Source organism: Vicia villosa, linkage group LG6, assembly GCF_029867415.1.
Source record: "Vicia villosa cultivar HV-30 ecotype Madison, WI linkage group LG6, Vvil1.0, whole genome shotgun sequence".
In the NCBI taxonomy this organism is placed as follows: domain Eukaryota; kingdom Viridiplantae; phylum Streptophyta; class Magnoliopsida; order Fabales; family Fabaceae; genus Vicia; species Vicia villosa.
In genome coordinates, this window is record NC_081185.1 from 123,570,541 (window position 1) to 123,700,457 (window position 129,917).

General features: G+C 33.4%; 6 protein-coding genes and 1 pseudogene across 9 annotated transcripts; 1 reads left to right on the forward strand and 6 right to left on the reverse strand.

Annotated features, from left to right (window-relative positions):
• Positions 1–1,015: 1,015 nt before the first annotated feature.
• On the reverse strand, positions 1,016–16,251 carry LOC131609830 (nuclear cap-binding protein subunit 1). The gene is made up of 19 exons (XM_058881638.1): positions 15,968–16,251; positions 15,811–15,870; positions 15,253–15,309; positions 12,973–13,044; positions 11,241–11,303; positions 10,660–10,836; positions 10,013–10,144; positions 8,950–9,016; positions 8,263–8,462; positions 6,530–6,600; positions 6,129–6,213; positions 4,753–4,821; positions 4,490–4,608; positions 3,998–4,136; positions 3,283–3,780; positions 2,713–3,012; positions 1,886–2,064; positions 1,655–1,766; positions 1,016–1,455 (listed from the first exon to the last, which is right to left on the reverse strand). The coding sequence occupies exons 1-19, from the start codon at positions 16,049–16,051 to the stop codon at positions 1,345–1,347; spliced, it is 2,595 nt and encodes an 864-aa protein (XP_058737621.1). The 5' UTR covers positions 16,052–16,251; the 3' UTR covers positions 1,016–1,344.
• Positions 16,252–25,607: 9,356 nt separating this feature from the next.
• On the reverse strand, positions 25,608–32,588 carry LOC131609831 (aspartokinase 1, chloroplastic-like). Its single transcript, XM_058881639.1, has 14 exons — positions 32,473–32,588; positions 31,996–32,397; positions 31,134–31,216; positions 30,967–31,007; positions 30,199–30,353; positions 29,931–30,080; positions 29,725–29,820; positions 29,343–29,459; positions 28,058–28,177; positions 27,876–27,968; positions 27,682–27,798; positions 27,067–27,183; positions 26,701–26,763; positions 25,608–26,079 (listed from the first exon to the last, which is right to left on the reverse strand). Exons 2-14 carry the CDS (start codon positions 32,371–32,373, stop codon positions 25,939–25,941), a joined length of 1,671 nt encoding a protein of 556 aa, XP_058737622.1. The 5' UTR covers positions 32,374–32,397; positions 32,473–32,588; the 3' UTR covers positions 25,608–25,938.
• Positions 32,589–36,704: 4,116 nt separating this feature from the next.
• LOC131609832 (disease resistance protein RPV1-like) lies at positions 36,705–41,325 on the reverse strand. 3 transcript variants are annotated; one of them, XM_058881643.1, is made up of 5 exons: positions 40,432–41,325; positions 40,025–40,330; positions 38,407–39,931; positions 38,187–38,326; positions 36,705–38,062 (listed from the first exon to the last, which is right to left on the reverse strand). In XM_058881643.1, the coding sequence occupies exons 1-5, from the start codon at positions 41,323–41,325 to the stop codon at positions 37,208–37,210; spliced, it is 3,720 nt and encodes a 1,239-aa protein (XP_058737626.1). In that variant the 3' UTR covers positions 36,705–37,207. The 3 variants fall into 3 exon arrangements, with proteins under 3 accessions (XP_058737626.1, XP_058737625.1, XP_058737624.1); XM_058881642.1 differs by having other exon boundaries at positions 38,187–38,335; XM_058881641.1 differs by having other exon boundaries at positions 38,187–38,338.
• A 5-nt stretch (positions 41,326–41,330) lies between these two features.
• Positions 41,331–44,781, reverse strand: LOC131609833 (disease resistance protein RPV1-like). The gene is made up of 2 exons (XM_058881644.1): positions 44,271–44,781; positions 41,331–41,469 (listed from the first exon to the last, which is right to left on the reverse strand). Exons 1-2 carry the CDS (start codon positions 44,747–44,749, stop codon positions 41,451–41,453), a joined length of 498 nt encoding a protein of 165 aa, XP_058737627.1. The 5' UTR covers positions 44,750–44,781; the 3' UTR covers positions 41,331–41,450.
• A 28,175-nt stretch (positions 44,782–72,956) lies between these two features.
• On the reverse strand, positions 72,957–75,686 carry LOC131609834 (transcription factor SCREAM2). 2 transcript variants are annotated; one of them, XM_058881646.1, is made up of 4 exons: positions 74,432–75,686; positions 73,920–74,150; positions 73,550–73,720; positions 72,957–73,352 (listed from the first exon to the last, which is right to left on the reverse strand). In XM_058881646.1, the coding sequence occupies exons 1-4, from the start codon at positions 75,425–75,427 to the stop codon at positions 73,269–73,271; spliced, it is 1,482 nt and encodes a 493-aa protein (XP_058737629.1). In that variant the 5' UTR covers positions 75,428–75,686; the 3' UTR covers positions 72,957–73,268. The 2 variants fall into 2 exon arrangements, with proteins under 2 accessions (XP_058737629.1, XP_058737628.1); XM_058881645.1 differs by having other exon boundaries at positions 72,957–73,355.
• Positions 75,687–82,708: 7,022 nt separating this feature from the next.
• LOC131614584 (uncharacterized) lies at positions 82,709–86,687 on the forward strand (annotated as a pseudogene).
• Positions 86,688–103,966: 17,279 nt separating this feature from the next.
• On the reverse strand, positions 103,967–107,303 carry LOC131612268 (zerumbone synthase-like). Its single transcript, XM_058884074.1, has 4 exons — positions 107,167–107,303; positions 106,955–107,041; positions 104,509–104,861; positions 103,967–104,411 (listed from the first exon to the last, which is right to left on the reverse strand). The coding sequence occupies exons 1-4, from the start codon at positions 107,184–107,186 to the stop codon at positions 103,969–103,971; spliced, it is 903 nt and encodes a 300-aa protein (XP_058740057.1). The 5' UTR covers positions 107,187–107,303; the 3' UTR covers positions 103,967–103,968.
• Positions 107,304–129,917: the final 22,614 nt, after the last annotated feature.

Sequence of the window (129,917 nt, forward strand, 5' to 3'; positions counted from 1 at the left end):
CAAGCAAGGGAAAGCGAAAGTGTTGTCTTACACATGTAAAATGGTGAGTATCGATGTATCCCTGTATCTATTGAGTAGGGTACTTGAATTTGTGTGGTGATGCACAATTACAGAGAAATTATAACGGTGAGTATTTTTGAAGTAATTTTGTAAACGCACAAAAGAGGTGCTGAATCACACAAAATATCATGTATTATTTGATGCTGACTTGTGTACTAATGTATTTTCTATCAAAGATTATCCGACGTAAGTGATTTTAAGGTTATGTTTAAGTGTCTCTTCTATACAGCTAAAACTTGTTTAAATTTTAGGATAGTGTAAGGAAAATTATAAGTATATTTTATGAAAACAGGTATAAGTTATTTGTTGAGAGCTTGATTTCTCAGCTGACTTGATCACAACAAATATCTTGTCATTAAACAATAAGAAAAAGTGCAACCATGAAGTGGAGCTTTAAGGAAAACAAGCAATATAGCAACAAAATTGATAATTTAGAGTGAAGGTATGATTGCTAATGCACCAGAAAGAAAGTAAAATCTCACAAGAAATGAATATTCTTATATTGATTTGGCGTAGCACAATTTTTTGTATCCTGTAATGTGTTTGAGGGAGGGACATATTTTACCTTTGGCTTTTAATTTGATCTGATAAATTTTGACTTATTAAAAAGAAACAATCAAATTGGGATAAATATATTGGAAAAAGGATATGCAAAATGGGACAAGTGAAGATCATGTAAACACAATAATACTACAATCCTTAGTTTGGTAAAACTAGGTATGTACTCCTGTACAATTTAGCAACCGGAACTTTCAAATTGTATAGCAGCGAAACAGTGAAATAAAACTGCATTGACAATTTGAGGCATTTCGATATCATATAACCAAACAAAATATGCATTTTTCTTTTGCTACATGATATGCATATATATTCAACATATAAAGTGATCCTTCTACTTCTGAGAAAAAGAGATGAAAGGGTTGGATCATAGACACGAGTTGAGCAATAATCACAGTTGAAAAAACAAAAATTACACAGGTGGTGCAAACTTCATTTGATAATTTAGGTCCAATTAGTAGCTATGATGAAATCGCCAATATACAAAAGTGGCACTCCTCAATTCCCATCAGAACCTTAAGTTAACTTCTAATAATACAAAGGAGGCACTACTCGATTTCCCTTAGAATCATAAGTTAACTTCTAATAATACAAACCTTGTGATCTACATCATAAGAGCATACAACATTCTTCTTTCAATCAACCAAGGAACCACTTAGCCATTAGAACAAAGAATGATTTAGATTAGTTTTGACAAAAAAGGACAGATGATAAATAACAAATTGATCAAGCCTCGATAATTGGTCTTCGAAGACCAAAACAAACAGCTGATCGAAAAAGAGGAGGTGCATCTTCTGTCAATACCTCTGCGTCCAACTTTTCAATATGGGCCCATATCTGCATAAACAATATGAATGTTGCATAATGTCAGATAATTTACTAAGACGTACTAAATCATTTTTGGGGATGCTACTAGAACAACAATTGAGGAGACAAAAATAAAAGTGTGCATAAAAATTAGATTGGTTCCAATTTTTGCAAAAACTTGCTACAATTATATTCAAAATTGAAATGCAAGCACTTAAATTATCATTACCTCAGTAGCGTACTGCCTAGAAAAGGCCTTCACATAACTCAAAGTAGTGATACACCACTGCTCCTTTTCACCTACATTATAAGCAACACTTTTCTTCCCACCATTTGACTGACTGTAGAATAGATCAAGAAGCCATGGTTAATACAAATACAAATTAATAGTATGTTCCATAAGATAAATTTGGTAATTGTTAACTACGCATCTTGGTAAGATAAGGACAGGCACAGGAACCTGTTTTGAGGTATCTGATTCTCAGTGTCTACTTCCATTGTTGACTGTTCTTCGAGGTCAACTGCCATCTCTTCAACTTGGGCAGACTTCCATTCATGAAGTGTTCTAGCTCCAGCCCCCTTAGGAAGGCGATCAGTCAATACATTTGAGAAGCTTTTAAACAACAAGAGAAACAATGCCTGTGTGAACCAATAGGCACCAATGAAAGGAAAATACTGTGAGAAACAGAACTTCAAGTGCATGCATGCAATTCAAATTAGATGGGTCAGCGACCTCTAAGAACCAAAACCTAAATTATAAATTAAATGAATATAAGAGGCTAGAGGGAGCTACAAATGAAGAAAATCCATTGTAAAGTATTATTTTAAGTGCCTTGTAACAAGACAGCAATCAAAATATAGAAGTGGTTAGATGCTTCTCCGGTATCCATTTTACCTTCTTTACTGCTTAGAAGGATATGTTTTTATCTATCATTTCATATGTCCCACCCTTTTAATAACATTAGATCTGGGGCTGTGCACAAAATAACCTGATTCTATAGTTCTCTATTTAAATATCATCCTTCCGCATTAACCGAGAACTTTTCACACCTAGAAAAGGCTATCTATATGGCCATGGTGCAGTCTAAGTCACCGGAGAGAGTGAATATTTCTAAACTATAATCATAATATTGGCACATGGTTTTTTCAAACATTTTAAAATGGTTCCTGTACACGCATAAAATAGTGTCCAAAGAGAACAAAGTGGCCTTTCAAGTGTCACTTTAGAATTAGATAAGGAGAAAATGTCTCCCGACTATTAACCATTGCAAATTTTACATCATTTACCTCATTTTCATCAGTTGCTCGGGCAAGAAGAGCCTCTTTAGCTTCTATAGAATCTTGTATAGATACCAGCTCTTCCTTTGCTTTTTCAGCACGTGATTTCAATCTATTCATTCTTACAGGATTGTCACCGACAACTGGCTCACCGTCCACGAGTGCTAGTTTGGACTCTGCGACATCTAGCTCTGTTTTCGCCTCATTGGCAGCTACTTCAGCTGATGAAATATTCCTTTTAAGAGATGATATTTCTTTCCTTAGATCAGAAATACGGTTGTATGTTTTGCTTACTGCATTTCTAAGAACCTGTTGGATGGAAAACAAGGTGGCAACTATAAAACAAAATAAAGTATGCATGGCAAGGACCAAATAGTTTAAATATGTTATGATTTGTAAACCATCATGATAAAAACATGTAGTTTCCAGCACTTATTAATGTTAAAAACAATTAGTCGCGCAAAGATGATCAAGCAAAAAGACAATCAAAAAGTAAAAGAGGGATATTCCCAATCACTGTAAATTTAACTAAGAAAGAAGAATTACAAATGAATTATCCATAAAAGCCAGATTAAGTACCTCCCATGGACGATCTGACAAATGAAATTGCTCAACATTATCTTCAGAGAAGACCCATCTCACAATAGCCAAATTTGATATAAGCCGATAGCCCATCATTCGGTCAATTGCTATTGCTGTCATTTGTGTGTTACTCTTCCAGAAAGAACCGACTTCAGCTATCAGCATAATTTGCTTATCTTCATCTGGACATATTTTAGCAATGACTTGCCCATATCTTTCTAATACAGTTATCAAATGAGTGAAACTCTTGGATCCAATATTGAGAAGAGTTTGTATGACAACTCTGAGTGTAACTTCTAGACTATTATTTGAAGACACGCTTTCATCAATCCATGAGATAATTTCACGGACAGGTGCCTTCCCTTTAACCATGTCGTTGAGATTTCCAGACAGCAATTGTTCATTGTTTTCTTTACCATCTTCTGCAACAAGATTGAAATTTGGTCCACCCTTTGGGGGAAGCAATTCTTCTAAGCCAGGTGCATTTTCAATGCTCTGCATAAAATATAATGAAAGGAACCATTGGAAACATCAACATGGCAATTTCATGAAACCAAACTAAGGTCTATTCATTGAAATGCTTATGGAAGGAAAATCATCAACAAAAATAAATAGCAAGACTTCTTCATACTTAATACTCTTTTTTGATTTTCCAATATTGACCATAACTACAAAATAAACCACAAGTGGCAACGCAGTAATGCATAATTACCTGTTTGACTTTGTCCCAGTATGACAAGCGAACTTCCCTCTCCAAAACTTCTTGAACAAAAACACGTTGAGGAGCCCACCTAGGGAGATCTAACACATAAGCCCACTCTTCCCAAGGCCAAATGAACTGGAAGTTTGATCTGTATAGAAAAAACTATCAACCACTTTGAACATGAATAAACTACAGAGTAAAGGTAATAATTTATTTAAATAAGATTAAGATTTTAATACATATTGGCATGAAATGTGACTTAAAAAAACAGTTTCATTTCACCAATTTCCCTAGTACCAAGCATAACCAGTGCAAACAACTTTAATGTGAGAATCATGAAAGTTATCTATTGTTATCTTTTAGCAAATAAACTCAATGGAAGCTTAGACATGACAATTTTTAGAGAGGAGACGGTATTAGAGAAGGGAAAGGGGGAAACACAGAATATGAACAGATAGGTACATAGTATCTCAAAAGCAATTGCAAAAGGTTGGAACATACAAATGGTGTGAGAACCAAAGGATTAGTCGAGTTCGGCACTCCATATCCAAATCAGCAATCTTTTCAAAGAGAGCACGAACTGCTCCCGCAACAACTGCGGGAAAAGCTCCTGGAAGAGCCTATTATGAAGCCACAAAATTAGAAAGCAATAAGTACCAAACATTAAGTGGAAACTGCAACCTGTATAAAATTGTAAAGGAGAAATGGTGATTCCTCAGTGATGGAGAAAAGAAGTAGACAATGTTAAGTCCACTTGTAATTACCTTACAGAGGTCAATAATTACCAGTGTGTAATACACTGGTTTGAAAGGTGGTTGTGGAAGCATCAGCAGCTGCGAGAGAAAGAGTGAGATAGACTATTACTATTACTATTGTTAAATAATTAAATGTGCCAATATTTTGTGGCATGTTCAGCTACTCAGATGAAAAATACATGGAAACAAAATTCCACTAAATCAAAAATATGAAATTAAACATGTATACATATAATTTGCATAACAAATTAATTATATAATAAAACCAGCCAAAGCTGTTTCCCGCTAGGTGGGTTAGCTACATGAACATACAGCAGTCAGGTTTGGTTGGATTTTGACCGAAAAATCCCAACCCACTGCTAACTGAGGAGTAAATATGAATCTGCTTTCAATTTCATCCATTTAAGCAATCAGGCTTGGCAGGTGACAGGTACGAAGAACGAATTGGTTTTTTTCAAGCAATACAAATGGCATGAGAAGCATTCATTATTAAAGTGGGGGACTTTGAGAGCCACCCAAATGAAATTGGTGCATGTATCGTAATATATTGATTTCAAGACTCAAAAGAGGATGGGTTAGTAATTCTAACCAAAAAGCATCATCTTTGATACCAAACTGAGGCACTCTTATTGGAGACATCCAATTAGTGCTAGCATCATGCATAGCAATGTTGGAACGAATATTATTACTTGCCTCCTTCGCATTAATTAATGCCTATTGCCTACTTCCGTGTGCCTATTTTATTCTACCCAGAGAGTCTCATTTTATAAGTCACGGTCTTCCAACTCTCCCACACTCTGACTCATTTCATAGGCCCTCTCACTAGAGTATTTGGGATTGTCATCCTGCACCGCTACCACAGATTGATAATGCCATGCACCAAACTATCATGGTACAAAATATCTCTGCAAAATTGCCTCTAGCTTCTTATTCCTAGAATCAATCGCCAAGTCCAATACCCAAAATATTGTGGCATGTGAAAGGTGCAAGGACAAACTAACACCTCACACATGTACAATGAAAAAGCTTCAACCTCGTCTATAGGTATAGTCATTTGAAAGTGTGAAATGAGAAATGAAGTCACCTCATTGCATTTCACTTTGGAAAATTTCTTGTAGTGGAAAACACTATTCTCTAGCTAGTTATGACATCCTATACTAAAAAGAGGAGAGGCTTCTTTCTTTTCTATTCTGTTTTTACATTCCTTAGTTATTAAGGATTACTAAAACATCAATGTAGAGCAATTTCTTTGTTTTTTTAGCTTCTGAAGTAGGCCTGCCAAAGCCCGTCTGGAGAGCCAATGCAAGCTTCTACAAATAACCTTAGAATATCAAAGCAGAGATTACACACAAGTGGGACAAAAGAGCAAATTTACACTATAATACCTGAGAGAATATTGTCTCAGCCATGAGGTACTCATATCTGAAGGTAACCGGCAGACCAACCATGAAAGAAGCACATTCCTTTCGACTAGCTTTGCAAGAATCCAAAAATGAGAATAGTTAAAAATACATTTGAGAACATTTTAACATGGAAAGTTAAAAAAAAATAAAATAAATGAAGTATAGCAAAGGACAAGAAGGGTTCCAGTAAACTCTTATAAAATAAATGGACAAATCCTAAGTTTTTGTTAATATTACCATACACGACACTTGATGTAATTAAAATTAAAAGTTAACTAGACAAAATTAGTACAGTATGATGTGTAGTATATTCCTTATTTGCACTTTCGCCACATCATTATAAATAATATTCTAGCATAAAGAAATTTAGCATGTAGACTAACCTGCCATTGAAATACAGAAGCACGTCTAAGAGATACTCTTCCACCACAAATCGATCTATAGGCTGCATATCCTGTCATCCAAAAGATTTATTTTATTGAATCCATTATTTGATTGAGGTTGGCAAAAGTGGCATTTGAATTGATATAAACCTAACCTAAGTATTAATATTATAAATGAACCCTGAAAAGGTTCATGTGTTCAAGAAATAATCAGCAGGCTCATCATGCATAAAGCAGTAGGATGTTCACTAAAATTAAGAAAGCTATTTAATGGGAGAGAAGTGCAAAAGGTAACAACAAATCATGTCAAGACAATGCACATCAAAATAGATTTTAAACCTCAAATCCTATATTCAAGGGGAAAATATTAGCAGGTGCCAGAGACTTAATTGAGAAGATGATGTGGCATCACTGCATGATTTAACCATCAAGTAAAAATTAAAAACATCTTTTTGTTCAAACTACTATGTTGATAGTTGTAGATTAATATTCAATGAAAGTAAAACAAACATATTTATGTTCCAAAAATAAATCTGGAACATAGCAAAAAAGTGGCATGAGTTGGGAACACAATAGTTTTATGAAGGCTGATGTGCCATAGATGCTGAAATCTACAGCGAAAGAACATTAAAAACATTGTTAGGTGAAAATGCCATGGAACTGGAAGTTTCTGTTCTGAGAATTGCACCAGAGGTTTTTGAACTCTTTCATAAAATTATTTTAAAAACGTTACTGTATGAGAGTCAAAACTACACGGAACGATGAAGCTTTCTACAAAAACAGCTTTTAAGAAAGTTAGAGATAGTTATTCTTTTATGGGTACACCAGGGTGTACCCTGCAATCAACTATTGAGACTAATCCCTAGAGGTAACTGAGATGTATGTAAGGGGTGGACAGACATCTCCAACCTCCCAACATACGTTTTTCCTTGGGCACCAATCAAGGATCAAATTTATGCCCAAATGCTTAAGGGACCCCAAGTATCTAAAACGTGTGTCATACCATGTTGGTTAGAGATAGATACTTTTATATGATAAAATTTGGAAATAATTATCACGAGAATAACGTTCTTGAGGAATTTTATAGTCTTGACAGCCACGGCAGCTTTCAAAAGCATAATACTTCTAAAACAAATATCCTCAAAACAGTTTATCAGAAATATTTCTGTACAAAAGAATGCAAAATTCTTACAAATTTTTTCAAATGAAGGTATAAACAATTGCTTACGTAAATAGTTCAAAGGATTTTATTCATGAGAAGTTATTTCCATTAAAAGCTGAAATATATAGCAAGGTATAAATAATTGCTTACGTAAATAGTTCAAAGGATTTTATTCATGGTTCTTTCTATTAAAAGCTAATATATAGCCTAAAAAGAAAAGGAAAAGGAAATATTGACATCATTGCAATAAGATTTGGAAGTTTTCTAGACTATGCCAAAAAAATGCAAACCAGATAATTAAATGCTTCAAGAAATGTGTCCAATTATTTCATCAATTTAAAAACAATAGAAACACCACCAAACAGTGAGTAAACATTGTTGCAAAACAATAGAAACACCACCAAACAGTGAGTAAACATTGTTGCAAATCAATTGAACCCAAATAAAATGGAGGGAGACCGAATGGGAATAGTAGTCAAATGGTAAAAGAGATAAGTTTACATAAGAAAGATTAAAAGAAAGAAAATTAGTGCAAACATGCAGGACAAGTATCATATAGAAGGAAAATCACCTCCATTTTACTGGAAGGAAATATATTTAACCGTCGTATTCTTTGAGGATACTTTAATTCTGCCTCATGCTTCTCTTTACCAAAAGATACACCAGAAGGAACTGAAGGCGGGTTTGGTAAGTTGGAGCAGCTTATTGTCCCAAATTCATGAGACTTCCCAGCAACCAGCTGAGCTTCAAAGGAAAGATGGGGTCTTGGAACTAACAATGAAAAAGTAAACATAATCAGGCAGGGAAATAAATGTAAACAAAGTCGATGGGTATAACACAAAATATAACAAGAGAAGAAAGCAAAATGATGAGCCAAATAAACAAGTTGTACTAAACAATATCACTTGGTATACAACTCAAGTCTGAGGGGTGGCATGTGAGAACACGCCATAGACCTGTGTGGAGTAGCACACTCTAATATCCCGTAGTCAGTTTATGTTATTGACACAGTTCAAACAATCCAGTACAAGAAATCCACAAGAGGGAAATATATCCATGACCTCCAAGTAAACCTAATGATATTTTAAAGAGATTGCAAAATGGGATTGCTCAACCATATCAGTTCATTCTGAAGTGGTATAACCCATATATAACTAATGCATTGGATGAAGTTTGTTCCTTTAGATAGTCATTGACTATGTACTTGATTAACTGCATTAACATACACTGCTAAAATTTGCATAAAGATAAAACTTACCACTTTCAACTTTCCATCCATTGCTTGATAAAACTTGTATTCTATCCCATAAGTCCTCCAAAAAATCCTTAAAAAAAGCATAACAAAAATAATCTGTAACCCATTCTGAGCAACTTAAAAAAGGGGATAATAAATAAATAAACAAAAAAAATAACAGAGCATTTCTTTCATTTATTCTACAAATATTTGAAAACAAAATTCTGCTTGAGTTATAGCAGAAGTGGACTTTATATTGCCAATGTTATTCTAAGAATCTATCCTTCCTCTGTTTTTAGGTTTGGTCGTGATAATAATACCCTAACAGTATCAACGTAAGTTTTATTTTTAAAAAGTTGGTCTTCTAAGAAAAACATGACTCGGTACGTTTTCTAAAATTTGAAAACCCAAGTCATTGTGCAAAAATCCAACCCTACTTCCCTCTTCCCTAACTGCACAGAACATGAAATAAACTCGCAATCCCTCAAGTTGGCGGCGAAAAATCACAATACCACTAGGATCTTTCACATGTCCGATCCTAAGTGCTATGCAGCACAATGAAAGGAGTTTAGATTGCAGGATCGTGTGATCCCATGAGTTAACTCGTGATCCAACAACTTTGTGTGGGTCCCATAAAAATCATGTCGGACCAACATGAGTTCGTGGAACCCATATCCAAAATAGTGGGGGCCGTTCGAATTTTAACTAATGAAAGAGAATGTGTTGGAAAGAGTGTGTTGCAAGCATGTAGTCCTCAACTTTTAGGATGAGCCTCAAATGTATAATTGCTAGTAAATGTAAACAATCTAAAATTTGGAGGTCCATTTAATTGTCTTAAAGAGCCTAGGCAGGTGCATTCATAAACCTGAAAGTGACATTTCAAAATCCTAATTTTTACTTTTCAACCAAAAACAACCATTTGATAGTATGGCAACTTACGAAGTTCTGTTATGCCTTCAATAAATGTAACACAACGAGCACGACCCAATTCATATGTAAGCTACATTCGCGAGAATAATAATATTGATATGTTGCTCAAAGAACAGACAAATAACTTGAAACTAAGTATTAGCAAACAGAAGCCAACCTTGTTATTAATATCTCTCTCGATTTCATCATCATTCTCAAAAAAGGATAAACCAGTGTCAGAAGTATGCTTTCGGATGCTCAAATAAGCTTCTATACCAACCATTACTCTCTCAATATCTTCAGGAATTTGCTGTGAACAGATGTGACATGTCATTCAATAGAAAGGAATATTCAGTGAGTAATGAAATGAATACTAAAATTTCAACAAATAGCCAACAACAGCAAGCCAAGACGCTGAATCATTTTCTGCAAAATTTGTACTAGTAACTTCTAAATATAAGAAAATTCCAAGATGCTTAAAAAATGCCAACAACTATAAGCCTAGAATATCCTATGATATAATTAATATTATTAGAGTATCATAATTTGCTTTTTAGGATCACTTAATAATTTTAGAGTACCTTAGATAATCTCATAGGATTTGGTTTTATATTACAAATCATTTGCTTATTAAAAAATACTTACTATTAACACGATTTGTTTCCCGATTTCCCAAATTATTTAGGAATCGGTCTTTTTGCATCAAATTAATATCAAGATACTATAACTCTACTTATTTCTCTCCACCTTTTTACTACAAATCAACTTCAACAGCCTCACTAAAGTTTAAAAAGATAACCAAATGTTTAAGCATCATGTAATTACCTCAACAAGTTCAGCCCCACCCCACGGTAGGCATGATAAAATGCAAGTTATATAAAAGTCAGCACATGGCTGCCATAACGGATTCCCTTTTTCCTCGTCTACTGTGGTGGCAGCTGATGACAAAAATGTTTCAAAGACACCAACTAGAGAGTTTGGTTGAAGAGCTTTACTGCACATCTAAAGAATTTGAAAGAAAGCAACCAAAAAAATGAAAATACATTTAGCAGTATATACTGTAAACACAATCCAAACATATGAAAACTGCAATACTAAGACAACAAGAAAGAATAGAAAATAAAATGTGAATATATTTGGAACTGCAAGGGAGTATGAGAGTAAATAAGTTGTACAAGTACATATACATGTCAAAAATATTAATGATGGGGAAAGAATTATAAGCCAACTGTATGACAGTCTAATAGGGGACAGCCATTTATTAATAAAAACGAACCCATAGTGAAAATTTGAGGGACTTCCTAACTACATCATACTGTCTAGAATATACCCGCGAACAATTATGAAGTTGGTTAATGTACACTATTTTTCTACCCATAAAAAAAAACAACAATACCAATACTTACCATAACAGTCATCAGCCTCGTTAAAATACGAATTCCATTGCAGTTTCCAGTATCTAAGGCTTCCTAAATTAAAAATACGACAACAACTGAGCAACATAGAAGAGTATAGTTATAAAACATAAACCAGTGAGGAGACATTTACAGATCAAAGTAAAACTATAGTTTATTATATTTATTTATTAAAACAAAATTAAAGCAATATACAAACACCTTTGAAAAAACAATCACCATAAGCAACACTCCCACTAGTTTGATATCATTAATGACTAAATCAGAGTTGCCAATAATTCACCCAAATAAAAGAGTTGCCAATCAAGCATTGTGGCCAATGGAGGCAGGCATACATGTACCAAAGTTTTATTTTAGGATGAAAGGGAGCCATGCTGAACAAATATGTCAATTTTGTATTATACAAATTAAGATGTAAATAAACATAATAATAGTAATTGATTGTAACACGAACATGTCAGTTTACTGCAAGAAAACAGTAAGAGTATTTTCAAGCAAAAACTAACTCAATATAAGAGCTTTAATTTTTTTTAATTAGATCCTCGTCTTTGTACTATTTTTTGCTATTATCCGTAAAATTTGTCAGTTTCAGCTATGTGCTCTGATTTCTTAGTTGAATGGTCCATAGTCTCATATTTAAGAAAATAGATTTGAAGAACATTAAATAGCTTAAAGTTGTGCACTTGACTACATGAGGATTCCTAACACCAGCCTCCCATTACTCACCACCTTTCAGGAGTTCAAGTGCAAATGCAATGGCCATAGGTTAAAATATGAAATTACTAATCACATGAAACTAATGAATTTTATTCTGTTAATAATTTGGATGGTAAGATGACTAAATATAACTTTGATGAGCTTTGTGGCTACTCAAGTACCGCTTGAGGGAGTATGGAACATACTTCACTCTATCATGGCAACCCTTGTGTGGGAAATAAGCAATGAGTGCTTTTGGGGGAAGCAAAAGGTTTTTTGTATCACAGACATGGTAAATAGACAAACACGAAAAATCACAGGCCTTAGAAAGAAGGGCAAATCACAAGCCTGAATATTTTAATGGCATATAGTATAAAACCTGCCATGGAATATCACTACGACTAACTTTGGCAGTTTTGGATTAAATGGTGACAATCTCTGCTCCTAACTCGAATAATAGTTTTTTGATTAAGCATCCATAAATATGAAACTATAAATTTGTATTTCTATAAAAGTAGCTTTCAAATTCAATAACCCATATGGCAGGCAGACTACATTGCTGTGAAAACAAACAACATACAGTTAAGAATTACTCCCTCCGTCTCATATTAGGTGTCCTCTTTGAAATCTTCACACATTTTAAGATAATGTTTAATTGTGTTGATTTCAATGATAAAATGAGTGTCATTTACTCAAATAATCTTATTAATAATAATAGGTATTAGAATAGTTAGAAGAATTAAAATACAATAAATAAGGGTAAGTGAGTGGAAGTAAATAATAAATACCACATTGGTATTCTAAAAGGACAAATAATTTGAGACAAATAAAAAGAGGAAAGAGGACACTTATTGTGAGACGGAGGGAGTACTAACTCATGTTCAACAAATTATAAACAAATTATTAATACAGAAATGTTCTTATACATGAATGTCCATGTTAAAAATTAATAGTAGCTACATGTATGAAAAAAGTTGAAACAACTGCGAGTAACTAATTGAGTAGCTTCAGTGGCTTAATCACTTACCTGAAATTTAGAATGAGTTTTCTCCACCAGTCTTTTCACAAAATCCTCACTTTCCAAGTTAATCAACCCAATCTGAATAAAATGTATAAGAAGAATACCCAGGAAGCTCAAAAACTAAATTTGGAGTTTAGAAACACTTAACATGTACAACTAAAAATCATAATGCATAATTTAGATGGTAAGTAGTACAAGAAAAATCATAATGCATAATTTAGAGGGTAATTAGTTGTGGAAAAAACTGTAGATACAGAACTGAAAACTGCATGATTACAGCGAACTGATACAAATATTTGGCATTTGTTGCAAAGTGCGTCAAATAATAGTGCAATATAAGTCAAAGGCAACAAATGTGATGATCTAAGTTAACTCCATTGCTTCTTTTACTATGTCAATGCCATTATAAAAATTTAAAAGTGTATTGTTATTCAAAAACATGCTGGTTATTTGCACTAGGGGTGTTCGTGGTTCATGAACTGAACTGAACCGAACCATATAAATGGTTCAGTTCAGTTTTTAATAACCACATTAATAACAATTCAGTTAACTATTAAAACAGTTTTGATTCAGTTATAAACTGGTTTAAACCAGTTTGTATATATAAATTGGTTTAAAACCAGTTTGTAGTTGTAAACTAGTTTTATATGAAAAATTGTTTTTTTTTTTACAAAAATTAAAAATTTAAATTCTCCAGACCTTTTCTTTCTTGCAGGCATAGAAAGTCAAAGAAAATTTAATTTCCCATTTATATATGCATAAAAGAGCAAATAAAAAACAATAAAAAAAATTGATAGATGAATTTTGATTTACAATTTCTATTGTTATTTTATGAAAGAGCATGAGCAGAGGATAATAGCATAACACAAAGAAAATAGAATATAAAGGGATTCAAAAATGTGCTAACATAAGTGATATTTTCATCTTGCTGTAATATAGAGGGAGAGATAATTATCATAATTGAATATATAAAAAGATCGATAATTTTTATTGATGGTAAGGAGTTGATAGAAGCCGAAGTGAACAATAGGCATTGCTAAATTGATTTTTTATTCAAGGATTTAACGTGCTTTAGTTGTTAGATTTGGTTTAACAGGAAAGAAAAAAATCACGTGGCAAATTTAATGAAATAATTTAATCTAAACTCCTTATTTTAATTGTTCTCAGACACTATTCTCAGGCACTACATTTACATTTGATAAATTTACTTTATTGATGACTTATATGAGATTATTAAATCATTAACAAATTGTTAAGCTTTCTAGAATTGATTAATCAAGATAAAATCTAACACCATATAATAAAAAGAGTATAAAATTTGTTATATTCAACCTTCGTAATATCTAGTTGGTTCTGTAATTTTTAAAAATTTGTAAAAAAAATAAAAAAATAAAATAGTTAAACAGTTCAAAGAAATTTAAACCGGTTTATAAACTTAAATTTGGTTAATTGGATTGTTTATAATAAGTGGTTCAGTTCATTAACCATTTAAATGGTTTAGGTTTTTTTTGGTTCAATGCAATTCAGTTTAGACATATGGTTCAATTAACTGTATTTTTGGACACCCCTAATTTGCACTACAACTTTGAAAGGCACGTCCACTATACACTATATGTGTCTTTTATGAAAGCTTACCACTCTGATGCTGAGAACGGAAAAATGTTCCCAAAAATTTGACTAAAATATGGTCTTAAGTAATAAAAAATAGGAAAAAGCTATATCAATATTTTCTATATGTGCCTAAATTATAATGGACAATAAAAATTTGCAGAGCTTACAAGTGACAAACTTGTGCAACATAAAATAGATTAGATTTACAATTGAAGATTAAACAATATTGGGGAAACGTGGGAAAGTCAGGACATTTGGTTGATCAGAAAAATTACCAATATACATAACTACGATTTCTGATGTAAATCATTCCCAGAATAATTAGATAGACTTGCACTGTCATAACTTAATGTTGACCAAATTTCTTATACCGATTAATTAAAATAGTTCGAGATGTTCACACATATTAATCAAACTCTGAAAATGAAACACATGCTCAAACTAACACGCGTACCCAAAGATAATATTAATAATGATAAGAGCATCTCATCACTATATGAGAAATAAATACACGCTTACATGCCCTAATTAAGAGGAAAATATTACAACATACAGTGAAATAAATAATGCAAGCCATTTGCAGTTCAAGAAAGATAAAGAGAGAAGGAAAGCTCGAAATAAATAATGCAAGCCATTTGCAGTTCAAGAAAGATAAAGAGAGAAGGAAAGCTCTACCAGGGTTCCATAGAACGGAATCTTGTGAGGCAATTGCTCAGCGCATGTAAGAAGGAACTGCATGAAGACAAAAAAGTAAATATCTCATGATCCTAAATATGGAAGTGTCGTATAGGCAACAGATAACAATTTAGCAAGCATCCAAGACACCGGTGTGTGTAAGCACATGTCTAAATATGAAGTGCACCACACACTGAACATATAACAGCATCATAAATTTACACATTAGAATAGTTTAATTCGAAAAAATCATGTGGAGGAAAAAACACAGAACAGCTAGAAAATCCTTATACCGGTTACCACATATTATAGTTCTACATTCTAAACAAGCTTCAATGTCAACTCATATTACTGAAACAAATAATTTTCCTATTGATAGAAAGCTCATTCTAACTAGCATCGAATTTTCCCCCAACAGAGCACATAGATAACACATTCTGGCCTCTTATATATAACATGCCTATAAGCAACCAAAAAAAAGAGCAAATTCAAATCATGCAAATTGCTTCAGTGATAATTAGGTTTAACCTAGCCATCAAAACTCAGAAATTCGCTCACCTCCAAAATCTCAGTTTCGGAGTGTTCGAGCTCACGACGAAGCGCACCAAAACACGTTTCCTAAAAAATCAAAAAAGCGAAAAAATAATCATTACAAAATCGAGACGAAGAATAAGCTGAAATCAGAGAGCAAAAGAGAGAGAGTGAAAAAACGAACAATGTGGTCTTTGAAGTCGGAAGAAGGTCCATATTCGGGGCTCTTATCGCCGATCCGTAGAAGAAGGCTTCTCCAACTACTCATCGTGGATAGAGAGAGTATAAGAGCTGAGAAGAAAACAAGGAGCGAGAATGAAGAAGATGGGGTAACGGTAAGTAATTGTGTTTGCAGGGTTTAAGTTTAGGTCTGAACTCTGAAGTGAAGTGAAGACCGAGACCCCGATTTTCAACTGTGAACCCTAACAACAGGCCTAAACTAAACCCCAAACCTGTAGTGGTACTGTTGTTTTATTTTACTTAATTTTTTTGTTCTACTAGATCATTGTTCAATTTACTCTTATATTTTGTAATGATTGAATTGAGATTTTGCTCATATTTTCATATTTTAAGTCAATCTTATAAAATTTTACAATTTGATAAATAAATACTTCTATGAAGATAAATTAGGTTTTTTTACTATAATAATAATAATTAATAATAATAATAATATTAATAATAAACTAGGCAAACACTAGCCATATTATCAAATTAATGCTAATTAGAATTAACTAATCAAAATTCAACCTTGATTTATTTATGATAATTTGTGACTCAATTTTCTATTAGTTTTTTAATTTCTTAAACAATAATTTTCATTGTTTATTACTTGTCAAATAACAGAAATTTATCTCTATAAGTTTACTTTTCCTGTGTGTAATTGGATTTTTAGCCAAAATAGCGATAAATGTGTTATTAATTTTAATTTTCACATTGTTGGATCTTTTATTGATAAATTCTTTAAGTAAACTCATAAATTATACAACCTAAGAGGCACTAAAGAATATTGCTAGGTACTTTGCTTCAAAAGATGAGAGTGTTAATATCGCTTCTTTTGGTGAGCATCAATATTGTACTGATCAAAAAATACAAGTGTGCGTGTGTTTCTCCTGCAAGGGCAGGGAGACTCAGACAGCGAGAAGCCATGTGCGGTGGTGTATTATAGTGGTTTTAGGAGTCCTGTTCACGAGAGGTAAGAGACTTTGTAGATGACTGATGTGCTTATGTAAGCTTCTGAGGGGTGGTTGATGTGAGTTAAGCATTGTGTTTTTTTTTTGGGTGTAATGATTTGTAGGACTTAAGATCTGTCCTTTTCCTCCTGCATGAGAGATGTATTTATAGAGACTTGTAGGGCCTATGATTCTCTTGGAAAGGGTCACGACAATGGGTCGGCCAAACGCCCCGCCAAGTGTAAGTAAAATCAAAATAATCCAACATATAAAGTCAGCACACGTGAGATTTAAGGTACACTTTTTATTATACGCATCTTGGACTCTGAACAAACTTGGATGTTAGAGTGCTAACCTTGCAGAACCACCCGCACCACCACTTCGGAGATCAACACCAACAATTCAGGATCATCTATCATCGATCAATACCAAATTTGGTTCCATGACATAACAATGACGTTGTTTATGGGAATTGACTTCTAATGACCATAAAATTCCAATGATAGATCATCCTTGACCCAAAGTCATATATATGCTGAAACCATCAAGAGATGGAGACACTCACCTCTTATGTTGCTTCGAAGAGCTCTGTTAGATCTTTTGATCTTGCTCCACCTTAAGTATCAATCATTGGTGAGATATATCATAAGAGAACCTTTTCTGAGAAATGATTGATACCAAACTACGAAACGAGGATCGAGTGACACTAGGATTATGGTGGAAAATGGGCATGCCCGTCATGTTTAGCCTTGTCCCATGAAAGCCTGCAAGAAAACGAGGCAAGAAGGGGCGAGCATAGTTGAGGCTGCATGCCTAAAACCTTAGCCCTCCCTACAAAAAAGGTGAGTTGCGGGTCAGGCTAAGCCCGCGGGCACTACACTTTTTAAGCCTAAAAATACAAAAAAAAAATGTTAATGTCCATGCCCGCATAAAAATGGGGAGGGCGGGACGGTCGCATTAGAGGGTGAGGGCTTAAAACATTGGCCCTCCCCGCACGATAGTATGGGAAAAATGGGCATGCTCAATGGGACGGCCCAATTTTGCCACCCCTAACTAGTATGTCTAGGTCGGGAGAAGATAAAAGGAACCTTGAGCGCACAGTTGCCTTTAGGTATAACAATCATTGTCGCTAATGGAACACTCACAAGATCTCATGTAAATGACATAATTCATGTAATGAATTCTGCCCCGATGCGATCAAGTAATTAAATCTTCGTCAATCAGATCTGAATACATACAATGGTGGATTTCCGTTGGCCTTCAACGATTCATTAACTCGCCCTAACGAATTGAAATATCTTACACCATGAGTGAAAAAGGAACGGGCGAGAGAAATGTGACCTCAAATTTTTGATAATTTCATGTATGAGGGTTGTCAAAGACATCCTCCATATATCCTTTTTGGGTACTCTAAATGCAATAGCTTCCCCAATCCACTTGGAGATATAATAGCAGGAAATAAAAACCAAACTCAACCCACGCTGATTGGGATGGGCCATAACGCACTAAAGAAACCGTCTTTAAGAAACTTAATCACCTATTTAGCGGTGATTCCCAAGTAACTTAGATCAAGGTTAGTCCAGTTGAATCTACAAAGATAGATTTCGAACTTGGTTTTGAGCACCCCATCGACTGAACTTTGAAGGATTTTTATGGACCAACGTCAGCCCAAGGTAAATAAGCAAAAGGAATAAAAAAACTCAATTGATCATTCATAAGAGTCAGCTGATAACACTTACTCAAATGTGATCCATCGTCTACAACCATATGCAGGTAAGCTAGCCACAAAGACTTTGGTCTTCTAGCAACACCCCTCTGAGTGAAAGTACACATAAGAGACATTTTAAAGACGAACATAGTTGTCAGGCATCCAGGATATGTATCCTTGAAAAGAGAAACCAAATGATACATACTTCCACATCAACAATCCTAAATTATGCATTTAGTCGAGGAAAGAATCAAAGAAGAGTAGAATATGTTTCCTTTGCAGTTCCCACTGCAAGATAAGTATTATGAAAGGTTGCATGAAATTCAAATAAATAATTGTCTAACTAAGAGAAACATTGAAAATGTAAAGGTTATTATAACCCTCCACGAGATAGTGTCCTAAACTATGCATTTAGTCGAGGAAAGAATCAAAGAAGAGTAGAATATGTTTCCTTTGCAGTTCCCACTGCAAGATAAGTATTATGAAAGGTTACATGAAATTCAAATAAATAATTTTCTAACTAAGAGAAACATTGAAAATGTAAAGGTTATTATAGCTCCGGTTGATGAGAAATCCACCTCCGATCATCCAAGTGCATGTCCCAATGTTGTTTTCTAAGTCAATCCTACTCTAAGAATGAAATTGATGGAGTTGGGACCAAAAATTTTCCCAAAACCATAACCTAAAATGTGTCAAATGAAAGAATATAAAAGCAATTATGCGCACGTCCACTAAGCGGGCTAGGCTCGCTAAGCGGACTGCACTTATTACACAAAATATCTACAATAGTAAAGGTGATCTCGCTTAGCGAGATGGCTCCGCTAAGCGGACTCAAAAAGTTGATTCGCCTCTGTTTTGCTCCGTTTCAAGCTGGGTTATTGAATTTGATAGCATAAGCGCGCCGGTGCTCCGCTTAGCAGACTTTCTGCATTATTTTGCCTTATTTAGCTCCAAAACTACGCAATCGAAGCCGTGCCTTCGACACTTTATTCCTCGAGGCTCCGATATGCATAAATACCTATAAAACAAAGGAAAAACTATTAAACGGTACACAAAACGAATCAAAACTCAATTATGCTAATATTTACATAAAAGTCGGGATTTTATTACAAAAACTATACGAATAGAATTGATAAGTGCCACAATTATATCTCAAAATATCGACATTTTGGCACTTATCACAAACTCAACACTCAATCGACAATCATGTGAAGAACAAGCTCAAAGGTTCAAAGATGATAATAAAATTCGAGAATGGCAGGGGAAGAAGCCATCAATTAGTTGTGACAAGTCAGAAGACCACAAAGAAGTTAAATAAAACACATCATGCAAAAGTCATATAAATAAAGGGAGCAAATAAAAGGAAAAAAAGAAACTTAAACTTGCTTGCTTTGAGACGCTGCGTCACTATTATCCACCAAAGCCCTGTCCCGAACAATCTTAAACAGATCTAATTACGTGTAGGGAATTGAGATGCCTGGGAGAAGCCTTTTTACTTGCTCACCGTAAGCCTGATGTTATTTAGCACGAGACGCCATTTCCTATTGAATGAGTGGTCATTTCCTTATGATATTTCTTCTTAACCTTTAGAGAAGACTCAAACATGGTTGTAGTGGCTTCCTTGGGAGTATGGGGAATATGGGCAGGTAGGATAGTAGGAAACTTGAGAAGAGAGGGCGTGACCCTAAAACACCACCTCTCGAACAATTACGTCCATTTAGGTGAATCTTCCTCCACGAGTGGACTTTGATCTTGATCTTGACCCCTTTTTGTTTGGACGATAAGGGCATGAGGCCTACCATCGACAATAACAATAATGTCGAGTGACAAAGGCTAAATAAAACCGTCGCAATGTATCACAATATTTTTCATTTAAAGAAATAAGAATATCCTTTTGAAATATCTCTTTCATTTGGGAGTGTGAAAAATAACTATGAGTATGAGGTACGATCGAGGAAATCGAATCCCTTCCACAAAAATTTAGGGATGCTATCATAAACACCACAAGCATCTAACTAAAGTTAATCAAAACCTCACAATTCAAAGCAAACACATAATGAAACTAGCAAAACCACAAACTTGGAAATAACCAACCCACCAGCATCTTGGTAGCTAGGCACTTTAGAGCTTGTAGTCGATCTACCACATGTCAACCTCTGGTAAGGTCTTCATCTATAAGAGGTGGAAGGAGGGAGGAGGTACTAACCCTTGGCCTGACACAACCCTAGTGACATCCAACAATCTTCGAGCGAAAACCTTGTAAAGTAGAAGCTTAACTTGAAGAAATGTACTCGGGATATAACATGCACACCTTAAAGGTAACAAATATATCAAATAAAATTCATATAACAATTGCATAAGCTTAACTTAGGATTTTGTAACTCTTGTATATTATAGAAATATCTAAGTCTTAGAATCTTTTTGTGTTGTATTCTTTTTACACATATGATTCTATATCAAGTGTAGTTTATCACAATCTCTTAACTGTTTGTTATAGAGTTAGAAGTCTCTCGCTTGTGTGCTTGAGCATCTAGAAGTCTCTTGATTGTGTGTTTGAGCATTTAAGTTTTTTACTTGCGTGTTTAAGCAACTGGAAGTCCCTTGCTTGTGTGCTTGAGCAATTTATATTCAGATTTGGTTAATGGGGAAATCCCTTGGAAGTGTAAGGTGATTGGACTACTCCTGATTTGTGGGAGGAACTAAGATAATTGCTTGTGTCTCTTTTCTCTCTCTTCTCTGACTCGTATTTGATTTTATCTATTGTTATTCATCAGACTCAGTCTCATATTTTGATCTTGTATTCATAATCTGATAAGAGTATTTCTATAGAAAATGGAGAAAAATTTAACACAATTCAACCCTCATTCTTGTGTTTTTCTCACCTTCAGTGTGTATCAGAGTACGCTCTGCGCATCAACACTTAACAGTTGTACAAAAAATATATTGAGAGAAAAACAACATGGTCGAATCAGAAGTCACTAATCCTAGAAACAATCCTTATCAGAGTACAATTGTAAATAACAATTATATTTTAAACCTCCAACATCTAGTGGAAATTCTATTGAATTTGAGTGGTGGAAAAGCAAGATATACACTCACATCATAAGTCTTGATGATGAGTTATGAAATATTCTTGAAGATAGAATTGACTTTGAAGTAGATGGAGTAGGTATGACAGCTAATAGAAAACTACTCACAGAGTAAGAGGAATCTTGGTAGATTTTCTACCTCTTTTTGAGTATCTTAAGATCCTCAACAAATCTATTGCCAAAACCATTTTTGAATCTTTATGTTACCTATGAATGTAATCAACAAGTTATAGAGGCAAAGGCAAACCTTTTGGCCTAACAGTATGAGCTATTAAAAATGAAGGAAGATGAAGACATTGAAATCATGTTCTTAAGATTTCAAGTTCTTGTATATGGACTTCAAGTGTTGAACAAGAGTTATTTAACTACTGATCATGTCGAGAAGATTATTGGGAGTATTCATGCCAAGTATATGCCAAAGGTGTCTGCAATACAAGAAGCTAGAGACTTAAACAAGATAAGTCTAGAAAGCTTAATCAAAAATATCTATAGTCATGAGATGAAGCTGATTAGAGATGAACATATTAAGAAGTCAAAGTCTCTTGCTCTTAAGTCTATTGATCATTTTGTCAGATCTTCTCAAGTGTGGAAATATGAAGAACCTACTCATGAAGAAGGTTCTGAAGAAGAATCAGAAGATGAGAAATGACATTCATAATAAAGAGATTTCAGTATCTGACCAATAAGAAGAACAAGAGAAACTTAGGCATAGGTAATGACTTCAGAAGGACAACCTCTAGAGTCAACAAAGATGATCAAAAGGGATGCTATAATTGTAAGAAACCTGATTACTTTATAGCTGAATGCCTATAGTTGCAAAACGATCATCCAAAGAAAGGAAGCTTTCAAAAGAACAACTTCAGAAACAAGGTAAAAAAGAGTTTCAAGGCAACATGGGATGAACTTGACAAAGAAGGAGAATCTGACAAAAATGAAGAAGTCATTTGGCTTCAACATCTTCAGACACAAAATCAGACTCATGTTCTGGCTCATATTCTGAAGAAGAAGAAGATGGGGTATTTTCTAAACTATCTCGTTCAGATTTAATTTCTTTCATTCAAGACCTTATGAGTCGTTGTCAAGATAAAGCCATACATATGAAAAGTTTAAAAAGAGATTATGATCTCATGAAATTTGAATTAGAATCTTTCAAAAAATAAGATTGACAAATTAGAAAGAGATCGTATTGCCCTAATGAATGATATGTCTGACAAACCTATTAGTAAGTATGAAATCACTCTTAAGGAGTTTGTCATTTTTGGCTTTAACAAGGCTAACATTGCTTCAATGATTTATGGTATAAGTAAAAACAAAGGAGAAAATCTTGGATATTTTGAACAATCTGTTGATCCAAAATATGAAATCTGAATAAAACCAACATAAACCTTTTCTTCTAGTTTTTCTTAGAAAAGACTTCTTTTTTCCTTTGTATCTACTGATGACAGAGTAAAGTTTCTGAACCAATCAGAACTAAAGATTGTTGAATCAGAAGTTTTGGAGAAATTAGAACCAGAGACCTTAAAGTCAATGGTTCTAGAGAAACCAGAACCCATGATTATAGAGTCTAAGGTTCTGAAGGGTTCAGAATCAAATGCTAAGATCAATTAAGTCTTGAAAGATTCCAAGCCTTACTACATGAAGGCTAAGGTACAGAGTCAGAAGGAACCTTTCAGAACTAACCCTAAAGGATCTATGAAATTATGAACACCTAAATCTGAAATTGTTTTTGCTACAAATATGCTTAAAGGGAGGAGCAAAACAACAATCTTGGTACCTGGACAATGGCCACTCACGACATATGACATGAGAAAAGCATATGCTCAAAATCTTAACTCTAAAAGAGGGAGGAAATGTGGGGTTTGGAGGAAAACAGAAAAGCAAGATAATTGGTATGGATACTATTGGTAACTCTTCTATCTTAGAGAGTTGTGAACTAGAAGTAGACCTAACATCTCAAGTTATACAGGACAAAAGACGATAGGTGCTGCAAGTTTTAATCAAGTGGATGGATGAGCAAGTTAGCTGAGGACGCTGACAGGAGAAGATGTTATCATGATAAAGAGTCAGTTTCCTCACTTTAGCGTTGACGACAAGGCAATAGTCTTAGGAAGGAGTATTGATAGGACCTAGATTATTAATCAAGGTCCAAAGGAGACACTCACTCATCATAACTCTAATAGACCTAGAACTTGGTTAGTTTACTCTAGAAGGGGTAAGATGATAGCTTCCAAGGTCAATAAGAAATGATCTCCTCTCGTGTTGAGTGAGGTTAAGATGGATAACAACATTGTATTATTAAGCAAAAAGGTGTACATCAAAATGTTTGGTTATGTAATGGTGATTCTCTATAGTTTGTTAGGAACATGCACTCTTGTGGCAATTTATGATGTTTTCCATCCGTAAATTGGTTCCCAATACTCATGAGACGACATTGGAGACGTTTAAATAGAAAGACACGGTTCCATTAAGTCAACTTAGTTTGTAACTTGCAAAGACATCATATGTAGGAGCACGAGTTCAAATTTGCGACATTTAACTTATTCACCTTTGAAGTGTGAAATTCTAACTACTAAACTACTTGACAAAAATAAATAGACAAACACCAACTTCTTAGCGTCACGATGGCCTTTTACTTATCATTAACCATTCCCTTGAAGCCTCTTATGCCGAGTCGAATTGTACACGTAAAAACCATCTATGTAGTGTCTTTGGAGTCAAAAATTTGTCGCGCTGGTGTTGGAACAAACCCCCTATGGATCTTTCATCCTGAACTCAATTAATTGGAGTGCTTCAAATTTGCCTTAGGGTGTGTTTGGTTCGAGGTAGAGCGAGGGGAGGGGAGTGAATATTTAAAATGAAATGTGTTTGGTTCAATTTTTAGGAGGGGAGGGGAGCAAAATCCCTCCAAATGACACTTTTTGCGTTCCCCCGAATCGGGGGGATTTGGAGGGGAGGGGAGGGGATCTGAGTTTTAATATTAATTAAATTAATATATTTACTAAAATATCCTCAGTTTTATTTTATTATTTTAAAAATATTATTTTCTTTCATGTTCCTACTTTTCTTTTTGTGATTTTTTCTCTATTGTTTCCATCAATTTATTATAATTATTCTTCACCTTCAAATTATTATTTTTATTTAATAAAAATTATAATTACTATAATTTTTTGTTTTTATTATAATTTTTTGTTGTTATCAACGCATAGTTTATTTTGTATCGAGAGTTATAATACAAATCAAGTGTACTCAATTTTTTTAATATTATGCGATAAGTTATGACTTTTTAATCACTCAGTTATACAAATATTATTTCCAAGAAAATATTTATGAAATTTTTACAATTGAATATCATATCACTTATATAAAATTACAAGAATAAAATTGTAAATTATTATTAAAATCCCTCCCCTCCCCTTGTGAACCAAACATATTTTTAAACGAAATCCCTTCCCTTCCCTCCCCTCCCCTCGTTTGAACCAAACATATATATAATTACAAAAAATCCCTCCCCTCCCCTTCCCTCCATTAAAATCTCTCCCCTCCCCTCCCCTCCCTCTCCCCTCATTTGAACCAAACAGACCCTTAGAATTCCCAAACACAACCGCTTTTTGTCGTATTCTATCTCATTCTGTTTTTTTTCCATAACAGGCCCCTGATTTGAAAGCTTGATCAACTAATGAAAATCAGATCCTTTCCGCCCCTTAAATCAAACCATCTACTATGCAGTTGCTATATTTTGAATTCTAAACACGAATATCCGTTTAATTGCACTTAAGCCGGAAAAATAACTGGGAAGTGACTACTTCTCCTTTGAGAACTGTTGTTTAGGGATCATCATTTGAAAAGATGAGATATAAATACTTGTAAAGAAAAATAACATATTAAGTGAAAAATTTGAGAATAACAACATATGCATCCCAACATTTCCAAATACACCTACTTCAGATCCATCCCATAGGACATAAATGGACTTCCAGTTTCTCATAGCACATGGAGTTGGTAGATCCAAAATCCAAAAATATAATAAAGCAAACTTTTACAAAGGACACTTAAAATATTTTAAAATAAAAATATTATTTCTCTCAACCAAAATTGTCTTTAAACCATAATGTTAATAAAAATTATCTGCCGCATCTCGATAAATAGTGGAGGAGTGTTTCCAGTAGAACTTGATCTGAAAGTGTCCTCCTTAAGATAATGTACGAACAGAACCATTTTTGGAAATGCATTCATTCTCTAATTCAGAGAGCTCGCATTCAAAGAAAGCTTTATGGAGGGCCCTGACACACTGTTCTGCTTCGTTGTCGTTAACTACTAATGAGATATTCACCTGCGGTGAAACAAACAAGAACAAAAAACAAAAATATGAAAATGAAAATGTTTTACTGTAATGATTCTAGACAAATGCCATTGTGTATTTTCAAATCCTGAATACCACCAAGTCTAAAAACAATAAACAGAGAAAATTCTCAGCTTTGCAGCAACATTGAACTTACATTCATGTTTGGTTCTTTACTGCCCAACATTACAATTTCATATTATATATTGGAGGTCTTATGTTTGAGTGGTAAACTTTTTTTGGCAATTTTCCATAAAGGCAACATGCCTAGTGTAAAACACAACCGTATACAAGTCACTGCTTGTGACTTACGTAGCATTGACAGTTTGGATTGAAAGTGTGAGGTGTGTCAGTGTCAGACACTCCATTCCAGTATCTGACAGAAGTACAACACAGGTTGGCCAAAACTCAAACACCTATTTGGCATTTTCATTCAGCTAAACATAAAAAGGGACACAACTGGTACAAAATTTTTTCATTTTCCCCCTAATGATGATATGGTTAATTAGAGGATGAAAGCCCTAAAATTGATTAATTATTTTTTAGCTTGTTGGCAGTAGAAGGACAAATTGAAGGTGAAACACATAGTTCAAAAGCTGATAGAGTGAATACCTTAGATGCACCTTGAGAAATCATTTGAACAGTGACACCTAGGGAGCGAAGAACTTGAAAGGCCTGCAATAGAATGCCAGCCAATAAAAAGAGCAAAACATCAATTAAATGCAGAAGATTTATAATCATGCAAGTTGATGCCAATCAAGTTATCAACGAACCCATGCTTGAAAAGTGCCATTTAACAATGCATGAAATTTAATCATATGCTGATTTTGACAATGCCTTATGACCTCAAGCCAGAAATCAAAAGTATATAGGACAGAAGGCCTATATAGTGATGTTATAGCATCTCTAGGCATTAAAACAACTTTTTAATCATAAATTGTAGACAAATATTCAAATAGAGATCCTGCAATACAAAACCTTCTCCAGAATTAATGATGACATTTGAACATTTCCAATGAGAGAGATAATGGATCTATTCTTTAGGAGATTCACCACAGAAATCTTTTCAAGTTCTTCCACAACATAGTCAAGTTCCTGGAAAGAGATAAAGCATGACAGCCAATTAGAATTACACAAGGGTCATTTTAGTGTAAACAAATGTGGCATCAAGCTGATGGTGGTTATCATATAGAACCATCCGGGAAATTAATAATAATAACCACACAGACTCATTACTCATTAGATGGGAGAGACTAAATCGAACAAGTGACCCCTTACACCAATGTTAAATTCTCAGCTTGGACAGGACAGTTGGACCGGGTAACCCAATAACTTATCATATGACCAATCTCAGTGCTTAATGAAAAAGCTGTGTATGCAAATAACTGACAACTTGGCCAGTTCATCATGAACTGGTCAGGTCATACTTTTTAATTACCAGCCAGGTCATGCTTCTTTTATTAAAAAAATTCACCGATAACAGCACTCAACAAATAAATAAAGATCTAGACTTCACAAATAATATTATAAATCATCAACAAAATAATTGAAGGAAGGAACTCAACAAAATATTGAATGGGAGTAATAGCTTACCTGTTGAATTAGTTCTCTGCTCCACAGCTTTGACGGATCCAACGTCAAGGAAATACTAACCTCACTGGTAGCTACGACATCAACTGATATGCCTAAATCTTCAAAGATTGAAAACACCTGCATAAATATGGAAACTTGAAGACAAAGAATTCATCCACTAGGAGGACAAGTTTGACTGTCATTAACTTTCTCACCTTAGCAAGGAACCCAAACTGACCGAGCATGCGAGTGCTTACAATATCCAACATGGTAACACTACGTTTCAAAACAATGCTAGTTAATAATGCCTGCAATGGAAATAAGAAAAGTTAACATTGACTGAAATCATACTTCAGATAATCATATTTTCTATGTGCCAAGATACATTTCTACAAACCTTGCTCATGTCTCTTGTTTTGGTGATAAGGGTACCCGGAGCTTTAGGGTTGTAAGAATTTTTAACCCTAACAGGAATATCACCTTCTCTAGCAGGTCTCATAGACTGTGGATGCAAGACCTGCAAATTAGAGATATAATTCACGCACAAGATTAATCTAATATCCCAAGGTTCATATCATATCAATTGTGAACCCATGCTGTTCATGACAGGGCTACAGACTTTACTAGAAACTGGGTAAATAACCCATAAACAATATGATGAACAGCCTTTATTAATACAAGTTTGAGATAATATGGCGAGCCTAGTCAATTGCCCAAGAAAATTTTGTTTTTTCTTGAACGTTTTATACAAATTAAGGGTATCGGTTACTGGCATTTGACAGCATCCAGAATGGAATGATGATCTTAATCATAATGTTTAGCTAGTCAAAGCTAGGTTTCAACTCATCAGAGTTAGCAACAGCTAGTTAGTTAGATTGTTAGTTAGGAGAAGTGTAAGAAGTATCAACAGTTGGAACGGACATCAGATTAGACACTTTGGTAGTGGAGAGCTGAGTACCTGTTAGGCTTCCAATTAAGAAGGTCTACATGAGGCGTAAGCCTAATAGACAAGGTCCAATATAGTTTACTTTCATGTATTAAACAGAATAATGATGGACATATACAAGCCATTTCGGTTGTTTGCTTAAGTTTGGTTGGTTGGGAGATACCAGGCTCTCTACTTCTTGGAGGTTTGTTGGTTCTCTGCAGTTATTTTCTTGTGACAACAATTTGTATTTTATGTGATTAATGTGACAACCTATGTTGGCAGCGAATATCCACAAAGAGTATCAATAATACAACAGTACATTTCATTATTATCATCCATTACTCTCCCATATTACAAAGAACTGTCAGTATCATTCTTTCATTCAATTCAATAAATAGTTTTTTCTTTCCTTTTCTTTTCTAGTCCAGTTCAATTACACCAAATCTGATTAGTTCAGAATAACAGATTGCATAAATGCAGGGCCAGATAACTGTTTCTACTTTCTTCAAAACGTGCATTATATGCAATTCTAGCTCTAGACAGTAGCCCACTTATTTTCACACCGTGATCATCTACATAATAAATGCTCGATTAAATTGTATGGCATCATTGGTGAACATTTGGCGCCTACTTTTTGCATGGTTCAGTTTCTTCAAATACAACTCAAAGAATTTGATAAGAATAAATATTCAAAGAAATGGTATAGTGTATTTGGCAAGAGAACGAGATAAGGGAATATAATGAATAATGATACCTGAGCACCGAAGTAAGCAAGCTCAGCAGCTTCGTCAAATGTTAAAAATGGAACAGGTTCTGCTTGTGGGCATAAATTTGGATCACATGTTAGAACACCATCAACATCTTTCCATACCTGTTTAAGGGACCGAGATTAACCAATTCTTTTTATCTTTTGCTTAGTCTACAAGCTAAGGAAATTATGCATAAACTATTTCAGTAGTTCATACTACTGTTTATTTAAAATATGGAATATGAATATGAAGTCAAAGAGATACGTGTTTCCTATAACCAGAAATAATACCAACACCTAAAGTTAACAACTCATGCAATATGTTAAATAAGTACACCGACATTCTGGCAAGATTTTGACGTGCCCAACTAAGAGTTTATGTACAAACCTGAATCTCTGGCAGTCCTAGCGCTTTTCCTATTGTCGTAGCAGTCAAATCACTGCCCCCTCTACCCAATGTTGTCACTGCACATGATTTCCGGGCCTGAAAGAAGTAAAAAATATTACACTTGTATTTGCGAGTTTCTTACATTAGCAATGTAGACAGCAGGACAAGGTGAGGAAGAATCATTAAAAATGTAGGGTATCACAGACCTTTCCAAGGAAGCCTGTAATAACAGGAATTGCAGGATCAGAAACCCAGTCACTATGTAACCTCTTCGCAACAGCTGGATATGTTGCTTCCAAAATGTCGGCATTAGTGAAGTCATCAGTTGTTATAAAACCAATCTCAAATGCATCATACTGCATTAGAAACAAATTATATGACCGGGAGCCAGAGTTAGGCTATCCTCATCCACAGTTACAAAACCAAATGATTTAGTTGCAATATGTACTCCATAGGCAAACATGAGAAACATACCTGACGAGCCGTAACACCTATTTTATTAAGATATGCAGCAAAGATTCTAGTGGACATGCACTCTCCAAATGAAACTAAGTAATCTTGTGTCCGTGGAGTCAGTTCTTTCATCATAGCAATCCCCTTAAGAAGTTGCTCCAATTCTTCTAAATGCTCTGTTCATGTGGCAACACCCAACACCAAGACAGGCAAAAATATGAGTACATACAAAATAAAATTTATTGAATATGCATATTGAGAATAAAGAAGGCAATGACATAACGAGCTCAAATTGTGGTATGTCATTTTTGCCAATTACAATATTTACCACCATAATGATATACAGCCTCTCCTCACTCATGAAAGGACCAGTTTCATCATGTAAGCCATTGAGTATAAAATGTAAATGCAGCCCTTTGTTACATAAAATATTGCCAATCTCAAGACTGGTCCTGTTACTAGCCTACCGCCATACAACTTTCATGGCACATTTAATAACAAGCAACCATATTAAAGTAAGCTCTTTAGTTTAGCAAGCTTCTAAAGAATATAATCAGTAAAACATGAATTTTGATATCATAATTCTTAAATTGAAACTAGAAATAAAAGTAAAACAAGTTTGTGACTAGCATGAACGTATATTATGAATAAACTGATATATTCAAACAAATGTCCAACACTCATAAGCATAATGGAGCAACACACAAATGCTTAAATATAACTTTCCAGTTCCAGAACACAATCCAGTGTAACAAAAAAAATGATGTAATGCGGAAAAATATAGCTCACTTGCAATAACATCTCTGTCCACTCCAAGTTCCTCCACTGTCCTGAATAAGATAACAGAGTGACAAAGAGAGAGCACATAAGTCAATTAAAAAGGTGATTTTCCTTTATTCGTTGAAAGCGTTTTCACTGCACTTGGAAAGACTAAAAGGACAATCCATTGTCCAGACCTGAGATGCAAGTCTTTTATATCACTGAGCTCATCAATACTATCAGCATTAGTAACTCCACAGCTTACAGCTTTTTCTCCGGCCTGACAATACAAAACCACGGTTCTTGCTCAGGGTTTTGAACTGCAGAGCCACAGCATATCAGTTGCGGTGGCTGCAGTAATCTCACCATGCCGTAATTGCATGTTGCAAAAGAATGTAAAAAGAAAATTAAACATAGATTTAAATAACTTTTTGGTTCATGTAACATACAACTTTTCCGACTAAGCACCTACAAATTTTAGCCAGTTTTCAGTCTCCAAATCATAGGATACATGCTTTTGGTCCTTATTGATTAGGTTTTAGTTTCAGTCATATCATATTTGTCCATGTTGGACATAACCCTTACTTCAGGAAATAAATCAATAAGATCCACATTCAAGAGACTATTCTAATATCCACAAACATTACAATGATTAAAAGTAAATCAACCTGAACAAAAACAGATAATCTTGAGTTTCAAGGTATAATATAATTAGAAACAGAAACTTCTCCTATAATTGAGGATTCAATCTGATAAGAATTTTTTACACACATCATACAAGTGCAGCTGAGATGGTAAAAGGTTGTGTCGTGGAGTATTAAAGGAGTAGTCTAGTCATTCTAGCTCAAGCTCAAGCTCATGAGAGCTTGCTATAGACCTTACCTCATATTAAATATAACTAACTGTCAAAGACAGTTATAAATGCTGTAACTACTCTAACTAACTGATTGACACATGTCACTACATGTCAATAGAAGATCTACAAATAGACCAATCACAGTTGTAATGATCACACAATTATCACATAAAAGGAACAAGCAAGAAATAGAAAAGCAATACCAGTAAAAGCCTGTTAGTAGTCTTTCCCATAGCAGACAAAACAATGATAGGCCTTTCTTCAGGAAAACCCAATATAAGGTTAGCAACCTCTCTCATCCGCACAGCATTGGCAACAGAAGACCCACCGAATTTCATAACACAAGTGTAACTGTTTTCAATCCCCTCCACCTTCTCCGCCGCCACACCACTTTCCCTCCCATTGTTGCTGCAACAACGGACTCTAATTGCATTACTCGACACTTTCCTCACCAGAGGAACGTGAGCAACACGCGCTGTGTACCCAATTCGACACGGCGATAACGGTGATTCGCAGTGAAAGGTTTTCCTTGTAGTTGCTACATGGAAAACGCTTTTAACGCAACCAACTTGCGTTGCCATGTTGATTTCAATTGATAAAGGAACCTAGAAAATGTAAGGTGAGATTTGGAAGAGTTGAAGGATTGGGAGAGATTTAGGGAGAAATGGAAAAGTAAGTACCTTGTGATCGTGGGAAAGAGGTTGGGAGGTACTGTAATGGAAGCTGTGCTACTTCCTTCCCCCCCGGCGGCTGTACCTTTTTTTTTTCTTTTTTCAACTCGTTCTGAGTAAACGACAATTTGTACTGTTAAATCAAAAGCAAATTATTTGATATAATAACGAGGGAGTGTTCAAAATCAAATCAATACAATGGAAAACCGCAAACTAAATCAAATCAAGTTGAAAATATAAAAAATCGTATTTAGTTCAGATGTGTTAGAGTCATTTTTTAACAAAATCGTATAGTTCGGTTCGGTTTGCGATTTATATTTTGAAAATTGAATCAAATTCATTATGTTACAATCTAAATTTTACTTGACTCTCATTTAAACCAATCCTAAACCTATTAGTATTATACCTTACTCTTATGATTGCGGAGAATTTTCTCATTCTTACACTTATGATTTCAGTTTCAGTCTTTTCAAATCTCTCCTAACATTTCCGCGACTTCTTCGCTTCGCCACATATATTTTGTCTCTTCTTCTCTAGTATCTACCCTCTTATATTCTTTCTTTTTCACATTCTTATTTTTATGCAAATATTCTCTCTCTTCGATTTTGTTTTTATCGCACATCTTCTTCTTTAATCTCTCATCTCTTATGTTTTTCTTTTTCATTTTTACTAATTTCTCATCTCTTCTATTTTTTTCATTATAATATTTTTGATATCGTTTTATGCTATTATTTTATGTTTATTATTCCAATTTTGTCTAATTTGACTTTTACATATTAAATGAGAAGTTGTTGTCAAAATATGATGAGTTTTGTTGTTATTTGGCAGTATATGATTGACTAAATACAAACTTATGTTGTCATATATATGTGTATGTATGACTCAATAAAATATTTGTAAAAAATTGAATCAACCGAACCGGACTAAACCACATTGATTTGATTTGGTTCGGTTTTTTTCTAAAAGTCAACCGAACCAAACCAAACCGCACGTTTTTTTTTCTTGCAGTTCTAATAATTTTAAAAAAACAGCTTAATCCGCACTGCAAACACCCCTAATAATAATTATGTAAGGATAGAACAAAATTTAGCCGACTTTCATTTGCTAAAAATAATTAAGGGACACGAGGACTTTTGTTATTATTTATTTGGAGTTATTCTTACATGATCCCAGCATTAACACAAACTATTAATTTTACCTTTTATTCTCATAAGTGTTTTAAAAATAATAAAAAATTAATTTAAAATTTTACTTTTTAGTGAAAGTGCCTAAAACGTACGCCCAAATTGGCACAAATCTATTGTCATTGCTCGAAATCGCGAAAACTTGTAAAAATTAATTTTGGGCGCTATTCATCCATAACAAAAGCGAAGAGTTTTAGGAATTTTGATTCGAAAGTTTATATAAGTTCCAATTTTTAATGGAGATCGAGTTGTCGTTATGGAGACGTTGTTGTTTTTCACATGATAGTAACAGTTAGTATCTATGACAAGCAATTATGGAGATGTACACATTTTAAGACAAGATTTCATAATTGTTCATCTTTATCGAAAAACTCTTGGGAAATTATAATTGGCTTAACATTTTTGTTGGGGTTCTTAATGTATATAGGACTCTACCCAAATTGGGTATGGGTTTTTTAATTGGTTTTATAAAGAAGTGGAAGATGAGAAAGACTAATTTATGATGAATAAAAATGAAAATTTCTTTAGCCACTTCCCTATGGGGGTCACCCCCAACGAAAATCCCAAAATATCTCTGCTTCGGAAATAAACTTCCGAAGCGCTTTTTTTTTAAAAAAATTTCCACAATTCGGAAGTGCATCTCCGAAAACACCCCATGGGGGTGTCTTCGGAGATGAACTTCCGAAAACACCTCATGGGGGTGTCTTCGGAAATGAACTTCCGAATTATGTAGAAACTGTGTTTTTTTTTAATGTTTTTTCTTAAACAGTCTCGCATTTTAATTAAACGCAAACGCCAAATAAAATAAGCAACAAATAAACTGAAAATACTAATATGATAAATCCAATCCAAAAACACTGTGCGAAAGATACAATCCGAAATCAAAACAAAACAAAACACGTCAAACAAAACAAAAACACGTTATTCTGCCCGACGAGCGTTACGAAATACACATCAAACAAAACAAAAACACGTTATTCTGCCCGACGAGCGAACTCCTCCGAATGAAGATACTGATACCAATCCTCATCCCACTCAGTCTCAGAACCATCGGCATCAACCACGACTCTCACGCCAGATAGTTGAGCTTGAGCATCCGGCCCCCGGCCCCCTGGGACCGAGAAGTAGAGCCGGTCGAAACCTTCTTCTTCTCCTTCACCTCCTTCACTCCGCGAGAGCACGAGGTTGAAGAACCATGTCTTCCCTTAGCGCCACCCATTCCTGCGTAAAAATGAAGAAAGACGTTGAAAACCAGCGACACGCCGTCAAAGAAGTCAGAACGCATGCACACAAACTTCAAAGAAACAGGCACAATAAACAAAGGCGTTAAAAATAAAGTACTTGCTAATTAAAACGGACACTCCCTACCCTGGGGGGCCGACGCAGTCTGGGTCTCCCTACCCTGTCTGATGCGTCCTGGTTGGTTGTCTGACATGTTCCTGTAAACAATTGAAATCGATTAATATGCGAGACAAAATAAAAAACTAAAAAATTTGAACTTCTGATACAATTCGGAAGTTCATTTCCGAAAACTGGGATGAAGGTGTTTTCGGAAATGAACTTCCGAAACACCCCTGCGATGGAGTTTTTTGAAACTTCCATGGCAGACCCCAAAATCAAACATAAAACCAATTCAAAAAGCTTCTAAACAACCTAAATACTACTAACAACCAGTCCATATATCATTTATGCAATTGAAACCCTAAATAACATGCATTTGAATAATGAATCTAACAAATTCAAAACTTACAAATTGAGTGATTTGAGGGCTTTTGAATGTTGTATAACAATGTGATTGGAGCCTTGATGCAGCCTTGGAAGTGTGTTTGCACAAATTTTCGCCTTTGCTTGTTTTTTATTTGAGTTAGGGTAAATGAATGGGGGAGGGGGAGTGTTTTGATAAATCCGCAGAACGCGCAGTATTTCGGAAGTGAACTTCCGAAATGCTGTTTTCGGAAATGAACTTCTGAAATAAGACAATTTTTCCAAAAAAAAAGGCATTTTCTGAGATGCATCTCCGAAAACACCTTTTCTTGCATTTCGGAAATGCATTTCCGAAATCAGGGGTAGTTTGGGATTTTCACCAGAGGTGGACTAGAAGGTAGGGAGGTGGCCAAAGAATTTTCCATAAAAATAGAGGTTGGAAAAGTTAACAAAAGAAAATCAGGAGCACCTTTAAAAAATTAAGGGTCAGAATTGAGGAGCAAAAACAAGATTTATTGGAACTTTAGTTGATATGAAGAACATTATGAAATGAAATTTTTTTTGGATGATATTGTTTTTTCTTGTTTTCATTGTTTTAATATCCATGATGTTTTAAATAGAATTATGTATCAGTATAATGAATGATCTAACTTGTGTTCCGTTCGAGAACTAAAAATGGATGATCTAACTCCCTAAAGGAACTAAAAATAAAGAGAGTACGATAATAGTTGATTTTGAACGGTGGCTAAGATTTCCTTTAAGGTGAAGCGGGGTGGACCTACAAGGTTAACACTCCAACACCCAAGTCAGATCATGATTCAATATGAGTATAGTGAAATTGGAGATCAGATATTGTACTTTGTTTTGGACAAGTGATTTCAAGAATAGAGGGGGTGAATTATGGTATTCAATATGAGTATAGTGAAATTGGAGATCAGATATTGCACTGCCATAGATGAAACCGAGGATCACCATCAGGAGGTTGCGGAATCGAACCATCAACAAATCTGATCTCGCTCTTTGCACGAAGAGCTATAAGCATGGCCCGACGCCACGGTGGGTAATTATCTTCCGTCAAGAGGCGTGAAACCAAAACCAGACCAGGATAATCGGAATGATGAGTGAAAAAAGGATTATGCTGTTGATCTTCCATGATGAAGTGAATGAAAAACAATGGAGATTGCGAAGCAAGAATGAAATGTGGAAATGGAAATCAAATCTTGTGGATTCAAGATTTTGAAGAAAAATGCTACTGATACCATATTGGATCTTGCACAATCACCATGAAATATGAACAATAACCTGAAAGTATGCAAAGAAAAATGAAGAAGAAGATGAAAATAGTTTTCATTCTCCAAATTCTGTTACACTCTATGATTTTTACCTACAAAAGTCTTTGTTAGCTACTATATATACAATGTCTAAAGCCCATTTTCCTTATTTACATTCTATAGTATTCATGATTTACATTGTACACCTCTAATACATTCATTATGAATTTTTTTATTTATTATGATAATTTGCTCTCTTTTTTTTTTCTTTCCTATGTATCCATTACTAAAATGAATATCTGGTTTGGGAGAACCATACCACGATACACTATAGTTACAAAAGTTTGCTCTTGGATAATAACCACACTATCTGTCGAATGTTTGTCTTCAACAACACATTTGTTGAAATCATTTGCTTTCTAATTGTGCAGTATTGCTTCTTTAAGACTTTCCTGGTCTGTTTCATACATTCAAACCATGACTTTCAACCATCAATTCATTGGTTAAACAAGCATGGAGTAAATCCAATTCTTTGGGTGATTAAGGCAACTGCTTACATAAAATTTCCAGCTTTAAGCATGTTATCTACTCTTCTCGGCTACTTCCATAGTTGTCTGCAAAATCTGTTCTAAAACCTTCCCAATTGTCATTCAACTTCTGCTGCTGTGACAGGGCAGCAGCATACAAAGGTTCAGAATTCTTTATCCTCGACATCAGCTCTTTGGCCTCAGTTATCATATTCTTAGCCTCATCATCCAATTCCTTCTTTTCGCCTTCACATCTTTTCATTCTCTCCTTCAACTTGGTTTTTTCCAGCTCAATACTTTTCTTTTGCTCAACAAGAATCTGAATTTTTTCATCAACCCGTCTGCCATCTTCTTCAAGACGCTTGACTTCATCCTCGAACTGAATCTTTTCTTTCTCCTTTGATTTCTTCTGTTTCATACCATCTATCACTTGCCGCGTCTTGTTTTCTTTTTGTTGCAAAGCATTAATGTGATCCTCAACCACTTTTTCAATCATGACAAAGTCTTTGAAAAGGTTCTTAATAGAGGGTATCATTTTCTGGACAAGCTTCACAACATTAGGAGAAACTTTTTCACGGGATGCATGTTTGATGCATTCCAAAGAGACGTGTAATTGTTGTTGTAGCTCTGCGTCGTAGAGAATGGACTTGAGTGAATTTTTCAACAGCCACTCGAGGTTATTCAAGGCAGTACTTACAGCAGTGTCGCTTGTAGAACAAGTTTCTTTCGGTGAGGAGTTTGGACTTCCCATTAAAATGTTCAAAAGTTCATTAAAAGGGTCCTCATCTGATTCATTTTCAGGAACAATAACTTGTCCTTTTTGCTTGGTCTCTTCAAAATTGTTTTCTCCGGCAACTGACTCTACAAGTTGTACATGCAATCCAGCACTTGCTTCATTTCCTCTACTTTTTAGCTGCAACATGTAATAATCATATTCACAATGTGACATTAATTATGTATCGTTTTATTATGAGTTTATGACACAATCTTTTTTACTCAGAGAAAGAAGGCAAGTTACAATTGAAGTGATTGTGTACCTGCGGAAACAACTTAGGCACCAAAATGAGGGGAGCTCCGTTGCAGATGATCATGCTCTTGGTTTCCTCACTAGTAGACTCCATGCTCTTTTCCCCGTTAAAAATGTGGTTTTCACTCTCACTGTCTTCTTCAACTAAATCTAGTTTAACTACTGCAAACTTATGTTATGTTATGTTAATAAAAAGAGAGACTGATGAAAGAAAACACTTAGTTGCATACCGTGTTTGCCATCGCTGGAACTCTTTTGACTTGTGTATAGTTGCTGATTAGGTATCTGATCCGTCTTATAGTCAGAGGCTTCAATTTCCTTCTTTACTCCCCTCTTCAATTCCATTTTCTTATCCAAATCCAAGTCCAATTCCGGCAAAACACTCTCCAATTCTTCAACACTCACTAGTCGTACCCCGCACTCTTTGATAATAATGCCAATTGAACCATCAACTTCCCCTGTGTCGTTTGTAACGCAGAACTCATAACAAATCTTTGGTTCATAAAATTTGAGAATGCTGTCACAATGGAATGGATCATACCACACATAAATGTGATCCGATTTCAGGTCCGTGACATCCGTATTTAGCCATGTAGTCTTTATACCGGTTTGTCCCAAGTTGCATTGGCATTGTATTCTAGCTCCATCCTTGTTCATTCTGTTCCCACCTACTGGAGAAAGAATCACCGAGTAAATGAATCCCAGCAATATGGATCGATCAGGAAGTTGTTGAATTGTAATGGAGGAGTCAGTAGCTGTTCGACATTTGAACTGCTTCGGGATACTTGTTCCACGTAGACAAGCATCAACACTGGTATAGTTGTAGCTGTGGACGTTCTCATGTCTTCTTACGGACACATTTTGAAACACAGCACTCATCATTGTTAAGTTGAGACTTTCCGTTATAAGTTCAAGTGAATGTCCATCCAAACTCAAGCTGTTTTTGAATGAAATGTGTTTGGCATTTCCCATCATCTTTGATGCTAATGTTTTGAGGTTTGACACCGAAACCAGTGACGTGCAGTTAACAGCATATAACTGTTTGATGAGAGGCGGAAGCTTTGGTAGGCACCGAAGCTTCCTACAATTCACCAAAGACAGAGTTTCCAGCTCTTGAAGCTGATTTATGCTTTCAGGTAACCTCTTCACGTTGCTTCCATCAAGGTTTAATTCCTTTAATTTTGACAAGACGCTGAGGTTGTTCGGGAGTTCAGACAGGTTTCTAAAATCCTTCATATGTAATATTTTTATGGATTGTAAGCCATCAAACAGTTCATGTAGCTGTTGTTTCTCAACCATTAGTCTGCTGCCAGAAATCTTCAACTCCTTAATAGATCTCACACTAGATAACTCTTTTGGAAGATGCTTGAGTCTTAAACTCTGGAGATTAAGTCGTTTCAGTTTTTGAAGACGCCCGATTGATAGGTCCAGTGTTTGGATCCCTGTACTGCTTAAATCCAAATTTTCAATTAAATCCGAGGACACTGCAAATTCTTCCAGACTTGTGCACCCATCCACACTGATCTTCTCCAAGAAAATAAAATGTTTTTCACCTCTAACGCTTCTAACCTTTGTGCACCCATCCAGTATCAAGGTAACAAGCGATTCTGCGCATAAAACAGATGGATGAAGATCAACCAGACTCTCACAACCAGAGAGATTTACCCATTTAAGACTCGAGGCCTTAGACAAATCCGGAAGCCGTTCAAAATGCTTGCATTCACTCAGGTCAATTCCTTCTAACATACCAAGTTCCTGCGAAGTGACATTTCAATCAAAAGACTATATGATCAAAGTGCAAATTCTAAAAAAGAAGCATAAATATAATGTGATTATATGTATGTTTACCTCCGTTCCCTGCCACAGTTGTTTTAGATTGCTGTGCGGCATGTGGATCTCAACAAGAAACTTAGCGCAAAAAGGTTGTGGAAGAGACTCAAAAGGGTATCCATTCCACTCAAAATACCTCAGTTGATTTGAAAACGGCTCAAGGAATGTGGGAAGGTTGAGATATGTATTGGTACATCTCTGGTTAGAGGGTGCATAGAATTTGAGAATTCTTAAGGCTTTCATCTTGGTGAATGTGTCCGCACTTAAAAGCATATCATTAATTTGAGACAAATCCAATGTTATGCCTTCAATTGAGCTATTCCCCTGACAAGACAAGAATGTAAAATGTATATATATCAGGTTAGTTAATTGTCTACATTAATTGATTCCTATAAGAAATTTAACTGTACTGTTCTTCCCCTTACCTTGTTTTCTTCAATTACTGCACGAGCTTCTGCTCCACTGAGTCGAGTTCGAGTATGTATTGCAGGGTTTATGCCAGAGTCATTACATACTATGTCCGAACCCATTTTTTGTAGCAAGTCATGCATTTGTATTGTAAGGTTATTTGAGATGCTAATCAAGGCCTTGTCTTTGAGGACTACAATTCCACTACTTGCTTCGAAACCACAAGCATCTAGTATCCTGGCGACACGATCTTTGTTTTCTCCTTTGAAAAAGAATGCAATGTCTAGAAATATCTTCTTCTCCAGTGCATCTAATCCATCATAGCTCAACTTTAAAACTTTGTGAATATCCTCTTTAGGATGCTTATCGAGCTTCCTGAAAGTACTTTCCCAAAACTCAATATCTCTTGAACGAAGATGCAAAGCCAAAAGCTTCAGTGCCAGTGGAATCCCCCCTGCATAAGTGACCGCGCTTTGTGAGAGATCCTCGTAGTTTCTTGGCGGAAGGTTTTGCTGGAAGGCTTCTAGGCAAAAAAGCTTTAGCGATTCCGGATCTTCCCATTGCTTGACCTTATATATCCAATCAACTCTTTCACTCAGCAACTGTCTGTCTCTTGTTGTTATGATAAGTCTGCTATCGTTACTCAGGTCATTGTAACCCCTACATAAATATTCAAACTGATCTAAGTTGTCAACATTGTCAAGAACAATGAAAACCTTTCTACTTCTGAGCCTCCTCATATGAAATGTGGAACCTACAATGTTAGATGGGGAGATTTCTTCCTTCAGGAGCTCAGAGAGAAGCTTACTAGGTGAAGATTCTTTTCCTTTAGCAAAGCAGACATGGTCATATTGGGCAAATAGTTTGGCAAACAAGACTTTAGCAATTGTTGTCTTTCCTATTCCCCCCATACCCCAAATTCCAAGTATTCTAACACTTTTCAGTAATGATTCTACAGATATATAGTTTTCTTCGTTTCTCACAACGCCTTCCAGTTCATTAGGGTACCTCAGTTGTAGCTTTTGCAATACGTCATTCACAAGTTAGATTCATCCCTAACATAAAAACCAAATATTTATTAAATTTATCATCAATATGAAAAAAAACATTGTATGCATACTATTATATAAAGATATATGATTATCAAATTGGAGCTTGAAAAAGAAACCATCTCCCATTGTATTTCTTCGGTTTCCATGCAGATAAACTGGAACATAAAAAACGAATAAAAATATATTTTCAAAAAAACATATTTTTTTTTACCAGTTGATCTTTATATAAAAAATTTAAAATGACTTCCAAAATATATTTTTGAATAAAAAACATGAATAATCTTTTAAATTTTATCAGTTGTTCTTCATATTTTATGAAAATTTTAAATTGATCTATAAATTTTTCAAAAAATAAAAAATTAACTCCTAAAATTTTTTAAAATTTGTAAATTAGTTTATTTAAATTTTGCAAATTATTTAAATTTGCAAATTAGTTTATTTATTCAATTAGTTTAATATAGTATATTTGATTTGACTTTTAGAAAGCGGAAATAATTTTAAAAATATATTATTTATTCTTGAGTGATTTTGTAATGGAATCTTTTAAAATAGAATTGATTCTATCTTTAAAATTGATTTTATTTGAAGTTAAAATTTATAATTTTGAGTTTAGATGTAATTTTTACATTGAAATTTGTTGTTAAACTCACTTTTCATAAATATATTCAAACATAAATAAACTCAATTATATTAAAATCAATTCTATCAAATTTAATTTTATTAAAATAAATTAATAATGTTTACCGTGAATTCAAATATATACTTAATATTAATGTTGACTAGATCAATTGAAAAAATATTAATAAATAAAAAATGGTGTCAGAAAGATAAAATACATATAAAAATAATATATAACGGGTGTTTTTTTATACACTAAGGATAATATATTTATTAAATATTAATTATTGAAGAGAAATATTTTTGAGTAAAATATATTAATAAAAGTAGAGAATTTCTTTATTGAACCCCTATGAGAGTGACCCCAGCGAAAATCCAAATTTACCTCTGTTTCGGAGATGTTTTGAAGTTTTTTTTTAGATTTTTCCAGATTTCAGAAATTTATCTCCGAAAAAATTGAGATTTTGATTAATTCGGAGATGCATCTCCGAAAACACAAAAAAATTTAAAATTTTGACTAATTTAAATATGCATATCCGAATTAATCAAAATCCCAAAATATTAAAAATTTTGGGATGTTAATCAATAGAGGAGGGATCAAGCTTAATAAAATATTTCTTTTTTAATATGACTAATAATTTCTTTTATATCTATCTAATTAATTCTATATATTAACAAAACATTATTTTTCTCTCACATGAATAATCAATTCCAGATAAAGTCAAATAAATAAATAAATAAATAAATAAATAAATAACACATAAGTCTACTTTTAGAAAAATGAATTTAATTATTTTTTTAATTATATATAACACTACTAAAAATTTGATCAACTAACGTACTTTTTATATTAGTACTAAAAATTTACTATCATATTGATGTTAATGAAAAAAAAATTCTTTTATTAATTCTTAAACAAATTTCTCATTATTTTCTTCAATTTTAATTAAATTAAATAATAAAATTAATATTTATATGTATAATATATTTACATACTAGAGATTCACTTAAATTTTAATTTCTATTCATTTAACAAAGTACTATTTATATTTACTACTATAATTTTTATCAAATTGATTTTATATGAAATAAAAAGTTTCTTTTAATTTTTTTAAAATATTCTCATTGTTTTTTTAATTTTATTAAAATTAAATTCTATTCTATTCAATTAAAATAAAGTATCAAATAATTTATTTGTAAATAAAGTAATAGATAGTTTTCAAAATGTGCATAAAAAATTGTTGAAAAAATTTAATTATAAATAATAACTACAAAATATTTTAATTTAAAAAACATGTTAATAATTATTATTATATCTTAATGATAATGATATATATTTAATACGGATGCGGAAGTCCTTTGGTTGATTCATAATACTGACACGAAAGGTTGGAAGGCTATGCTTCTCAAAATGGCCTACACAGAAATACTATACGAAATATGGTCCTTTAGAAATGAAGTCGTATTTCGTTAAAATGTTCATAGAAATATAGTTGATACTATAAAGGAAATTATAGTTTATAGGGGCTGGTATACGAATAAGCTGAAAAAGCATATAGCTACTTTACTGATGTAGTTTACCCTATATTTGTTATTTGTCTGGTTGGATCCAAACGATCACCATGTACTTTATTGTTTTTGAATTAATACAATTCCCTTTTGATTCAAAAAATAAATGATATATATTTAATAATATAAATTAATACAATTAATTATACTATTAATTGTATTGATTCTCTTTTATTTTAATTTTATAATAATTATTGAATTTTTTCGAAAATGCATATCCGAAACATTTCAAGATTAAAAATTAGAATATTTCGGATATGCATCTCCGAAGACACCCCTCTCCAAAAAAAATAATTTCGGAAATGCATCTCTGAAAACACTTTTTGTCTTTTCGGAGATACATCTCGGAAAACACTTTTTTTGTGTTTTCGGAAGTGTACTTCCGAAATCAACTTTTTTTCAGAAAAAAGTGATTTCAGAGATGCATTTCCGAAATATAGGAGCATATAGGAGCATTATGGAAATTTCGCCGCAAATGACCGAGAAGGTTAGAGGATTAATAAAAAAATTCTCTAAAAATATTAGCCATTAGGGATACTTCAACCATTAACATGAAAGGTGAAAAATATATATCCAACTTCTATAAAGAGTTACAAAGAACTTCTATAGAGACTTACTTGTGAGTTTGAGTGTCCCATCCAGAGATATTGGCCGCTTCCGTAAGAGCAGCTTTCCAATTAAGCACTTTATTTTTATTGGAAACACTATTTTTAGTCCCAAGATCTCTTTCATGTTTCGCAAAAGCTTTCTCATAACTGTCCGTTTGTTTTCTTATGTGAGAAGGATCAGTTTTATAGAAGACAGGTATAACAACTTGACCATGAACTTTTCTGCATTCCAGCACTTTCACCAGCTCTTCCAAACACCATTTTGATGTTGCATAATTTTCAGAGAAAACAACTATGGAGGCGTGTGAATCCTCAATTGCTTCCGCAAGTGCTGGCCATACTTCTTCTCCTCTATTCAGCTGGTAATCTATGTATGCTTTTATTGACTTGTGATTCAGTGCATCGTAAAGATGGCTTGTTATACCATAACGAGTGTCCTCGCCTCTAAAGCTAAGAAACACGTCGTGCTTTTTTGTAAAATATGACATTAAGAAGCGATCGATATACAATATGCTACACATCTAGCTCTTCTTTTATAATAGAAACTAAATATTAGCTTCGACTCTTGACATAATTAATTAATTACAAATTAATCTACACCGTGTGTTTTTATTATAGATTATTAGCTGCTGTGATATTTTATAATTTATTTTAAAACGTCAAATCTCTTGTACTATTTTATGAGTTAAAAAAAGTCAAACCTCTTGTACTATAATTATTATCCGTTCATATTAACGTGTGCATGATATACAAATTAGGGAAATTATAAAAAATTGTACTGAAAATAACATATTTTAAATTCTATTAAAATTGAATGCATAATCAACACAAGTTTTTATATCCTTTTTACTATAACCTTTGCTTACAGAAGAGATGGTTTGATTTATTCACCACGACAAAAAAAAATTTTGGTGTATTAAAAATTTGGGTAATTTTTTTTTGGTGTATTGAAAAGCTAGTTACTGTAGTTACTGTAGCATGGAAGAAGTGTTGTTTGAAGAAAATCTGAACGAGGTCTTGGTATAATATCTTTGAAGATTTTTTTTTATAAGTAAAGGTATATTGCAAAAGCATTAGGGGTGCTAAACCCGAATACAAGAAAGAAAAAAAACGGCCAAAAAGACCGCCTCACCTACCAAGCAAGACCATCACCAATCAAGTGAAAAAAGGTCTTGGATCTAAAAACCAATCATCCCTAGATAAATTAAAAGAACCTTTATGAAAGACTTTAAACCAATTCCAAGCTAAAGATTTGAACAAATTAAACCCATCAAAATGAGAAGCAACTAAATTGTTGAAAATTACATCATTCCTACACTTCCAAATAATCCAACAAAGTGATAAGCAAAAGAACCAACCCAAGTCAAAAGAGAAATAATTCTTGCAAATATCATCCATCCAACAAAATTGATCAATAAGAGATGTTTTCTCGTCGCCTTCCAAAATCCTAAGCCACCGATATAACTTCGACCACCAAATTCTAGAAAAAGAACACAAAAGAAATATGTGGTCTAAATCTTCATCGACCCTCCGACAAAAGGGACAAGACAACATGTTAGGATCGAGTAAAACCCCACGTTTGAACAAATTCGTCTTAGTCGGCAACCTATTCCAAATAATCCTCCAACCAAAAAAAAAAAGAATACTACTAGGAACGTTTGTTTTCCAAAGACACTCAAACGCTACCATACTAGTGTTGTTCAACGGAGGAGAAGAAGGTAAATCCGAAAGAATAACATCATAGGCATTACTTATCGAAAAACCCGACGGATTACGCCACCAAACATAGCCATCTAGAGCCGAGAGAGAGGGCTGGATCGGAAGGAGCAAATTTACCAAGGAAGATAATTGCGCTATGGCTACCCCGTTAGAAGTATGTATCGAAGGAAAATTCCAACTCCATGATTCATCTTGCCAAACCCCATGATCCGCCACTTTGGTCGTTGAATCTTCAATAGCACTAAAAATAACCGGACACACTTCTCTTAGTGGGGTGTTACCCAACAATCATTCCAAAATTCAAACCAAAGGCCGGTACCAAGTTTGCAAGAAATAGAGGACTTGAACCATGAGCTTGAAATGGGCGAAGAAACCGAGCCAACACCAATGGAGCAAAGATCCCTCCATCAAAGAGAGACCTTACTTCTAGAAGAAAAAGTGGGCAGAGAAAGCATCGCCCTTTTGATATCGCCGTACCTACAAGAAAGAAAGTTAGTCCATAAAAAAGATTCATCATTCAAGATGCGTCACTTCCATTTACTCAAAAGGGCCAAATTGAATCTGCCACAATGTTTCACCCCTAAACCGCCTTCTTTTTTCGAACGACACACCACCTCCCAACTAATCCAATTGATCTTCTTTTTATCTTCCCTTCCCCCCATAGAAACCGGCGTTGGATAGAAACAAGCTCTTTAATGATAGCCGCCAAAGCCTTATAGAAAGAAAAGAAGAAAATAGGAATGCTCGAAAGAATGGAATTCAAAAGCACAACTCTCCCACCAAAAGATAAATGTTTATGGTGCCACCCTTCTAATCTCCTCCTCATCCTAGAAACAATGGGACGCCATACCGCACACCTCCTCGGGTTAACACCAATTGGAATGCCAAGAAACACAAAGGAGGAGGAACCAAGCTCACAATTAAGGAAAGAAGAAGCTGCTTGAAGGAAGTCGGACTCGAGGTTAATGCCAAAAAGCTTACTCTTAAACAAATTTACCCGTAAGCCCGAAACAAGCTCAAAACCCCGAAGAATAGCCTTAAAAGTCCAAAGATTAATCCACGAATCTTCTCCAATTAAAACAGTATCATCCGCGAATTGAAGAATTTCTAAAGAATGGTGAGAATCTAAAGGGAAACCCCTAAACTCTCCCAACGAAGAAGCCTTCTTAACCATTCTCGTAAGACCTTCCGCTACCAATAAGAAGAGAAACAGAGAAAGCGGACAACCTTGCCTAAGACCTCGAGAGACCACAAAATCCCGAGTTGGGCTACCATTAACAAGAATAGACATTGTGTTAGAAAAGATAAGTGCACGAATCCAACTTTGCCACTTAGACAACTTAGCCACTAACATTCATTTGTGCTGGATCTTCCTCAATCAACATCAATCTTGGACTAAGCGTCTTGCAGCTAGAGTAAAAAGAGGATCTAAATTAATAAAATACTCCATCAAATCATCTTTGTGGAAAGGATTCAAAGAAGTTTATGACATGGTTATGGAGAACTGCTCTTGGGTGATTGGTAATGGATTGAACATTAACTTCTGGCTGGACAATTGGACTGGGGAAATTCTGGCCTTCAAGTATAAAATCCCTGAGCAATTTCACTCAAACCTTAAACACTGTGTGGCTGACTTCTGGGACAGCAACTCCTGGGCTCTTCATGACAACATCCAACTTGCTTTCCCTGGCCTTTCATCTCTCATTTCAGCTTACACTGTGACTGACATTGCTTTTGAAGATTCCTTGGTTTGGAGAAGTATAGAAGGAGGAAGGTTATCCATTAAGCATGCTTATGACTTGGTCTCTACAAAAATGGCTTGATTTTCCTTGGGATCAAGACACGGCTCCTTCTCATTCTATGATGGTGTGAAAATTGATGCACAATATAGAGTCTCCACTGATGAGAATCTCTCCATTCGTGGCCTTTCTTTCCCTTCCATATGCTCTCTATGTTGCAAGGAGGCTAAAACAACTCCCCACCTCTTCTTCAAGTGTGATTTTGCAAGGAAAATCTAGACATGACTTTGTGAGAAGATAGAAGTCTCCTACACTATTCATAGCATTGATGACTGCCTAAAAGTCTTACAAGAAGCCTGGAGCCAGCAGGCGTTGACTGTGATCAGAGCTAGCATTATCTTCACTTTCTACCAAATCTGGAAGGCAAGGAATAAAAGTAGGTTTAAGGATAAGACCATGCATTGGAAGCTTTGCATCTCAAACATAACGGCCAAGGCAAAAATAGTGGGTACCTTAACTTTCAAGAAAGCCAATAACTCTGTGAGCGGTTTTTCAATTCTCAAAGCTTTTGACATAGAAATCCATTCATGAAATCCGTTATTCACTGTGGAAGTCATTTGGTGTCCGCCTGCTAGGAGATGAATTAAGTGCAATGTTGATGGTGTGGCTTCACGGAACCCGCTTTTAGCTGCTTGTGGAGGTTTGTTTAGATACGAAAATGTCAATCTTGTGACTAGTTTTGTTGTGTACCTGGGAAATGGCAGCCCTGTTTTTGCTGAATTTATGGCAGCAATTCTAGCTATAGAGAAGGCTAAGGATATGAATTGGAATAAACTTTGGCTGGAGATGAATTATATGCTTGTTGTGAAGGCTTTTGTTAATGCTCATTTGGTGTCTTGGATTCTCAAGTCCCGTTGGCTTACTTGTTGGACGTATACACTCTCAAAATTGAATTTATCGTATCGCATATCTTTAGAGAGGCCAATTTTTATGCAGATAATTTGGCAAATATAGGATTTAAAAACAAAAATTCTACTTGGTTTAATTGTATTCATAAAAAAATTAGACAAGATTACTTGTTAGACAAGGCGGATACCTCCGACTTAGACTTTGTAAATGAGAGGTCTTGGCTTGGTCCCTCTTGTCTCTTGTATTCTCTTTTCTTTGGTTTTTAATATAATTTTCTTTTTTGTGGTAAAAAAAAAGTTCCTTATTATTATTAATACCGTAAAAAGAAAACTACCAAATTAAAAAACAATACATGATGGAACCTTATAATCTAAATTCTAAGTGATAGTGTGAATTGTTCTGTTGACACGTACTCTTCATGCATCTTTTAGTCACCGAAAATTCCAATATGACACGTTATTGAAATTTGGAAAAGTTTATAAAAATAAAACTGTCATCCTTTTCTCTTGGTAGTAGCTAGTAGGTGGTTGATAATAACAAGTTAACTAATGTCCAAGATGGAAAACCGTAAGAGTCGTAGGGAGAGGGAGAGGGAGAGGGAAAGTAATACTTTGTTTTATTTTTACAGGCGGGATAGGGAATATAATTGTTTATTTTATCTGTCGTATTTTTGTGACTGGTTATATGACTTGTTGATTTCTAGATGTTTGCCTCCTATGATAATAATTATGTTAGATTATTTGTATAAAAAAGGTGATTTTTTTATCTATTCACAAGTTTTATTAATTTTAAATATTTTAAAATAAATTATTATAAAAAATGACATGACATTTGATAATTAAATGATGAGTAAATATCTAACAAAATTCTAGAAGTATTTAAAAAGAGAAAGTTATTGTTTTCGTTTGGGGATAACATCAAATAAAGTATTTTTATTTTTCAATATAACAAATATAAACACACCCCGTCCTTATAATTTCAATTTCATTTATACTACTTGATTTCATATTATAATTAAAATTTATTTCTAAATTTATTAAATAATTATATAAATTAGATACATGAATTTCATATTATAATTAAAATTCATTTTTTAAATTTATTAAATAATTATATAAATTAGATATATAAATTATTTAATAAACTTAAAAAATAAAGTGTGCTTATAATATGAGATAGAGGGAATAGTTCTATGGAATTGACCCACCTTATTTATTCATTTAGGAGATGTATGGATTAAATTTTAAAGATTACCTCTTATTTTAAGAGGGTGCTCTTTCACTCCAATAACAATTTAAAAATGTTTCTAAAATTTGGAAATATTTTTGAATATGCATTCCAAATACGCTAAATTTATTGATGCTTAAAAAAAAGTCAGAAGTATATTTTCATAGGGTTTGTTTTAACTATCTGGATATTCACATAATGAAAGAAAGTACTAGCGGATTGAAAGAAATAATCTTCCATCTAAAATTAGTAAAATAAGACTTGGTTAATCTAATACTCTTGTTCGTTCTTATTTAATAAATTTGGGCAAGAGCTCTTTTAAAAATAAAATAAATTTGATATCAACCTCTTAAAAGATAATTAACTCTCAATTTAAAGCATCATGAAGAAGACTAGTAGCTCAAAACATGCATGGTTGCGTCCCAATGTTCCTAATAGACATGACAACAAAATTCATATCCGCAGATTCCCACCCGAACCCGTCCGAAGTTGACGGGAAAAATCTGTTTTGACTGGGTTTAGGTTTTTTCCGATTACAAAATATGGAGACGGGTCGGATAATGGGGACACTAGTACCCACCCCGAACCCGTCTCGTTTATTTTAGGGTTAATACCTATTTTTCCCCCTGCCATATAGGTGACATTTGAAAAACCCCCCTGCAAAAAAAAAGTTGCAAGAATTTCCCTAACATTTCAAGATTCTCTCATTTTAAACCTTCGTCAGATCCAGTCATCCAAAAAGCTTACGTGGCATGTATTTTTTTGATTTTTTTAATTTTTTTCGTTAACTACAAGAAATCTTTGAAATAGCCAGGGGATTTAGCCAGGGGTATACCTTCACGCAAAAAAATAACGTTGCTTGGGGTTAAGCCCCTCGCAAAACACAATTTAAAAACAAATACGCATACCTAGGGGAGACCCCTTGCAAATAGGAGAAGAGGGAAATTTTGATTTTGAAAATTTGCATTGCGAGGGGATACCCCAAGCAAAGTAAAGTGGCGCCAAAAATAAAATTCATTCTGCAGCTAGTACAGCATTTAGCGAGGGGATAACCCCAAGGAAAAAAAAGTACAGATTTTAGCGAGGGGTAGCCCCTCGGAAAAAAGACAGTACTGTCTCATTAACTGGCGCAAACAGACTGCGCGTGCAGTCTCTATTTTCAAGGTGAAATTTGCGAGGGGTCCCCCCACGCCCCCTTTGACCGTTTTATTTCCGTGGGGCAGCCCCTCGCTGATGTCTGACCCCATGTGCACGCATTTACTTCATCTTCTCTGTTTCCGAACGTTACCCATTTTAAACCTACATATTTATCTTCTTCTTCCTTTAACCAAAATACCCATTCATCTCAACTTCCTCACAACCCCATTCATCTCAAATCTCATTCATCTCAACCAACAACACCATAATTTGAAGGTAAAATTTCTCCTCTACTTCCTCTAAGTAATATTATACATTCTTTTTTATTTAAAATATAATCTAATTTTGTTTTTTTTATACAACAATTGATTTATAGAAGACAAAATCTTGGAAGAAAGATCTTATAATTTGAAGGGAATCTTCAGGCTATAGGTTATCTTCAATTAAGGTACACATATAAAATTTTTGAAATTTTTTTATATGTGTTTATGATGGAAGTGTTTATATATATATGTGTTTAGATTTTTTTATATGTGTTTATATTTTTTTATATGTGTTTATGATGTTGTTATATATAAATTTTATATATGTGTTTAGATTATAGTTTATATTTTTTTTTATGTGTTTAGATTTTTTTATTTAATTTTTTCGAATTTAATATCATAATTACAGTTTATTTCTTTTAAAAATAACAGATTTATTGATGTGAACAATAATATATTTGCTGATTTTTTAAATTAGTAGTTTAAATGTAGTATAATAAAATTTATGTTTAGTATTAAAAATAAGATTATGTTTGGTATATTTTTATATGTGTTAGTAAATATTATAATCTTTATTTACAAAACAGTATTTATATATTAAATAAAAAAATACGATTTTTATATATTATACAAATATTATTTAAAAACAGTATATTTTATAAAACCAGTATATTTAAAAAAACGATTTTTATATATTATAAAAATATTATTTAAAAACAATATATTTTATAAAACCAGTATATTTAAAAAAAACGATTTTTATATATTATAATTTAAAAACAGTATATTTAAAATGGTATATAATAGTTTAAAAACTGTATGTATTAAAAAATCAGTATAATAATATAAAAATAGTATGTATTTGGAAATAGTATGCATTAAAAACAATAAGTATTTAAAAAAACAGTATAAAAAATTTGTATAGTTAGTATTATTATATCAAAAAAATAGTTTGTAAATTTTGTACTTTTGAAATTAAAATTATATTTGATAGTTTATTATATTTAATATATATTTGATAATTTATTGTATGTTTTAAAAACAAAATTTTTTTTTAGAAACAAATATTTTTAGGACTAAAAACAAGTATATAGTTTATATATGTTTAGAAAAAGACAAATATTGAATATAATTTTATTGTATGTAATAAAAAATAGTATATACAAACAATATATTTATTAAAACGGTATATAAATAAATAGTATATATATATATATATATATATATATATATATATATATATATATATATATATATATATATATATATATATATATATATATATATATATATGTTTATATCTCACAAATTTGTGTGCTTTTGTGTATATATATAGTTTAAAAGCATGTATGTATGTTTATGACTAAAAACAAGTAAATATATTTTAAAAACAAATATTTTTTTAGGACTAAAAACAAGTATATAGTTTATATATGAGGAGGCAGACACAGGAATATCAAGAAGCAATGCGAATTGCAAATGAGCGGTCACAAAGGTTTGATCAGTTTTTTGCTTCACAAAATATGAGTGGTGGTGGATTTGGAGGAACTAGTGGATATGGAGGAGCTGATGAAGAAGAGGAGGAACAAGATGGGGGGAATAATTAAATTTACATATTTAAGTTTATTTTAATTTGTATTGAACAATTTGTGTTAATTATTTTGAACTTATTTTTAAATATTATTGTAATTTTGTATGGAGTTTAATTTTTAATATATTTGCTTAAATATTAATTATTATATGTATTATAATAATTTTGTTTTAATTTAAATTATTATATATATATATATATATATATATTTTAATTTAAATTATATTATAATTATATATATATATATATATATATATTATTATGTACGACGTTGAAAACTATTTTTTTTTAAATATAAACAATTTGCGAGGGGCTAGTCCCCAAGCAAAAAAATTTATCCTGCATTTTGCGAGGGGCTAATCCCCAAGCAAAATATCTGACGCAGTCTGCCCATGTGCAGACTGCTAGCTGGTGCCTATTGCTGTAGCCTGCAGAGCAGATTTTTGAGTTTGCATTTAGCGAGAGGGGTAACCCCTGGCAAATTAGCGAAGTGTTTATCCCCTCGGTAATGGATTTGCGACCCCCTGTTTTGCTAGGGAAGCTGTCCCCTCGCAAATTGTGCATTTGTGAGGGGTTTTTGCCTTTAGTGAGGGGTTTAACCCCTGGCAAAATGCAGTATTTCTTGTAGTGGTTGACTAGATAGCCCATGTGGCTTTTTATATTATTTATTTATTATTTTTATTGCCAAGTAAGCATTTTTTATTATATAAATTTTTAGTTTATATTATAAAGCATGTTAATGCCTAAAAAATAGTCTTTGGTGGGAGTTGAACCCACACTATCAGTTTACCAACACAAGAGCTAAAACTGTTAGGCCACTTAATTTAACTTGTCATTTTAGTGTTTCGAATAGATCTTATAATATTCTCTTACAGTAAGTTTACTTCATTCTATTTAATATTCTCTTATGTTTTTTTAAAAATATTTTTTTTAATTATAGTTTTAAATTGTATTCGTTTAAATATGTAAATAAATAATTAAAACGTATTAAATTAAATAAAATATATTTAAATATTAAATAAAAACATGCGTTTTATTTATAAATTAAAAATGTATTAAAATAGTTTTTATTTAATATTTAAAGTTATTAAACAAATACAATTAAAACGTATTAAATTAAATAAATTGTATTTAAATATTAAATAAAAACATGTGTTTTAATTATAAAATAAAAATGTATTAAAATATTAATATAATTAGTTAATATGTATTAATATAATTATTTTAATTTATTTTTAATTTATTTAAATAGCTACAGTATTGGTTTTGTAATTTAACTAAATATGTATTAATAACGTTAACTATTAACTAATAATTATTAATTTAAATATTAACTATTAACTAATATATTACTTTATAATGTAAATATATATAAACGTAAATATTATTATTTATTTTATATATATATATATATATATATATATATATATATATATATATATATATATAGTATATAAAACGTAAATATTATTATTTATTATATATATAGTAAATATTTATTATTTATATATATAGTATATATATTATTATTATTATTTAACGTAAATATATTAACGTAAGTATATATATATATAGTAAATATTTAACGTGAGTATAGTATATATATTATTATATATATATAACGTAAGTATAGTATATATATTATTATATATATATAACGTAAGTATAGTATATATATTGTTATATATATATATAACATAAAATATAGTTGTATATAATTAGTAATTAAATGCAAATATTTAGTTGATACTGTAAGAACAATTAAATGTAAATATATAACAACTTGAAACATCCAACCTAGTGTTCAGGTGCTGCACGCCTTAAGGTGAAGGGTGTGGGTTCAACTCCCACCAATGACCATTTTTTAGGCATTAACATGCTTTATAATATAAACTAAAAATTTATATAATAAAAAATGCTTACTTGGCAATAAAAATAATAAATAAATAATATAAAAAGCCACATGGGCTATCTAGTAAATGAAAAAAATTAAAAAAATCAAAAAAATACATGCCACATAAGCTTTTTGGATGACTGGATCTGACGAAGGTTTAAAATGAGAGAATCTTGAAATGTTAGGGAAATTCTTGCAACTTTTTTTTTTGCAGGGGGGTTTTTCAAATGTCGCCTATATGGCAGGGGGGAAAATAGGTATTAACCCTTTATTTTATTATACACATTATTATTTATTTTTGATAAATTAGAATATTAAATATGTGGTCAATGTTTTAATAATTTGATTTGTATTTATTATTTAAAATATTTGAAATGTATCTATAGAATATTTTGAGATTATTTTATTTTATCATTTATAATGTAATTTGATTTTGAAAAAAATAAATATTTCAATTAAAAAAATTGATTTTACTAAATGGATGGTGGCGGGGCGGGGATACCTGAACCCGTTTGGGACGGGTTAGGGTTTTAATTCTTCATCCCCGTTTGGATTTGGGGCGGAGAACGGTGTGAGATATTGGATCGAACTCTAGTATGGCCGAAGGGTAGCTTCTTGGTTCGACAGTTCGACAGAGTTAAGCATGAAGTCGAAGGTTGTTCACATGCTGGTGTCGAAGTGTGCATGCTGTAGTCGAAGATGGGTCTAGCATGCAGATGTCAAAGATGCTAGGGTTGTTAGCATGTTAAATTAGGTTTTAGTGTTTAAACCCTAATTTGTTAAGTTAGCTTGTGTATTAAGTTGGCTTGTGTAATGGGCCTTGCTGAAAATGCCCATTAGTTAGTATGTTAGGTTTTATTATAAATAGCATACTAGTCTCTCATCATTGCTAAGCTGCAAATCCTAATTTAGGGTGAGAGAGGTTATTTGTTATTCTTGTAAACTTGTAATCTTGTTTTAAGAGAAAGTAAAAGAATAGCAGTTTATAACCAATTCTTGTGTTCCTCTTCTTCCTTGTCCTTTATTCTTCCCTTGCATTATACTTTGTTCTTGGTATTGAATTCACAACAAATTGGTGCGGTGAGCGTGGAGAAGATGCCTTCAACAAAGTATGAGATTGAAAAGTTCACCGGAGTGAATGATTTCGGTCTATGGCGCTTGAAGATGAAAGCCCTACTGGTTCAGCAGGGTTGTTTGGAAGCGTTGAAGGGAGAGGCAGCCATGAATGCAGAATTGACGGTAGCGGAGAAGACGAATATGATCGAGAAAGCACACAACGCAATTTTGTCGAGCCTTGGTGATAAGGTTCTCCGGCAGGTATCATAGGAGACGACGGCATCAGGGTTATGGGTGAAACTTGAAAGTTTGTATATGACCAAATCCCTGGTAAATCGACTCTACATGAAGCAAACTTTGTATTCATTCAAGATGGTTGAAGACAAAGTGTTGGCTGAGCAGTTGGATATGTTCAACAAGCTGATTCTTGATCTTGAAAATATTGATGTAAAGATCGATGATGAAGATCAAGCGCTGTTACTATTGTGCGCTTTGCCTCGATCACATGCTCACTTCAAAGAAACTCTCCTATATGGAAGGGAGTCCCTGACGTTTGAAGAAGTTCAATCAGCCTTGTATTCTAAAGACTTGAATGAACGAAAGGAGCATAAACCTTCGACTGTTGGTGAAGGTTTGGCCGTTAAAGGAAAATTCTTGCGAAAGAATGGTAAGTTCGACAAGAAGGGCAAAAGCCAGTCGAAGTCCTACAGTGGCGAAGCATCTGGCATTCGATGCTATCATTGTAAGAAGGAGGGTCACACAAGAAAGGTGTGCCCTGAACGCCTGAAAGATCATGGAGGTAAGGATAATGGCAATGCAACCATTGTTCAAGATGATTTTGAATCATCTGATGTTCTTGTGGTTTCAAGCAGTGACTCGAGAAGAGAGTGGATTATGAATTCAGGTTGCACTTGGCACATGACTCCAAATAAAGACTTGTTCGAGGAACTATGTGATCAAGATGGTGGATCAGTATTGCTGGGAAACAACAAGGCTTGCAAGATTGCAGGTGTTGGATCTGTGAGATTCAAGCTCCATGATGAGTCAATAAGGTTGTTGACTGAAGTCAGGTATGTTCCTGACTTGAAGAGAAATCTGCTTTCTCTTGGTGAATTCGACAAGAAAGGATATGTTTTTCAAGGAGAGAAAAGTATCCTAAAAGTCATGAAGGAGTCGAAAGAAGTCTTGAGAGGCGTGAAGAACAAGGCTTGTATACCCTTGATGCTGAAGTTGTAAGTGGTTCGACAAATGTTGCATCTACGAAACCGTTGTCGAAGACAGAAATCTGGCACATGAGATTGGGCCATGTCAGTGAAAGGGGTCTGGTCGAATTAGGGAAACAAAATCTGCTTGGTGGAGACAAAGTCGAAAAGCTGAAGTTTTGTGAACCCTGTGTACTTGGAAAATCTTTCAGAGTGAAGTTCAACAAAGGCAAACAAAGAACACATGGATCCCTTGATTACATCCATGCTGATCTTTGGGGGCCTGAAAGGTGTCCATCACATTCAGGAGCAAGGTATTTTCTATCCATAGTAGATGATTATTCCAGAAAATTATGGGTATTCATCCAGAAGACTAAGGATGAAACTTTTGAGAATTTCAAAAGTTGGAAGACTCTGGTAGAAAATCAGACTGGCAGGAAGGTTAAGAGGTTGAGAACCGACAATGGCCTTGAATTTTGCAATGAGGCATTCGACAGTTTTTGTGCGGCCTCTGGTATTGCAAGACATAGAACTACTGTAGGTACTCCACAACAAAATGGTTTGGCTGAAAGGTTTAATCGAACTATTTTGGAGAGAGTCAGATGCATGTTGACTAGTGCGGGGTTAAAGAAGGTGTTCTGGGCTAAGGCTGTTTCGATAGCAACATATCTGATAAACAGATGTCGTTCGACAATGTTAGATATGAAGACACCTGAAGAAGTTTGGTCGGGACATCCACCAGATCTCGACAAACTGAGAGTATTTGGCTGCGTAGCCTATGCTCACATTAGGCAAGACAAGGTCAAACCTAGAGCTCTAAAATGCATGTTCATGGGATACCCTGAAGGAGTCAAAGCTTACAGGCTATGGTGCCTAGAGCCAGGTCATAGGAGGTGTATCACCAGTCGAGATGTAGTTTTCAATGAAGCTGAAATGGCTTTTAAGAAAACTGATGATGTTGGTCGAAGTACAGAAACATCTGACGAAGAGCTGGAACAGGTAGAGATTCCTGTTGAGGTGGAGCATGTTGATGCTGAATTGCATTTCCCAGAAGAAGTCGAAGAAGAAGCAGAAGATGCTGAAGTTGAGGAAACTAACGATGACTACCTATTGTCGAGAGATAGGTCGAGAAGAGTCATCAAGCCACCTCAGAGACTTGGATATGCAGATCTTATAGCTTATGCCTTAATCTCTGCAAGTGAGGTTCTAGACGAAGAACCTAGAGACTATAAGGAAGTTTTGAGGAGTCGAAATAAGAATGAATGGCTGAAGGCCATGGATGTTGAGATGAAATCTCTTCATGATAATCACACTTGGGAACTGATCAAGAAACCTGCTGGGGCAAGGTTAGTCAGCTGTAAATGGATTTTCAAAGTTAAGGAAGGAATCGAAGGAGTGACGTCGAAAAGATACAAGACAAGGTTAGTTGTAAGGGGTTTCACTCATAAAGAAGGTGTCGACTTCAATGATGTGTTTTCTCCTGTTGTGAAGCATAGGTCCATTCGAATGTTGCTTGCCATGGTGGCACAGTTCGATCTTGAATTGGAACAGATGGATGTGAAGACTGCGTTCTTGTATGGTGATCTACATGAAACGATCCTGATGAGGCAACCTGAAGGGTATGTTGAAAAGGGGAAGGAAGATTATGTGTGCAAGCTAAAGAGACCTTTATATGGGCTAAAACAATCTCCTCGATAGTGGAATAGGAGATTCGACAAGTTCATGGCACGCATAAGTTTCATTAGAAGTCAGTTCGACCACTGCGTTTACTTCAGATTTTGACCTGGTAATTCATTTGTTATTCTGTTGCTTTATGTGGATGATATTCTCATAGCAAGCAACAATGTTGAAGATGTGACGAGGGTGAAGGCTGAACTCAATAAGGAGTTCGATATGAAGGATCTGGGAGCTGCTTCCAAGATTCTTGGAATTGACATTCAAAGAGATAGAAAAAATCGAAGTTATGCTTATCTCAAGAGGCATATCTACGGAAGATTCTCGAAAAGTTTGGTATGTCGAATTTGAAGCCAGTTGTGACTCCAACAAACCCTCAATTCAAGCTGAGTATTGATCAGTGTCCCAGTACTAATGTTGAAAGAGCCTATATGAATAGCATTCTGTATACTAATATAGTTGGTTCTTTGATGTATGCTATGGTCTGTACTAGACCCGACATAGCATATGCAGTAAGTCTTGTAAGCAGGTACATGGCGAATCCTGGAAAGGCTCACTGGCAAGCATTGAAGTGGATTTTAAGGTACATAAATGGGTCTCTGAATAGAGTCCTAATTTATGGAGGATCCTTAGGTGAAGATAGTAAAGCAGTAATCGATGGATATGTCGACTCTGATTATGCAAGTTGTATGGATTTCAGAAAATCTATTTCTGGATATGTTTTCACTATGTTTGGCACAACAATTAGTTGGAAAGCAACACTTAAGAAGGTTGTTGCTCTATCAACCACTGAAGCGGAGTATATTGCCTTAACTGAAGCTGTGAAAGAAGCATTGTGGCTTGAAGGTTTTGCAAAGGAGCTGAAACTTCAAGGTCAAGGTATCACTGTTAAATGTGATAGTCAAAGTGCAATACACCTGTCGAAGAATTCAGCCTATCATGAGCGAACTAAGCACATTGATGTGAGGCTGCATTTTGTCAGAGGAGTAATCGAGCGTGGAGAAGTCCAAGTGCTGAAGGTTTCGACTGAAGACAATGCTGCTGATATGATCACCAAGACATTGCCGAGTTGCAAGTTTTTCCACTGTATGCAGTTGATAAAACTGCATGAAGAAAGCTAGTTTGTTCCCTTGATGTTGTAGAGTTAGATCCAAGGTGGAGATTTGTGAGATATTGGATCGAACTCTAGTATGGCCGAAGGGTAGCTTCTTGGTTCGACAGTTCGACAGAGTTAAGCATGAAGTCGAAGGTTGTTCACATGCTGGTGTCGAAGTGTGCATGTTGTAGTCAAAGATGGGTCTAGCATGCAGATGTCAAAGATGCTAGGGTTGTTAGCATGTTAAATTATGTTTTAGTGTTTAAACCCTAATTTGTTAAGTTAGCTTGTGTATTAAGTTGGCTTGTGTAATGGGCCTTGCTGAAAAAGCCCATTAGTTAGTATGTTAGGTTTTATTATAAATAGCATACTAGTCTCTCATCATTGCTAAGCTGCAAATCCTAATTTAGGGTGAGAGAGGTTATTTGTTATTCTTGTAAACTTGTAATCTTGTTTTAAGAGAAAGTAAAAGAATAGCAGTTTATAACCAATTCTTGTGTTCCTCTTCTTCCTTGTCCTTTATTCTTCCCTTGCATTATACTTTGTTCTTGGTATTGAATTCACAACAAACGAGGATTGTTTGGGGAAGGTAAAAACTGTCCTCGACCCGCCTTGTTGCCATGCCTAGTCCCTAGCGAGTTTCCTGCATAAATTCACTCAGAATATGGACATAATATGTTAATTTCGATCTAGTGATTGTAAGATAAATGAGTCGTCCCACCAACCTACGGTACTGCGAAGGATTCTCATATAAAGGAGTTGAATCCAATGCTAATTTATGGTTTGCTTTAAGTGGGATAGCTCCAAGGCATATTTTCTTTAACAAATGAATAATCCATAAAAGTTGCGAGCTAACTCTAGAACAAGAAAATATCTCAACTCTCCCAAGTCTTTCATGTGAAAACACCTGATGAGGTATTGCTTAAATTTTTCACATAACTTTGAATCATTCCAAGTCACAACAAGGTCATCAACATAAATTAATACAACTATGAAAATTGAATCATGTGAATATATAAACAAACTATGACCAGCTTCACATTCTTGGAAACCATACTTACCAATGCTTGGGACAATTTTGAGTACCAATTGTGTGAGGCTTGCCTAAGACCATATAGTGACTTTCTTAGGCGACACACCTTCTCTTTATCGAAAACTTTGTAACCTGACGGGACTTTCATATCTACTTCCTCATCTAATTCCCCATGTAGGAAAGCATTACTCACATCCATTTGGTGAAGTATCCATCCTTTAGCCACTGCAACAGTAAGCAAACAACTCACAGTTGTTATTTTGGCAACCAGTGCAAAGGTTTCGTTGAAGTCATCCCCTTCAACTTGTGTGTATCCTTTCGCCACGAGCCAAGCTTTGTGTTTCTCAACTTCACCGTTCGATTTTTATTTAACCTTGTATACCCATCTAAAACCCACTACCTTTTTTCCTTTATGGAGCCTTGATATTTCTCATGTTTTATTTTCTTCCAAGGCTTTAAGTTCTTGTGACATGACTTCTCTCCATTCTTGTCAGTGAATGACTTACTTGTATGATTGAGGCTCTTCAATGCTTTCAACCGCTGCAACATAAGCTTGATGTTTTTGTGAAAAATCATCATAATTTACATAGTTTGATACAAGATAAATTATACCTGAAGGAGTTGACATCTTTGGCGATGTACATGTGTGGGTTTTCTCAATTGAGTAACAATAATAATTATCAAGTCTTTTGGGTGGTTGCCTGTTCCATGGCCCCATGTCTATATATGTTTGTTATGGTTACACTTTCCCCCTTATTCTGAGGTTCTTCTACTTCACTGATCATATCATAATTTGTTTCAACGACTTATTCTTCTCTTGGTTCATTGGAAATTATGACCTGGTCTTGCTGCCCATCATTGCTAGACGTAGTATCTTCTTCAACAGAACAAAAATCAAGAGCAAATATTGGTGAAGGATTTTCTTCACTATTGTCCTTTTCTTATGGTGCATGCGTAAAAATGTCTTCATAGAACACCACATCTCTTGATACATATATCTCTTGTGTCTTTAGGTTGTACACTGTCCAACCTTTTTGGCCTCTAGGATATCCCACGAATACACATTTTTCTCCTCTTGAATCAAATTTATCTCGCTGTTTTTTTTGAATTTTTAACATAACATAAGCATCCGAAAGTCTTAATGTGCTCATATGATGAAGGTTTTCCCAATAGCTTTTCATATGGGGTCAAACCATCACTAATCATGGTAGGGGTTCTATTAATGAGGTATGTTGCTGCCAAGACACACTTCCCCTAAAACGATATGGGTAAGTTAACTTGGGATCTCAAGGCTCGTGCCACATTGAGTATATGTTTATGTTTTGTCTCTAATCTTGCATTTTGTTGGGGTGTTCCCACACATGAAGTTTCATGTAGGATTTCCTCTTGTTGTAGGATTCCTTGAAACACATGGTTGGTAAATTCTGTCCCATGGTCACTCCACAACCTCTTGATCTTTACATTAAATTGTGTGTTTCCCATGTTGATAAAATTTGTTAAAATTTTCAGAACTTTCGTTTTTTCTTTTAACAAGTAAACACATGTTCGACGCGAATAATCATCAACAATCGTAAGAAAATAGTGACAACCACTATGAGAGCTAGTACGATATCTTCCCCATAAATCACAATGTATAAGTTCAAAAGGATTCTCAGGTTTATTATAACTAATATGAAAGGGAAGTCTGCATTACTTTGATCTATGACATATGTCACAACAACGAAGTTTATTTGAACAGAAATTAAAATTCACTAGCGGAGATATGTGTTGCATAACTTGAGGAGAGGGATTTCCCATGCGTGCGTGCTGGAGAGCGTGCAGTGAAAGCAATCCCTTGAACTTTTTTCTTCAACATATAAGCCCCACCATGTGCATCACCTAAGCCAATCTTCTTCTTCGTGGCAAAGTCCTGTATCATACAATAACTAGTATGATAAGTCACAAAGCAATTTAAATCACGAGTTAATTGACAGACTGAAATTAAATTGCAATCAAACCTAGGAACAAGTCAAACATTTTATAAAGTAATGTCTTTGCTAAGATCAATGGTCCCCATCATTTCTACTAGCATTGCGTTCCCTGTAGGAATAGTGGCATAAAAATGTTTCTCAATCTTGATTACCGCTCTCATTAAGGATAAGAGAGGAGTCATATAGTGTGATGCACCACTGTCCAAGACCCATTTTAGATCTTTACAAGATGTATTTTTACCGGATTCACAAAAATCATGCTTCATCACACGAGAACCATGGAATGCATGCCCCTGCACTGTTTCTTCAGTCGCATGTGTATGATGAGCACTAGATTATCCTCCATCATATCTTGAGCGGTGTTGTATCCTTTGTGTGTGCCAAATCTCTGGGTACCCTAAAATCTCAAAGCATCTTGCTTTAATGTGGCCAGTCTTTCCGCATTGATCACACTTTGAGTTTGAACCATCTCTTTTTCTTTGTCCATTTTGTTTAGATGCATAAAAAGAAGATCCTCTGGATTCTCTTTTTAGTTGCAGTAATCCTTCCTTTTTCACCCATGACATGTTCAACACTGCCGCCTTAACATGTTCAAATCGCTCATTGTTAAGACTTCCGAGAAATAGATGTACTTGGTGATCTCCTTCTCTCTGCAGAATTTCTTTAGATGCACCACATGTACATTATGGAAGTGGTTGCAACTCTCCTAGTTCATTAAGGAGACTCTTAAATTTGGTATAATATTCTGTCACAGTCATGTCCGATTCATGCTCCATCAGACATAACATACGCCACAACTGATGGATCCTAGGAGCATTTGTTTGAGCAAAGCGCTCCTCAAATCTTCCCAAATATCTCTTGCAATTGATGCGTGCGAGATGCTGCCGTGCAAAACTGGATCTATAACATTGATGATCCATGCCATGACCATTGATTTAGTCTTCTCCCAATTGTAAAAGTCTGGACTGTTTTTTGCAGATTTCTTGATTGAAAAATAAAAGAAAATAAAAAAATTACAATAGGAGATAGAGAATATGAAAAACCTTGAGGAGACAGAAGCAGCGGCATGAGACGAAGATTAATATAACAAGAGAAGATAAAAAAAAATCTAGTGGAGACAACATAAATGGAATATGAAAAAAAGAAAGAAATCCTAATTGTGTTATTTTTATAATGGGGAAATGGAATATGAAAAGTATTTATTTAAATTCTGAGAAATTTTAAGTTAGGTCGTGTCCTTTATTTAAAATAAGGTGTCGTGTCTGCAACATTTCAATTTTTTCATTGGGAACTTCAAAAAATGTGTTAGATGCGTGTCGTACGCGTATCTGTATCAGACATGTGTCGGGTGCGGTGACATGCTGTGTCGGAACTTTATAGGATATGAGAAAGAATGCAAACTATATTAATGAGGTGAAAGAGCATTCTTTTTCAAATAACATATCATATCCGTTAGAAGAAGGTGATCCGTTAAAAACACACAGAATTTACACACTTCAACTGATCTGACAAATATTTCACATGCACTTTACAATTGGTAGTAGTTCAATTGGTAGTGGGAATGAAATGAACATGTACTTGAACCCTAGGGTACAGGGTTCGATTCCCACGAAAGACAAAAACTTTACTAGAGAAGGGGGGTAAAGAAGATCGTGAGATGCAGTGCCAGGAACGCCTTGCGAGGGGCCCGGGCTGTTACAACAATCATTATAAATTTTTTACTTTTTCATGCACTTTTTTATAATACATGTGTGAAAATATTTGCCTATTTTTCACCGGATCAATGTAAAAAAGTGCATGAAAAAGTGAAAATTTATGATGACTTTAATATATATACAAGTACAAAATGGACAAATTGTATAAAACTATAGGGATGAAGGTAAAATTGTAGGGATGTAATAGTTTTTTATCCAATAAAAAATAAATAAAACTATAGGGATGAAGGTAAAATTGTAGGGATGTAATAGTTTTTTATCCAATAAAAAATAAATAAAGCAACGTTTTATATTTTTTGAAACTTCCTTAAATATTTCTATTGGAAATAATTTAGTTTCGGTACGATTTTAGATGTAAGTGTTTAATTACGTTGATACACCAAGAGCATTATGTTTATGTGCTTCTTAGCTTCTAGATTAAATAAGTTTAACTCAAAAGTATAGTGGTATAACATGAATCGCGTTGTAGTAAGAAAATGTACGACTGTCGTTACTTGTTGGAGTTTGAAGAAACGATGGTTTGCTTGATGTGTGATTGCAATTTGTTATATTTGTGTTTAGTAAAAGTATTTATTTCATGTTTTTTATTGATGTAAGTGAAACCACAAGGGTTAATGGAAGGCTTAGATTATTAGATATACAAGTTTTCAATCCTTCCTTCAATAATGCGCACTTATGCATGTCATTCGAGTACAAAAACATCTTGTGAAAGTTAATCCTTTCAAAGTTTCACCTTATACTTACAAGTGTTTTAAAAAAGAAGGTTTGTGTCTGCAATTTGACAATAATTTCACAAGCTTCCATTTGAAACCTATCATTGAGTTTCTTCCTCCTCCACCTCTCTGCCATGAGATTTTTGGAAGGAAGCTCCTTCTTCTTCTTCCCATTGTGATCTCCACCAGTAACAACAGTCCCATTAGAATTGTTCTAATCATTTCCATTCTCATCAGAATCATAATTCAACTTAGAAAAATCCTCAACATCATCCTCATTGCCACCATTTCCATCTTCTTCCCACTTTTTCTCCACTTTCCTCTTCTTCTTGTTCCCCACCGTCTCCAACCTCGGAATAGTAATTATATTGTTATGTTTGATGTTACATCCTATTTAATTTGTTGAGACAATTTAAGATGTATGAATGACAGATGCAATCATTTTGGTTATGTTCTAAAGTGTTTATTAGGAGACTAAACATTTTGAGTTGAACTATAATTACTTTGAATATGTTTCGGGTGCAAATTTTATCATATGTGTTTTGATGTCATGTAAACATCATAAAAGTAAAGTTTGAGATTAACAACATGATTAGGTGTAACACGTGTTATGGAGCAGGATATTTATGTTGTTTTTATGAAGTGTGACACACTTGTGGCTATTTTTATTCGTTAAAATAATTGATAATTACATGTGGGATTTAGAAGAGTGTTACAATTGTCACTAATCACGATACCTCACTGATGAATTCTATTGCACGATATTTCCTACATGTTATGCTTTACTATATAAGTATCATATATCATAAAATGTGAGAGGCGGAGTTAAGGAAATTTTGGGAAACAAACAAGTCAAGGGTGAAGATGAAAAATGGTCAAACCTATTCAAGTATTAAACCCATAACAGATGCTTGGAATATTATAATCAATTCTTCTACAGAGGAGTCAAATGTTAATTCTATTAAGTAGCTCATAAGCGTGTGAAGGAAATATCCATATTTATTGAAATATGAAACAATAATGTTTGATTAGGTTAATGAGAAAATTATTTGTGCATTCACCTGATCAAGTTATCACTTCGTGTTTATGTTAATGTCGTGTTTATCGAGTCCCAAATAGGGGCTCCTTGTACCTTTCCTCCAATGATGACACCGTTGAGTATAATTAAAATCTAACGACATCTCGACAAGGAATTTACGACATGGTATGAGCTTGCTTGTTCCTTCACTAATATCTCCTGATGAGTTAGCCTTCAGAGATTTCACGTTGGCACTAGTGTCAGATAAGGATGGGAAACTCTGTAAAATCATTGGATGTAATCATATACCTTACTTCATGGACTATGAGCTGGGACAAAATGCTCAAAGTACTCTACAGAGGACTGTGGGAGGCATAACCTATGTGGGGTCCCTGGGTATGCCTTACAGATACCTGCACTACTTTAGTACTCTCTGAGGTAGATGTGGATACTTAAGTCGAGACCCACAGGCTAGCCATCCAGAGTATCAGTAAATCTCCTCCAAAGGTCGTGTCTGATAGTGCTCATCGTATGGTGTGAAATAAACATCATTTTCTAGAATGTGATTAAGAGAATGTTTGTATGGCCTAATCATCGAAATCCCTCCATGTGGGTTAATCATGCACTCACAAGGAAACTCTTTAATCTACTAAGTACTTTCACCCCACATTACTTGGAAAATAATTTAGATAAAAATCAGTGATATATACACACACACACACATACAAGTATCGTGAAATAAATAATTTACATGCATTTATATTACATGAATTATACAATTGCTTATTGTCATTTGTCTCATCCTCCATTGACTAACTTCATATAGCTTTGAGTACATGTAAATCAAACAAGATACCCTTCAATTATATTCATGAATCCTCTCAAATTCTATAAACTAATATATGTAGACAACGTCAACACAGGTAACACTTTTGTCCATAAATATAATTGTGTTAACCAAATACAAGAAGTATGTCCTCAAAGTAGAGCGTTTATGAAAAGTGGCTTGAGCATCATTACCAACATGATTCATAACGACCGCCAACTGGTCATTGTAATTTTATTTTAGAAATGAAAATCTTGCATGTGCTCCTCAAGTAGCCACAATATCCTTTCGGGCCTTAGCCGAATCAACTCCTAAGAGTGTAATCAAAAGGTATAATGTACCAACTCTTTGAATTAGAAAGTGATTCAACAATATGCGAATGACCTAAAGATGTAGGATGCACGATACATTAACCAGAATGATACTTTTATCACCAATGGGAAGATGAAATGATGATGTCTCTGAGTGTATTTTCTTAACAAAGGCAGACAGAAGACCATAGTTGGTGTCACCAAATTTTGTCCTACAAATGCCTTTCAATTTGAATGCTTCTAATACTTCCTAAACCTCTGGTTCATTTGGCTGTGGCGACTGTGATATCTTCTTACCATGGTTAATACACTTTAGTGTATCACTACACTTCTAAAATTAATACATCAACGACATACGGTCTAATTAGTCTAATTGGCATAAATCAAATGTTTAAAAGCATAAGTAAATATATGTTTTACCTCTCCATCCCACATGAGATCAATAACATGTCATGCATATAAAGGAAGTAATGGCGTTTCCTTTGGGCCTCAAGAAAATTCATGAAGTGCAATAGGAGCAGGTCCAACAGAGCATGTGCAATAGGAGCAAGCATGAAATTAATAGGTACGTTAGCAGTAGATGTATGTACATGAGATAGAAATCCACGACTGTGGATTGACGATCCCTTGCAATACCAGATGATTGTCCAACTTCACTAGACGAGTTAAATTTCTCTTTGCATATTGAAGCATGTTGAGATAACCAAATATGCTTGTACCTTGATTGTTTGGAAGTCATTTTTCTATAATCACAACATCAGTAAAACACATCACATCATAGACATTTTTCTACAAATGCCTTTCATTCTAAATGCTTCTATTACTTTCTAAAACTATGGTCCATCTTGCTGCAACGACTATGATATCATTTTACCACGGTTAATACACTTTAGTGTATTGCAATAATTCCAAAATTAATACATCAACGACAGATAGTTCAATTAGTACAATTAACATAAATAAAATGTTTAAAACACTACTACAAAAAGCACTTCTAACGTTGGATGTAAAATTCATTTTACCTCGGCTAAAGAAGCGAGGTAACGAAGGGCATCATGAAAAGTAATGATTTAACACTCGATTTTTAAAAAACTGAGGTAAAGGTTTATTATTGCACGAGTTCAAACCCTAGTTTTTGCACTTTTATTATTTACAAAAACTAGGGTTTGAAGTGCATCACGAATAGTCGTTGCAGTGTTTAATTACATATTACATTTCAATAGTCGTTGCAGTGTTTACCATAATATTACATTTTCTAATTAAACTCGTTACCGTATTTACAAAGAATATTACATTAATTGTCCATGAAGAGCATATGTTGGATATTCAATTCCTTGATATTATGGACAAGATCAAATACCGGAAAACTCTTTCATGTACGGATCTTGCATGTATTTGTTTCTGGTAAAAAAGGGTAAGATAATTAATATCAATAATCAAAATCATTTTTGTTCAAATAAAAATTTAATAGAACAAACCTTGAACCCAGATGAATTTCTGCTCTTGCAATCCATCGTAGAGAACTTTTTCAAGTTCCTTTAGGTTTCAAACGCTTCATATGTTTTATTTAGATTTCCAATATCGTAAGAAACTTATATAATGGACATCCCTTAGGTTTCACGCGGATCCTTAATGGTGGATTCTTGAGCGTTGATAACCTTTAAATGGATGACAAAGATTTGTTTAAGGCCGTTGATTGAAAATGGTGAAAAAAAACACTTAACTATCTTCTTGGTTTTTAAAACAACCGGGGGTTAGAGTAAAATAATTTTTTTTATAAAAATAATTACATTGTTTATCCAAAATATTAAAAATACATTGTATGAAACAAATCTTCGTAGAATATAAGATGTTTACCTAGAATATTAAAATTACATCATGAGCAGGTCCCATACAATATATTTTTAATATTCTAGGTAAACAATGTAACCATTTTTGTAAAAAAAATATATTTTACTCTAACCCTCGGTTTTAAAAAGAAATCGAGGGGCTAAAGTATTTTTTGTAAATGGTTACATTGTTTATCCAAAATATTAAAAATTCATTGTATACAACAAATCTTTGCAGAATATCAAGATTGTTTATCTAAAAGTTTAAAAATACAGCATGTCCCAGTCCCATACAAGATGCTAGAGATCTACACTTGAATGTCATATCTGCCTTCACAAAGATTGATTATTGATGTTATCATTATCAATGCTTTCACTAGCGTATACAATTTGCATACTTTGAGTGCATCCAACTTCTAAATATGTGTTTGTTCCAAAAATTAAAAAATATTTTTTCAACAGTTGCAATCCATCAGTAAAGACTTTTAGGAATAAATCATAGTTGTTCAAAACCTTCAACAACAACATCAACACTATTGTTTGAGATGGATTGCAAAAGCTGATAAAATATTTTGTTCAAGGTAGATAGAATATTTTTTTCAGTTTTGCAATCCATCCTAAATAAATGATGCATTCGACGTTGGGACGACTACAAATAAGATATAATTAGGGTAAAATATGTTCAACGAGTGTTTTATAGTAAAATCTGATTATTTTATCACTCGGGTTATCAAAGAAATCGAAGGGTTAAATAATTTATTTTACAGTTGTTGACAAATAAAAATATAAAGTGCATTAGCTGGGATTCGAAGCATGTCCTGAATGGTATATCACACACACGCACATATGACGCCCCTTGGAATAAATATATGTTTTACCTCTCCATCCCACATGAGATTAACGACATGACATGCATATAGAGGAAGTAATGACATGTCATTTTGGCCTCAAGGAAATTCACGAGGTGCGATAGGCAGTGGCGGAGCCACGTTGGGCCAGGAGGTGGCCATGGTCACCCCCAACATTTTAATTATTATAATATTTATATAGAGTATTTGAACATATACAGATTAGGAACTGAAATGGCTAATTGGTTAAAGACTTGTGCTGCAACTTTAAAGTCCACGGTTCCACTATTGGCATAACAATTTTAATATTTACAATTTTTTTAAGCTTAAATTCAAAAGCTTAGACTTCTCCGATTTTTTTATTTTTAAGAAATGCATATATATATATATATATATATATATATATATATATATATATATATATATATATATATATATATATATATATATATATATATATCAGTTTTCAATTGTCATGTGATCGTGAATGTAATTGTGGGTGTTACAATTGCGATCGTTATGGTTATTTTATCACGTATTGCGGCCGTTGCTATATGATTTTTAGTTAAGAGATGTTTGAAATATATTGTTTAAAAATATTTGATGTTACAATTTTTCATTAGATAGAAAGTAAATTGAATTTTGAGATTATGAAATTTTGTGTTTCAATGAAAATACTTGAATAAGCAAAAGCGAAATTGTTTAATGTGATTTTTAATCGCAGCGAGACGCATCATTTTAATACACAATGCAATTATGGTCTGATGCGGTTGCAAAAATTATTGCATTAGTCATATTGCGGCTACAATTACGATTACGTAATGTAATTTAAAATCATGTTATGTATATTATTTATATTTGTGGCCCCCTCTAAATATTAAACACGACTCCGCCACTGGCAATAGGAGCAGGTCAGACAGAGCATGTGCAGCATGAGCATGTACGACATGAGCAAGTATGACAACAGGTCATTAGCAGTAGGTGCATGGACATGAGACCGAAATCCACACCCGTGGGACGATGATCCCTCAGCAATACCAGATGAGTGTCCAAATTCATGAGAAGATTAATTTTTTTTCTTTGCATACTAAAGCATGTTAAGATAACCAAACATGCATGTACATTGATTGTTTATCAATCATTTTTCTATAATCACAACATCAATAAAACACAACACATCATAGACATTGTTTAGTCTTAAAATATTGATGTTCAGATAACACTATTTGAAAGAGTATGAATAACACTATTCAAATAGGTTTCACATTAGTGATAAAAAGACATAATTGAAACCCTAAAACTTCTAAAATCATAACAATGACAATCATGTAATGGATGAGATATCTTACAATCAATAGTTAGGATATCAAACAAGAAATACATGGAATTTTAAAACTAAAAAGAAAATGAATTGATCATACTCTTCGGAAGTAATGTGAGGATGTCAATCAGCTATTGTTTTCAAATATCTTTTGAATGTCAAAAACTCGGTCGGAGGAATTCTCTTAATTGATTAATGAAAATAACTTGAATGAATAATAGTAAAAATAGATAGATTCACCTTACATCTATTTAAAAAAAAAATCTTTTTTTTTTAAACTTACTTAATATAGAGAGAAAACAAGGTGTGATTTATATTAAAAGTGCCTCAGGATAACACTACTCGTATGATGTGTTTGAATAATGTTCTCCGGACAAATAACTTTTCCCTAACAAAATGTGATTTATATTAAAGATCTGTCAAGATAACACTATTAAAAGAGTGATTTATATTAAAGATGTGATTTATATTAAAAGTGTGATTTAAGTAATGGACAAATATTTTTTTTCTTCAACAGTGAGCTGGAGTGCATCCGAATTGTATTAATTCGGACGAAGCGAGAGAGATAATTTCGAAAATTCATAAAGTGTGAGAGAACATTAAAGATGTAACGAAGCATCTCTGTTTTTTTAGAGGTTTAAAGAAAGGACTTAGGTCGCATAATGCTTGGATTGGCGTGACTATCCATTGTGTAATATTATAGTTCCTCCAATAATAATATAAATAAAACATTAATCATTTCTATTGGAGATGTTTTAATTTCAGTATGATATAATTATATATAAATATAGATGTATGTGTTTAATTAGTTTGATACACGAGAGCATTATGTTTATGTACTTCTAAGCTTCTAGATCAAAAGCATTGTGTTTATGTACATTTTTAAACTTTTAGCGCATTACTAATCACTACTGTGGCGTGTGGCTATCACTGCCTAAGGATAATCCTGTTATAGTAAGAAAATGTACGGCTGTCGTTACTTGCTGTGTATTTTACTATATCATGAAGGCACAAATGTCCATGACCATCAGACAAAAATGTGTTAAATGACCAGGCTCCAAAAAGACATTTGATGTGTCATTGGAGTTTGAAGAAACGACGGTTGGCTTGATGTGTGATTGCAATTTGTATGTTTACGTTTAGTAGAAGGCTTAGATTATTAGATATATAAGGTTTCAATCTTTCCTTCAATAATGCGCAAATATGCATGCCATTTGAGTGTAAAGACATCTTGTGTTAGTTCATCTTTTCAAAGTTTCACCTTACACTAACAAGTGTTTCAAAAAAGGTTTGTGTCTGCAATTTGAATCTAGAAATCAATAATTTCACAAGCTGCCATTTGAAACTTTGATACTTATGACAAATCGTCAAGTACAAAAAGCTTGTCATGCTATGCATTTTCTGTGAAAGTTCCTTGTAAGAAGGTTATTGTTTAACAAAAGTGATGAAATGGATGTATCTCCGAGTGATCTTTTGACGAGACTTCAGAGTACTCGTCACACTTCAATGATTTTGACAGAAATGTTGAGTCCTGGTAATCACATGTTTAAAGAACTTAATCATTCTTTTGGTAAAATATATCAAACTTTCAGGGCTCTGCCAAGTTGCATCACATTCAAAATTCAATAGGCAAGAAACTTAATAGAGAAATGGACATGAAAAAAATTAACAATTCGTTACACCACTTAATTATAAATTGAACAACATGCGATTGATTGCTTTTGTCGTAAGCACAATTGAGAAAATGTTAACAGCTATCTTCTCCACCTAAAGATTAAGCTAATCTATTTGATCTTGGCCTGAAGACACAGGCTTTTACTAACGCGAAGAACAAGACGCAATGCGCCTACAAACAGCGAGCTACAGCAGCTACAGTTAGTACCTCCATAAGGGTAGCATTTTATCAGAAACTTCAATCAATGCAAACCATGATATCCTGCCGAATCCAAAAGTACTGCTTTAATTTGCTCAGGGAGAACATCCTGACCTTCTCTGCATTGCTGCTAAGAAACAAGAAAGTATAAATCAAAATCAGAACTTCAAATGATAGAAAGAAAGTCAATAATTACTGAACTCAGAACACTACAGAACAAACAACCTAAGAGAGGCAAACAAACATCAATGGGCAAAAAGAAAGTAAGGGAGGTTAATAACAGATATGTTTGAGTGAAGTCTGGAACTAGAGAAAGAGCTATACCTCGGCTCTGAACACATCCAAAGCAAAACCATTGAAACAACTGATAACAGCTTGTTGAACATCCAAACCAAGGTTATCCAAAGCCCTCATGGTAGAAAGCAAAAGTCCTGGTCTTCGGGTGCAAAACATATGAATGTTGACAGCTCTCCCTTCCCTTACCCTAACTTCCACCTGTAAATTTCAGAAACAGTCAAAAAACCTTCCTCAATTACCATGCAAATAGTTTGCACCCATTTACATTCGTTTGCAACGTTACTGATCTATATGAAGTAAGCCACGATTCGTGAATAATTTACATGGTTCGCAAGCCACAAGCTACAAATCTGACAGTTTCTTAGAACAAATTTGCATCAAGACAAACAAAAATTACCTTAGGAGATTGGTTTTTGGGGCTTAGCAAGTCACCAGGATATAGATCTTCCTTGACTCGGCAAGGAAGGGTCGGCGGAGTGGGTGTCAACGGGTGAAAGCTTGCACTTGCAGAAGGTTGCATCAATGATCCAGGAGGAGTTGATTCCAGTTCGTTATGAAGATTATTAATCCGCTGCAGTAGCTCCTTCAAGTAGTCCACTGCATCACCAAGTATTGAAGCCCTATCCATCTATGATGAACAAATGAAAATACCCAACATTAGCAATGTTCTACATAAAGGAAAATGTATTGCTATGCTACCATTAACTTAAGCAACTAGATTACAACATCAAGATAACATCATTGATATTTCTACAAGCGCGATTAAGGCTGCGTCTGTCGCATTTGACAGCAATTCGCAATGAGATATCAAGAATCAAAACTCGAGTACAACCGTTATCGCAACCTCGATTCAAAACCTTGATAGAAGCTAATATAGCAAACAAAACTTAAGGATTTCTTCTTCCATACCTTGCTAATCTTTGGCACAACAGACCTAAGCATGTACAGCCTATCATTGAGTTTCTTCCTCCTCCGCCTCTCCGCCATGAGATTTTTGGCAGGAAGCCCCTTCTTCTTCTTCCCCTTCTGATCTCCACCAGTAACAACAGTCCCATTGGAATTGTTCAAATCATTTCCATTCTCATCAGAATCATAATTCAGCTCAGAAAAATCCTCAACATCATCCTCACCGCCACCATTTCCATCTTCTTCCCACTTCTTCTCCACTTTCCTCTTCTTCTTGTTCCCCACCGTCTCCAACCTCGGAATCTCCAACGCCCCTCGCCGCTTCTGAAACAACGTCGTCGGCTGTTGTTGTTGTTGTTGCTGCTGCTGCTGCTGTTGTTGAGTTTGCGGTTGAGACAGGTCAAGAGGCATAGAAAACGAAGCACTGAAAGGAGCTACAGAAGCATCGAGTTCAAGACTCGGTGGAAACTCGGAAGCGGAACTCAGGTCGAGGGACCCACCCATAAAAACAGGTGAATTCGAAGCGGCGTTGTTGTTGTTTCCCATAAAGAATCCATTATCAAATCCCAATTCAAAAGGATTATTATTGCTGTTGCTATTGTTGAAGAAGTAGTTGTTGTTGTGGAAAAAAGAGTGTGGATTTGAAATTGAATCCAAGGTGTTTGTGTTTTGGTGCATGAGAAAATTATCATTAGTAGAATTCGGATTTGACATAAACGGAACAACGTTGTTGCTGTTGCTGTTGTTGGTTGTTGTAGTGGCGGAGTTGAGGTTGTAGAAGTTATCAGGTTCGGGTTTGAAGAAAGGGAGAGAGGTAGTACTACTACCAGTACCAGCCATGGCAATAGCAATGGCAATATCTTGGTCGGTGTTGAGTTTAGGTTCGGAGTTAGGTGTGGACCATGAAGGTGATTGTTGTTCTTGTTGTGGTTCAGTCCAAGGTATAGTAGTGAGAGTGTTGTGAAGTCCTTGTGGTAAGGGTAGCGTGTAACGTTCCATGAGAGACAAAAAAGGTGAAGAGGTTTTTTAGTTTTGGTGAATTGTGTGAAGAATGAGGAGGAGGTTGAGAACGTTGTGCTTGTGTTGTGTTTGTGTTTGTGTTTGTGTTTATCTTGTGTGTGGGAAAGAAAGAAAGAAAGAAAAGAGGGAATGGAATGGCTGGTTGAGTGAGTGAGGTTTATCTATCCAACTCCAAGTGTGTCTGCAATCTGCATGTGCTTGCTTTGCTTTGCCTCTCTTTCTTGCTAAAATAACTTTCGCCAATTTATACAACCACTCTTGTTTAAACAAATGTTCAACTGATTAAGAGAGTGCAAATTAAAAAGTTAAATGGGCGCTAATTAAAGAGTTAAAGAGGGAAATGAGGGTACTTAAAGAGTAATGTTTTAACCACCCTCTTTAACCCTTTAATAATTAGCATTCCCTTTAACCCTTTAATTAGTGCTTTCTTAATCTTCGTTAAACATTTGTTTTTAATTATTATTTTTTTAAAATTAATTAAAATAATATAAAAAACCAATTCGTTTCTTAATTATTATATATTAATTATAAATTAGGTGTTACTATTTCCATATCAAATATAAATTATTATTATTTTGTATTTCATGGTTTAGTATATAAATGAAATTTTACTATTTTTGTCCTATTTAATGTTATTATTTTTATAACACTTCTAGTTAAACAAGTTTAAATAACTTTGTTAAATGAATTAAAACCGATTACTTAAATACAAGAGGAGTCTAAAAAGAGAACCAATCATTCACAAAATTACATAAAAATAAATAGTAATTTGAAAATTTTATAAAATTAAATAAAAAATAAATAGTAAGTTTATATTGATAAGATTAAATAATATTAACTAATAATCTCAATATATATGTTCCAATTGGCATCTAAAGTTTTCAAATTGTCATTAAATTTTTTACAATTATCGAGCTAGACAACAATTAATTACAATTACAGGGGTGTAATTGGGTTGATTTATAGTGGTTTTTGGTTAAAAAAATCAGAACGGGTGATATCTCTATTTATTTGGTTTAGTTTTATTTTTAGTATTTTTTAAAATTAAAATTAAACTAAATTATCTGGTTTAGTTCGATTTGATTTATAATATTTATTTTTTTAAAATATTATATTCATCGGTGTATTTTCTATTATCGTATTTTTTAATATAGTTTATACTATTTTTTTTAAAATAATACATTTTATGCAATTTATTTCATTCTCTATTTTTTCAAATAAATTATAAGTTAATCTTAATTTTTACAAAGATTCACACATAATCTCCACCATTTATTTTAAAATCTAACAGTTCAGATTCATTCTCACATTCTCATATAAAAAATACACTCTCATAATATATATATATATATATATATATATATATATATATATATATATATATATATATATATATATATATATATATATATATATATATATATATATATATATATATATATATATATATATATATATATATATATATATATATATATATATATATATATATATTCAAATTAATCCTTTATATGCACATACTATGAATTCTGTCTTATTTATCAAATCAAGTAGTTGGATTTCTCAGAAATAGTACCATAAATTTATATTAGGTAAGTTTAACAAATTATAAATTTTGGTATTTAATATTTAGAACATGAAATAATAGAAAAATGTAAATGAGAAGTAAAAAAAAAAATTATAATTTATGCTAATAATCAAATGATCTACAAGTATTAAATTTTATATGAAAAAAGACAGGATTATCTTCTAAATTTGTTTATCAGTCGTAATGTGAAAGAGATAAATTAATAAAATTAAAAAATAATAATTAAGATATTACTATTGATCAATATTGTAAAAGATAGATAAAATAATTTTTTTTATTAGAGTCATATAATAATATTTTTATAATAAAATACTCCTATATTAAAGTGACACATTGTTTGTCTTGTAGATACCAACAAACTTAAGTTAGTCATTTTGGATCCTAAGTTAGTGGTTTAGGCATAGAGCTACGAGTTTAAGGATGTAGAATACGCTAGTGATATAGTATCAATTATTTTTATACTATTGTAATAAAGAAATGTAAAAAGTCATAAATCATGTTGTCTTAAATGAAAAGTAAATATCAATCAATCAAGTGAAAAAAGTGCAGAGATATTACATACTTTTTCGGCAGTTAAAAAAAAATTAGATTAGAAACAATAAAAAATTAGAGGTGCAAGATAATAATTTCAGGGGGTGCAAAATAGTGGTAAACAAGAATAATTGGTAGAAATTTCTAAAGTTCAGGGGGTTCATCTGCACCCCCTCAGCACTGAATGGCTCCGCCCCTGACTACATTATGACATTATTTCTATTGCATTATGAACTAAGTTCACTATCAAATATAAAAGTTGACACTTGACATCAGAATGTTGGAAAGAGATTTGAAAGCTTAACAAATAACAACAAAAAATTTCAATACACATAAATTAACATGTTCACTACTACAAATAATCCCATTTTACCTCAGACGCGAAGAAGATATAACCTCGATTACACAGGCGAGGTAACGAATGGCGACATGAAAACCTGACACTTTATCCCTCGGTTTTTGAATAATTGAGGGAAAAAGTGGCACTACTCATTTGTTCAATCCCCAACAACAGTATTTTTGGATTTTTAAAACTGCGCTACTTTTTACCTCAGTTTTTAACAATAACGGAGAGGTAAAATCCTATTTACCAAATTTAGTTTTAACCTATATTTTTTGTTTTGTTTTAATCTGTAAAACATCAAATTTGTTGACAAATCCTAAATCTTCCTCTTCATCATCAACAACAACACCAATAACAACAACAAAAATTAAATCAATAAAATCCTTCAACATTAAATCTCAACAACAATAACAACAACCACAAAATCCATAGAATCTTTAAACGTTAAATATCAACAACAATAACAAATCAACAAAATCAGTAGAATCGTTAAATACTAAATTTCAACAACAAAAATATTAAACATTTTACTTGATACAACAACAATTAACATTAATAAGTTACTTTCATGTTTTCTGAGCTAGAGAAATGATTAAACATTAAAATATTTTCCTTCTCTTGTTTTCATTATCATTGTTTTTTAATATGTTAAGTTTAAATTTCAGCACTTTGCATTCAAGATAGATAGTGGTGGAATTTACATTTTGATTGACTAGTGAGAGTTTCACGCGGATCACTAATGTTTCACGTGGATTGATGAGTTGACAATGTCTTGACCATTGTTACTGTATAAATTGACGCTAAAGATTCGTTACTTATTTTTTACATCAAATTGGTCATAAAAAAATAATAAAATATGCTACTTTATTCCTCGGTTTTCAACAAAACCGAGGTAATAGGTCATAAAAAAATTAAAAGGTGATAAAATGTGGTTGCTGGGATTCGAAGACGTGTCATCTAAATATTTTATCCCTTAATTTCTAGCAAAATTGAGGTAATAGGTCATAAAAAAATTAAAAAATTAAAAGGTGTTAAAATATAATTGTTGGGATTCGAAGACGTGTCCTCTAAATACTTGAACCCTCGGTTTCCGAGGTAATAGGTAAAAAAATAAAAGGTGATAAAATGTAGTTGATGGGATTCGAAGACGTGTCCTCTAAATACTTTACCCCTCAGTTTCTAGAAAAACCGAAGAAATATATGGTATCTTACAAAAAAAAAAGTGACGAGTCTATGGTGTGCATCTCGGTTTTTTGTTGGGTGGGGTGAAAGTTTTGTTATAAAATGTATTATTTGTAGTAATGGTTCCATACTTCAAACACACATAAAAATTATTTTGTAATAATACCTGAAGAAATTTTGTTGAAGAAGAAGAAACAAAAAATCTTTAAAAAACATGAAAACTAACAAAGAGAGTTTTAACAATAAGAAGGCGACCATAACATATCAGAATGACGGTCGAGATAGCAACATTGGTGGAGGGCGGCGAAAGAAACGATTCACTATTTCAGAGTTTGGTTGTAGATGGCATGTTTTTCTAAAAGGAAGAAAACGTAAAGAAAGATGGAGAACGGTTGGACCGACATTAAATTTGGTCTTAATGATGAGTGGAATAAAAGATTTAGAACGTAATTATACCATTGGTTCAGTTCATCGGTTTGAATGTTCCTATAAATTAAAACCGAAAACCGAAGCAAACCACATTGATTTTCATTGGTTTGGTTCAGTTTTGGAACCGAACCTGAAACAATCGGTTTAATTAGTTTTTCTGATCAGCTTACACAATGCATTCTTAACCTTCCATAGAATATATTCCATAACATTGTGAACTCATGTATTCTCCTTTAAACCCTTACCAGACAATATCTAAATTCCATTTTCTCTGATACACGCGCAAACATGGATCATACTATCTGCATGGCCACCATTATCTTTAGCTCTTCCTCATATGGTCTAAGAAGTTCTCCTTCATATGTGGGCAACACGTATGGATGTAATATATGAAAATGTCACCTCATGTATTCCACCCTCATTTCTCAATCGTTCATGATATGTCTTCCTCGATCTTCCATATATAATACATGGTATATATACTCATTATACTTATCATCAAATTGTTCTTGGGTTATCATAGATTGAGCATAGACGAGTAAGTGCCTTGAAATAATTTGCATGTACCCAAACTAGCACAAGAATCACTCGAGTAAGCATCAGATAATACATAATCCATATATGATCTAACTAAAGTATAATCATGTCTTGCCTAGTAGTGAATAGTGTAGGGGTAGAAAAACATATCTTATTATAGACGCCGATCAAAACGTTTTTGATATGGGTCTAAATGAATTCCACCCTCATTTCTTAATTGTTCATGATATGTCTTCCTCGATCTTCCATATATAATACATGGTATATATACTCATTATTTTCTCAAAATTGAAAATTTGTAAGCATGATTTATCTCAATGAATTGGGTGACTCGAATCATGAACGAAATGAGTAAATAAAAATCTCCACTGGAAGTGTGATTCAGATCACAAGATCTCCTGATTTAAATTAGGAAAAAGTTTGATTTGAATCATATAATAAGTTGACTTGAATAATGGTTGAACTTCTCATTTTGGAATTCATTTCGAGTGATGTTACCCGTATCAGATATTTTCTTGACAGGAATCACATGACTCGAATCAAAGAAGAAAAATCAGAATTGTATTTTCTTGACTGAAGTCATTTTATCATTTGAATCGAATCATCCTTTTTGTTTTTAACTCAAATCAAAGAGTCATATTTACTCATTTCTAGTGATTTATATAGCACATATATAAACTAAATTTCTCTATCTCATAACATAACTTGCAAAACTTTCTTTCATAACATAATGGTTTATTTCATACCCCGCATTTGTATAAAACACAACTCTATATATCAATTCATACTTGAAGAAAAAAATGCTCGTGTTGAATTTGTGAATATTCTAAAAAGTGTGTGAAATTCTTTTTTGAAAATCACCATCATCAACCTCTGGCCAAAAACCCATTGTATGTTTTGATTTCAACTCTATGAAAGAGTGTGGAGATCTAGTGTGAAGAAATTCATCAGTGTTCTAATGTTTTCTGAAATTTTGAAGTACTTTGTGTCTGAGAGGATGAACATCTTGGAATGAAAATCATTCCAGATTAAATCTTAGAGTGCTTTATTTCTGAGAGGGTGAAATATTTCAAGGTAGAGTAAATATCTTAAGGAATTTGCAGCCTAGCGAGTTGTGTTCAACATAAGAAGAATCAAGATTTATATATTAGTTGCTTAGTAGTTGAGTTAAGTTTTCAAATTGATTGTGACAATCTCTTGTAACTAAAATACACTTGTGATTCTCATATTAGTGGAATACTAATGAATTTTCGTTCGCAATTGGAAACCGAATTAGGCGGTTCTACTCTCATATTCAACCCAACACTATTGGTCTCCCGACACCACCTCTTATTAAAGATGACCCATCAAGCCATGATCAGTTTGGTTGTAGTTCATGGTGGCAGGGTCTTCCAGTCCAAAGTATTTGATAACATTTTCGAACCATATTTCTTTTGGAATAGTCAAAAGAATCACCTTTTTTTATTACTAACACATTCAAATGGTGCATCACGGAACTAAAAAAAATAGAAGCAATATAAAAGAAAAAAATAAAATCACCTCTTACAAAAATGTTCGACCACATGGTTCCCATAAAATGTCGATAGTGGTGAAACAACGTGTCTTTGGGATATTACTCCTTAGTTTACTGTGGCTCCTTTTGACCTCAATCTTTTATAGTTGTAGCGTAGGTTAACGTTATGGCTTACAATGTCTGACTTTATCAATTTCATCTTTCTGTTGAGGCCTCTAACTAGCAGAGGGAATGACTAAAATTGTGTGTCCCTTTAAGGTGATCTTTGAGAATATTCCTATTCATTATTAAAAAATTGACCAAAAAACTTATACAAATCAACACATTTGACAACAATAATTGAAAGCAAGTAGCGAAATTTCAGAATATATAATATGAAAGCATGTAAAATGATGCATAATCAAATTTTAGAATCCAAAGGCATATAGAATATGCATGTTCGGATTCTATAATTTGAACAAAATTAGCAGTTTAGAAGGGGAAACGAAGAAACAAAGTGAATATTTAAAAAAGTAAGTACTAATCCCTCACTTAATAGTTGGAAACATCAAAGACGTGATAAATTTAACCAAATTTATAAGCAAAATTATCCAACTAAGTTGATTTCAGAGTTGAGATTTTGAGTTTGTTTGGTTAATAAAAAATAGAAATGCAGAAGTGAAGAGGAAGTGGAAATTTTTGACCCGTCGGGAAAATCCGTGTTGACCGCACTTTTTGCGGAATGAGCCAAAGTTTTAGGCGTGTACCCTCTAATGTATCCGCCTTGTCCCGCCCTTTTTTTTGTGGGTTTTTGTCGACACAGACATTAACATACTTTTTTTCTTGCATTTTCAGGCTTAAAATATGCAGTGTCAAGATTTTTGCACTGCCCCGCCTCGTTTTTTACAGGTTTTTGTGGGGCAATCCTAAATGGGTCGGACATGCCCGTTTGTCACCCCTAATTAATACATTACATTTTGAACATCTTTTGCATTTCAAACTGACAAAAATATAATTCAATATTGTTTAAGAATTGTACTGGTAAAAAAGAGCTGGTGTTCATGTTACCCATACAAGGACAAGGGTATTCAAAAGGCTTAGTAGGTATATCACGATGTATGGTGGTTAGTACTAGCCCACGTCGGCAAGAAGCCCTAAATGGTGGTGATTATGGTGGTTTATAGGACATGCTCGCATGAGGTGAGAGGCTCTATCTATAAGTGTGATGCTTTAGAGTTAAAAATATGTAAGGTGTGATCTTTATGAGTTAAGACCCCCCCTCAGTTGTTAGGGGTGAAGTATTTATAAAGGCCTCTTAGGCTCAAAGTTTATATGAAACCCTTAGGGGCAGCAACGCCCCCCTTGATTAAGGGAGACTGTTGACTACCTGTTTTTCAAGGAGTCGTGGTATGACTCCTTCTCCCGTAACTAACAGGAGATAATGGTGTTATACACGTCATTTGGCCCAAGAGCGAACACCTCATGTTCAGTGTGGATGTCTCTCTGGGCGGCATCATTCTAGGCAGGGACTTTGGAGCCGTCCTTATTTAAGACTCTCACAAATATAACACTACAAGAATCGAGACTAAGGATAGTTTATATAGAAAACTCATACACCTTAGTCTAACGAGATGCATTTTCTAAGGGTCCGTTTGGTTGGGGGTAGATGGAGGGGAGGGGAGGGGAGGGGAGGGGATATTTGTAAGTATATGTGTTTGGTTCATTTTTTATAAGGGGAGGGGAGGGGAGGGGAGGGGAGCAAAATCTCTCGTAGACTCATTTTTTGCTCCCCCTCAATTTGGGGGGATTTGGAGGGGAGGGAAGACTCATTTGTTAGAATTTTATTATAATGTCTAATTTAACCTCAATTAATTTTTTAATTCCAATATTATCCTTATTGAATTATTAAAACTAGGTTTTTTCTCAGGTGTTTCACGTTCCATACTGTGCTGTTGTCTTCTCAATTTTGTCTTCGGGTGAGTTCTTCACTTTTTTACTTTTGTTGAATTTTTCTTTTTAATTATAATTTAATTATATGAGAAAAAGTATGTGGGATATATATGATTGTTCCTATATGAATAATAAGAGAGGTTGTCACTTTTTTATATATGATCGTTCCGTCAAATAGCAGTAGCAGTACCGCTATAGGAACAAGTTATATATGTGGGATATATATTGCACAAGTTATATATGATCGTTCCGTCAAATAGCAGTAGGAGTACCGCCGCTGCATATATAACTTGTGCACTTGTGCTTGTCTAATTCTTATTTACATGCATAATTTACTTTTCATGTAAATATTATACTAATTTAACCCAAATCTTCATAAACTTTTGTTGTTACTTTTTAACTTATTTTCATGATATAAAATGTATGTTCCGTCAACAGTAGCAGTAATGATATTTTATTTTCTATGATATTTTATTTTCTATGTTGTAATGATGTAGTGTAATTTTATTTGTCTATTTTTTTTTTAACATTCTAACATTATTTTATCTATTCTTTATTATAGAAATTATTTTATTGGGTTAAATGAATCCTCAAGAGCAGAGAATTGTTATTAACAAATGGTTTGATTTGCGTCGAAGAGCTATTGTTCAACTAATGTGTATTGTTGTTTACTGTTATGTTCAAATGTCTCGTAAGAGAAAATTGGGTTATAGTATGAGCTCTGAGAGAGAAAGAGTTCGGGAAGAAATAATGTATCGAATTAGTAATAGTGAAACTAGTAGAAATATATTAAGAATGGGTCCTCAAACCTTTATGACCTTATGTGGTATGTTAGAAAGAGAAGGGGGGTTACAAACTACCCGGTGGTCAAGTGTGGAAGAACAAGTTGCAAAATCAATTTACATATTAACACATAATGCTAAAAATCGTGAAGTCAACTTTTGGTTTCGTCGTTCCGGCGAGACTATTAGTCGTCATCTTCATCAAGTTTTGAGAGCTATTCTAGAATTTGAAGAAAAATTTCTAGTCCAACCCGATGGCTCAACAGTCCCTCATGAAATTTCTAGTAGTTATAGATTCTACCCATATTTTAAGGTAAAATATTTTATTAATAAATTATATTTCCTACACAAAAATATTAAAATTTCTAGTATTCATAGGTTTTATTGATAAAAAAATATTATATTTGTTAGGATTGTGTTGATGCAATAGATTGAACACATATACGTGTCAAAGTATCCGCAAAAGATGCTACTAGATATCGCGGTAGGAAAGACTATCCGACACAAAATGTTTTAGCAGCGTGTACTTTTGATTTAAAGTTTACTTATGTGCTCGCGGGATGGGAAGCGTCTGCCTCTGACTCTAGAATAATAAAGAATGCATTAACACGTGAAGATAAACTTAAAATTCCTCAAGGTAATATAAGAATAACCTAGACTTATAGTTGTTTATATTATATTTTAAACTATCACATTTATTATTTACCTTTACTATAGGAAAATATTATCTTGTCGATGCTGGATTCATGTTGACAAGTGGCTCAATTATGCCTTATAGAGGAGTTCGGTATCACCTGAAAGAATATTCCGCTAGAAATCCACCCCAAAATTCTAAAGAGTTGTTTAATCTTCGACATTCGTCTTTACGCAATGCAATTGAAAGAGCCTTTGGTGTATTGAAAAAAAGATTTGAGATTTTATCTAATTCAACAGAGCCAAATTATGGAGTCAAAGCTCAAAAATTAATCATTTTTGCATGTTGCATTCTTCACAATTATCTAATGAGTGTAGACCCGGATGAAGACCTTATAGCAGAAGTAGATGCTGAACTTGCAAATCAAAATGTATCTCATGACAATCATCAAGGTTCAAGAAGTGATAGAGATGAACTTGCTATGGGTGGGGTTATAAAAGATAGTGTAGCACATCAAATGTGGTTAAATTATCAAAATAATAACTTAGCTTAAAGAGTCTGACTTGTATTTTATATTATTACTTTTATGTTTGTTGTTCCTTGATGTAGTACCAAATTTATTATGATATTTAGTATGATATTGCAACTTTTTGTTAATTATATTTATTAACTTTGTTGTGTTATAATTGCTCGTTTTCATAGTTTATGGCATCGAATAAGCAATTACCAATTAATAATGGTAATTCTGGAACTTTGACTTGGAATAGAGTCATGGATGATGCTCTTGTTGATGCTTTTATGCATGAATATGAAAAGGGGAACAAAGTCAATGGTACATTCACTACATCAGCATATGAAAATATTGCAGCTGAACTCCGTGCGTTGTTTGGAAACAAAGTTGACAAGGTGAAGATAAAAAACCGTTGGAAAACTTTGAAAAAAAATTTCATTGAATATTATGACATTTTTAAAGGTGGTATGAGCGGCTTTCCTTGGAATTCAACTACACAATTATGGGATGCCGAGTCAGAAGTTTGGAATGCTCTAATTGAGGTAACTTTTGATGACCTTTTTGTATTTTAAATTTTTTTATTAATAAATAATTGTATAAATTTTATTAATCTTAGATCTTTTATTTATCATACTTTTTCAGTCAAAACCAAAAGCATCAAATTGGAGAAATGTACCACTTCCAAATTATGAGAAGATGTTGATACTTTATGGACCTAACCGAGCTGATGGAGAGGAATCTGGAACTTTAAAAGAGACAAGAAAACAAAAGTCATCGGTCACCAATGAAGACTTTGTTGAAACTATTCAAGATATTGATGACCATGTTGCCCGAAATGAGGTGAATTTGGAAAACTTTGATGCTACTTACGATTTTTCTGTACCTGAAACACAATCACCAGATCCTTTAAGTGGTAGTAAAATGAAAAAAATGAAAGTAGTAAAAAACAAAGATACAAACAACGATATTACTGAACTCCAAGAATCAATTGTCTTGGTTGTAAATGCACTAACAGAAGGAAATGCTGCAATACGAGAAGGAAATGAAATAATGAGAGAGTGTCAGAAATATGAGTTGCCTCCAATTTCAGGGGAAGAAACATGGAATTTAATAAAGGAATGTGGATGTGATGCAAAGTCATTGCCTCAGATATATTGCACTGTCATGAAAGATGCTGACAAACTTAGGATGATTCTCCAGTGTCCGCTTGAAGCACGCAAAGCAGTGATAATGCAAATGGTCTTTGGCTCATCTGATTGACCATCTTCTAATAGCTTTACGATTTTTATGAATATTTTATTTAAATTTAATATGTTTCTGAATAATTTGTTTAAATTTAATATGTTTCTAGATATTTTGTTTAAATTTGTGTGGTTTATGAATTATCAAGTTTTTATTTGGTGAAATTTACCTAAAGTTATTTTTATTTAGAATTATTTTTACTAAGTACAAATGATAATATTTGTAAGGATAAAAATGTAATTTAATTTTAAAATCCCCTCCCCTCCCCTTGTGAACCAAACATATATTTGTTAAAAAACCCTCCCCTCCCCTCCCTTCCCCTTCTTTGAACCAAACACATATTTAGTTAAATTCCGTCCCCTCCCCTCCCCTCCATTCCCCTCCCCTCTATTAAATTCCCTCCCTTCCCTTCCCCTCCGTTGAACCAAACGGACCCTAAATGACATAGCCGTGAGAGCTCTCACATCTAAAACTTACAAAATCTCGTAGTCGTTGTGATGCGGACTTTAGATCGACCGAAACATTGACACTATCTAAAAAAATTTGAAGTTCACACCGTGTTTCTTAGTCTTGACCGATGAACATTCGGACCGATGGACACTTTATATTATCTATAATATAATTACTTATAAAAAATTAAACAAACATAGAAAATAGTTTATATTCAAGATAGATACAATGCCCCATAGTGATTCAGTGTACCGTATTTTAAATATTAATTTTGTAACAAGAAAATTCAAATCCGAAGAAGTCTTATTAAAATGAAACACATGAAGCAAAGATGGGTAGCAGATTGATGGGGAGATGTGCTATAGGAAAGTGGGCATGGTGTGTACCGATTGGAGGGTCCTGAGGCTGTAAGTACAACAGCAAAGACAGAAAAAATAATGTGGACTTGAGTGAACTCAAGATATGTTGATAATTTTGGTATTATTAAGTTTCTAGAGTGGTCCTAGTCATGATGATATAGTTTCAAGTTAACAAAAAGTACTAATCTTAATCGATCAAACATATTTTATGCTAAGGTTATTTTAATATATGGTTTTCATTAGTCAATTATTAGCTGGTTGCTGTTGAAGGTTTTGAAAGATATGATTAGGTGGCATCTAGCAGGTAGATTTTAATGAAATCACAGGTTTTATAAAGTTGTTACATTTTCTTTAAATTAGCCCTCTTCCGACATGCATGTAAATATATAGATATAATATATAATTCATGCATCTATAATATGAATTTCTTGGGACCAGAAAGTGACGCGCCAGAAATTAATTTATAGTAAAAAATTCAAAAATATTTCTGACAAAATCCTAAATAAAATAATACTATATTCAAAATAAAACATGAGATCATATAGTATTCCACAAACACACAACATATATTTATGTTCAAGTTGAAGTGAGTGTAACTAATGCCGGAAGAGGAACTCCCTAAGTTATGATTTGAATTTTGAACCATGCAAGATTGAAAGGCAAGTCTTTGGAATAAATTTTCCGGAACAAACCCAAGCTTCTCGTGACCCCTTTTACTCTCTAATCAAACTTGGAACTATCAACACTACTTTTCAATTCCCTCTTCTTCAAAGCTTGTTCTATCTTTCTTCCACTTGTCCCTCCAAACTAATCAAGTAGATTCATCGATCTTCATATAGGTGATTGAAAGACTATATGTTTGAAAAGATAACAAGCAATTTGCATTGGCTTTTGTCACTATCTTAGGATTTTCCATCATGAGACGGTCAACAAAATACAATTTTAAAAAGTTGAAACTTCTAATTTACTAAATGATCTTCTCTCTAGTTATAGATAGTCAAAACGTATTTGATTTTGTTAAGCATGACTCATAGTCATAAAAGAGGAGCAAAGGGTATTCTTGTAATGAATTAGAGTACTATTCGCTTGTAATACTCAAATCTTAATAGTTTCAAATTATAATACGGAACTATAATTATTCTGTAATCACACATTTGTTTCTATTTACTCTTTTGTTATTAGTTGTTATTCTAACAATAGGTAGGTATTAAATCACATTTAACTTTAGTATGAAATTCGATGTGACAAGATTTGACGAAACAGACAATTTTGGATTATAACAAAAGAGATTAAGGATTTGTTGACTCAACAAAGTTTAGATAAGGCGTTGTGTGAAACAAAACTCGCAGACATGGTAGACGCTGATTGGTTAGAATTGCAAGAGAATGCCACATGATTGACATGTCTATGTGTTTCAAATGAAATGATGTATCATATTTTGTACCTAACGTCTCTGAAGGTGGTTTTGTGTAAATTTAAAATTCAATATATATATATATATATATATATATATATATATATATATATATATATATATATATATATGGGACGTATCAAATGAGAACTTTGGCTATAATGAGAACTTTGGCTATAATGAGAACTGAGAACTTTTAATAATAACCGTATGATTTAAAATCAATGCTCAGATTTACTTTAATGTGATATGTATTGAAACCAGAATCTATCTATTAATTACAATCTCTTAACATTTAAGTAAAATATGAGTCATTGATTTTAAATCGTACGGTTATTATTAAAAGTTCTTAGTTCTCATAATAGCCAAAGTTCTCATTTGATACGTCCCTATATATATATATATATATATATATATATATATATATATATATATATATATATATATATATATATATATATATATATATATATATATATATATATATATATATATGTCCAAAATGCTAATGAACAAATTGTTTGTGAAATAACAACTATATAGTTTAAAGGTGCAAGAAAGATATGATTTACAAACAATATGTTAATATGTTTTATAACATGATATTAATCTGACGAGACTTGGGGTGGATGTCAAAGATGAAGATAAAAAATTATAATGTTGTGTTCATTACCAATTTTTACGACCACTTAATGAACACTTTTACCTATAGAAAAGACAATATCAACCTCAATCTAATTACTGTTACACTTTTGTCTCATTCTCAAAGGAGACTGAATGAAAGAGGACGGAATTGTAAGTGCACTATCTCATTAGAGATGTTTTGCATGATCTCAAAATTAGGAAAACTTTAGCATTTATGTATCTTGGACGGTATCTTTGAGTCTTAATATGCATCTTAGTATTAGGAAACTTAGAATGCATTTAGAAAAGATTTTACGCATTAAAAATCAGATTTTAAATGAAAAACAGGTCCATGTATTGACACATACGACCTATGAATCGACATATATGCTTGCGTTTTAAAGCATTGTAGGCCATGTTTGCATGTGTCGGCACATGAAGCCTTTCAAGTCGACACATAAAATAAAATTTTCTTATATGAGTCCACATATGTACTTGCTTTTTATAGCATGTACCTTTTGTTTTCATGAGTCGACTTATAATGGCTTTCCAGTTTGACACATAACATAAAATTTTCTGCTATGAGTCATGACTTGCATGTCTCGACACATGTGTCAAAATAAGTCGACACATGTGTTAAATTTTTTGAAAATCTCCATTCTTTTCTAAATTCCTAATTTTCTTTTTTCCTCCAACTTGCACACATATAAATACCTCATACATGCATCATTTCAAACTTGATGAAACAATAAACATACAAAGAGTTCTCTTAATCTTCAATCTCTCATCTATGCATACACACAATAATTACACATAATCATTCTCGTTGGGTGCCATCTAGATTCTTATTTGATAATGTCCAATTTAGGTTGTTGAATTGTAAATTGGGTTGAGAATCTTTGGGGGTTTCATTGGGAAAAACCAGTTAGGGTTTGTCCTCCAAGATCAAGGTGTTGATTCAGGGGTTTTGCACAAGATTTCATAATTTGGATTCAGTCGAGTGAAAGCTTTAAAGAAGGTGGTTCTATCGAAAGAGTAACGGTAACCGGAGAATCAATTGAAAATCTTGGATCACGATAATTCACAATTGGATTCAGCCAACTGAAAGCTTCGAAGATGGTGGTTTTGTTGAAAGAATAACGACAATCGGAGGATCAATTGGTATTATCGGATTACTTGATCGAGCTCAAGATAAAGAGAATAGAATGAGTTAGAATCAATATCAAACATTGGGTTTGTATGGTTATATTGCTACTATTCTCTTGTAAACAATTTTTGCATAGTAAGATTGATACCTAAATTACATTTGGAATTGAGGGCAAATGTAGCCATAATGATGATGATTGGTGAACTGCCTAAACAAATCCTTGTACCCTCTCTCTGCCTCTCTCTCTCTCTCTCTCACACACACACACACACACACATTTACTTTCAATTGTAAATTAATGAATTTAGTGATTATGCAATTGACACGATTAGATAAATTGTTTATCATTTCAAAACTGTTTTGTTGAGTTGATTACAATACATATGATTGTAATTGGATTTTGAATCAACAAAACCATAAGAAAAATCTGACAAATCAATGATTTTTAGGTGTCCAACGCATCAAGTGTTTATAATTTTCTTTATTCTATTTTGTTTAAACATCTCAAAGAGTTTATAAGAAGAGGATATTAACCCAACGTTCTCTCTCATCAATAAGTCACTATGTATTTCTTTGGATGAGATGGTTGCAAAAGACTTATGAACATGTAACCCCATTGATCTTGACAATTCAATGATTTTTAGGTGTCAAACGCATGTGCATATCTAGCAAAGAACAGTCAAAACTTGATCCAAAATCGAAGAAGTATGTCTTCATCGGTTACACAAAGGTGTTAAGGGGTTCCTGTAGTTGGATCCAGTTTAAAAAAATATATGTTTATTGGCAAAGATATTATTTTTTAGGTTTAATAGGTATGTTTCCCTTTCCATATGGGCGAGCTTTGAGAAAACCCTATAAAAAATTGGATTCCATCCTCAACATATAAAGATTCCCTACTTTTGGTTCTTCATTAAGCAATGTCAGGAATCTTTGACAATATGTAATATTTTATTATTTTTTAATTAAAATAAAATTTAGCTGGCATATGTTTGTGGTTAAAAAGTAGTTTTTCAAAATAACCTTAATTGACCACAGTAAATATACTAATTGGCCCTAAAAAGGATTTACTGTATGAATAAAGAAACCCTAATTGAAGCATCATCCTCCCCAAAACGTAATAGTGAGAAAAAGAACATTAGCAGTAAATCAATAAAAACAATAAAGAACACAAAGAATTGTTTACCCAGTTCGGTGTACAACAACACCTACTTTGGGGGCTACCAAGCCAGGGAGGAAATCCACTATAAGCAGTGTTAATTCAGAGTTAAACTACCAGTTTACCCTCCTCACTTAAGACCTATCCAATGCAATTTCAATCTAGTGCTAGACCTGAGTTTCTACTCACTCCCCCTCAATCACAGCAGTGATAACAAACAGTTGGAAATAAAAACAGAGTGAAGACACACTTCAAACAAATCTTGATCTTGCTTAAAAGCTTCGATCAAGAGACATATCACTCGTACTTAAAAGCTTAGAGTGACAAACAAATTACAACTCAACAGCCTATTCCAAACCAATCATCAAAGTGATAATTGTTTGGATTACAAGAAACACTAAGAACAAATAACATAGAACACACAGGTCGCAACAAGCACGTTCTTCACAATCAATTATGTCTGCTCCTGAAAGTAGAATTAGCAATCTTCTTATTTTATTAGTCCTTTTCGTCTAATTAGCGATGGAAAAACTCAAAAAACGGTCACTAAAGATATCTTTTAAAAAAGTTAAGCGACAAACATGGACCATTTTAAAAAGTTAAGGGTGTAAGAACAAGACTAGTTCTGCATCTGGCCTTAAGTTTTAATGATAAATTTACATGTTGTCTTAAAGAACAATTGTATACACTAACGGTTTCTTTATAGTGTGTGGCTTTTGCCTTGCAGGTTCTGACTCTAGTAAGAAGGCATGTGACGTCATTAGGTTATAAACTCAACACTCTAGAAGAATACTAGTGATGGGTTACAATGAAAGTTAAGATTCTGGAATGCTACTTTTGCAACAGTTCTAATGAACGTTAGTACAAGAGCTTTTGATTGTGACTTTGCAAGGAAGCTTTGGAGGCCTTCTAGAGCTTTACTTTTGTGTTCCATATTCTGAAGATGTTGAAGACGAGGTTCTGCTAAGCAAGTTCTGAAGATATAAAGACATCGCCTCTGAAGACCAAGTGCTGAAGACTCTGAAGACAAGGTTCTACTAAACAGGTTCTGAAAACTCGAAGACTTAGGTTCTGAAGACTCGAGTTCTGATCATCTACAACATGCTTCAATCGACATACAATCAGAAGCCTCTGAAGACTTAAAAGATCAAGGACGGATTGCGTGTGATGGTGAGCATAAAATTACTAACATAAATTATGACCTTTACTCTTATAGGGTGGCGTAAGGACAATTTAACCTGTACTTATTATCTATCATTCCCACCATGACCGTTGAGGACTTTACATCTGTACTTGGAATTTTTTACTCTACCCTCCAACGGATCTATCATTCTTTATAAAGAAAGTCATCGGAAAAATTTGAAATCAACAAATCAGTTTTACAACACCAAAGCATTGCACAAACTCTGTTAGTGAAATTCTTTGTATAGCTTTGTATTTTTAGCAAGGAGTTTTTGTTTGTATCTTGCTTATTAACATTGTTGTGTGATTGTACTTAAATATTGTGTAATCTGCTTGTTAGAAGCATATTTATAATACACACTTGTAATCAACGTTGATTGATAGATTCCTTGGAGGACTAAGTGTTTAGTCATAAGCCTCGAGAAGACTGTGGTTGCGATCATAGTGGTTTCACGATAAGGATCGGCTGAATTTGTTGGGGTTGTCAGCAAGGTTGATCATTAGCTTATTGTGGTTGATTCCTTGAGAGACTAGTGTTAGTCAAGAATCTCAAGAAGATAATGGTTATGGTTATTGTGGTTGTTTGTGATCAGTTTGGTTATAGTTGATTAAGTCCTTATTGAGAAGGCAAAATCACCTTGGTGAGTGGACTAAAGTAACTTCGTTAACTGTGAACTAGGATAAAAATAATTGTGTCATTTATTTTTATTCACTTGTTAACCTTGTGTTGTGTGTTGCAAAAAGATTATATTTGGTGCAACCCAATTCAAACTCCTCTTTCTTGTGTTTCTCGCACCTTTAAAGGGATCAAAATGAAGTCTGATGCTAACATACGAGACCAAAAAGGGTATTAAAATTATTATCTACTCTTGTAGTTGGACTTATTTGCTGAAAATCGTGAATTCAATCCATAATGGTCATGTCTACAACTGAAAGAGAGTACACGACAATACTTGAGACTGTAAAAAAGGTCTTATGGATTACAAATCGGTTAGGGAAATCAGTGTTAAGTATGGTGGATTTTTGTTGCATTATGATAGTTAGAGTGTCGTTTTTTGAGAAATAATAATCAAGTGTCACTCCAGAACCAAACATATTGATGTGAAGTTCCACAAGATCAGAAAGTTACTTGCATATGGACAAATATTACTTAAAAATGTTCATCCTTTAGATAATCTATCTGATATGTTGATAAAGTCAATCACAAGTGACAAGTTTAAACACTACTTGAACTTGTTACTTGTTTCTCAATGCTAAACATATGTTGTGTCTTCCCGTTACTATAATGTCATATAAAAAATCTTCATAGAAGTTTTGATATTAGGGAACAATTGTTGAGTACAATTCAGAGATATTCTTGTAATATTATATCAATTGTAATAATAAAATTCTAATTTATTCAAATAATAAGGCTTAAATGCACTTTTGGTCCCTGTAAGTTAGCGAATTTTTGATTTTCGTTCTTGTAAGTTATTTTTTTTTGGTTTGAGTCCATATATCTTACTTTTTGCTTGAGGTTTAGTCCCTAAAGTCAAAATCTGCAGGAAAATCAGCAGGTTTCCTCATTCCTGCGGATTTTCCTGCGGATTTTGATTTTAGGGACTAAAACGAACGCAAAAGTGAAATATAGGGACTCAAACCAAAAAAAATAACTTACAAGGAAAAAAATAAAAAATTTGTTAACTTACAGGAACCAAAAATGTATTTAAACCCGAATAATAATATGAAACTACTAATACTCTATAGCCACAAAAATATGCACAATTGACCGAAGTGCTCTTTTATAACATTTGTTTTTGTTTTTTATTTTAGTAGCAAAAGGAATTTGTTGATACTAAAATTAAAGTCTCTAAAGCAATTATTTCCAATGGAAAATACAGGGTATACATTATACAAATTGTAACAATTAGCCATTTTAATTCCTAGAGTTCCCATAATATAAATAATGACAATAAACTTTGACCTTGACATATATCATATAGTGTACCAAGACCTATCTTAGAGTACTCAATAATGTCTAAAACAAAATTTGAAATAGGTCTCGTGTTAAATGAGAAAGTTTTAAATTGAATAAATTTAATAACATTAGAGACAAAAATTTTTTTTTTTTTAAATTTCATTTGAAAGCTGGACCACGTCCATTAAATTTGAAGGAATGAGCCAGCAATGTATAGAAGCCACTGTCTTCACAGCTCACACTCTACATTATCTCTATATGCATGTTCTCTGTTTTTACTCTTGTCTTTAAATTCATGCAAGTTAAATTCCAAACCATAGTTAATAAAAAATTACTTCAAAAATGTGTACTAAATAAACCAAACTTGTCCTTTTAAAACCTTGAGCTATTAATATCCAGAAACCAAAGTACCAAAAAAAATTAATGTGAGATTTAAATCTGATATAGAAGCAAGTTGCAAAGATTGCATTATATAGTATAGTTGGGTAAATTCATTAATATTTGAGTTGCAAAACTCGTGACATGAATAATATTTGGAGGTTATTAACCTTTGCGTGTTGGCACTGTACTTGTACCATTCTCATATTAAATATCAAAAACATATTTAATTATTTTCATATTTGTAGGCTCCATCCTTTTATTTTGTCAACCATCCCTTTGCTCTAACTAGATATCTTAAGGACACTCTTATCCCTATCTCACTGCCCTTACTTTCTATATACCACAAGAATTTCATCACATCTCACCCTTATTGTCCCTTCACAAGGATCACATACAAATTCAAAATACCTATACATTTTTCAAGTTGCCTAAAAATACATTTTAAAATCTCAACCTTTCAAGTTTTACTAGCTATTTACTAACTATCTATTGCATCAAATTCATTTTCATCTCAATCAAACTTGTCTTAAATAATTTTAAGGTTGTACATAGAGTTTCTTAGATATTTTATTTAATCACAGTTTAATCGTTGTAAAATGTGTCAAATATTTTATTTAATTACAGTTTAGTTATGATAAATCTTAATCTTAATCTACTTAATATAAATGTAAGGTTGTCATGATGACAACCCTAGACCAAAAACCTAGCATTTGCCTATGTGTCATCTTTCTATAGCATTGGCTTATGTGTCATTTTCACATAACCTCATGATTATGTGTCATCCAATTAAATATAATAATAAGACTCAAATATATTTTAATTATAATTCTCAAATATATTATTTAATATTTTATAACTCACAAATATATATTCTAATTATAAAGTATACAAATATTAGATAAAAAATGTTATATGTATATATTTTTAACTTTTATATGTATTTTTATATTCATATTTTTATTATATTATATTTTTTTGGTTGATTATATTATATTTTTAAATTATACAAATTAAATATAATAATAATAAGAATATAATTTTATTAATTAATATTTTGTAACTCTCATATATATATCAATTATAAAGTATAAAAATATTATTTTTTTTAAATTTATGTATATTAATGTTTATATTTTTAATAATGTTTTATTATTTAATATTTTATAACTCTCAAATATATTATAATTATAAAGTATACAAATATTAGATAAAAAACTTTTACATGTATATATTTTTAACTTTCATATTATTATTTTTTTGTTTATATTTTTAATAATTATTATATATTTAATATTATTTAATATTAAATAATATACTTTATTATTATATTAAATAGTAAAATATTATTAAAAATATAAACATAAAAATAATAATATGAATAAAATAATATATTTTAAGTAAAACCCTAATCATTCAAACAAACCTAATAATAATAATAATATTAATTAATAATACTAACAATAATAATATTAATAAAATAATAATAATAATAGTAATAAAAATAATAATATTAATAAAATATTAATAATAATAATAATATTTAGCCACCAATATTAATAAAATAATAATATAAATAATAATATAATAATATAATATTTATATAATAATAATATTAATTAATAATAATTAAATCATTAATAATAATAATAATAATATAATATCCATCTAACACTATTAAAAATTTATTTATAAATATTATATTTTTATCTATTATGAAATTCAATTAAATAATGAATTGAAAATATACAATCATCTATATATTTCATATACAATTAAAAAACGAAAAAAGAGGTGAATCAGCCTAACCTCCTTATTAATTTTAAAAATAATATAAATTATTTGAAATATATTTTAAATAAAACAATAATTATGTATTAAAATATCTTCACAAAGAATGAAAAAAAACTCACAAAAGAATAGTAAAAGAATTGAATCAATAAATTAACAAAAGAACTACACCAATGAATTAAATTTATAATTAATTAGTGAATTAAAAATATACAATCAATATATAATTAATATGCAATCAAAAGAAGAAGAAAACGGAAAAGGTGGATCATCCATATCTCTTAATTAAATAATGAGTTAAATTCTCAATTAAATGATTAATTAAAAATATACAATCAATTATATATTTAATATATTAGCATAAATCATCTTTAACGTATATTGGTAAATTTAATTCTCAACCTTTCAATTTAATCATAAATAAAAATAAAAAACGGTTGTCTAAATTAGTTATATATATACACCCTATAAACAATCATTCGGTAAGAAGGAAATCTCAAACAAAAATTACTTCTCAAATTTTTGTGATTTTATTGTGGGTTTTAAGTAAGAGATACCAACTACTATGAATTTGAAAATAGGATAAGAGTTTTACATATTGTAGAATAAGAAATATTTTTCAAAATTTTGTAATTTTATAGAACGATATGTTTTCTTCCACTAAAATGGTGAGATTATTTTAATGATATTTTTATATATTGTACAACGAGTATCATATGCATTGTTTATAGACATTTTGAATGAATTAATACAGGTGGAATGGTGGTTTATATACATTTATTTTTCGAAGTTGTGTAATTTTATAGTATGGTATATTTTCTTCCACTACAATGGTGAGACTATTTTAATGGTATTTTTATATATTTTGTAATGTGTATAATATGCATTGTTTATAGATATTTTGAGTAGAATGATGGTTTATAGATATTTTGAATAGAATGATGGTTTATACACCTTTTTGAATAAATACATATGGAATGGTTAAATTTATATGAGATATAGGAAAAAAATTATAATGCAGATGGAATGGCCAAATAAAGAGGAATATTTAAGTGGGAGGTAGCATCAACGATCAATTTTAAAATATTGTTTATTTAGTGAAGCTGTTAATGAGTTATTTGTGTGTAATTTTAAACGCAATTTTTTTATTGAGTTGTGTTTAATAGATAATGATAATTGTTTATGATAATATTTATTTATGTATAAAGTGTTATCACTTTGGTCAAAATGTGTCAAAATGTGTCAAAATGCTATTTATCTCGAGTGAAACTCTCGCGAATGCATCACGAGCTGATCTGGCATATTTTGATTGTATGGTTTGATAGTCATTTCCTTATTATGTTATGTCATTATTATGTCATCCTATATTTCACTTATGTATTGTGTCAAACAACAAGTTTTAATTGGTTGGTTTCTATTCGTGATATATAGTTTCACACTGTATAGCATTGCTCTTAAATAAATACAATAAAATGTAATGTTTAATATTCATTTATGAGTATATTGAAAGAATTATTATAATATCACTTTAAATATGTAAAAAATATTTGTATTTGATATGAAACTTATTTACAATTTTTTGAACTATTTAACTAAATTAATAAACGATAATTTTATTTCGATTCAACTTTGGAAAGATTTCAAAATTTGGTTTTAGAAGGATTTTTTGCAAACTTGGTGTGATTCTCTTTCAATTTGAATACAACATTTAATTAACACTAAATAAAAAATTAAAAAAAAATAATTGTTATATGATTGTGTACAAATATAATTATATTTTATTACACTAACTTCTGTTTTTATTCCTATTATTAATTTTTTTGTAAATTTTTTTAAATATTAGTTTACTTCTCTCAATAGCACATTTTATTTATTTTATAGTAAATTTAAATTATTGAAATCGTTTGTTGTTTATGTGGCAGACTAAAAATATTCTATTTTTTAATTTTATATTTATAAAACTGAAAATTTATCTTTCTAAAAACGTAAATTTAACTTTTAAAACAAACATAGCAAGTGACTTTAAGTTTTAGAATATAATTAAAACGTAAATTTAATATTTTTTTGGAGAAATAATTTTTTTTATTAATCCAAAAATAATTAAGTACAAAATCGATCTGAAGATCTAAGTGTCAAAACGACAATGCAACTATCTAAGACTCATAAGACCCACATTTATAGTATCTATTTGTAAGACTTCTACCAATTCTGCAACAGTAATTTTCAGGATCTCTCTTCTCCGTTCCTTCTTGGCAGTTTCATATATTGGCCACATCTTCTCATTAAATTTAATTCTTTTAACCAACCTACAATTAAAGATATTTTTTAATGATAATAATTAACTTTATAAATATTGAACAAAAAATTAAAATCATAGTCGTTAATAATCTAATTGTCTAAGAATATAATTATATTTTATTACAGTAATTTTTTAATATATTTTTCTCTATTATTTTTTTTATTTGCAAAAATATTTCATATTCCTTTACTACTATTTTATACGCCTTTATTATTAATTAGTAATGAGTTTTAATTATTAAAATTTTTTGTTATAGATGCAGCAGACTAAGAATGCTCCCTTTTTTTAAATTTAAATTTTAAAATTTTATCTTCACTGCCTCCCATTTTTAATTTAATATTAATAGTCCTATATTTTATTATAAAAAATTATTATTATAATAAATACAACATATTAAAATACAAAAAAAAAATATAACTCTAGAAAAATATTAATAGTCCTATATTTTAACTTTTATTCTACATTTAATATTACTTTAATTTTAATTGTAATTCTAATTGTAATAGTATATTTTGGTGGAAAATATTATTATCTATAATAATCTCTTTATATTCCATAATCAACCATCACTTTTTGGTTTTTTGGTTTTTTCATCTCTTTAACTCTTCATTAAGAGTATCATAAAAATTTTATTTTAGTGCAATACTTATATTTGTTTATCCGTTACTATTTTTTTTATTAATTGGTAAAATAATTAACTGCTAAAAAATGAGAGGTCATAATAATAGTATTAATAATAGAGTCTATGAAAATGGTTATAAAATAGTATGTCTTTTTGTATTCTTACACACTTTTATAACCACTCTTAATTCTATCTTCATTATTTATCAATTTCATTTGCTACCATTTTGGATTAAAATACCTATCATATGAAAATATTTTATTGTATAGGATTAAAATAATTATTTGAAATAAATATTTGAATTTGTTTTATTTTTTCATTTATTTTATTCTTTCCTTTCATTTGTTAATTTAGTGGGAAAAGTCTTGCCCTCTCACTATTAAAATTTTCTTTTTTTTTTATTAATTTATATTGAAGTTATAATAAACCAAACAACATTATAAGTTTTGTTGATAAGATGGATTACTTATTTATTAATAATAATAATTATAATTGATAATAAGATAAACAAATCATATTACTTATTATTATAAAAATTTAATTATTTTAATAGACAAAAATAAACATCATTAGTAAAAAATAAATATATATTTTATATTTTTATTCACTTTTATATGTGAAAATAAAATTTTTTATTGAATCATTCTCCAATTAAATTCTTGAGAAATAATATTTGAAGTAACAATTATAAACATACCCGTGCAACGCACGGGCCATATATCTAGTATATATAAATCCAAGGTTGTCATGATGGCAACCCTAGCCACATGTCACCTTGGTAGCAACTCTAAGCAAATCCTAGCCACATGTCACATCAGTAGCAACTCTAGACATAAATCCTAATTGTATTTTTACTAATTTGTCCCTACATTAAAAATAAATAATAATAATAATAATAACTATAATAATAATAAACATAATAAAAAAAATAAACATAATATTAGTAATAACTATAATAATAATAAACATAATAAAAATAATAATAATTATACTTATAAATCTATTTTACAAATATATCTATCATAATTTCATTTTTTATTTGTCTTTCTCCTTTGTCCATCTATTTTACAAATATATTTATGTTTAAAACATAAATTACTTATTTAAATATAAATATTATGATAAATATAATATTATATAATCTTTGCTACTCACAAAAATAAAAAGTAAGATAATAATAATAGAAATAATAATAATAATAATAATAATAATAATAATAATAATAATAATAATAATAATAATAATAATAATAAAATTTTAGCCAAAAGGAATTTCCCTGTAAAAAATCTTCTAAATTACATAAATATTTTTTTAATATGAATTTCATGAAACTAAATTAAAAATATATTTTTTAAAAACTTTATAATAGTAATAATGAATAGAATAACTATGAACTGAAACTAATGGATAAATTAAAATTTTTAGAAAATATAAAAAATAAATAATAAAGAGAGTGAATGGTTAAATAATTAGAATGAATATATTATTATAATACCCTACTCTGCTATTAAAAAAATATAATAATAACCTAAAAATGTCATTGTTAAAATAAAAATAAAATTACTCAAATCCCTTGAAAATTATGAAGAAAAAAAATAAAGAAAAAAACAGATAAAAGTTAAAGAATTACGGTTAATATAATATTCTAATAATAATAATTTAAGAAATTCATTGATGAAATAATATATAAATATGACTCATAAATATTTAAATTATATTTTGTTTAGCTATTATGTAACTCTTATTATTTAATTATCACAAAAATAATTTAAAAAATAAATGTAATTAATAAAATAAATGTATTAATATACTAAATAAATCTTGCAGTTACATCTTTTTATGTTCTGTAACTCCTATTATTAAATTATGGGAGTTTTTATGTTTTATAACTCCTATTATTTAATTATGACAATAAACTCATTTATAATGATATAAATTATAATTAACAACTTAATTGATTATTATTTTCGTTATTTATTATCATTCTATTCATATTCATCTGTGTATATATGTGTGTGTGTGCGTGTGTGATATTGAGTTATCATTGCTTTTTTCAGACAAATCATTGGTGGTGCTTGATCGTGATCTTCATATTTTGTAGAATTATTTTTGTCTCATTATACATATGTATCTTGCCGTTTGTTTTGTGACATAATAGAAACTCGAGCTATTTTTTTTCCAATATTTAAACTTTAGTTTATATTGATATAAGTCATATAACTTTTGTTAGTTTGCTATTCTAACTATTTTTATAGTTTTTTATTGGTTGATGTGATATGACTTTTTTTTCATGTGAATCAGAAGATTATGTTAAAATTGTATTACATTATAGTTGTTTGGGAAGTCTAATATTCATTCAGGTAAGCGCATGTGTATAGCCATATATTTGCATAATTGAAAACTCTTATTTTTATTGATATATTTTTTTGTTAGTTAGTTATTCTACTTTTTTTTCTTATTTTTTATTTTTGTATTGAATAACATAAATATAATTATTTTTTCTCCTGTGAATCAGGAGTACAAGATATATATGAGACTTACATTTTTTTAGCTCTTGCATCTCGGTGGTTCTAGAGGTCTATGAGATTGTTGTGACATAGATACATATATTTTTAATCCTAATATATTCTAATTTCTACTATATTATTATTGTTATTATTACATTCATTTGTATTAAAGTTATTTATTAGTTAAAGAAGAATAGTTTCACTACATATATACCACATATATGATATTCAATAAAGAAATTATTTTTATATAATCTTATTATATTGGCATTTAAAAAAAAAATTATAACCTCTTACACTAAATTTTTTTAAACTATAATATTAAACAAAAAAATTTCACATACAAATGTTATTTTTATACACATCTAAAATGAATGTTTTATATTTTAAATTTTGACGTATTCTTTTATTAGTAGTATAATAATGTTAAATTATTTCTCAAATAATAAATTTATTCTTTAAAATAAAAATAATAAACGACGATATAAAATCTTATCTAAAAAGAGTGTCACTATAAAAAAAATAATCTACTTTTGAAAATATTTCTTTTCATTAATCTTTATAACTTTTAACTCTCACTTTTTTGTATGAAATCTTTAAATTCCACCTTAATAGCTCTTACTTTAATATTTATAATAATATAGTGTCTCAATAAAATTAAAAGTTATAACTAATACACACTATAGACAATACATGAAAATTAAAAATAAGTTTTAATTGAAACAATAAATACTATATAACAAAAATGAAAAGTAAAAGAAATAAAGTAAGAATTAAAGAATTTGATGTTTCATATACTTTGCTATTTAAGAAAAAATTATATTTAATTAACTTACGTGTAACAAAATTGATGGGAATTGAGTTATATTTTAAATCAAGTAATTATTTATTTATATTATTATATTCATAATCGTGTGTATATAAATGTATAATATTGAATTATAATAATTGAATATATTTTTTTTGGATTTTATAATCATAATAATAAATATAATAGCAATATTTTGAAGTTTAAAATATTATATACGATGACAATAATATATTATAGGTCAACCGCGCAACGCGCGGGTCAACATTCTAGTTATAAATATATATTAAAATTTTATTTAAACACGATTTATTTATAATAAAATTTTGAGTTGTGTTGTGTTATACTTGATGATGTACATCTTGGTCGACTTTGATAAAGTTATTTTTTGTGTGCAAACTATAAAAAAGGTTTAATTAAATTTATAAACAATAAATTTTCAACAAATTTAAAACTCAACCTTAATCAAGTTAGTACAAAGGTTTTTAAGTTTCTCTCATCATTTTGCACAATGACCACTACAACAATCACATTTTATTTTTAATTTTCTGCAACTTCAATTTAAAACGCTCCACAACTACAATTTAAACTGTTGGTTATGCGTTTTAATCGGGAGAAGCAAACACGAAATTTTTAAAGCTAGTGTACGCTCCATCAACTATGAGATTGTGACCCGAGATAAACTTAGAATCATCTGATGCCAAGTACAATGCAGCCCTAGCAACATCAATGGTCTCACATTCGGCACTTTTGAGAACACTAAGCCCACTTACCATTTCCCCTATTTCTTCTTGGGTGAACCCATGAAGAAATTTTCCAACTTGAGTCAATGTCATTGGTGTAGGAATTGGAGCTGGTGATATGCAATTGACTCTAATCCCATCTTTACATAGCTCACTAGCCACAGATTTCACAACCCCAGGTATTGTAGACTTTGATATTGTGTATGAATGAGGTCCAAGCCCACCAAAAAGTCCACTTATGCTTGATGTGCAAATAATTGATCCATAGCCCTTTGGTATCATCACGCGGGCTGCATGTTTTATACCTGTAATAATGAGTTTATAAACTCGCTGTTACATTTAAATAAATAAATAAAACGTAATTTTATAAAAACTAAAAACATATTTAGCATTAAACAATACCTGCAATGACTCCGGTGACATTAATTCTCATGACTTTCTCAAATTCATCAAGGTCCAATTCTCTTATGCTCGGTGGGAATATTGGGCCTGTAATGCCAGCATTGTTGTACATGATATCTAGTTTACCATACTTTGTTATGGCAACATTTACAACTTCTTCTATTTGGGCTTCAACAGTGACATCACACTCCACATATTGTGCTGATGGGCCTAGCTCTTTTGCAACTTGTGGCCCAAGTTGAGTGTCGTTGTCAGCAATGATAACTTGGGCCCCATTTTGGATAAATTCATGGGCCGTGGCCTTTCCAAGCCCACTTGCTGATCCTGTTATGATTGCCACTTTTCCTTCCAACCTGTTTGTTGGAACCAAAATGAATAAAAATGAATGAGTTAATGGGAGTCATAATGGGTGTGAGGAAAGAAATATGGGGGATGATAAAAGTAATTTTTGCTTGATTTGAAATTTTTAGTGGAATAGTGGAGCACTATAGAGTATAGTTGATGATAATGATGGCTTCTTATATAAATGTAAATTATTTCAGCTTTATTTCAAATTTGTCTAAATAAAAAAGTATCATTTCTTTTTCACAAAGTTGGAGGATGATGTTGTGTTGTGGACCAAAGATTCATCAAACAATATTTTCTTGAGTTTGTATATTCTTTAAAACTATGAGCAAGGGAAAACAAAACACATCTAAAAGTTTTATTTCAGACGTCGACTAAGATAAAAGAAATATGGATTGTGAGACACAAAATTTATCATACATAATTTTAATGGATTGTGAGACACAAAATTTATCATATATAATTTTAATATTAAATTATATAAATGTCAACATAAAATGATTATGGTTCTCGATTGTGGTTGGGCCGGCCCAAAGTAAACCTTTTAAGGCGATTCTTTTAGAACTCTAAAAATATAAAAGTTTTGTTTTTTAAAGACTTTATATTTTTATTATTTTCAAAATTATAATTGGTAACATTTATTTAAAATAAATTTTTTATACTACATTAATTAAGTTAATCGACTTATTTTTAGATGCAATCAATTAAATTTATTTTTAATTAAAAATTAATGGAATAGATTAAATTAATTGACTTATTTTTAGATGCAATCAATTAAATTTATTTTTAATGGAATAGATTAAATTAATTTATTAAATATAATCTGAATGATGAAGAAATAGAAGGAATGTAAATCATTGAACTTAAGTTGAGTGTCGACATTTAAGTATTAACACAAGATTAAAGTAATTGTAACAAATGTGAAAGTGTTCTGTTGGATGTGCGATAACTAGACGAGATAAAATTATAAATGACAATATTAGATAGAGTGTTGGATAAAACCTATAGTAAAAAGAACGTGAAAAATAGTCTTAGATATTTTGAATATGTAAAGAGAAAATATATAAATTTTATTATATAAAGAGTAAATTAGATAAAAATAAGTCAAACAATTAAAAAAAAGGAATACACACACAAAAAAAGATAATAAATAAAGTTGTTAAAGAAAGATTTAGAAATTAACAAATTGAATAGAAATATGATATTAGCTAGAATATTAGGGGTGACAAAACGGGTCTACCCCAAAGAACATGTTTGTTTTAGTTGCATTTTTTTAAGAACGGACTAAAATTTTTAACACGCGTTTTTTAATATGTCCGTCCTGTCCCATTTTTATAACTTTGTGTAGGCGTGTGCATTAACATACCATTTTTTAGGTTAAAAATGTCTAGTGTTTCAACCTGCCCTACTCTATTATATCTTCTTTTTTTTAGAACGGGTTAAATTTTATATTTGCACCCTTAATAATATCTGTTTGATTCTTTCCAATTTTTTACAGAATTTTGTATAACGGACAAACATATTTGTTTGCCACCTTTAAACTGACTTAAATTGTTGTTATTCTCTAAAAACTATGTATATATGATTAGAAAAACAAAAAGAACTTTGTGTTCATAGTTTACACATATTTTTTATTATGTTTTGGATATATTATAATTAGTTTAGAAATGTATGAGAAGAGAATCATTGAAGACATTTAATTAAAATATAAAAGTGGACAGTGTAATAGTGATAGGTGTTTGTGTATGCTAGATGTGTGACATGAGAACATGTATATTGGAGGCAGGCAGCTAGCAGGATTTGTTCCATGTGTCTCATGGATTTACGTTTCCATTCTTATTTGTCTCTCTTTACCCAAACTCAATTCCCTCTAATCTTATATTACTATTCTACACTGTTTTGCTTTTCATATGTCAACCAAAATGAAATCAAACTTTGTTGGAGTATTATATTAACCTTTGCTTTTCATTTTTCTATTCATACAGAAATAGGCTCCTCTAAAGTGAGATAAATTAATAACAAAAATCATGAATACTTAAAATGTAATAAAAAAGTGCAATTCATTTATGAAGAATTCAGATAGCTTTATGAGAGTTATTACCTTCTTCCACCAACTATTGAACTTGCATAGAATCTGCAGCTTTTTTTAACCAGACTACCATTGCTCATGTGGCTCATCTTCAACTCCCTGCATAAAAGATCAATTTCAGAAAACTCCACACAATTATACAACATAATACTTTGCAAATGTATAATAATAGTTATTTTGAGGTTTCAAATTAGAAACTAAGAGAATGAATATTTTAATAAAACCTTGCTAGTGTTCTCAACATGATGATATCCAAGATCTGATTCTGAGGGAAACAACAAGAGCGTTGACCTTGGTACCTCCGCTAAATTTGAAGGAAACAGAAATGATCAGTATTTAAGGAAGGAGTATGGATATTATTATGCACTTTTAACATTAATAAATTTAAACATCACTAAGTCACTTTCATTCATATGGATAGTTTTAAAAGTAATTATTATAAAATTAATTTTTAAAATCATTACTAGATTCAAATCTCTATTTATTGGATGTCTCACACTATTAAATTCAACAACATTAAATTTCAATAGTGACATATAAATATGGATTATCAATTATCAATATTATGCAAATATAAAACCTAACTTTGTGTTTAGACATTGTCATCCAATAGATAAAGACTTAAATCTAGTAATGATATGTTAAGTTGTACTATGAAAACATATTTTATATATATAATCTAAAATAAGCATTAAGAATGAAGAATCATCAATCTTAAAGCTTAAGTAGTATTAAAAAAAATCATGACCGTAATGAAACATGAGTATATATAATGACTACATTCTTCTCCAACAACAAAATTTCTAATTACGCTTACTCATCGTAGTTGTACAGATAATCCCGATAATACAAACTTGGAAGTGTTTCCATGTGAGAAGTGTTTCCACCTTTAATCTCTCTCTCTCTCTCTCTCTCTCTCTTGTTTTTTTGTTGAGACCAAGGTGAACCTACTCTTTTTCTGTACTCAATTGAATCCACCGAAAAACTATGAGAGCTGAAGATGTGAAAGGTAGGTTTACTAGGCACATTGTGCATCATCGCCTAGCGCGTCTGCCTTCTTATAGGTTAAAAAATGACAGTCCACCCTGCAACTAGCCCTAACCTCCTTAGCTTGCTAGGCGCACCGCCCATCTTTGCTTAGTGCACAAACCCATCATTCACCATGAAGTTACTTGGCTATGAAGTCATCTCTCGCTTGTGCTCGCTAAGAACACCTATATATGTGGCCTAGTGAGCCTTGCTTGTACTTTTTTACAAGGTCTATGTGTGTTTCTTGGTAGTTTTTAAGTCCTTTTCACCTGTTTATGATAAATATGCAAGTATAAAGTCCAAATAGGTATTTTAACACTTTTCTTAGATAAAACGGGGGTTTTATATTAATTGCTTGTAAAATTAGTCAATAAGTGCCTATGTATTTTACGTAATTTTGACACTTATTAACTCTCCCCAACTTATCTTGTTTGATCTCAAACAAAATTCATTTATATGGTTCAAAAGTTTTTTATAAATGCATGTTTCATAAAAAAGGTTAAATGACTATGTCAAGAGTTTTTTAAAATCATTTGAATGACATTATATTCTTTCTAATGCAAGTTCATGATCAACATCATAAATATCCACAAACCATAGCATGAAGATAAACTATTTATTTGACTAAAGTAATATTTAAATAAAAAAATGTCTAGATCAATAGGCAGTTGTTTGTCAAAATCATGATATATCTAAGTATCTCTCAATGTTTTTCTCTCTTACTCAGACGATGCATTAACTATAGAAAAATCTTGCATTTCATATAAGCAATATCACAAGATACATTATCAGTGATATATTACTAAGATCTTTCTCTTTGTTGTAGCATGGTTGGACTTATAAAAAAAATATTACTTTTTCTTTGAATTCAAAAAGTCTAAAGATAAGATAGCACAGTTTCTTTTGGTAAATTATTGTTTTTCAAAAAGTCTCTTTCTTTACTTCCATTTTTTTCACAACCATTGTTCTTTTGGTGATTGTCTTCTGTATGTTTTGACTTTTCATTTTTTTTTGTCAAAGCAATTTTCTTTTCTTTTCTGTTCACCACTACTACTTGATTTTCTTTTTCACATATTTCCAGTTATACACGAGAGAAAGATGATGATCGGATAAACTAATTTGAGTATTATGTTGCGATAGAGCTTTGTTGCTGATGATGAAGCTAATCTACAAGATAATCACTCCAACATTCAAGTTAGTGTATGGAGTGAATAATGAAATTTTAAATAGAGGTAAAGTTTCCTAAAGATGACGTGCTTTGTCTCCTTTTATATAGGGGTTTGTTTACAGCTAAAATGTGAAAGGAGAGCGTGAAATGCAATGTCCATAGGATGAATCTAATAGCCTTGATTGTTAATCTTAAACGGAGTCACAAGTAACATCATGTCATACTATGCTTCCCTCAATATTGGCCTTGCTCCCCATTGGGTCTTAGTGATCGACTCAAAACAGTTTCCCCCAAGCCTTTGTCTTTTGTTGGAAAAGGGGAGGGCTTTGCGATTATTGGCCTTGCATGTTGAGTAAATTGAGATAATAACTAAAGTGTATTCCCTATTCTCACTAATCATCCAATAATATCCCTAGGATGCTATAATGTCACCTAAATGGTCATAAAGAGGCCTCAACCATTTGTAGTATGGTATGATCATGTGGTTTCAATTAGTTTGGGGAAGTTCCTTGGGTTTTTTGAAGTGACTTCATTCCTTTTTCTATCTTGTATACTCACACTCTTGAAAATTTTTTTCTTTTCTACTTTCAATCTCGAGTGATCTAGACAAGTAAACTGATCATATACTTGGGAAAGTTTCATTGGGTGGTTTGATTTTTCATGTTTGATCTCTTATTCATACTTTTGAGACTTGGCCTTTTAGTTTATACTCCTTCTTTATCTCTTTTAGGTTTTCCTTGTATCTTAGAACTTATTCTCCTAGTTGATATGTTGATGCGCTTGGTCTTTGTTGAGTGTCTTTTGTTGTTTCTATTCGTATGTTTTTAAGGCACTTTTTAACCCTTTTTCTATGTTTTTAGAAGAATAGCTTATGTAAATAAGTGATTTTTTTCATATGTAAATATTTGGTGTTTTGATCTATTTTCTAGTGTTTCAGTTATTGGTGATAGCAAATGTTCAGAAAAATCGAGAAAAAAGTCGAAGAATCGAGGATTTTGTTAAAGTTATCTTGAACCAAAATACAATATTTTTGGAGTGAGAAAACCCTAAAACTTCCATTGTTAGTAAAATTCAAGTTTTTACCCATCAATCTTGGAGACTTCCATCTTGATGTTCATAAAGCTTGATAGTTTGCTTGTTGCTCAAGTCACCATGGAAATGGGTGGCTAAACCTTCTTGGTGTCAAGATTAGAGGTAGATGATTTGCTTTTAGTTTGTATTTCTTTTGATCTTTTGTATGTGAACAAGTGATGATATATATATATGGTGAAAAACCTTGTGTTTATTTATTTATGAGATTTGTATTCTATTTGAGAAAATGTTTTCAAGTCTTGACCTAGGTTTTTTATCTATCAACAAGTAAAGTTTAGAAATATCTTTGTGAGTTGATATTTGCCTATATTAAGCCTTGAGTGTTGTCATTTTGATAGTTAGGTTGAGAGATCATTTAAGGATCAAAATGGCAAATTTCACAATATGGTTTAGACATGAAACATATTGAGAGGATTGTGATTATATGTATCATTCATGAGTTCACATATTTGATCAAGAAAATATCTTAGAAGAAAATTATCAAAAACAAATCTAATCTTGACATTCTTTTACCATCTTTTAAAACCACATACCAAGTTTAGCACTTCTTGCATGAGATTAAAGAATTACGTTACCAGAATCAAAACCAAACCCCATGATAACTTTAACTCACGACAAAATAGACTATAGAACGGCGGTGATATCGCAATAATCCCTGTGGAAACGATAAACGAAAAGTACCACAATACTCGTTCAACAAAATGGCGCCGTTGTCGGGGATTGTTGTTTAGTTATTGCAAGCATTGCAATAGTTTGTTTTGTATTGAGTCTTATAATTAATCTCTTGTTTCTAAATTTATTTTCCTTGTGTTTGTTAATTTGCTTGGTTAGTTTTTCAAATTACAGTTTATGCGAGGACGTATACCTGCAGATCAACTCCTTTTTGATCCAGAGATTGAGAGGACTGCACGTAGAGAGAATAGCAAAACTCGTAGGAGGAGACAACTAGCTAGGGAAAGAAGACAACAACAAGAAGCATCTTCTTCTTCAACTCCGGTTGAAAACTTGGTTCAGGAAGAAATGGCTGCGGATCCTAATGTTCCAGCTCGAGGGCCTTGTGTTAATAGCCCTCGACTCAATGCACAATTTGCTCGTGATCAAGCCAATGGAAGAAACTCCGAGATGAAAACGGGGTTACTTCAATTACTTTATCAGAATCCTTTCATAGGGGCAGATCACGAGGATCCATTTACTCATCTAACAAAGTTCTACGAGATCGCCGGAACAATTGGTGCTCCGGAAGACCTAGAAGAACAGGTGTTCAGGAGACTCTTTCCTCATTCCTTAATTGGAAAAGCTAAGGAATGGTACCTTGATCAACCAAATAATGTCATGACAAATTGGAACGAGTTAGAAGAGAAGTTCTTGGATCGGTTCTTTCCTCACAATAGGTTCATGGAAGCGAAAACTTCTATTGCGGTGTTCTCTCAAGGTTCGAATGAATCTTTCAATGAAGCATGGGAGAGGTTCAAGTCCATGGTTAGAAAATGCAAAGGTCATGGGTTTGATGAATTGTCTCAAATCCATATCTTTAGGAATGGACTCCAACCTCAACCAAAAACTCTTTTAGATGCAACCGCGGGTGGTTCGTTGATGTCAAAAACAGTTGCTGAAGCAATTGCTATCATTGATAGGATGGCTTTGAATGATCATCAAGGGCAACACAACCGTAATGCATCGCAAAGAAAACCAGGAGTTCTTGAATTGAATACTAGTGATGCAATACTTGCTCAAAACAAGTTATTGACACAACAAGTAGAATTGCTCACTCAACAAATGTCAAAACTCCCTCAACAAATCAAAGAGATACATGGGATCCCTTCTAAAAATCAACAGGTGATGTGTTGTGAATTGTGTAGGGGTGACCATCAAACTGGTTTTTGTTCTCCACCGGGTGAAGAGGTGAATTATGTGTCAAATCCTAATCAAGGTTATGGTGGGAGACAACAACAACAACCTTACAACAATAACCAAGGTTACCAACAAAGAGGTAATCAAGGTTATCAACAAGGATGGAGGCCGGATGCGGGTCCATCGAATCGTCAAAATCCTTATCAAGGTGGTTACAATCAACAACCTCAACAAACAAAGCTTTCAATCGAGGACACTCTTAGCCAATTCATGCAATTGCAAATGGCGAGCCAAAAGAGTACGGATGCCGCCATAAAGAACCTTGAAACTCAAGTCGGGCAATTGTCAAAGCAACTTGCCGATCAAAACAAAGGTCCTTTTTTGGCTACTACACAAGAAAATCCTCGTGAGCATTGTAAGTCAATTCTAACTCGTAGCGGTAGAAATATTGATATGGGTGTAGGAGAGATAGTTGAGGAGGAAATTGTTGAAAGTGAAAAAGATAGGGTGATTGAAGTAGAAAAAAATGTTGAGGGTGATTTAGTTGAAAATGAGAAAGAGAAAGAATTAGTGGAAAAAGAAACTCTTGAGAAAGAAGTAGAAAAAGAGAGAAAAAAATTGAGTGTGAGTGAGAAGGGAAAGAAGAAGGTGGATGATTCTATACAAGTGAAGAAATTACCTTACTCTCCCGGTCCGTCAAAGAAAGAAGATGCAAAGCACTATGCTCGGTTCTTGGACATCTTTAGCAAGTTGCAAATCAATGTTCCTTTTTCCGAAGCATTAGAGCAAATGCCGATGTACTCTAAATTTATCAAAGATATCATCACTAAGAAGAGAAGATTCTTGGATCCGGAGGTAGTCATGGTGAGCTCTTGTTGTAATGCGTTAATTCAACGCACTACACCGATTAAATCAAATGATCCTGGACGGGTAACCTTGCCGGTGTCTATTGGAAATGTTCGAATAGGCAAAGGATTGGTGGATACCGGTTCTAGCATTAATTTGATCCCATTGTCTATGGTGAGAAGGTTAGGAATTAATGACTTGAAGCCGACTAGAATGACACTATCATTAGCAGATAAGTCCACAGCTCATCCTCATGGAGTTGCGGAAGACTTGCTTGTTAAGGTTGACAAATTTTGGTTTCCCGTTGATTCTGTCGTCATAGACATGGAAGAAGATCCTAATATACCATTGATCTTAGGAAGGCCTTTTATGAAGACGACCCGAATGATGATAGACATTGATGATGGCTTAATGAAATTGCGATACCAAGACGAGGAATTATGTCTTAATCTCTTTGAAGCTATCAAGCATCCTAGTGATGACGATGATTGTTTTAGAATCGATGCCACAGAAAAAGCAATTATGAAAGTAGAGAATGAAATGCACTTGACTAATCCTCTTGAGAAAACTTTGATGGAAGCTATTGAAGTGCTTACAAAAGATCAAGAGAAGGAAATTGAAGATTGCTTGAGAAATCTTGAGGCATGTGATGAGATGAATCCTTTTGAAGCTCAAATTGATGAGTTGAAAGATGAGCTTGAAGTTGAAGAACCAAAGGTGGAATTGAAAGTGTTACCTTCTCACTTGAAGTATGTGTTTCTTGAGAAGAATGCAAACAAGCCGGTTATCATTAGCAACGCCCTTTCTAAGGTTGAAGAAGAAAAATTACTTGTGGTCCTAGAAAGAAACCAAGAAGCAATGGGATGGACACTTTCCGATCCCAAAGGCATTAGTCCCTCCTTTTGTATGCATAAGATTTTGATGGAGGATGACTTTAAACCGGTAGCTCAACCACAAAGACGTTTGAATCCGGTGATGAAAGAGGTAGTGAGAAAGGAAGTAGTGAAAATGTTAGAAGCCGGGATGATTTATCCGATCTCGGATAGTGCTTGGGTGAGTCCCGTCCATGTGGTGCCTAAGAAGGGTGGAATGACGGTGATTCGAAATGAGAAGAATGAGCTAATTCCTACTCGAACCGTGACTGGATGGAGGATGTGTATCGATTATCGTAAGCTAAACAAAGCTACGAGGAAAGATCATTTTCCCTTACCGTTTATGGATCAAATGCTCGAGAGATTATCCGGTCAACAATTTTATTGTTTCTTAGACGGGTATTCGGGATACAATCAAATTGTAGTCAATCCCGAGGATCATGAGAAGACTGCTTTCACATGCCCTTTCGGTATTTTTGTTTATCGGCGAATGCCTTTCGGGTTGTGTAATGCACCGACAACAATTCAATGGTGTATGCAAGCTATCTTTTCCGACTTAATTGAGAAGTGCATCGAAGTGTTTATGGATGACTTCTCGGTTTTTGGGGCTTCATTTGATTTATGTTTGAAAAATCTTGATACCGTGCTAAGTCGTTGTGTGGAGTCAAATTTGGTCCTCAATTGGGAGAAGTGCAACTTCATGGTTACCAAAGGAATTGTGCTCGGCCACAAGGTTTCTTCAAGAGGCCTTGAGGTGGATAAAGCAAAAATTGAAGTTATAGAGAAGTTGCCTCCTCCATTGAATGTGAAGGGTATCCGAAGTTTTCTAGGACATGCCGGGTTTTATCGAAGATTTATCAAAGATTTTTCCAAAGTGGCAAAGCCATTGAGTAATCTACTCAACAAAGGTACGGAATTTATTTTCGATGAATCCTGTTTAAATGCTTTCCTAGAGCTTAAAGAAAAGTTGGTAACCACACCCATAATCGTCGCTCCTAATTGGTCGCTTGATTTTGAACTCATGTGTGATGCGAGTGATTATGCGGTGGGTGCCGTGTTAGGACAAAGAAATAACAAAATTTTTCATGCTATTCACTATGCAAGCAAAGTTTTAAATGAAGCGCAAGTCAATTACGCAACTACCGAAAAAGAGTTGCTTGCTATTGTGTTTGCATTAGAGAAATTCCGTTCTTACTTGATTGGTTCCAAAATTGTGTGTTATACTGACCATGCAGCTATCAAATAATTGCTCACTAAGCCGGACTCAAAACAAAGGCTGATTAGGTGGATTCTCTTGCTTCAAGAGTTTGATCTTGAAGTAAGAGACAAAAAAGGGTCTGAAAATGTGGTAGCTGACCATTTATCTCGGTTGGTGAATACCGAGGTAACACAATTTGAAAGTGAGGTCAAAGAGGAATTTCCTGATGAGAAACTGTTTATGGTCCAAGAAGTTAGACTCTGGTTTGCTGACATGGCTAACCATAAAGCTACCGGGTGGATACCGGAAGATCTTACTTGGAACCAAAAACGGAAGTTCTTATCCGATGCTAACTTTTACGTTTGGGATGAGCCTTATCTTTTCAAATTAAGTAGTGACAATCTCTTAAGGAGGTGTGTAACTAGTGAGGAATCTCAAAGTATTTTGTGGCATTGTCACAATTCACCATATGGTGGTCACTACAATGGATTACGTACGGCAACTAAAGCCCTTCAGGCGGGTTTTTGGTGGCCTACGTTGTTTAAAGATGCCTATCGTTATGTGTCGAGTTGTGACAGTTGTCAACGGAGTGGTGGAATTGGTCGTCGAGATGAAATGCCCCTACAAAGCTTCCTAGAGGTGGAAGTGTTTGATTGTTGGGGAATTGATTTCGTCGGTCCATTTCCATCCTCATTTGCCAATGAATACATTTTGGTCGTTGTGGACTATGTGTCTAAATGGGTGGAAGCGATTGCTTCACCAAAAGCTGACGGTAAGACTGTAATCAAATTTTTGAAAAGGAATATTTTTTCGCGTTTCGGTACGCCAAGGGTGTTGGTGAGTGATGGCGGATCGCATTTTTGCAATGCTCCACTTGAAAAAGTGTTGAAGCAATATGGAGTTAGGCACAAGGTTGCTACTCCATACCATCCGCAAACCAATGGCCAAGCTGAGGTTTCAAACCGTGAGATCAAAAGGATCCTTGAGAAAACTGTGTCAAGTTCGCGAAAAGATTGGTCTCACAAGCTTGACGACGCGTTGTGGGCGTATCGTACCGCGTATAAGGCTCCAATTGGTTTAACTCCATTTCAAATGGTTTATGGTAAAACTTGCCATTTACCCGTTGAGATGGAGCACAAAGCTTTTTGGGCGTTAAAGCTTTTAAATTTTGATCCTAACTTGGTCGGTGAAAAAAGAAAAGTTCAAATTCATGAGTTGGATGAATTGAGACTTAATGCCTACAATTCCAACAAAATTTATAAGGAAAAGGTCAAATTTTATCATGATAGCAAAATTCGGCAAAAAGATTTCCAAGTTGGTCAAATGGTGCTTCTCTTCAATTCCCGTTTGAGACTTTTTCCGGGAAAATTGAAGTCAAAATGGTCTGGACCGTTTTTGGTCAAGGAGGTGAAGCATTTTGGAGCAATTGTGGTAGAAGACCCGAAATCCAAAGAAACATGGACTGTTAACGGGCAAAGATTGAAAGTGTACCGTGGGTGCGAGTTCAATAGAGAAATAAGTGTGCTTGCTCTTAGCGATCCTTTATCACTTATAGCCGTCGAGCTGACCGACGTTAAACAAAGCGCTAGTCGGGAGGCACCCCGGCATTGTAAGTATTTACTGTTTTTTTTAGTTGTTACTGGAGCTTTTAATTTTATTAGAGTGTTGTGTTAAGAAAGGAGGAAGACCTGTAATCTTTTTTTAAAAAAAAAATTTCTGGTTCTGGTGTGGAGCGCCCGGCGGAGCAATTTGGCTCGCCGGGCGAAGGCTTGTTTTCTGTGACTGTTTGTCACGTGCTTGGGCTGCAGAGAAAAGGGGCTTATTGTGTGAGGCCCACTCTTGCCCTCATTCTTGCAATTTTCGTTTCCCCCTTCCCTTGTGCGCCCTAGCCGTTCCTCTCCTTGCCTTGCTCCCATTCCTCTTCTCTTGCTCTTCTCTTCCTCAATTTTTAAGCAAAGGTAAATTCTTCCCTCTTTGTTATCTTTTATCTCTTGTGTTCATGCCTATTAAACTAGAGTAATGAAATTACCATAGAGTTTTGAAAACCTTTAGTTGAAATAGGATGTAATAGAGTTATCTAGAGGTGAATAGAAGTTCCTTAGAGTGTGGGAAGATGGTGTTGGGGATGTTGCTTGTTCTGCAGTTGTGTTGCCCTGTTTCGCTCGATTCGCCCGGCGGAGCATTCTGGCTCGCCGGGCGAGTCACACCAGTCCTGCAAAAATTTTCTTTGGTTCTAACATTCTGTGGTATGTTTTTGTAGCTAACGATTTTGGTGGCTTGTTTTGTGTGGTTCCTTCTTTTTGTGCAGATGTTTAGCAGGCAAAGGAAGCGATCCAAGCCTCAAAAGGATGCAACCGAGGCGGGTAGTTCAAATCTTCCGCCAAGAGCTTTTGATGCATTGCGTTTTAGTAGTGCAATCCACCAGGACCGCATGCCAATGCTGGAAAAGAAAAAGATTTTGGCGGAGAGGAAGTTTATGATTGACACTGAAGGAAGCTACAAGGAGATTGCAAACATTTTCAATGCAAAGAAGTGGGGAAGGTTGCTCACTCCGGTTGATTGCATAAACTATGAGATTGTCCGTGAGTTTTATGCTAATGCACTTCAACCGGAGGGTGAGTTGTGTTCTTACAAGTCTTTTGTTCGTGGTAAGGAGATCGATTTTTCGCGTAATGCGATCAGTGAGCTACTTGGCCATCCTTGGAATCCATTTGATCCAAATATCCAGACTGATGAGTTTTCTGTGGCACGAAGAACTCATCAAAACCAGGAAGTAATTTCTCGTGTGATCCTTAAACCGGGAAAGCAGGTGGAATTGAACAATGTTCAGGAGCCGATTCGTTACAACAGGATTGATATGACTCCTTTGGCTCAGGCGGTGCTTCTTCTGATTGTGTTTAACATAAGGCCAAGGTTTCATAAGTCTTCGGCACCTCTTGATGTGGCTTTGCTTGTTTATCACATCTTGGAATACAAGACGGTCGACGTTGCTAAAATCATTGCTAATGAGATGAAAATATTCATCGAGAACACTCGTCGTCCTGGGGTACATTCTAGCGCACCTATCATTTTTCCTTGTTTGATTACTTCTTTGTGTCAAAAGCAGGGTGTTCGTTTTCCAAGTGTGGTGAACGAAAGGAAAAGAGATGTGGTTGATGATATCTACATCAACTGCTACTGTAATACTAAGTTGGCTGCCAAGAAAAAGAAGAAGGAAGCTGGTGAGTCCTCTGCTGCAGGTGAGCATGGTGAGACTCTAGATTATGAAGATTGGGATCCGAGGTTGAGATCATCTTTTAATTATACTTGGGATGCGCTTGAGGCTGGAAGGAGGTCCAATGAGTTCCTTATGGACTCTATGAGGCAGTTATATCTGCATCATTCTGCACCTTCTGGTGAGATCCCTCCTTTTCCTTCTCGCTAGGATTATTCCGCTTATGCAAATTGGCCTGAGGGCAGGCCTTTCTTTTCTGAGGGGGTGGATGATGCTGATGGAGATGGTGATGAGATTGGTGATGACATCCTTAATTAGGAGTTTATTAGTTATTTTGTCTTTGTTTTTGTCTTAGTTTTTTTTTATGTTTTAAGTATTTGATAACTTTTGGATGTTGGCGCTTGGCCATGTTTTGTTGAATTATGTTAAGTTTAGTTGGATTTCTTTTTATATATTTTAGTTTGTTTAAATTTTTAGCTTTGTACATATTGGTTTAATCTGATGCTTCTTAGTTTGATTGTTTAAGATTTTGGTTCCGCAAGGAGCAAGAAAAAATAAAATTAGGTCAACTTAAAATTTTGGATGGTGATGATAAAATTCTCAAAAGTGTGCATAGAAGGTATTACTTTAATCGCTTTGTAGAATGACAGCACGTTGTTGCACCCCAAATTTTGCCCTCTTTCTTTGTACTATAAGTTATCAACGACGTTTATTTCGTCGCTAAAAAAATGAAGAAAAATAATAAAGAGTTCCATTGTACATGGTGTGCGCAATCGCTAATGCAACTGAGATTCATTGGATTTCATGTCAAGAGGTTCTTATGTGCTTCAATTCTTATCTTCCTCTAGAGTTTCTCAAAGCTTTATTGTTATGTCGGATCGAAGTGGAGTGTATGTCATGGCGTGAGAGTTATACTTGTGAGTTCATTTAGTTCAAGGCGTGCTTACTCTCGCATTTATTTTCGGCTTGCAATATGAGTTTGACTTGGCTTAACGATTGAAGTTAAGGTTGCATTCGAAGAATAAGATGATCTGGGTTTGAAGTTTGATTCCATAAATCCAATTTAAGTTCGACATTATTTGATTGCATTCAAGGTCTTAAGCATTTGATTAGTCAAAGAATAGATTCAAGTTGGAAGATTCATTCATATGGATTTTATCATACAGAGTTTCAAGATTATTCAACAATATTCATCATTTAAAATAATTTCTTACAAGATTCATCCTTCAAATTCAAATGTCCAAAGATTACAAGAATGTTCAAAATTTTCTATTCATTACAAGAGTGGCCCAAGTCATAAAAAAATAAACTCCACCACAAAAATTACACATAAGGAAAATTCAGTCACGACTAAACCGACTTTGCACACTTCAAAAACAAACCAAAGCTACAACAAAGAAGGCTGAACCGAGTCAGTTCATAGACTGGGAAATAAACCGAACCAAGCTGCTTCAAGTTGAAGGAAAAAACCGGTCCTCGGATCGTAACTTCACCTGCATAATCAAAACCAAAACTTGCTGCACAATACAAATAAAAACCAGCATAAACCATTTGACAAAAAGACGGGTTCAGAAAGGGGGAGATTGGAATCATATAACAGAAATCTGAAAAGGAGAGTAAGGGAGATCAATAACAGAAATTGAAAGAAAAAAAGATCGTAACAAACTTTCTCTCGGGATCTTCAATCTTCAACACAGTTCTCGAACACTCCACTCTGGATCCTTCATCATCTTCCTCTGACCATTTCAATATTCACGGCAAAATCATCACAAAAAAAAATCTTCAATCTCAACACAATCACCATAACCGAATTCAATCCTCACATCCAACCTCCATCAATTCTTCATCATCAACCTTCAATCACAAAAAACCTCATCTCGAATCAATCTTCAATCTCCACCAATTATTCAGAAAACTCAGAGAAATGTAACAGAAAAGAAAATGTAACAGAAAAAAGGATCAGGGATCGATAACAAAAACTCAAAATTTGTAACAAATTTCTCTCATCTTGAATCTTCATCTTCAATCCATTCAATCTTCATCTTCGATCCATCGAACCTTCATCTTCTCCAAGTTTCTTCAATCAATCTTCATCACCATAATCAATCATCATCCTCAGGCTTCATTCAACAACATCACGCAAATACAACAATCAGAAAACACAAAAGAGAAGGAAAAATGTAACGAAATCTGTAACAAAACTTCACCTTCTTCATCATCTATGCGCCTTCATCTCCTACGATCTCTCTCCAAACCTTCTTCATCCACTTCAACAAATCACAAATTCCTCTTCACTTCATCATCTTCATCGATTCTCTTCATTGCAATGAACCTGCAACAATCGACAACATCATCTCGACGCTCAAATTTCAGAAGAATCGAAAGAAAATTTTGAAGAAGAAGAAAGAACCTCTGACCGAGTTCTTGAAGCTTCATCATCAGATTCGCCAATCTCTAATCCTCTCGATTTCAAGAAGAATCAACATCGATCTCGTTATCGTCAACCTACGATCTTCATCATCTTCGTAACACCTCTCAGCTAGTACGCATCATTTTCATCTTCAATGCATAAATCATCATCTTCGCAACCTCGTCAAACTCCAACAATTTCACCGAAAACGACGATAACGCCAGAGTCATACAAGGAACCACGCTCGGAATCGCAAAACGCCGTCGGATAAGAAGATGTGGCCGCTGCGACTTCATCTTAAATTAAGAGACATCGGAGATGAGAGATCGAGAGATTCGCCGCCGCTAGGTCTCAATCGGAGAAGGTTGAAGGTTGAGAGGACCTCCGGCGGCCGCTTGCTGTTGGTGTGAGGAGGGAAGAACGTGAAAGGTCACATGAAATTTTAACCCTAATCCCTTTCCTATTTTTGTTTTATTAGTAATATAGTTTAGTTGATAATTGTGTTGTTGATTGATTCATAAACCTGCAGTAAATGTCATTAATCTAGTGTAATTAGCATGCTTTCTCAACTAAAAATGAATAAACTCTGAACAATAATTTGTGGTTGGATCAAGCAAATTGGAAACAAGCATTAAGTCCTTGGGCCATACGAATTTCAATCGTGCTGCACCTCCCTCCTTAGCCCAACACCACACTCTTTTTGGCATAACAAAAATCTGATTTACAAAAATTTGCTTTGGGCCAAGATGCTGGGCCAGCGCCCCCTTCATTTTCTGCACACCAATTTCCATAATACACCCCTGACTCCATTAATTCATGTTTGATTTAGTGTTTTTTTAACTAGTTTGTTGCTTATTATTTTTAGTATAACAAAATATATGAAAAACATTGATCTTTGTTAGGTTTTTGACATGATAAAAGAATAATAAAAACATGTACTATTCTCCGTGTTAGATTTAATATTTTGTACATAGTTTTGTTCTATTGTCTTAGATATAAATGCCATGAAAAATAATATTCTTGTTAGATTTTGTTCTTAGAATTTAATTAGAATTTTACCTCTATTTTGTTTCATAATCTGATTAAGCGACTTTGTTCGCATTTCCTTGTTATTTCTAATAAGTGTGCTAGCTTGTGCAAGGTACTTTGAGAGAGTTCGATTGCGAATCGATTGCGTTGTGTTCCACTTTATTTGTGGGACACAAACTTATTCCTGATCTCTCATCCATTGAGATGTATATTCTCGTATTGTCTGGATTGTGTTTCTCGCAGGTAGCTTGTGTGGTTGTGTCTGATACGCACCACACAGTGGTTGTGATTTATTTTCACACTGCATCGCTTTGACGCTTATGCTGGACTCCTAGCTCTGCTGGATGTTAGATTACGTGAAGTTTCTTAGTTCTGCTTGCGTTGCTAGCTCACTGCGGATTTGCTATCCGCTCGGTATCCCCTTTGTCCTTTTTACTCTTTCGCGCATCATACCTTGCCATGAGAAGTAGGGTAGGCATGCAGCATCATATTTGCCATGAGAAGTAGGACCTAGGCATTCATCTGGCCAAGCCCTCGAAAGAGGCTCTGTTTTTGTTTGTTTACTGCTTTCCGTTTATTTCTAGTTATTGTCTTGTTCAACCGTCTCGGAGGACTTTCCCCGTGGACGGTGGCTTCGGAGGACTTTCCCCGTTAGCTAGAACGTTTATTTCCAGTTATTGTCTTGTTCAACCGTCTCGGAGGACTTTCCCCGTGGACGGTGGCTTCGGAGGACTTTCCCCGTTAGCTAGAACATTTATTTCTAGTTATTGTCTTGTTCATCTGTCTCGGAGGACTTTCCCCGTGGACGGTGGCTTCGGAGGACTTTCCCCGTTAGCTAGAACGTTTATTTCCCGTTATCGTCTTGTTCACCCGTCTCGGAGGACTTTCCCCGTGGACGGTGGCTTCGGAGGACTTTCCCCGTTAGCTAGAACGTCTCCCTAGTTCCCAGGTCACTACTTCGATAGTTTGCTTGCTTTACGAGCTGAGCTCGTTTGTGTGTTGCATTTGCATTGTTTACTACTTCGGTAGTTTGTTTGTTTCTCGAGCGGAGCTCGAATGTATGCCTTATGGTTGTGATGCTTGTTCACTATCTTTGTATCTGCTATGCCTGTTAGTATGATATCTTTGTGATGCTTGTTCACTATCTTCTTATCTGCGATGCCTGTTCGTATGATATCTTTGTGATGCTTGTTCACACTTGCACATGTATGCCCGTTACGTGTTGTTTGCGATGCCTGTTCGCATTATCACTTGTGATGCCTGTTCACACACTCACATTCGTGTATGCCTGTTACACGTCTGTTTTCTATTTGCGATGCCTGTTCGCCTGTTCTTATCTGTGATGCCTGTTCACATGCCATGTTTGCTAGGATCTTTGTGACGCTCCTTGTTTGCATGCTCCCTTAGGGTGCTCGGTTCCGTTTCTCTAGGAGACGCGAATCGAGATAGAAACAGAAACTTTTGGGCCGAACTACGGCGCTCTGACTTCTCCATTGCACATTGGAGGTACGTAGGCATAGGGTACGAACACCCTAGCGAGCGATCTTTTCTCTTTTCCTTTATTTTGTTCGGCCTTTTCTTCTTATCTTATTTTCCTATTATTTGCATGTTTCCTCTTATTTGTATATCTTCCATTGCATGTTTCCCTTAGCACATAGCATGATACACACACACACACCCTTAGATTAGAAAATTAGCAAGAATGGATCCTGTGGAGTACCACAGACGTGAGGGGTGCTAATACCTTCCCCTCACGTAACAGACACCCTTACCCTTTCTCTGAGACCATTGCTTGTTATTTGGTTTTCTTCGATATTTTCCATTCCTGTATGTAGGATAAATAGATGTTCGATGGCGACTTCATTGTATTTGTTTCGATGAGTTTTCCAGTTGCTTCAGCTGGCGACTTCACTGGGGATATCCGAGTGTCGTTCCTAGTTCTTGTTTGCTTTGAGTTATGTGGGTGTTTTGTGTGTTTACTGCTAGCATCCTTGTATATACTGTTTGCATGCATTTGCATCTATGTGTTTACCGCTTTCCATATTCTGGATATACTGCTGTGCTGGCTGGTTGTTTTTCTTGGCGGGCGGGATGTTACTGTGAGGTAAAAGGTCCATTACCCAGACCAAGTATACACTTAGATTAGCGTGGATAGTTATGTTGGCTCTCGTGGCGCCTGGCACGTAGAGTTAGCATAGCATACCACAACCAGGAGAGGACTCGGTGAGGCGATCCTTGTCCGGCATGCTTATTGCCGTAGGCAGGCGCTCTCATTGTTTGTTCGAAATTCCTGGCGACCATTAGGGACATCCTGCGTGTGTTTAGGATTCCTACCTGTGAGGTTTGGGATGGGACAGGAAACCTTGGCTCCTACATACCATTTGCTTCTCCAAAGTTGAGGTCGGGCCTTTATTTGGTTTGTTCTCTTTGTGCCCGATATTTTGGTATTCTGAAACGACGGCGGAGCTTTGATCCTGTTACTTTTGGTTCTATTCAGACGTGGTATAGCATGAGCGGTTTTATCGGAAGTTAATTGGTTCTTGTTGATCTGAAACTACGCTAAACCTTTGAACCTGTGCAGTGTGATTTTGTGGCAGTGCAACTATATTCAGTATTGTGGAGACATTGGTTCCCATCATTTTGCATCATTGCATGTTTACTTTTTGGAAAAAATGATGTACAAAAAATAACTAGCATACATGTTCCTTTCATTTCCAAGGAATCATATCTTTAAGTCTCGTGCCGAGCTTTTCCATCTCTTGCTTCCTAAAAAATCAAAACACGAGAATTCCTTGGAAATTGAATGAACATGGCATGGCATTCATATCATGCATCTCATACATTCCATGCATAACAGGTTTTCAAGCTCGAGGATCTCTTATTCAGACTTGGTAATCTCACTAGGCTCAAATACTTGAGTGGTTCTTATTGTGTGTTCAAAGATCAGTCATGGAACTTTGTGGGACGACCAAGAGGAAAGCTCAGTTGGGGTTCTTTTTGAAGACTTGTCTTATGCTCAGTGGTTTCCACGCTTGCTTTATTTGCAATTGGTTAAGCTCCGTATTGTGTGGATTTCTACAGATTCTTTGCTTGATGACGATGACACTAAGGTGTGAATTCTATTCTGGGGCACCTGGTCATGATGTCAAGATCTTCAAGTCTTTGAAGTTGCTTGGGGCTCCCGCACGAGGGATAAGCAAGACATTGTCTATCTTGAGCATTGCACCATTTGCATTGCTCGAATCCCTAAAGCACTTACAAATTTCGCGTGACTTCGCCAGAATCTTCTGCTAGATAGTAATCAAAAGTGATCTACAAAGGCACACCTCTCATTCTCAAGGATCTGCTTCACATCCTGAGTCACCTCCTCTTTCTGGAGTTTCCTTGTCGGTAGCCTTCACTTGTCAACCGAGACAGAAAGAGTAAGAGAAACAAGCTGATGAGAATCATAATGCCTTGTATCTGAGTTGCTTACTTGCTTGTGGGAATTTCAATTGGTTAAGATTCTTGCTTTGGATCTTTCTCATCACATATAGCTCTCCTGATTCCGATGACAATACTCGGTGTTTTCCATGCTGGGGGAACCCTGATCATAATGTCAAGCTTTACAAGGTGTTGAAGTACAAAAAGTCCAGAACTTGCTCGATGCAGAGATGTTTGAGTTTATTCATAATGGTTTCTACTTGTCAATCCCATTTCATCTACTGCAAGTAGAATGTTTGTTCTTCCTCGAGGAGTAGCTCATGAGAATCACATGCAATTGGTACTGCCAGAGGTTTCCTTCACAACAAATGTTGTGTGTTCCAAGTATTGACTTTGATAGCCAAGCGTAGAGGCTATTATTGTTGTTCATTGATAATAATACAAGTTTCCTCCATTTATGATGGTGTTTTCTGTTTCAGCATCTATATTTAGGGCTCCCGACCGAGGGATAAGCAAGACTCTGTGTTCTTGAGTTCGCATCATTGGCAGCTCAAATCCCTAAAGCACTCACAAACTGCAGTCGCTGATTTTTTTGGGGCTCCCGACCGAGGGATAAGCAAGACGCCTTGTATCTTGAGTTTGTGCACCACTTGCATGGCTCAAATCCCTAAAAGCTGGACACTTGCAACTTCTATGTGACTTCGCCGAAACCTTCTTCCAGGAAGTAATCTGAAGAGTTCTGCAGGAACAAATACAAATGCTTGGTGTGTTTACCACTCTGGGGCACCTGGTTATTCGAGTGAAGGTTGTCAGACATTCAAAGACAAGGTTTAAGACCTAATTGACACCCAAGCTATCACATTCGCACCTGAAGTCCAGAATTGAAGTTCTCTTTTGACTTGGCAGATCTTCTGAAGCAATAAGTCCATACAGAGAAGATCTCCTCAACATTGGCAATTCCTAATTCATCATGCATGTTCATGTTTAATCTTTCTTGTTTTATGCAATATTGTTTGTATGTAAAACTTGTTTGTTTTTGAACTATAATCATAATGCATTGGATATGTTTGGCTTGGAAAAATCCATTCGCTTTTGCTCTTATATGTTTTTCTATGCTTTTTGTGATACTCAACTCTTGTTAACAAAGCATGATAACTCCGTAGGGACGATGATGAACATAATACCAAGAACCTCAAATGGTATGCTTTTGAGTAGAACCCTGTTGATGATGTACAGGCATTGTTTCAAATTCCCAAACACTGGAGATATAAGGGAGATAGACCCTCGTTAACCCCTCTGAGCCTTCGAAGTAGGAGTTTCTTTTCTAAAAAAAAAACCCTTATTTTAACCCTGGGGCAGGGTAGTATTCAGTTAACCTGATTGAGCATTCAAAATTCATCAAGAGCACACATCTAAGGATACAACAATGGTTATCCTTCAAAAGATTGAGGAAAGTCAAAACCACACAGGGTATCCCTCATCTCAGGAGGTCGAAACATCAAATTTATCCCTCACATCAGGAGGTCGGGATCAAAAGCAAAACCGCAATGGTTTATCCCTCACATCAGGAGGTCAAAGGATGATAAATACCACAATGGTAATTCTTCATCAATCAAAGACTCAGGCCGTCACAATCACTTCACACAAATCTGAGATTCAGGATCACACGACTTGTTCAAAAAAAAAGGGGAAAAAAGAATGAAAAAACAAAAAAAAAGAAAAAGCCTGCTAAGTCAACAAGTTGAAAGCATGTGACTTAGGCAAAATTTAGGGTATCCCGCTGGACATCCAAATCAAAATTCAAAAGAATTTGTCCAGGCAAAAGTTAGGGAAACGAAAAAAAAGAAAAACAAAAGCAAAAAACAAGGATTACAAAATAAAAGTCCTCATCAAAAGAACAAAGTCGTGTGATCAGACAAAAAAAACGAAAGGTAAAGTGACTGCCATGTCCGAACGCCTCATTGATTCCTCAATCATTTCCAAACTCCTCTTGAAAAATGAATTCTCATGTCAAGTTAACTGAACTTAGGACTGAAGATCATCACGAAGGGGGTGGGCACCAAATAATTTGAGCCTAAAAATCTTTTTTTCTCAAACCGTGAACCTAGCCACGTTACAACCCTTAAAAGTCCTAATTGAAGCAGGGTTGATTTGAAAGCAGACTATACACGATACGGTAAACTGACTCCTAGGAGTTTTGCTAAATGCTTGAGTTGGTATCACACCATCTTTCTTTAACAAAAAATCGATGTTACGACATCCTTTCAAAAAGTTTCTTTAAACTTCAAGACAAACATACTCTTTGCATTAGAATTATATTTCTCATAATAAACATTCTTTGCATGTGAACAAGTGCTTAACATCAAGAAAGTTTCCATCATGAACTTCAGATGAAAAGTTTATTCCTCCCGAAGGGCAAGTTGTCTTCAGAACTCCGTTGAGTTGAAGCAAGAATATTTCAAAGTTTGATCACCCTCAGGGGCACAAAAGCATTTGAATACTCTATCGAGTAAGTTTTCAATCAATTTGAGGCAATCAGGTCAAGATTCGAAGAATCTCTCAAAGTGTTGAGTGATCAGGGGCATTCACTCAAGCACAATCGAAGCTACCTCCAATATAGGCCGTCCAGGGGCATGGTTCCAAAGTTCATAATACTGGGGCAAGTTGGCAACGATAGCACGAATCTCAAGAAGTCCTTACGAGATGAATCTCTTCAAAATCCTTAAGGCTGGGGCAAAACACTATGCAGTGGCATTTTATCCTCATCAGGAGGTGTTCAGTTTAAAGCTCAGATGTGAGCTAAGCAACTTATGAACTTGAGAACCATCAAGGTCACCATCCTCAGCACTAGTCAGAAGCGGAAAGTCCAATACTTTTTGGCATCCTCACAATCATACGAATATGCAGAACACTATGAAAGCCAATGCTTGTTTGGTCCCTTTGAAGTCAACACTTGCTTGACCCCTTTAGCCCATTTCCTGGTGCTATTCTTTTGGAGAATCAATGCCTGTTTGATACTCCGGCCGATACTTGTTTGGTGTTCTAATCACTGCTTGCCTGTCAGCTCGTGAATCCATTGCTTGTTTGGAAAGTTTCAAAGCCAAGATGTCTGACAATCTGTTTGCTCTTGCATTTGCCCATTGTGGGTGAGCAACAGTATCCTCTGCCATGTGAGGAAACCCCGTGAGGACGTCATGATATATCCTGGGGCATTTTCATCTATTTACCTCGCAAGTACATCCTTTCGAATGTGCCATGTCAGCGCATTGGCGAATCTAGCCAAGTGAGAGACTCCCACTCCCCAGCTGAGTGCTTCCTAATGAGAGATTCTCATTCCCCAGCTGAGTACATTCAGATGAGACTTTCTTTGTTCCAAGATTCTCATATCCTCAGTAAAGCACATCTCGATGCATTCTCCGTGCTTTAGAAGTCTTATTCCCCGGTGGAATGCCTTCTCCCCAGTTGAATCATGATTGAATGGTATTTGATTCCCCAACAAGCTCTTAATGAGGTTCCTTGCCCGAATGCCTCATTTTCCCCAGTAGAGCGCTTCTCTCTTCAACAGATTGACATGTTTTCCCCAAGAGAGTTATCTCATTCCCCAGTGGAGTGATCTTAACAAGAGATTCTTATGCCGGATTCCTTATCCCCAACGGATTCCTCATCTCCTCAGTGGATCGTTATGCAGAAGTATCCATCTTCTCCACTGAGTCTCTCCTCAGCAGAGTTTCACTTGCATCCTCAGCAGAATCTATTCCCGTCAAGGACTTCCCCAGCGGAATGCGTCCTACACGAGCAAGTTTGTCACTCCCCATCAGAGTTGTCTTCATGACTTGCTCACATCTCCATATCCCCAGTATGTCGAGAATTTGCTTCTCCAGTGAAGTTGCCCGGGTATCCCCAAGCAGGATTTATTCCCCAATCAGAGCTCGCGTATAGATTTGATCGTCTCCAGCAGATTTCCGATCCATCTTTGCCAGCTCGCAGTTGTGACCCTTGGTCACTCATCTTGTCCTCCCCGCAGAGTTCTATACTCTCTTCAGGACTTCTTCAGCAATTCAGTGCTCATCCGTTGTTTCCTTAAGCAACGTCCGAATCATGCATCGTTCGCATTGCATTCTCTAAGCGTGTAGCGTCTTCCTCCTCAGAAACGTTATCCCATGCACATTCATATAGGGGTGTTCGCGGTGCGGTTTGGTTCGGTTTTGAGCATAAAAGCCATCCTAACCGCGAGATAAAAATGCATGCGGTTCGGTTTGGTTCGGTTGATTTTTAAAAAGTCATCCAAACCAAACCAAACCAAACCAATGCGGTTAGGATCAGTTCGGTTGACTGCGGTTTACACTATAAAATAAAAATGTACTGAAATAAAAGGAAAAAGAAAAGTAATTCAATGTCAATATAATATATGATATTATACCATACAAAAGAAATTATATCACAAGAATAATAGAGAATTAAAAATACATTATAAATGAAATACATATATTAGACAGTAGAGAATTATATATATATATATATATATATATATATATATATATATATATATATATAAAATACAAAAACTAAGTGGATTATGCCAAAACTTAAGTTAATAAATTAATTATTAAAATTCAAAATGTTAGATGTGGCTGTGTTCAATTGAATTTGGAAAGATAATAAATTAATTATAAAAATTTAAAACTTAAGTTAAATATGCGGTTTGATTCGGTTCCGTTCGGTTTCGTGAAATAAAAACCGCAAACCAAACCAAACCGTGCGGTTCAGTCCAAAAACCATCCAAAATCATCCAAACCAAACGCGGTTTTTTGCGGTTTCGGTTTGGATTGGTTCGATTTGCGGT

What these genes read in the sequence shown, in the direction of transcription:
- LOC131609830 (XM_058881638.1), bottom strand. Translation starts at nt 16,051, where the DNA reads ATGAGTAGTTGGAGAAGCCTTCTTCTACGGATCGGCGATAAGAGCCCC. An exon ending in TAATTATTGACCTCTGTAAG is followed by an intron (nt 4,609 to 4,752) that starts GTAATTACAAGT and finishes GCTTCATAATAG; the next exon opens with GCTCTTCCAGGAGCTTTTCC. An exon ending in GAGCAACTGATGAAAATGAG is followed by an intron (nt 2,065 to 2,712) that starts GTAAATGATGTA and finishes TGGTTCACACAG; the next exon opens with GCATTGTTTCTCTTGTTGTT.
- LOC131609832 (XM_058881641.1), bottom strand. Translation starts at nt 41,325, where the DNA reads ATGGGGGGAATAGGAAAGACAACAATTGCTAAAGTCTTGTTTGCCAAA. An exon ending in CAGTAATTGAAGAAAACAAG is followed by an intron (nt 40,331 to 40,431) that starts GTAAGGGGAAGA and finishes TTGTCTTGTCAG; the next exon opens with GGGAATAGCTCAATTGAAGG. An exon ending in TGCCTAAGTTGTTTCCGCAG is followed by an intron (nt 38,063 to 38,186) that starts GTACACAATCAC and finishes TACATGTTGCAG; the next exon opens with CTAAAAAGTAGAGGAAATGA.
- LOC131609831 (XM_058881639.1), bottom strand. Translation starts at nt 32,373, where the DNA reads ATGGCAACGCAAGTTGGTTGCGTTAAAAGCGTTTTCCATGTAGCAACT. An exon ending in TAGGACTGCCAGAGATTCAG is followed by an intron (nt 29,460 to 29,724) that starts GTTTGTACATAA and finishes TCCCTTAAACAG; the next exon opens with GTATGGAAAGATGTTGATGG. An exon ending in AGTTTGGGTTCCTTGCTAAG is followed by an intron (nt 27,799 to 27,875) that starts GTGAGAAAGTTA and finishes ATATTTATGCAG; the next exon opens with GTGTTTTCAATCTTTGAAGA.
- LOC131612268 (XM_058884074.1), bottom strand. Translation starts at nt 107,186, where the DNA reads ATGTTGAGAACACTAGCAAG. An exon ending in TCAATAGTTGGTGGAAGAAG is followed by an intron (nt 104,862 to 106,954) that starts GTAATAACTCTC and finishes TCCAACAAACAG; the next exon opens with GTTGGAAGGAAAAGTGGCAA. An exon ending in TGTCACCGGAGTCATTGCAG is followed by an intron (nt 104,412 to 104,508) that starts GTATTGTTTAAT and finishes TCATTATTACAG; the next exon opens with GTATAAAACATGCAGCCCGC.
- LOC131609833 (XM_058881644.1), bottom strand. Translation starts at nt 44,749, where the DNA reads ATGTCATATTTTACAAAAAAGCACGACGTGTTTCTTAGCTTTAGAGGC.
- LOC131609834 (XM_058881645.1), bottom strand. Translation starts at nt 75,427, where the DNA reads ATGGAACGTTACACGCTACCCTTACCACAAGGACTTCACAACACTCTC. An exon ending in CCAAAAACCAATCTCCTAAG is followed by an intron (nt 73,721 to 73,919) that starts GTAATTTTTGTT and finishes TGAAATTTACAG; the next exon opens with GTGGAAGTTAGGGTAAGGGA. An exon ending in TGGATGTGTTCAGAGCCGAG is followed by an intron (nt 73,356 to 73,549) that starts GTATAGCTCTTT and finishes CTTGTTTCTTAG; the next exon opens with CAGCAATGCAGAGAAGGTCA.